Source organism: Nicotiana sylvestris, chromosome 3 (genome assembly GCF_000393655.2).
Source record: "Nicotiana sylvestris chromosome 3, ASM39365v2, whole genome shotgun sequence".
Classification (NCBI taxonomy): domain Eukaryota; kingdom Viridiplantae; phylum Streptophyta; class Magnoliopsida; order Solanales; family Solanaceae; genus Nicotiana; species Nicotiana sylvestris.
This window is the reverse complement of record NC_091059.1, coordinates 202,258,701-202,402,879: the sequence shown is the minus strand read 5'-3', so window position 1 is coordinate 202,402,879 and position 144,179 is coordinate 202,258,701. Positions and strand designations below refer to the sequence as shown.

General features: G+C 37.0%; 7 protein-coding genes across 7 annotated transcripts; 3 read left to right on the top strand and 4 right to left on the bottom strand.

Moving 5' to 3' along the window:
* Positions 1-5,563: 5,563 nt before the first annotated feature.
* Positions 5,564-10,586, bottom strand: LOC104238138 (uncharacterized). Its single transcript, XM_009792424.2, has 4 exons — positions 10,077-10,586; positions 9,839-9,960; positions 7,411-7,569; positions 5,564-6,174 (listed from the first exon to the last, which is right to left on the bottom strand). The coding sequence occupies exons 1-4, from the start codon at positions 10,305-10,307 to the stop codon at positions 6,069-6,071; spliced, it is 618 nt and encodes a 205-aa protein (XP_009790726.1). The 5' UTR covers positions 10,308-10,586; the 3' UTR covers positions 5,564-6,068.
* A 17,058-nt stretch (positions 10,587-27,644) lies between these two features.
* On the bottom strand, positions 27,645-43,603 carry LOC104238139 (protein decapping 5-like). The gene is made up of 11 exons (XM_009792425.2): positions 43,275-43,603; positions 34,857-34,957; positions 32,178-32,249; positions 31,214-32,095; positions 30,574-30,633; positions 30,416-30,481; positions 30,150-30,215; positions 29,657-29,728; positions 28,823-29,023; positions 28,393-28,497; positions 27,645-28,309 (listed from the first exon to the last, which is right to left on the bottom strand). Exons 1-11 carry the CDS (start codon positions 43,417-43,419, stop codon positions 28,166-28,168), a joined length of 1,914 nt encoding a protein of 637 aa, XP_009790727.1. The 5' UTR covers positions 43,420-43,603; the 3' UTR covers positions 27,645-28,165.
* Positions 43,604-52,305: 8,702 nt separating this feature from the next.
* LOC104238142 (peptidyl-prolyl cis-trans isomerase CYP26-2, chloroplastic) lies at positions 52,306-53,886 on the top strand. The gene is made up of 2 exons (XM_009792428.2): positions 52,306-53,355; positions 53,628-53,886. The coding sequence occupies exons 1-2, from the start codon at positions 52,466-52,468 to the stop codon at positions 53,728-53,730; spliced, it is 993 nt and encodes a 330-aa protein (XP_009790730.1). The 5' UTR covers positions 52,306-52,465; the 3' UTR covers positions 53,731-53,886.
* Positions 53,808-59,497, bottom strand: LOC104238140 (uncharacterized). The gene is made up of 7 exons (XM_009792427.2): positions 59,247-59,497; positions 58,911-59,130; positions 58,278-58,401; positions 57,788-58,131; positions 56,305-57,289; positions 55,510-55,676; positions 53,808-54,251 (listed from the first exon to the last, which is right to left on the bottom strand). Exons 1-7 carry the CDS (start codon positions 59,330-59,332, stop codon positions 54,171-54,173), a joined length of 2,007 nt encoding a protein of 668 aa, XP_009790729.1. The 5' UTR covers positions 59,333-59,497; the 3' UTR covers positions 53,808-54,170.
* Positions 59,498-69,913: 10,416 nt separating this feature from the next.
* On the top strand, positions 69,914-70,696 carry LOC138888581 (uncharacterized). Its single transcript, XM_070170469.1, has 2 exons — positions 69,914-70,306; positions 70,523-70,696. Exons 1-2 carry the CDS (start codon positions 69,914-69,916, stop codon positions 70,694-70,696), a joined length of 567 nt encoding a protein of 188 aa, XP_070026570.1.
* A 14,642-nt stretch (positions 70,697-85,338) lies between these two features.
* LOC138888580 (uncharacterized) lies at positions 85,339-86,593 on the bottom strand. The gene is made up of 4 exons (XM_070170468.1): positions 86,474-86,593; positions 86,310-86,373; positions 85,771-86,187; positions 85,339-85,679 (listed from the first exon to the last, which is right to left on the bottom strand). Exons 1-4 carry the CDS (start codon positions 86,591-86,593, stop codon positions 85,339-85,341), a joined length of 942 nt encoding a protein of 313 aa, XP_070026569.1.
* A 35,174-nt stretch (positions 86,594-121,767) lies between these two features.
* Positions 121,768-123,114, top strand: LOC104239741 (early nodulin-like protein 5). The gene is made up of 2 exons (XM_009794463.2): positions 121,768-122,019; positions 122,617-123,114. The coding sequence occupies exons 1-2, from the start codon at positions 121,839-121,841 to the stop codon at positions 122,958-122,960; spliced, it is 525 nt and encodes a 174-aa protein (XP_009792765.1). The 5' UTR covers positions 121,768-121,838; the 3' UTR covers positions 122,961-123,114.
* Positions 123,115-144,179: the final 21,065 nt, after the last annotated feature.

Below are 144,179 nucleotides of genomic sequence, written 5' to 3'. Positions count from 1 at the left end.
ATACATTTAAGTTCTAGGTCGCCCACCAGTATAATGCGGGAATACATTTTAAGTTCTAGGTCGCCCACCAGTATAATGCGGGAATACATTTAAGTTCTAGGTCGCCCACCAGTATAATGCGGGAATACATTTAAGTTCTAGGTCGCCCACCAGTATAATGCGGGAATACTTTTAGCTCTAGAGTTTGGAATCAGTAGCCCCACCTGAAGACGGAAGGTTACAACAGAGAGCCCCAAGCAGGAAAAACAATAAAATCCCCAGCACCAAGAAGCAGGCAACGGCAGAGGCAAGCGCGCAATTCAAAAGGAAAAAGGAACGCGTCTCAAAAGAAGTAGTTTGGGAACGGTGTAGCATGCCCAGTATAACAATTCTGATGAAAAGCCATACCACTGAAGAAACCATTGGAAGATTTAAAGAAGAAAGCCGTATCCCCAGCAAATCAAGCAAAGTGATGAGAACTGACATTCAGAAAAGGTGAAGGACCAGCATCATCTCCAAGTTCACAAAATAAAGGCGTCAGAGGAAAGCGTTAGCCGACAAGAAAGCAAGGCAGCAAGAACAAGTTGAAGATGGATGAGATTTCAGGATCCTCAGTTTAGCTTAGCTTCTTGTTTTCCTTTTAGAGCAATGTAATAGGGAGATCGGTTGAGCAGTAGCATCCTACAGCAGCATACAACAGCGCACAACAACAGCAAACACTACAGTCACACGGTAGTCCCAGCTACCAAAATTTCCCGAACTACATTGACCTGATTCCTGTTTCAGCCCAGGATATGTAGGAAACCTCTGAAGCAAAGGTTCGGTCAAATCTTTTTCAAAAAATGCTTCACACGGAGTATTCGGACGGGCAAAAATCGCTCGCTTTATCTTTGCGCGAAGACCCTTCGTGTCTTCGTGCAAAGAGGGGCAGCTGTAAGCACGTGATTTTTGCTTCACGGACAATCGCTCCAAAAGAAAATAAAAATAGTGGCAAAAGGCTTCGCTATACAATTTTTCGATCTTTCCGTGACATGTGTTGTTAGTCGTTTGTGAGTCTGCCCATTTTGCATCCAGTCACTATCAAACAAAATACAAAACTATGTGTCGGTAAAAGAAAATTCAAAATATATATATATATGTGTGCATCGTTCGTTCTAGGTTTTTAGTTAACTTACTTAAATATTTTTTGTGATAATGGTGTTAAAATGTTACATTGTTGTTTAGTTTTAATTTCGTTGTTTTATTATCTATTATTTTTATTTTTTGTTTTAAAAGAAAAATGAAAAAAAAATAATAATAAAGAAAGCAAAAGAGTGAAAGAAAACCGGTTTGGGCCAAAGAAGAAATGAAACAAAGCAGGCCCAAACCAGCACCAAAACCCAGTCCAAATCAGGCTGCCCCAACAGGACCCCCAAACGACGTCGCATCAGTACCCCTGATTAGAACCATTGATCTGACTCAAACGAACGGTCCCGATCAGGCCACTCGTTCGACCCCAAACGACGTCGTCTAAGGAAGGTGATCTGAGCCGTCCAACCCCTTGATCCAACGGACCTAGGCCATTCCCCTAAACCCGCCCAGTTTTGACCCGATCCAACCTTACCCGTTCTCACCCACTACCAAAACACAAACGACACCGTTTTCCCTAAGTGAATAGATCCTGGCCATAGGTCTCGTTTGATCCAACGGCCAGGATCTAAGCCCCTAGATCGTATATAAGCCTAACCCCTTACCCCCACGCCCCAAACCAAACCCCCCTAGCCCCACTGTTCACCTTCGTCCCCGAACCCCCTCCTCTCAAAACCTAAGAAACCTTAGGTTCCTCCTCTGTAACCCCGGCCACTCGGATTCCGATGACCACCAAAATAACATCCCCGATGCACCCAGCCTCCCTGAACACGAATCCGTTAACCACTCATCTCGAATCAACCTGTAGCCTCTCGAATCTTCAAACGAAGATTCGAGCAAAAACTATATCTACACCGATTGACCCCAAACTCACACCACAGCCCCTCCTGACCTCCCTCACCCCCTGAGTGGCTTTGGTTCCGTTCGAATCTGACTAGAATTGAACGGTTCCCAAATCGAACCTCAAGAGCCCTAGGATTCAGATCTATGGGTTTTGTTCGAATCAGTGGCAGGATCAGGGTCTAGCAGACTTTTACCAAAGTGTTCTCAGTTGAGAACACTTCGGTTAAAGTCCATTAGACCCCAAAATCACCTGGCCCGAGTTCGAATTTGAATCGATCTTAGTTTCATTTTTCTGAGGTATTTTTCCTTTTTCTTTTGCCCTCCTAAAATCTATCTGTCGTTCGTGTTCTAGTTTGTTTGTTCCGCGACTCATCTGTCCATGTGTGTACGTTTTAAGTTAATAATGAGTTGGTTGTTGGTTTATTGGTTGCTTGCTGTGTATTATAGCTTGTATAGTCATCTAAATAAGCGTCGTCAACTGAATTCACTTGAAAGGTGTCATAGCTTGTGTAGTCATCTAAATGAGTCTACATTTCAGTATTGATTACTATGCCTGTTTCTTGTTGGCGCTACTTGTATCGGCATGACCAACTTGTACCCTTTAATTGACACCCTGTTTGCTTAAAGTTTGAATCATTGCCTGAATTTGGGCAGAGAATTGGCAATTAGCTTCAGAAATCTAACAAATCAGCCTGAAAACAGTTTGAGTTTAATTAGCTAGTAGTCAGGTATTGGCTGAAATTAGTGAGGTCTATATACTAACTATTAAGAGTTAGGGTAATACAGTAATATGCAAAGTGTAAGGGTAATCTTGGCATAAGGCAGGGTCTGATTAGGGGATAATTTCAGAATGTGTCAAGTGGTAATTAAAATAGGATTAAATTAATGCTAATGGGGGACCAGACCTAAGAGTATGGGAATTAATTGAATACTTAACTAAACCCATAACCCTTGATTAGAGTAATATAGACAGGGCATGGGGGCTGTTTAAGGATTCCAAGAAAGATGCCTTTAGGCATGGGGAGTTAAGGGGTATGGGCAGTCTGCAAGTAGGAGGGAGGCAGCTTAGCTGCCCTTGGTCATGTGGCTTATAAATAGGCCATTTGATAACTTAAACGGGGCTGGACATTTTTTAGTCTTCAGAAAAGAAAAACAAGAAACAGAAAGTCTCAGAATATTGTAATCAAACACTGTCTGAAAATTACATAAGAGGTTATGTTGGTTTAGCTGTCTTGGCCAATCACTGTTAGTTGCCTATTTGAGCTGCTTGTGGTTGTTGAATTGCTGGGGTGTTTACATTGAATACTCTGCTGTATCTGCTGGTTCATACTCTGTTTCTGGGATTGTTGTTTGTTGCTCGACTACTCGGGAGCTTCATTTTGTTGGTTGATTTTGTTGCTGTGTTGTTGCTGTGTATCTGCTGTTGCTGTGTTTGTGGCATACTGCCCGACTGACTATTCCTTTCTTCTGTTGTTCTCCATACCAGGTACACACCTAATACACTGTCAGATGTAATCGGAAAATTGAGGATGAATACAAAATGAGAAACTTGAAGAATGTCCTTTTTATACATAGATTGTTGCATTAAATATCATGTAGTGTAGAAAAATGTTATTCTTGTTTGGATGCTGGAAGTAGTTTGCAAGCCTAGTTGATGTCAATATAGGGTATCGAATGATATTCGTATATGTATGCTGTTAGATAAAAGTGGTCTCAATGAATTAGTTTGCATCTCAGATTTAGTTTACTTTGCCATAGATGCTGTAACGTATGCCAAACATGAAACTGTACACAAGGGGTTAAGTTCGTCTTTTCTGATCAATGGTCCTATATAACTAACAAACCATCTGTTAAGACAAAAACGTAAAATTTGTAACATAAATCTCATGAAGGTTGAGCCCAAACCGAAGCAAACCCAGTAGGCCCATATCGAACAAGCGGAGGCCCAGGTCTGGCCTATCACGCATGGGCTGGATTTGGGCCCGGGATTATTTGTTCGGCTGGCTGTATGTGCAGCCTCATTTCTGATTTTTTTTTTTTTTTTTTTTGCTTTTTTGAATGTCATTACAAACAACTTGCAAGCACCTAATTAATTAGGATTATCTACTATTTTCAATTGATAAAGACAAACACGACAAGAAACGTAGTTGTTATAGGATATCCTTTTAAAAATAAGAACGAGATGAGCCTCGATGAAAATAAACAAAACGCGCAGATGCGGGGCCCTTGTTTAAATGTATATTATCGAAAGCATTTAGGTTCCAGGACGGATTGTTTAGCAAATTTCACAACCCTCCTAAAATAATAATACGTTAGACTCTTTAGGACGCGCCTTAATAAATCTTACCTTCTTAAACTCGGGTGCGCATTTATGCGACCCAAATCCAATTCTCAACGGAGTCGAAAGGTGTTTCTAATCACGGGTACATTGATTGTGACGTGGTTCGAGATGCATGTCCATGACGTTGCAAATTCATTAAAAATAAGAACAAGACGAGCCTCGCCCAATAAACATACAAACTGCGGGGCCCTCAGCAAATATTTGCTTTAAAAATTATTTGGACTTCGGGATGGACCGTTTAGTAAAATTCCACGGTCTTACCCAAAATAAATACGCTAGTTGCTTTAGGCGCGTCTTAAATAATTTATTTTTTTCATAAATGCGGGTGCACATTTATGTGATCCAAATCCAAATCTCAACCAAGTCGAAATATATCAATAACCACGGGCGCATTGATGTAACGTGGTTCGAGATATGTTTTCACGACGTTGCAAGTCCTATAAAAATAACAGTGAATGATAAAAGCGGTTAAAAGATAAAATTGGCACATAAGTTCATACTTGTATAAAATCAGATAATCAAGCCGAATATAACAATTGAGCGACCGTGCTAGAACCACGGAACTCGGGAATGCCTAACACCTTCTCCCGGGTTAACAGAATTCCTTATCCGGATTTCTGGTGCGCAGACTGTAATATGGAGTCATTATTTTCCTCGATTCGGGATTAAAATTGGTGACTTGGGACACCCTAAATCTCCCAAGTGGCGACTCTGAAATAAATAAACCAATCCCGTTTCGATTGTCCTTTAATTGGAAAAACTCCCCCACCCTCTCTGGTGCGGAAAAAGGAGGTGTGACAGACAGGATTATGTAAGGAACTGGGTGCTAAGGTTGAATTTCCAGTGGAGTTGCATTGTGATAGCAAGGCAGCAATCCAAATTGCTGCAAATCCTATATTCCACGAACGAACGAAGCATATAGAAATAGACTTGCACTTTATCAGAGAAAAAATCCAACAAGGAATTGTCAAAACAAAATATGTAATGTCTAGAGATCAAGAAGCAGACTTGTTCACAAAGGCCCTAGGAAGATCGCAACGTGATTACTTGATAGGCAAGCTAGGGGTGCTGAACTTGTTTGCACCATCTAGCTTGAGGGGGAGTGTTGAAGATATGAGTAGTCACGTGCCAATCACGTGAGTGTAGTTAAGTCGGTTAAGAAGGATTAGTTAGTTATAATTAATTATGGGATTGGTTAGTTTAGGCGATATAACAATTGTAGATTAGATGCAATATTAGAGGTGTATATATATATATATAGTATCAGCTCATTGTAAAGATAGAGCTTCAATAATACAAGCTAGTTTTTCTCTCAAATAGAAAATTTTCTCTAAAACATTCTCTTCTATTTCCGCCATTGTCGTCTTCACTGAAGCTCTCAAATCTTCATTAAAAATAATAATTACTAAACTTAAAGTGCCGCCAATGTGACAAACATGGTCAAAAAATCAATAGTAGCACACAAGTATCCTATTTCTATCATTCACCTTCACCCATTGGTTCAAAGTCCAAAATATGTAGTGTTAAAATTGGCTCTTCTGAAGTCATATGTATTGTAACCTTGCCAATCATTCGCTATTTTTGCTAAAATTGCATGAATATGAATCTTCATTTACCAGATTACCATCAACTCAATGAATTTCGTAAACCTTTTTTTTCCCTTTGTTCTGTGCTGTGTGGGTCAAACTATCAAATTCAAGAACCACTGTTGCCATCAAAAAATTAATAACAACAGATATACATAATTCCTCGTTGAAATGGAAAATATTTCTTGGATTTAATCTCTTATTGTCCATCTTCTGGATCTCCCTGTTCTCCAAATAATAGCATGAGGGTCTGGACAAACTTGGTATGGAATTCTTGGTGGGCCAACTTCAGGGACACTGCACGCATTATACCAATTCAATTATCAATAGTTCGTGGGCCACAAATCTTCTTTGTTTATCTTTTTTGGGGTCATTTCATGGATGATTTATCCATAATCCTCCAAATATTGCTAAAATTATGTATCCTCTCAGCCCTAATAATAGATTGATGTATACATTATCTTAATTTTAGATTACAAAAGATAAAAATTTCAATTTTCATAATTTTAGAAAAGTATGTAAGAGACACTCTTTGACTTCTTGAAAGAACGGAAATAATTATTCGTCTCAGATGATTATACCAATTCAATAAGTACGTAACATGTGCCTTTTGAATACAAGTTTATCACTTAACCGTAGTATTTTCATATCAATTCATTACTTAACTATGACTAATTAATATAATTTGTCGTAGAAATTACTCTCTCCGTTTCATATTAGATGAGATAGTTTGACTCGGCACAGAATTTAAGAAAAAAGAAGACTTTTAAAACTTGTGGTCTTGAAAGCTTAAGGGGTAAAAGGTTTGTGGGACCATTATATTTGTGTGGCTATAAAAATATCTCATTAAGGGTAAATGGATAAAATGAAAGAGTTTAAAGTTGAATTATTTCCAAATTTAGAAATGTGTCATTTATTTTGGAACAGACTAAAAAGGAAAATACCTCATCTAATATGAAATGGAGAGAGTAAACAACAACAAAAAAAGATAGCCTGGTGCACTAAGTTCCCGCTATGCGCGGGGCGAGATCACAAACAGTCTTATCCTATATTTTTGTAAGTGATTGTTTTCACGACTCGAACATGTGAACTCCTGGTTCGTGGTTCGACGGGATATTGATAAGTAATTTTCCTAAAAGCTGCATGACCTAATTTTAATGACCATAACAAATGGATGTCTTCCAACATGAGCTCTCAAGATGACAGGTAACAAACTCATTTATTTCTTGATAGCTTTTTGCTTGTACTGGAAACCTGTCCTTCATTTCTATTGTCTCCAGCTATATCATATTGCTTTATTTAGTCCTTTTCACACACAACTTCACTTAGTAAAATATAGTACAATTTTGTTTACCACTTTAAGCTAATGGTTCCATAAACAAAATAGAAGAAGATAGGGAACCTTATCACTTTAATTTTTTAGTGCGATTATATACAAGAGTCTGGATCACAGATTATAGTATATGGAGCAGGTAACTGAATTGGATCAAAGTAAGAAAAGGAAATGCATGAGATTAGGAATGATATTCTTACCTCAGTGAAGATATTTCAATCTGTGAGAAGTCCATGTTGGTTGAACTGTCAGGTAAAGATATAGTCCTTTTCCTTGTAGTGGTCAATGACGTTGGTTGCTTGATAGCTAGCACTTTGCAATTCAAATTGCTTGCTATATTGTTCTCGGCCATGGCCATCCTATGCAAGAAATAAATAAATAAAGTATCTAGTTTTAGTCCCACTATTGAATATTTCTAAGATAATATATCATTGCAGATGAAGTGGTCCGCACAGAGCGTAACGATTACCGTGAATTCATCGTTGTTAAGTTATTATAGGTGGAAAAAAAAAATTGTCGTCGTCTAGCATGATTTTCTAGCTCTCTTAACTATAGAATTAGGTGCAGCTAGGGGTGGCAAACGGGCGGCTTGAATAAGATATAGGCGAGTCGAAACGGGTAACGCAAATACGAATAAATTATCCAATTCGACTCATACTTAATACAGATAGAAAATAGGTTAACTGACGACTAAGAATTTTTCAAAAGTGATCATATTCAAAAAGCTATGGATTTGCAAATGTAAAAGTTAAACCCATTAGTTATCGATTGCTTGTAGATAATATGGTTCCTATTCGGGAGAAATTCAAAAATAACCAGATTTACAACTGGTCGTTCAAAAATAGCCCAGTTTCAAAAGTAATCGAAATTTAGCCACTTTTCATGTAAAGATAAATCTGAGCGAAAACACTGTTCAAAACCCGAAAAATACGTTAGTATATTATACTGGAGTTCCAGCATAAGTATGCTTGAGCTCCAGCATATTATACTGGAGTTCCAGGATAAGTATGCTGGAACTCCAGCATAATATGATGGAGTTCCAGCATAAGTACACTAGAACTCTAGCATAATATACTGGAGTTCCAGCAAGTATAATTGTCCAGTATAATATACTGGAGTCAGCAAAGTATACCGGTCCAGCATAATATGCTGGAGTTCATACACAGGTGCACCGAACTCCAGTATATTATGCTGGACCGATCTCTGTTGCAGCAAAATAGTGGCTATTTTTCATTGACTTCGTAAACGCTGGCTATTTTTGAATGACCAGTCCGAAAACTGGCTATACCGTCCTATTTTTACTTTCTATTCATATTTGACCCGTTTTTAAAATTTTCATTATCCAGTCCATTTTTAATACTCCCTCCATTTCAGTTTATGTGAACCTATTTCCTTTTTGGTCCGTTCCAAAAATAATGACTCCTTTCTAAATTTGAAAACAATTTAGCTTAAACTTACAATTCTGTCCTTAATGAGAAGCTTTTGTAACCACATAAATACTATGGACCCCCTTTTGACTTGTTTAGGACCACAAATTCCAAAAATCTTCATTTTTCTTAAACTCCGTGTCTAGTCAAATAGGTTCACATAAATTGGAACAGATGGAGTAGATAATATAAATGAATAACTGTTTTCTTTTATCTATTTTGCCATCGCCCGGTACAACCAAATATTTCTAATTATATGACCTATGGGTTAGTGTCGTCAGAGTTCCCGCCATACAATACAAGTGGTTCTTGCTTCATAGTTCCAGCCCATTTGTGGTCAGATATGTTAGCAGATAGGATATGAAAGTCTGGCTAGGTTTCTAATTTCATAGCAGTAATTGTGTGTCTTTCAGTGATCAACTATCCATGTGCACAAGAATCTGAGAGACCAAAACAAATTTTAAGGATATGTTATTATGAGGATCATCTGGTACACAACAACAATAATCCAGTATAATCTCACTTAGTGGGATCTACGGAGGATAGTGTGTACGCAGACCTTACCCCTACCCTGGAGTAGAGAGGCTGTTTCCAAATATACCTTTGACATCCTTCCCTCCAAGAACTTTCTACCTTGCTCTTGGGGAGACTGGAACTCACAATTTTTTAGTTGGAAGTGGAGATCAAAAATTAAGCAGTCAAATAATGAGCACACTGTTGCATGAAACGGCCGGCCAATGGGCTAGTGCAAATTTCAACTGAAAGAGGGCTCAACATTAATCATAGCTAAATCCAAAAAGGGACAAAAAAAAAAAAGGTGTGGAGAGTTGACCAACCCATGGTTGTAGGCCTTTAATGCAACCATTCTTTATCTATCCATTCTCTATCTATACTGAAATAATTCAGTACGCACAATCCTAATCATTTAATTAATATGGGCTCGTGTGATAGAAGAGATAAATGATAATTAATCTCGAGATTATATTTGAGATGAGTTATTTTGGGATTGTAATGTTATTTTTATTTTTATGACAATCCTGAAATAACAATTCTGAAATAACTAATCCCGAAATAATTATTCCTAGTATAACTTATTTCCCAACCAAAGGAAACTTCAGATCAACATGAGATTGAGAAGTCAAAAACAAGAAAAAGCTTCATTCTGGGAAAGAAAGAGAAGAGTGATTAATTTGAAACTTACTTGTAAAGGAAGCTATGATCATGAAGTCCAACAACAAGAGCAGAAGCTCCAATCTCTCTAACCACAGCAGCAATCTTTCCTCCATCTGAGTCCCCTTCAGTGACCACAATCTCAGTCTTGGTCTGTAACAGATCAACCCCAGAGCTATGTCTTCTGTATCAGATAACATTACAAGATAAACTAAACTAACAACATCCAAAACAGAACAACATGGGATCAAAAAGACAGAGTCTCTTACGTTGGGATAATTGTTGCAGAGATCTTGAAAAGTCAGAGCCAATTGAAAACCTTTGAGGCGGAGATTCCTGAGCTTCTTATTGTTGCTTCTGGGTTTTAAATTTGGGAAAACGTGGAGAAGTATCACTAAATCCCCATAACGTAAGAAATTATGAAGAGCCCATTGAAGAGCTGTTCTTGATACTTCCAAATCTTCCACAATTACAACTATTTTCCTCACATCCATATTCATTTCCCCCTTAACCTCAGAAACTCCACAATTTCTTGGTTTAAGCAGAGGTGGTTTTAAGAGGTACACAGAGCTCCAGTTTGATGCAACAAACAAAACATAAACATAAGACTGTGTCTGCTTATGTTAATTTATCAAAATGGAAGTTTGCCTGCACGATTGAGATTGGTTGGAGAAAAAAAAAAAAGTAGTAATACACAAAAAATGGACAAACATAGAAAAGTAGGGAGTAATAAAATGGGGTCTGTCTCTGCAGGTTGTGCGCGTACGCCAGATTGGACCGCAAAGACTTAGAAGCCGGTTAGAGAGGGAACTATTTTCCTGGATTAAAGTTATATGACCAGATAGTATAATGAATTTCTTACTTAATTAATACTACTATAATTTAATTTGTATAAGGATACCAATTAATGATATTTATTAGAATTACTTTTAATTAACTTTTAAAAAAGTTTGATTGCGGAAATATTTTTACACCTTTAATTTATAGAGCTTAAACTTATTTTTAAATATATTTAATTGAGTTTAACTTATGTACATTGATACTAAAAAGAAATTTAGATCACTCCATAGTACGGATTTATATAATGTTATCTCTTTTTATTTTTTTATTTTTTAAGTTTTTGTCCTTTTGGAATTTTCACAAAGTTTATAAATTATGTGTGCTGGCAGTGTAAATTTTTTTTTCATCATCAAGCTTAGTCGACTCCAACAATAAGTAACTTTTTATCGCAAGCCGGTCTCATAAAAGATTCGAGTAATAACATGTTATAACTCATAAAGTTATACATTTAGTTTGGTACACGAACTATATTATCCTGAGATTATAATCCTAGAATTATAATTTTTGGACTAATTTATTTCACTTGGGAGGTGAAATAATATAATCCCAAGTTTGATGGGATAAGGTGGAATACCATGTATTAAGACTGGGATTAATTTATACCATGTTTGGTTGACAGTATAAATTTATCCGGGATAAATTTATACTGTCAACTAAATATGGTATAAATTTAATCTCGTACCTTATCCCACCTTATCTCGCGTACCAAATGACCCCTAATTCTCCCTCTTTTCACTTTGGGTGGTTACTAATTGATAATCCCATGTGTGTCTTTTCTCTTACATAATCCTTTTTCATGTGTCTTTTACAAAAGGAATCATAATGAGGATTGGATTATGGGGTATATAGAGAATATACTACACACTATCAACATTATGGCAGAATTAAAAGCCTTGCTAAAGGGCCTCCAAATTGCTGAACAAAATGGATGGGTTCCTCTAGCAATTGCTACAAACACTACTAGAAATTCGGTAATTAGCGACCAAAATTTTGCGATCAAAGTTGGTCGGAAACGGGGAGAAAAATATTTTATATTTATTTTAAATAAATTACCGACCAAAGTTAGCCGGTAAAGTGGTCAACAAGTTGACCGAGCTGGTCAGACTTGTTTAGTCAAAGAAAATTTCACATTACCGACCAACTTTGGTCGGTAATATGGGACCCGGTTATAAAATTTTAATAGTTATATTATTATTTAAAATGTTTTATAAAATATGAAAAAATCTTATTTAAAATTACCGACCAAAGTTGATCGGTTAATACACGGGAAGCATTTACCGACCAACTTTGGTCGCTATACTTTAATTTCTGGAAAATAACCGACCAAAGTTGGTCGGTTATTAGGTCAACGTTGGTCAAAATTAAAAATCACTTTTATATTTACTATCTAAATAATATAAATGTAATCCGTTAACACTTTTATAATACAAGGGATGAATACACTAACATATACTATAACATGCTATTTATGTAGTTAAAGTAGTACAACGAAGCGTGTTATATATATATATATATATATATATATGGGTCAGGCGTTTTATTTTTAATATTCAACGATGCATCTAAGTAAGTTATAAGTCGATGAATCAATTTACAAACAGATATATTTGATGATAAATTATATATACTAATTAGGATCTTCACAAGTCTATCAATCCCTAAAAGAACCCGACCATTATCTATATAGATATAGATATAGGTCAAACGCTTTGTTTTTAATATTCAACGATGCATCTAAATAAGTTATAAGTCGATGACTCAATTTACAAATAGATATATTTGATGATAAATTATATATACTAATTAGGATCTTCACAAGTGTATGAATTGGATCTTTTGGATAAGAATTGAATTTTTAGTTTATGAATTGAACTTTTTGGATATGAATTGAACTTTTAGTTTATGAATTGAACTTTTAGTTTATAAATTGAACTTTTAGGATATGAATTGGACTTTTAGTTTATAAATTGAAATTTTAGGATATGAATTGAACTTTTAGGATTTGTAGTTGAACTTTTAGTTTATGAATTGGACCTTTTGGATATGAATTGAATTTTTAGCTTATGAATTGAACTTTTTGGATATGAATTGAACTTTTAGTTTATAAATTAAAATTTTAGGATATGAATTAAATTTTTAGGATATGAATTGGACTTTTAGTTTATAAATTGAACTTTTAGTTTATAAATTGAAATTTTAGGATATGAATTGAGCTTTTAGGATATGAATTGAACTTTTAGGATATGAATTGGACTTTTAGTTTGTAAATTGAACTTTTAGTTTATAAATTAAAATTTTAGGATATGAAATGAAATTTTAGGATATGAATTGAACTTTTAGGATATGAATTGAACTTTTAGGATATGAATTGAACTTTAGTTTATAAATTAAAATTTTAGGATATGAATTGAGCTTTTAGGATTTGTAGTTAAATTTTTTAGTTTATGTATTGGACCTTTTAGATATGAATTGAATTTTTAGTTTATGAATTGAACCTTTTGGATATAAATTAAACTTTTAGTTTATGAATTGAGCTTTTAGTTTATAAATTAAAATTTTAGGATATGAATTAAACTTTTAGGATATGGATTGAACTTTTAGGATATCAATTGGACTTTTAGTTTATAAATTGAACTTTTAGTTTATAAATTGAACTTTTAGTTTATAAATTAAAAATTTAGGGTATGAATTAAATTTTTAGGATATGAATTGGAACTTTAGGATGTGAATTAACTAAAAAATGATTGTGATATGAATTAACTAAATTAATTTGTTCTTGTTTTATTTGTATAGATGGAACATCATACTTGGATGTACAATAGGAATTATCCTAATTAGCGGGAATTGCGGGAGGATTTTGTAGAAGGGGTTGATAACTTTATTAGACATGCAATGTCACTTCCACCAAACCAAAGTGAATGAGTAATTAGGTGCCCTTGTGTTAGGTGCGACTGTATAAAGTTTGAAAAACCGGAGGAAGTTAAGCTTCATCTTTATAGGAAGGGGTTTATAGAGAATTACTTTGTGTGGACTAATCATGGAGAGATCGATGGTAGCCGTGGGATATTTCATAACATGGTTGTTGGTGAAAGTAGTAGGTCGGTGGAGAATACAAATCGTGATTTTAGAATTCATTATATGGTTACAGATGCTTTTGGGATGCACTTTAGGGGTGAGCCCAATGAAAATGTTGAACAAACTCTTAATGATGACGCAAAACATTTTTATGAACAGTTAGAGGAAGCTAGTTATCCACTACGTGAAGGAAGTCCGCACTCTGAGCTGTCTGTTGCAGTTAAATTACTAAGTATAAAATTTAATTGGAATATTTCTCAAGAAGCCTTGGACTCTTTCATTGACCTTATGAGTGAACTAGTTGACCCTAATATCAACTTACCTGGTGATTTCTATAAGGCAAAGAGATTGATTTCTAAGTTAGGACTTTCGTCAATGAGAATTGATTGTTGTGAAGATGGTTGCATGTTATATTATAAAGATGATGCAACTTTAGACAGTTATAAATTTTGCAAAAAGCCTCGTTTCAAGAGGCTTTCCAGTGGGAATATGGTCGTTATCAAGGCGATGCATTATTTACCTCTTATACCTAGGTTAAAGAGGTTATATGCGTCGATGAGTTCTGCTCCTCATATGACATGACACTTTGAAAATAGAAGACCACCTGGTGTGTTATGTGTCATCCTTCAGATGGAGAAACTTGGAAGCACTTTGATAGGACATATCCAGATTTTGCTAGTGAACCAAGGAATATTCGGTTAGGTCTGTGTGCGGATGGCTTCACGCCTTTTTCTGTATCTACGACACCATATTCATGTTGGTCTGTCTTTCTTACACTTTATAATCTACCACCCGAGTTGTGCATGACTAGTCTATATATTCTTAAATTGTATTATCCCCGGTCCACGTAATCCAAAAATTTGATTGATGTATATTTGCAACCTTTGATAGATGAGTTAAACAATTATGGTATGATGGTGTTGAAACATATGACATATCAACCAAGCAGAATTTCAATATGTGTGCTAATTTAATGTGGACTATTAACGATTTTCCTGCGTATGGAATGTTGTCGAGGTGGATGACTGCTGGAAAGCTAGCTTATCCTTACTGCATGGAAAATAGTAAAGTGTTTACTTTGAAACATGTCCGAAAGCAATCATGGTTTGATTGTCATAGTCAATTCTTGCCTCATGATCATGAGTTTAGAATGATGAAAAATGCATTCAAAAAGAATAAAATGGAATATGATTCTCCACCTCTGATACTTTCAGGTGAGGAAATTTGGGAGAGGGTCCAGAACTTCAGTAAAGTTACTGAAGCTCCACCTTATAGATTCTCTGGATTCGGTGTTACTCATAATTGGACGAAACAGAGTATATTTTGGGAGTTGCCTTATTGGAAGGATAATCTTCTCTATCACAACTGTAACGACCTGACTGATCGTTTTGAGCAATTTCGTCCGGTTTGGATGTTTGAGGTCACGAGTAACTTCATATTATGTGTATCGCCTTACGTGCATAGTCCGGGCGTGAAACTGGAAAGCTTTTATGTGAAAATATGAAGAAAAAAAATAGTAATTTTCAGAGTTAAAATTTGGTTTTTAGTTGACTTTGGTCAATATTTCTGGTAAACGGACCCGAATCTATGTTCCGATGATCCCGGAAGGTCCGCGATAAAATATGGGACTTGGGCGTATGCCGGGAATTGAATTCCGAGGTCCCTAGCCTTAGAAAACAATTTTTGAAGAAAATTGTTGTGCTGATTTTTAAAGGAAATAAAGAAATGAATTAATATTTGAAATTGTTGGTATCGGGCCCGTATTTTGGTTCCAGAGCCCGATACAAGTTTGTCATGATATTTAAGTCCTATCTGTAAAATTTGGTGAAAACCAGAATAGATTTGACGTGATTTGGACGTCCGGTTGAAAAGTTAGAAAATCATGAGTTTTGAGGTTAAATTCATAGTTTTTGATGTTATTTTGATGATTTGATTGCACGAGCAAGTCTGTATGATGTTTTTAGACTTGCGTGCATATTTTTTTTTGGAGCCCCGAGGGCTTGGGTGAGTTTCGGATAGGTTTAGGCTATGTTGCGCTTGTTTTTTGGATGCTTCATCGTCGTTTCTTCAAGCAAAAATAATACCATATTGAGAAATTGAGATCCAAATTCAGTTTTGTTTGAACTGTTAGATCCGTATCGAAATTACGGAGCCATAGAAAAAAAGAATCATCGAATTTGGACATCGTATGAGGAAGTTATGCTCATTTTCATGTCAGGAAAAATTGTTGGTTCTGGTGTGGTCGCAAATGCAAACTTTTTATCGCATTTGCATTGTCCAGTTCGCAAATGCGAGATTTTGTCACAAATGCGACTTCTACCAGCCCTGTGTTGTTCATAATTGCGAGGTTTTTGACGAGATTTTCACCCATTTTTTAATTTTCTCAAACCCTAAACCTCCATGGACGATTTTTCAAGGACCCAAACTTCTCCAAATCATTGGGTAAGTGTCTCTAATCAATTTTGAACTATATTTTGTGATTATATCTTAGATTTAACATCAAATTCATGAGAATATAAAGGAAAATTTGGGGAAAATTGTGAAATCTTTCAAAAATATAAAATGATGATTTGAATGACCAAATGGTATCGGAATTAGATAATTTTCGTATGGATGAACTCGCATCAGAATGTGTGTTCGATTTTTGTAAATTTTGTCGGGTTCCGAGATGCGGGCCCGGGGAGTTGACTTTTGTTGACTTTTTGCAAATTGTATAAGAATTATAGTTTTGTCAATTGAAATTGTTTTCTCTTGCATTGTTTGATGTATTCAAGTCGTTTTTGGCTAGATTGAGCCGAGCGTTGATGAATTGGTAAAAGAAAAGCTAAATTGAGTATTGAATTGGCCGGATTGAGGTAAATATCTTGCCTAACCTTGTGTATGAGACTTCCCCTTAGGAATTGAGTCTTCTATGCTAATTGTAGTCCATGCATGCGAGGTGACGAGTGTGTGCTCGGGCTTATTTGTTGGAAATTTGCCTCTATGGTTCTTAGGTCCTTATGTGGAAAGTATCCCGTTATGATTGGGTTTCCTAGTTGCTTAAATTGCATCTATATGCTCCATATGAAGTTGTTAGCTTTCCTCTAATTCTTACGTGTTGCGTTGACCCTTAATTGCCTTCCTTATCATTTTGATACTTTTTGATTGTGAGTTCCTCTATGACTTCGTGCAAATAGGTTACATGTCCAATTGTTGTGGTTACAGGTGTAATTATTATGTGCTTATTATGTCTTGTTGTTTAGTTGAGGCTTCATTGTAAAGTTAATTGTTGGTACAAGTTTGGTTATAGCTGATTCCCTTGCCGGGACATATTTAATTCTTACTGTTGGTTCTCTTGCTGAGACGTGTTGATTCTTGTTATTGACTCCCTTGCCGGAATATTGTTGTTTCCTTATTATTCCCTTACCAGGATTCTTTTGTGATTGGTGTTGATTTGTATATGGGATTGGGTTGCATGCCGCAATAATATTATATGGGAACGGGTTGTATGCCGCAACAATATTATATGATTTGGATCGGGTTGCACGCCGTAACAATATTATATGGGATCGGGTTGCACGCCGCAACAATATTATATGATTTAGATCAGGTTGCACGCGCGCAACAATATTATATAATTTGGATCGGGTTGCACTCCGCAACATCACTATATGATTTGGATCGGGTTGCACGCCGCAACAATACTATATGATTGGGATCGGGTTGCACGCTGCAACAAGAAAGAATAAAAGTGAATATTGATTCTTATGGTGAGAACGAGAGTAAAAGCACGAAGGGTGATACCGTACACTTTCTGCTGCTGTGTTTATTTGTTGTTATCAATTCAAATGTTTAAACTGTTTAATTCCTTTATTGTTGTGATCCTTTGTGATAGAACCCACAATGTTTTCAATACCTCATATATATATATATATATATATATATATATATATATATACACACACACACACACATTCCATTACTTCAAACTTCAATAATTATTACATCCTTAGTTCAATTAGTTTCTCAATTATATCCCCTTAAACCGTCTGAGGTTGTATTTTTCTTAAAAAGGAATTTCTACTAAGTTTTAAGTTATAACTCTCATGTTAAGGCAATAATCCATTCGATGTTGTATTTTAAATTAAAAGGGGTACCTTCTTTACTCAAAGGATTTACAAATAAACAACTTCATCTTTTCTCGCTGGATTTCCTAATTAGCTTAGAAATTATAATTTTACTTATATTAGGTAAATGAGACTTCTTGGACATATTGAGCTCATTGTACGGACGTTATGTATTGTATAACATGTGGATTTTGTTGTTAAAAGTGAAATAGAAAATGAAATATGGGGGAACAAGGTGCCATGTGTGCTGAAGGTTCAGAAGTTGATTTATGATATGAGAAATCGAGGGTTGAGATAGTCAGTATTGTGTACTAGGCGTGATGAGATTGATTTAGTTGACATTGCCTTCTTTATTTGGATACATTCTTACTTGTCCCTGTTCCTGTTATGTCAGTGTTGATTTACTTGGTTATCTGATTTATTTGGTTACCTGATTTACTTAGTTATCGTTCGTTACTACCCGTGTTCTCCCTTTATTGCTCCCATTGTTTGTATTTTGATTTCTCTCCGCTGTTGGTATTACCATGTCATCTTTATCTCGATATTTTATTATCATATCATGTTCATTTCATTTGACCAGTAGGTGTCTTGATTGTTCCTCGTCGCTACCCCACTGAGGTTAGTCTTGATACTGACTGGGCACTGCCGTGGTGTGCTCATACTACACTTCTATACATTTTTGTGTACAGATCCAGGTATTTGATCGGTAGTAGCTGTGTGGGTCGTTGCGGTGGAGACTCAAGGTAAACCTGCTACAGTGTTCGCAGGCCTCAGAGTCACCTTCATTTGTACTTAATTCCATTTGTTCCTTTTATTTTGGAGCAGTGATGTATTTATCTTGTATAACTACTTTAAGAAAGGCTTGTGACTTGTACCACTAGTTTTGGGGATTGTAATTTTTTCATAGTAATTTAATTTAAAGTTAGTAAATACCCATTATTACAGAAAATTTTAGGCTTACTTAGTTTAGAGACTAGGTGCCATCATGACTCCTTTGGAGGGATTTTGGGGTCTTGACAAGAACCTTGATGTCATGCATATTGAGAAGAATTATTTTGACAATTTGTTCAACAGAGTGATGGATGTTAAAGGTAAGACAAATGATAACCCGAAGGCTAGAATGGACTTACAAGAATATTGCAGGCGACCTGAATTATACTTGCAGACAGCAAACAATGGTAAGATATTCAAGCCCAAAGCAAGTTACACATTCACTTTGGAGGAAAGATGACAAATTTGTGATTGGGTTACGAAATTGAAGATGCCTGAGGGTTATGCGTCGAATCTTGAAAACAAAGTTGATATGGAAGTAGGGAAGTTGAGCCATTTGAAAAGTCATGACTGTCATGTTTTCATGGAGACCTTAGTGCCTATTGCATTTTGTAGTTTGCCTGAAAGAATCTGGAAACCCATCACAGAGATTAGTTTATTTTTCAAAGACTTGTGTTCTACCACACTAAGGGAAGAAAACCTACTCTGGATGGATCAGAACATTCGTGTAACTTCTAGTAAGATGGAAAAGATATTTCCGTGTATTTTTTTGATGTGATGGAACACTTTCGAATCCACCTTGTACACGAGGCACGACTTGGAGGGTCCGTTCAATACGGATAAATGTATCCCTTTGAGAGTTAATATTATAAGTTTGATGTAATTTTCTAATTTATTTGAATGTTCTTGGCTAACATGACATTATGTAGGACAATTGGCAAATGCAAACAATTTGTTAAGCAGAGGAATATGATTGAAGGATCTATATGTGAAGCTTATCTTGCAAAGGAAACTGCTCATTTTTGTTCTTATTATTTTGAAAGTAACATGCCATGTTCTAGGAATAGGCCTAATAGGCACACAGTCGAATGTGTGAATGATCCATTATATCCGCCAATATCCATATTCAATCAACCAACCCGATGTTTTAAGAATGTTAGAAAGAGAAGTTTGAGTGATATGGAGTACAAGTTAACTACACTTCATGTATTGCTAAATTATCTCAAAGTTGTACCATTTCTCAAGTAAGTATTGATTTATTAATTATCAAAATATAAAATTTACTGTGATTACATCTCGATGAACTACTAAAAATATTTAATGTGTCACAGTCACTTCGCGGGTCAATTTGGCCATGATGCTGTATATACAAGATTTGATATGTGGTTCAAATAATTTGTAACTTTATCCTGATAATGTTATAACACTATGTAGGTAATTAATATTTGTAAGTTATGCTAACTTATGAATTTTTTTAACACTATTTTGATAAATGATTCAAATAATGGTGTAAATCAATTTTTGATAGATATATCTTGGGGACCTGGGCTTCAGGTCACAACAATGTCTAAGTACGTAGTGAATGGTTATAAATTCCATATAGAGGATTGCTCTAAAAATAAAAATAACAATAACAGCGGGGTATGAGTTCAAGGTGGTGATGGAAACCAAGTTGAGATATTGATTATTATGGTATGCTCAAAGAAATAATAGAATTAGAATATACATGTTAGCCATATAAGAAATTAATACTCTTTAGATGCAAGTGGTTTGACCCAAATCCAACAAGAGGTACAGGAGTACACAACCAATACAGCATAATTTAGGTTAATCATACGAGAGAGTATGATCGCTATGATCCTTTCATAATTGCACATAATGTTAGTCAAGCGTATTATGCTCCTTATCCATTGCGGCGGAATAAGTCCGATTGGTGCGTTGTAATAAAAACTAAGCCTGTAGGTAGGGTCGAAGTCGAGAATGTGTTAGATGTTGCATATCAAAACGATATCTCTACTGTTCACCAAATAGTGGACAATCAACTAGAAAATAATTTGGAACATCCTGAACACATATTGGAAGAAGTTGATATAAATAAAGTAACAATTATAGAAAATGAGAACAAAGAATCAACTGATGAAGCTCAAGCAAATGAGGACGAAGAATTCTCGGACGGGGAACAATACGTTGATGAGCTTTAAAAAGTTAGTTTTTAAAATAACTCTCGTTTTATAGCTAGTTTCTTATATGTTTCAATCTAAATATGTATTATATTATGCAGATGGTGGGCAAGGGTCAAGGTAACAATGACCCTACTGGTTCTCGGGGTCGAGAAAAGGCTAGGAAGGGAACGAGGAGGGTAGAAAATAATACTCCATCTTTTCTACCCTCTTCAGAGATGCCTATGCCTATGTCTTATCCTCTACCCCACGGCTATACTGAGCTGCCATAGCATCACGAGCCCTACACCTTCATGCAGACACCAGGTCTTTCATCAGAGGGTCGTAGGACATACAGTTCAGCTGCCTCACAACCACGTAAATCACAGCCATCTACATCGCATGGATCGCATCCATCCATGTCACAACTATATGGATCACAGCCACACGGGTCACAACCATCAGTATCACGACCACTTGGGGTCCATCCAGCTATGTCGCAGTCACAGGGATCACAACCATCTTCATCAGCGACTCCATCTATTTCAGGCCTTCGCCTGTGAGGTAGTAGCTCTGACCCCCTACACCGTCCACACATGCCTCTGATATACATGCTTCAGATAATGATGTTGATGATGACGAGGAGGTGCATTATGATCAATATGGCAGGATCATCATAGTCACTGAGGGTGATGAGTCAGATTTATTTGTTATTTTTGCGTTTATTATTTTGTAAAGTTTTTACTAAGATATTAATGTGTTTTTATTGTTAAATTACAGGTTCATCCCGAGTAATAAGACTACGAGGATAATTATCAAAGCCATCAGAAAGCTTTATGATGACCCCTATGTGACTTGGACTGATTTCCCATTCTCGCTAAAGGAGCAAATTTTTAATTAATTTAAGGTATAAATGTTCTTTTAAGCAGTTTAATAATTTATATTTATGATATTTCCATATAATATTTAACTTTTGAAATACAGAGCAAGTGTGTATGGGAACACCGCTATAGCGTGGAAGTGGTTGCAAAGTTTCATCACAAAGCTCGCAAGCGATTGTCGCATACTTTCTCTGAAGCTAGAAAGAAGAACAAGAAGCCTGACTTATTACTTCAAAATTTATGGGATGATTTGAAAAGGCAATGGCTTACCGCAAAGTTCTTAGAGAGCGAAAAAGGAAAGAAAGCTCGTGCATCTAAGAAGGGAGGCTCCTTGTACACTGGAGGTGCGATCAGCCTAGGGATAATAAAAAAGAAGATTGGTACGTAATTGCTTAAATTATTTTAATTTTCAAAGTATGTCTCTTCTGTTTATTAACTAAATTAATTTATTTTCAGGAAAAGAAGTTGGGGTGTCCAATGAACCATGACGAGCTATTCAAGGAGACACATATTGTAAAGAAGAATAAAGAGACGGATCATGAAAGGTGGGTCGAGGACCGGTCCTCGACTGTATATGTAAGCTTTCACTTTTCTTTAAGTATTTTAATTTACTTATATAAAAAATTTGAAATACTAATTCAATGTAAATTTTCGTATAGGGTCGCTACCAAACTAAAGTGGAGGAATTCATCCAAACTGAGCCACCTAATGAGTCGGGCGAGCCAACCCAACCTTCGGACGAGAATGCTGAAAGAATATGGATGGAGTCTGCTGGCGGTCCAAAATGGGGGAAGGTATACGGGCTTCCTACTAAGAAATCCATCGCTATAAGTGTGAAATGCAAGGAATAGGGACTTACTCGCAAGGCGAGCAACTTAATGGGGAGAGCCTCTCCGCTATTCGGGAGACTGTGACAAAGCTCACATCCGAGTTAGAAGCGGCCAAGGAAAGAGAAAGGGTTAGAGATGCTCAATTCCTTGGTATGCAAGCTCAGATCAGAACTCTCCTATCTACTAGAGCTTTTCCATTGCCCCGGTCTCGTGAGTCATCGCTGGAGGCTCGACCTGCACGTGATCGTTCCTCCTGTCCTCCCCGTGATCGTTCTTCCCGTCCTCGACAAGACCCTTCTCTGTACCGTCTTGTAGATGAAGGTTCATCATACGGTGAGGTGATGCTGTACAAAACACTCCTTGACTTTTATATACTTTGAACTAGACAAATAGAACCGGTTTTGAACTAGTTGTAATAAGTTTTAACTTGGTTTGGAATTTTTTAGTTCTATTGAACTTCAATTTGTTAGTTTTAATGTATTTATTGAATTGTGTTGTTGTTGTTGTTGTTTAGGGATTTTGGTATGCTGACAGGTGGTGTAGCTGCCAAAACATGCATTTTATGCCAAAATTAAAATCCAGAAAACCGACCAAAGTTGGTCGGTTTCTAATTAAAAAAATAATTTTCTACTGATTAGCGACCAAGGCTGGTCGCTTAATAATTAAAGGAATACCTTGGAACCCATAAGGGATTTACTTCTTAAGTTTAAAAAAAATTAAAAATTAAAAATTACCAACCAAAGTTAGTCGGTTAATGAACAAGGACAACCCAGATTTTAAAGTTGGTCGGTATGGTTAAATTTTAATTTTTTTTAAAAAAAATATATTTTATTTTACCGACCAACTTTGATCGCTAATTTTAAATTTTAATAATTAATAAAATAACGTAATTTAAATATACCGACCAACTTTGGTCGGTAAAATTAAATTATTAAAATATATTACCGACCAAAGTTGGTCGGTATGTGCTTTAAATTTAATTTTTTTGAGAAGAACTACCATGCTGGCGGTTCCTCTAATGTTTGCAAATGATGTATTTAGGGTAGACATCCTAAGAACTGTAGTTAGAAAAAATTTGGCATGTAATATTGATATATATATAAAATTTCCCTTTGACCAAAAAAAAAAAAAAGGGAAAGTTGTAGTTGTTATAACTTAATATGTTTCAATACTACAAATGGAAAAACATTAGGCTATTTGTAAAGCTTACCATAATTACTGGGTTTAATAGCTTTAATTTAGTCCAATTTATGCACCAAACTTATGTTCTGTGCCCAAACTAATATTTGTGTGTGTATGTGTACTTTTACCATTTAAGGTGAAAAAGATAACTAGAGATTTGATAGACTCGGATATAACATGGGATTTAACGTGAACAGAAAGCATTTACTCATGTAGATATCATGGTAGTAGCTTTTAAGAGGCTCTCAGCCGGTCAATACATTATACATGAAAATGGTGTTCTACATTAATCATGCAACATTTGCTTTAAAGGAAATAAATGAAGTTTGTAGTAAAAAGATACACGACAATGTCAATAGTACTATCTATGACGTTAAGACAATTTGCCATTTAATGGATGAGAGGAAAGTATTAGAAGTACTGCATTTAAGTGTAAAATGTTGTGACGAGTTCAATGTAACTGGATTGCACACCCCCTTTGCTAAAATTTTGACCTATTGTGGCTTGGACATTTGCATGTACTTCATTTTGACTGCGCAAATGTTTTTTTATAGGTCAATGACTACAATTTAAACTTATTCGCAAAAAATATTTCATGAAACTCGATGTCTATACTAAATCAAATAATTCAACTTTAAGATACAAATCAAATTGAAAATTTATTACGATAGATTTTGATATGAATGTTTGATGCGAATAAATTTTTATCATATCAACGACGAGAGGCGAGGCCGGTTGGAGTGTGGTGGGGAGTAGGGGAGCGTCATATGCGCATCACCAGGGGCGGATGCACGCTTCCTCAAGCGGTGTCATGCGACACCGCTTCCTCGGAAAATTTTACTAAATATATGTATTAATACTGTACAGAAACGGATAAGTAAGAAAAAATGACACCACTTGACATAAATTGTGACTTAGTATGTTGGTTTTGTGCTTGTTTGCTCTAAGAGGTCAAAGGTTCAAACCTCAACTAGCACATTTTTCTTTTGTAAATATTTGAGAGAGCCTTTGTAGTTAAAAATTGTGATGAAGTAGAATTGAATTCAAAATCTTTTTTAACTTAAGACTCAACAAAACCAATAAACTAAGGTTATTTCTTGTCTAAAAGTATGATAATCAAAGTAACATTCCAGTTCTTTTATAAATTTCGACACCACTTACAAAAATTCCTGCATACGCCCCTGCGCATCACGCATCACTCTTGTCCTTATAAAAACAAGTGGAGTGACGAGAGAAAAACAGCAACATCGTCAGTAAACTGTGGTTGTGTGTTTTTGGTTCTTACTCCTTTGTCCTCTTTCACCATTTCTTTTTTCCTTGGTTCCAGGCTCGCCATTTATTTAGACATAAAGAAAAACTTTTTAAATACTCGTACAGTTGTTATTATTCTTATGAAAACACTCACTTTGAGGAGGAGGTGACTAATGAAAATGACCTTAGATAATAAAGTGGCTTGTCTTTTGCGATGGATCTAAGAATTTTATCTGCTGTATGTTTAACTTCTTATGAGAGTTTTGTAAAATTGAGAGTGACCTACATACCATGGCTTGTCTTTCTCAACTGTAGTAGAATTTATCTCCATTCAACATTTTTGTAGTAAAACCTGATTTGCATAATTTCATTTATTGTTCTTTAATCACGGGACTTCAGCTTTAAATATGATGCATTTGGATAGTTTTTTTGTCGAAAAATTAACCTAAAGATCTTTGAGTACAAAGGGTACAAGCCATTTGCTGTAGTAAATGCTGTTTGTCTTCACTAATTTAGACAATCCTTTTAATTAAATGTTGTCCGATCGACTTGTCTCTTTGATTTGATTATAAGCTTTTCTGCATATAGTAATTTTTCATCAGTGGAAAAAAGATGCTTGAGAGGGAGAGAGTGACGTTCGTGTATATTAAGCCGACACAATCATATTATAATAGTTATGCTTTCTCCTATATTCTAATCCACCAAGAAGAAACAAAAAGAACATACACTAGTTTTTATATTCTACGTGGATCTTATTAATATAATATGAACTGCTTTTTCTGTTTAAAAGGGAAAAAGCTAATTAAAAGTGACCATTGTCCAGAAGAAAGCAAACCAATCTTCACAAATCCCTACTATCTGGCCATAAGCTCTCTAACTTGCCAAGTTCGAAGGAACATGTTAGAGAGGAAATGGCTCTTTAAAGTTCTTGTCTGCACAGGATATATATTGAAGACCTGTTTGGCGATAAATTTTGGCGGCTTGTTTTGAAATTTTTTTGACAATATTATTTGTTCATGGAATATGATCAGTTTTTGAGTTTTTGAAAACTTTGTTGAGCTAGGCAAACAAATTAAATTAGACTTCTTGAGCTGTTTTTCTCCAAACAAAATTAGAGTTATTTCTTTTGAAGTAAATTATAGACAAATCTGTAATGTTCCGCTAAAAGAAAGAAATATAGTCACATCCAGTATCTGGAAGCAAATTGTTATGCTAACATCTTTCTAATTTATTATAATTAAGTAGCCAAAGTCCAACTAGGTCTCCCTCCATGAAAATGGCGTGTGATAGCCGCTATTTAAGGTGGTATTTCTTTTTTATCCAGCAATTCTAATATTGAGCAAAAATAGCCACTACTCTATTAAATTAATATGAAAAAATATTTTTACCCTTTCTTCCATAGAATCGGAGCCCCGACAATGGCAAGAAGCGCAAGACAATCACCATTACCGGCGACCACCGGAACAACAACAACAACAACAACAACAACAACAATAACCCTAACCCTAAACAACTCATCGGAATCCTCCTACTCATCGTCGTCCGAACAGCAGCAACAACATACAACAGAAACCCTAACTCTGAAACTGAAACTGAAGAAGAAGAGTGTTTCCTGGAAGCCAGATACAGTGGATAACGAGTTCCTCAACAAGAAGAGCTCTAAGATTTACTGTATATTTCATAAGGCCTTTTGATGAGGATGACAACGATGACGATGAAAATGTGAATCAATCAAATAAGAAGGATCTATTGGTACAAGCTCAAAAGTTAAGGACAATAGGTCCTGAACTTACAGTTACAAGTTCAAAAGTTAAGGACAGTAGGTCCTGAAGTCCTGAACTTAGACTAACAAGCTCAAAAGTTAAAGACAATGGGTCATGAACTTAGGCTAAGAAGCCCAAAAGTTAAGGACAATATGTCCTGAACTTAGACGAACAAGCTCAAAAGTTTATGACACTTAGTCCTGAACTTACAATTACAAGTTCAAAAGTTAAGGACATGTAGTCCTGATGTCCTGAAGTTAAATTCAAAAATTAAGGACATGAGCAGAAGGGTATTTTCGTCCAGGCAGTTAAAGTTTATTAAAGCAGTGGCTAAAGATTAAAGACATTTTAAATAGTGACTTAAAAGTAAATACATGTGTTATTAGTGGCTAACCGTGCACTTCCCTCTCTCCCTCCTCATGCAACAACCAATCACCAGTCACTTTCAAATGTCACGTTTTAAACAACTCGTGTGCATGGAGCCATGGACAAACCTTGATAGTCCGATATCAAATTAATGAGATTTAAAAACCTGAATAGCTCAAGATGTGTTATTAAACAAGAAAATGAACTTCTGCATTTTATTTAAGCAACATTCCAAGATTGGTTCAATGGTAGAGAAAGGTTGTTTGACGGGAAAATGATACTATATAACCACTCTCAAAATAATAACCGAAAAAATATAGTACTATTTTGTGTATATATATGTTGTATACAAAAATTATTCAATTTTTATATACTTTTTCGACTACCAAGTAAATAGTTTCTGATGCGGGCTAAAAGTAATAATACCCCTTGTTTGACAGACCTATGTAAACATCGCGCTTTAAAGTACCGTTGCCTTCTGGCCTCCCCTGGTTTATATCATTATTATTCTCAGGTCTAATACCATCACATCCAGCACCTTGTTGAACACACTGAATTCTGCTAGTTGTTGCACCTAGCTCATAACAATCCATTTTTTAGCACTTCAAGGAAATACTAAATACAACCAATATCCATTTTTAGCACTTCCAAGAAATACTAAAACACTACCAATATCCATCCAACACTGTCAACAATGTTCGTTGAATATTTATTCAAAGCAGCTATAACTGCTATAACTACTAAAAACGCCTCCAATGTCTATTGGATACTGCTCAAAAAGTTTGTAAAATATATTATTGGAAGCAGCTCTAACTGCTTACTTATTTTCCCCTTTTATTCGTAAAAAGGGTAGAAGCACAGCTGTGTCTTCCTCTTCTCAAGAAGTTGTGGTATCAGCTGACCATTTACCGCTGATCATATACTTCTATGATTACCAGAGTCCTACAGCTTTAAATAGTTCTTACCATCATAGATAAAAGTCTGTCGAATAGAAGTCTATCTTTCGACCATATTTATTTTACTAAACCATAATATTGAATTAAACGCGACCAGAAGTTGTCGCACAACTAGGTATTGCAGGGTGGTTTTACATCTGAAGACCAGCCACCTGCAGCATCAACATGGAAGCTCATGTTAACTAACACGGCCCCAAACTGCTCTACCACGACCACCTCGTGTAGTGCCATGTCCTCGGCCACGATATGAGCCTTGAGATACGCCAGCCCAGTGTGGTCCCTGTCCATGACCTCGTTGAGGTTTTGGGATCTCTCCAAATGTCTGGAACACATCAACAAGTTTCTTAATGGAATGAAAAATGATAAGCATCTATAATCATGTGGGCCAAAAAATGAGGCCATTACCTCAGCATCTTTTTTCCTTTGTTCAGAGAGCTTCACTTTCCCAGAATCATGATCAAGTGCATCACAAGAAAGAGAATCAAAGAAATCATCCTTACAGTAAACGGGCTGCAGAACAAATAGGAAGTTAATAAATAACCAGACAGAAAGGCCACGTGCACAGAGCATGCATAGATAAGAAACCTTAGACAGCTAGGTCTCAAGTTCGAAACCCACTGGGTGCAAACAATTTCTGAGGGCCATCGGACTGGGTAAAACCTGAATTAACCGTGGTGCACTTGCGGGAAATTCCTTTCCGAGGGCCTGTGCACCCCCGGGAATAGTCGGGGCTCGAAGAGACTCGGACACCCGGTGCAAATCAAAAAAAAAAAAAAAAAAAAAAGAAACCTTAGACAGCTTATAAATCAACTTGTGTGAATTTCCACCAGCTTACCTTGCTATCATCTCTTACATGTACTTCTCTGGCTTCACCCTTAACACCATCCATCTCTTTGTCATCCTCATTTCCGTCATCTGATTCAGCTTTGTTATTTTTGCCGAGTAAGTCCCACACCTCTTCCTTATTGAACTTCTCATTCATCGCCTCAAAATCAAAATCCTCCTTAAATCTTGTTTTGACACGGGAATTCGGAGTCTGAAAAACAAAAGTTATACTGGGTAAAGATGTGAAACTATATTGTTAACAAACCAACAAGAATATAATCAAGGAAGAGCGCAATACTAAACGCTCACGTTTCCCTATTTGCAAAAGATTTGAAAGAAAAAAGGAATCTCCACTAAGGAGAGGGATGGGGGAACTGTAGGCTTTAAGAAGAAACGGGATATGCATCCAAATAAGCTATTTCTTGTTTATAAGGAAAGCAAATAGATTTGAAAAGGAGCGAGCAAACAAGTGTTTCACAATAACAATATATGGAAGATGGGAAATCATAAAACTAGACACAATTAATTATCATATGTGACAAGAATCTATAGTGATACTTTGAACGTAACCATGGTAGAAACTAGAAAATGTACACGTGAGACAAGAATGCAATTTTGGAATAAGAGAAGTGGATAAAACAGGCAGGTACATCAAAATAAGGAAATTTGACATAACAGAACTACATAAGGCTTAAGTTGTTCCATGCAGTAAAACTTAAAAATGAAGTCCAGAAAGTATCGCTACCAGGACTCCTCAAGGATAGCATGTCTACTCAATATTTTTCTTTAATAAAAGGTCTAGTCAAGAATACTCAATGAGATGAATTCCTCAAACAATGGTCACCTTAGCTCCACGTCCCCGAAAATGACTTCCCGCATCACCATGATTGCGCAACGGAACACCATTTAGGTGGAACTGTGGAAAGGGGAAAAAGGAGGATGTCATATGCATAATAATAAGAAGACAAGTAGACAACTCTGAAATTTTAAAAAGAAAACAGAAATAGGCCACACAAGAGAATACAAGTAGAGAACTTTGACAATCAAAAAGGAAAAACCTAAAAGAAAGAGGCATTTTTTTCTGAAGAAATGGGATAAGAAAATAAACAAGGAGAAGAAAGAAACATATCCAACTGGACTGACCCTCTTCCTCTACTCTGATGAGGAAGTAAAGCAGTCCCAACAAGCTGGGAGGGGGAAAATTAATAATCATTTATGTTAATTACTTTACAATTAAGAGTAAGTCATCAGATGGTTCACTACTAGTTAGCCAAAATGCATGTTAAGTATGGCAGTAATGAAAAAAACAGACATGTTCTAAACCTAATAAACTTTACCTCATTTCCTCTTCCAACCGCCTGGTTCCTTGAGCTTTGATGTATGGATAAAGCAACTCCATTTGCCTGAAACGAATTACAAGAAAGAGCAAAATTCACTTCCGACTATAGAAAAACTTGAACTCTCTTTTTGGCTTGGCACCAAGGAAAGTGAGACACAAATGGAGTTTGTCTACCACCCGCAGGTTGGCATCTCTATTAAAAACAGGCCAAAACACCAGTTTAAACTAGCAATTCAAAGAAGTCAAACAAGTTTGGTAAGTTACCACATATCCCCTTCCTCGTGCACGGCCTCTATAACTAATATTAGTGGATGCAGGGTCTCGATGCGCCTGAATGCATAAAAATGTCCCATAAGACACATATCACTAATAGAGATATGTGATATGTGTTAAATGAAAATGGAAACAAAAGAGAGAATTACCTGATCTCTTCCCCGAGCAGACTGACCTTTATAATGATGAGATGAAGTAGATCCATGCAACTAGAAGGAGAAGGGAGAAAATAAAAATAAAGAGGGTGTTGTCAAGCACCGAAAAAAGTAGAAGAATATTGACTAGTGTTATTTCGAGACAAAGTAAGCGAAGCAATTAGAAGACGGAAAGAGGGCGAAGAAAGAGAAAAGGGAGAGTTTTCAAACACAAACAAATAATAGAATCTCCATGAAAGGAGTCAGCTTATGGCTTATTATATGCACTACCTAAGGGTCTAACTTTTTTGAAGTGTTAAAGTATGAAGCAAGTCAAGGCGGAAGATGCTTACATGTTGAGTTTCATAGCATCGAAGAACAATTTTGGTTATTATTTGCTGCTTTCATTTTTTTTAACCTTAATGTAGTTTACAAGTAAACTGCAAGCAACAACAGTTAACTTGGTTGTTTACTGATTAGCAATAGTTATGATTTAACTGATTATTGACAAGGAACAAAATATGGTTTACACACGAAACATAATTTAATAATAGGGAAAAGGATGATATCAGCTCATCTGTCTACTATAAGTGCCCACATCATATCATATGAGGAAGAACTAACCAGGAACTGAGGGAACAAAGAGTGGACTTACAGTTTTAGTTGTGGATTTCGGCAATGACTCCATGGGTTTTTCTGTTCTATCTGATGGCAGAGGTTCCACTACTGATGCTTGAGCAGTCTTTGCATCGATACGTGTGGTCTGCAGTGACCGAGACGAAGAGGACTGTTTCAGTCCTGACTGTCCCTCAATTGTCATGGGAGATAGTTTTGACTGCTTGCTGAAAGATACACCAGTTGTCTCTACACTAGATGTTACAATTTGAGAGATTGTCATATCAACTGAACTTGGTTCACTAGTTACTGGAGGCGGAGTAGCATTAAGTACTTCTGGTAAAGGAGATGCCATTTTTGGGCCAGGATCCACGGCTACACTTGAAAGAGCACTAGATCTATTATTTGGCATTGGAATAGATGACAAATTAGACACCAGTTTAGCAAACTGCCCCGGATTGGATTGAACAGATGGTGTTGGCAGCAACGGAGGCAGTGTATTTGGGGAGCTGATAGTACCAGTCAGCAGCAAGGGATGATGGTGTCCAGAAGAGCTGGATCCTCCAGCTACATATGCATTTACATTTTGGTACTGCACCTGCTGCTGAACCGGGGGGAGCAATGCCACCAAACTCTGTGGCGGCGGGGGAAAACGGTGCTGTTGAAAATGAGAAACACCTCCTGAGGGCCCAATTAATGTTGGCGAATAATTAGGCACAGCAGGCCGACTGATATTTACAGGTGGAGGAGGGAGCGATGAGCCCGGAAGGCTAGAACCTGATGTCAATGGGTCACGGGCCTGATTCAACTGGAAAGGTGTAACAGGTAGAATGGGTTGTGCACTGGTACTAACATTTGCTACTGTTGCAGCACCAGGAGATGTCGAGGCCATAGTTGTAGGTATGGTTTGAGGAAAATGAGACTGCAAAAAATTCACATGCACAAGGTTAGACAAGTCTCCATGATGTAATCAGAACAACTAATCCATATAGAGATGAATATACCTGTATTATCGCTGGATCGTCGGGAACAACTGATGTACTTTGAGGTGGTGGAGAAGATATAACCTGCAGATCCTGGGAAACTCAAGACAAAAGGAAAAGAGAGATTCAGAATGAGATCATGTTTTCAGAAGAAAGAAGGATATCTTTTATAGTAAAGATAAATATGTCTATTGTTAATTCAATTGAACTTTCATCAATGAAACCTTCCAGCTCTTCCATAGAATTCAACTTTCATTTCAGCCAACTGAAGATGAGAAGTCACTTTTTTCCTCCTTGAGACTTCTTCCCTATTCCGGGCCATAAGTTTTACTTAAACATTGCAAATAATATCTTTTCTATCATGTCTTCCTCTTACAAAACCAAATTGTGGGTAGATTAAAAAACGACATATACAGGATGTTATGTTCACCAACACGGATGACAAACCCGAATATCACCCACACGATGCCTACCTTTCAATACCACTTTCAGCACCCACCTGATGTAACAATCAGGAAGATCTCTTTTTTTCTTACCATTGGAGCCCTGAATGGAAACATATGTTACCATGCAGCTTAGATGAAAGAAGGAAAGAAGAAGAGAGAGCTGAGCACTTGCCCTCCCCTTTTTCCAATTCAGGCATATAATCCTTTGCTACAGAATGGGCTTATTAAGAGGAATCTTTCATGAACCATGCTGCTCTTATGGGTCTCCAAGATATATATTAAAAAGAATACATTTAAGTTGTTAAGTATATGTTGTATGTACGAGGATTAGATCGTTACATGTTCAGCAATACTGGATTCTCATCAACTTAGCTAGCTATTCTTGAACATAGCTAACCGACTGCTGAACTCCTGAATATAGTCTATATAAGGGCTTAGGACCAATATTGGAGTTCCAAGCTGGCAATTCGTAGAAGCATATGACAACAACAGAGCTATCAATATCAGTCTCTGACATTTTGAGCTTCCCATCCAAAAAAGAGAAACACATATCACCTTCTAATACCTATTCTCCTAACCATAATGGCATAATCTTTTTCTTTCTGGTTGACCACCTCTCAAATCCTTTTTTCCAGTGCTAGTTAGTTTTATCTGTAGGTCCTCGTGTATTTCTTATGCTGGAAAACTCATTCCTTATCATAATGTTATGCTTTTGTCTAGCAGTACTCCTTAGTATCTCATAATAGCCTCCTAAAACACCTACCTTTTAAGGTGTAGCTGAAGTATAAATTTTATTGAGAAATGAGAACTTACAGTTAACATCCTAAAAAGCTGTTCACTGGAGAGCATACATAAAGCTAATGACACAAAACATTACACAGTTCTGAACCCAAAATTAACATGTACCTTAACTTTCTACGTGATGATTTTTAAATCAAACTCATAAAGTTCTCAGAAGGATAGCATATACCACAACTTCATCAATACCCTCTACCCTGCCCTACCCCTGGTTATAGAGGTCTCATGCCTCTCAAAAGAGTTGCATTTGAGGAAGTGACAAGGGCAATCAGTAGGCTTAGTTCGATAGCTAAAAAGTATCAGAAGCAGTCAAATCGTTAACTATGAACATGATATTTGGAAAAGCGCCAGTAAAAACTGGTAACTGGAACGAGAATGTAAAACTGCAGAAGAAAATAACAAAGGGACGTAAGGATCTGTCATGCAAAGTTTCTCTTGAATACCTTTAACTATTGCACAACTAAATTAACAATTTCGAAGATAGCACAAGATCTTCCAATGAAAGCTAGTGTTTTTATCTCAACAGCAGCTGGTACTACTACTGCATATAGTGACCACACTTTGTAATCTAGAATAACTCAGATTAAAAAAGAAAAAAAGAAGTTAGATGAAAACTAGTGGTTTTGGCTTAATACAAGCTGGTGGTATTCTTGCATGTATTTCTAATCAGTGGTCTTTTGACAAGCTCAAAGGTACAAGAAGAGAGACAACCTGATGGGATCCGGTGCGTTAGTGCTGGTATGGTCGCATCCTTATATTTTTCCTTATCAAATAAAAAAGAAGAGAGACAACCTGATAATTGTCCTCAACCATGCATGCAGGAAGTGGCACTTGAAGAAAATAGGATAGATATATGAACATACAAAACAGCAGTTTCAAGTGCTTGACAAGACCTTCTTTATTCTCCACATTCGAAAACCAAATTTGAACTAAACTTTTTTGTATAGCTAACACCATCCTGGTGTATATATCTAAAACTATTTGACTTATCTGGGGGGAAAAATATTAAGCATAGGGTGAAGGAACGTCAGCCAAGCAAACTGAAAGTAAGAGGTTCAAATCACCAGGATCATAAGATTACCAACTTTTTTTTTTTTTTTTGAGGGCGTAAAGCAAAATAGTTTTCTTGGCTAATCAACCGACAAACTTTCAAAATTAATAAAACCAGTAAAAACCAAAGTGAATATTAAAAGCAGCTCTCTCACGGAACAAAAAGCTAACAATGTTTAACACCTCAAAGCAAGTTTTATTCATAGAATGATCAATGGCTGATGAGGACGCGGAAAACTGTCTTTTATTGTAATAGAAAGCACAAGGTACAAAACAAGTGAGCCAATCTGAATCATAAGAAGTAATCAGAACAGCTTCACAACATCCTAAATTGTTTGAACACAATCCATTCACCTCAAAAACCCTAGTCGACAAGTAAGAAAGGTAAAATGTAAGTAGAGCTCACCTTTATATCACTACCTCGGAAGAATATGAACTCATAGATTTTGTCACTAGGAGAGACCTGAGGTCCATCTGTTCTTCGTCCTTCTGTTCCAAAAGATTTCACTGCAGCCAGATATAGATTATTTAAGCGTCAAAAGTGTACATGATATGAAGCAAAAAGTTTGACATGAGAACAATGTTCTATACCTCCAGAACCAATCCATACTGATACATAAAGCTGGCCAAACAACTGAATTGCTATCAATATGAATAACACTAGATACATTTAAAATATCACAATAACAGATTGGCAAGTGAAAGTGTTGGTTTATGTTTAGTCAACAATGGCATGCCAGTTGGAAGAGTTGGTGGAAAGAGTTGGTGTGGATGCTAGGAGGAAGCTTCCTCCTTTGATGTGACATCAAGAGGAGGTAGTTTGATGTCACCAATGACATCAAGAGGAGGTCTTTACCTCTATAAATAGATGCACTCCTTCATTTGTAAAAATCATCCCAAAAATAATACAATACATTGTAGTGAGTAGAGTTAAGAGAGAAATTCTCTTAAGTGTAATTGGGAACTCTCCCATTCCTTTGTTAATAATAAAAAGACAATTGTTCTCTGGTGGACGTAGAATTATTTTGATCCGAACCACGTTAAATCTTGTGTTCTTTCTTTTACGTTTCCGCTAACAATTGGCATCAGAGCAACAAGATTCTTTAACGATCCAAGGAGGAAGAACAAGCAAAGATGAGTTCCATGATGTTTGAAATTGATAGATTCAGTGGACGCAACAACTTCAATATCTGGAAGATCCAGATGATGGCGTTACTGCGGAGGGAAGGTTCAATCCATGCTATTGACGGAAAGTATCCTAAGGATATATCAGCTCCCGACAAGGAGAAGATTGAAGGGGATGCATTGAGTGCAATCCAACTATCCCTTGCACCTAACGTGCTTTGTGAAGTGAGTACGGGTACCGAAGAGACGGCCAAACAGTTATGGGAAAAGCTAGAAGGGCTATACCAAGACCGATCAGTGACAACAAGGATGTTGTTACAACGGCGTCTTCACACATTTAAGATGGGGTCAGGTACTTCGTTACAAGATCATTTAGATGCGTTCAATAAACTTGTCATGGACTTACAGATTGCAGGAATTAAAAAGGAGGAGGAGACGCTTGCATGTGCTTTGCTATTTTCATTGACTTCAGGATATCGTGATATTGAGAATTCAATGATGTATAGCAAGGAGCCTATCAAGCTTGAGCAAGTGCGGCAGACACTTAACTCTAGTGATGTGCGGAGGCACATTGAAGGAGATAGAGATAACCAGACAAGTGGGCTCTTTGTGAGAGGCCGGACTAGCCAACAGGGAAAGACCAAATCAAAGCACAGATCAAAGTCTCGTGTGAACAAGAAGAATACAGAGTGTTGGGGTTGTGGCAAGAAGGGGCACTTTGAACGAGATTGCCCAATGTCAAAGTCCAAGGAAAAGGCGAGTGCATCTACAGTTGAACAGGTACATAATTTTGATAATGATTATGTACTAACAACATCGTGTAATAATAATAGTAGTTATGAAAACAAATGGGTGTTAGACTCTGCTTGTACTCTGCATATGACGTTCCGAAAAGACTGGTTTAGCAGCTACGAGAAAAGTGGAGGAACCGTAGTAATGGGCAATAATGCAACTTGTGCAATAGTTGGCATTGGCTCAGTTCGGGTTCGCTGCCATGATGGAGTCGTGAGGACTATTACACAAGTCCGTCATGTTCCTGATCTGAAGAAGAATTTGATCTCCCTGAGTACTCTGGATGAACAAGGCTACAGGTACATGAGCGAAGCAGGAACTATAAAGGTGACTAAAGGTTCTTTAGTCATGCTGAAAGGCAAGCTGGAGAACGGCCTTTACACATTGGCCGGAAGCACCATTGTTGGCTCTGCAAATGCATCTACAGTGCAGTTATCTAATGATGACAAGGCAAGACTATGGCACATGAGACTGGGTCATATGAGCGCACGTGGACTGGAGATGTTGAGCAATCGTAAACTTTTGGAAGGTGAGAAGATCAGCACGCTTGACTTCTGTGAGCACTGCGTTCTAGGGAAGCAGAAGAAGGTCAGCTTCAGCACTGGCAAACACAAGACAAGAGGAGTGCTAGACTACATCCATTCAGATTTATGGGGTCCTTCTAAACTTCCATCGAAGGGCGGAAAGAGGTATCTTCTCATTTTTATTGATGATTTCTCACGAAAGGTTTGGGTGTATTTTTTGAAGGCAAAAAGTGATGCTTTTGAAGCATTTAAAGAGTGGAAGATTTTGGTTGAAAATCAAATGGAGCGGAAAATCAAGTATCTTCGCACAGACAATGGCTTGGAGTTTTGCAATGAAGAGTTTAATGAATTCTGCAAGGTTCATGGGATCTCAAGACATAGGACTGTCAGGCATACCCCACAGCAGAATGGAGTTGCCGAGAGAATGAACAGAACTCTTCTTGAAAAGGCTCGTTGTATGCTCCTACAAGCCAAAATGTCCAAAGTATTTTGGGCTGAAGCAGTTCACACTGCTGCTCATATTGTCAATCGATCTCCAGCATCGGCAATTGACTTTAAGACTCCGAATGAGGTATGGTCAGGTGAACCCTCTAACTATTCATACTTACGAGTATTTGGGTGTCCAGCTTATTATCACGTTAATGAAGGAAAGCTTGAACCAAGGGCTAAGAAGGCCATATTCGTAGGGTATGTGGATGGAGTAAAAGGGTACAAACTTTGGTGTTTGTCTTTACTCAAATTTATAGTTAGTAGAGATGTCACCTTTGATGAATCCTCTATACTTGATCCCCGTAAAGTTTCCGTGGAGTTTTCAGGAAACAAGAACGACGAGCAGGTGGAGCTTCCGGTGGAGCTTGCCAAGGAAAAGGATCAAGAGACTCAGGTTAAAGATGAGTCAGAAGATGTAGACCTTGAAGAACTTGCTGTCAATGAACCATACACAATTGCAAAGGGGAGGGAGAAGAGGCAGACACGAGAACCGGAACGCCTTATAGATCAAGAAAACTTGATTGCATATGCGTTCGTAGCTGCACAAGAAGAGATTAAGGATCTGGAGCCCTCCTCGTATATTGAAGCAACTTCTTGCAAGGATGTTGTACAATGGCGGTTAGCCATGACTGAAGAGATGGAGTCTCTTCACAAGAATCAGACATGGGTCTTAGTGAAAAGACAAAAGGGGAAGAGGACAGTTGGATGCAAGTGGGTCTACCGAAAGAAAGAGGGAATTCCTGAAGTGGAAGATGCTAGGTTCAAGGCGAGATTGGTTGCAAAAGGATTCAGTCAGAAGGAGGGAATTGACTACAATGAGATTTTCTCTCCAGTCGTGAAGCATAGCTCAATTCGCGTGCTACTAGCATTGGTTGCCCAATTTGACTTGGAGCTTCAACAGCTTGATGTCAAAACTGCTTTCTTACACGGTGATCTAGAAGAGACAATCTATATGGATCAGCCTGAAGGTTTCCTAGCTGAGGGAAAAGAAGATCACGTATGCCAACTAAAGAAGTCTTTGTATGGTTTGAAGCAATCCCCTAGACAGTGGTACAAGAGGTTTGATGCATTCATGACTACACATGAATTCTCAAGGAGTGCATTTGATAGCTGTGTGTATCACAAGAAGATGTCTGGTAACTCAATGATTTATTTACTGTTGTATGTTGATGATATGCTTATTGCTGCTAACAACATTACAGAGATAAATGCTTTGAAGAAACTGTTGAGTAAGGAATTTGACATGAAGGATTTAGGAGCTGCAAAGAAAATCCTTGGTATGGAGATTTCAAGAGAAGACGGTGTTGTACATCTTTCTCAGAAGAGGTATATTGAAAGGGTTCTCGAGAGATTCAATATGCATACGTGCAAGCCAGTAAGTACACCATTAGCTCCTCATTTTAAACTTTCAGAGTAACAAATGCCTCGGTCCGAGGATGAGGTGGAGCATATATCAAAGATTCCTTATGCCAGTGCAGTTGGTAGCATTATGTATGCTATGGTATACACACGTCCAGATATTGCTCAATCTGTAAGTGTGGTAAGTAGATACATGTCCAACCCAGGAAAGAGGCATTGGGAAGCTGTCAAGTGGATATTGAGATATCTCAAAGGAGCTTCTGGTGTTGGTCTTACCTTTCGAAAAAGTGGTACAGGTATTTCAATTCTCGGTTATGTGGATTCTGACTATGCAGGAGATCTTGACAGAAGAAGGTCCACAACTGGATACATCTTTACCCTCGTTGGCAGTGCCGTCAGTTGGAAGTCGACTTTGCAGTCGATTGTCGCTTTGTCTACGACAGAAGCAGAATACATGGCAGCAGCGGAGGCGGTAAAGGAAGCTATCTGGTTGAAAAGTTTAGTAGCGGAATTGAGTTTGGTTCAGCTGGAATCAACTCTTAGATGTGATAGTCAGAGTGCTATTCATCTAATGAAAAATCAGAGATTTCATGAGCGCACTAAACACATTGATGTCAGATTTCATTTTATTCGAGATGTTGTTGAAGAGGGAACTATCAAGGTCGTGAAGGTTATCACAGACGATAATGCTGCAGATATGTTGACCAAGATAGTCCCACTCGCTAAGTTTGCACACTGCAAGGACTTGGCGGGGGTGTGCATCAACTGATGCAACTCCGAAGAGAACAGTTGTTAGGTGGAGGTGGTATGTTCAACAATGGTTTGATTCTTCTTGTTTCTTACAACGGGGTTGCCCAGTAAGCTTAGAAGTTTTGGCCAGAGTTGTTCACACGCACACTCGAAACGCAAACCAAGGTGGAGATTGAAAGTGTTAGTGTATGTTTAGTCAACAATGGCATGCCAATTGGAAGAGTTGGTGGAAAGAGTTGGTGTGGATGCTAGGAGGAAGCTTTCTCCTTTGATGTCACCCATGACATCAAGAGGAGGTAGTTTGATGTCACCAATGACATCAAGAGGAGGTCTTTACCTCTATAAATAGATGCACTCCTTCATTTGTAGAAATCATCCCAAAAATAATACAATACATTGTAGTGAGTAGAGAGTTAAGAGAGAAATTCTCTTAAGTGTAATTGGGAACTCTCCCCTTCCTTTGTTAATAATAAAAAGGCAACTGTTCTCTGGTGGACGTAGGATTATTTTGATCTGAACCACGTTAAATCTTGTGTTCTTTCTTTTACGTTTCCGCTAACAGCAAGAAACAAAATACAGGAAATACAAAATCATCATATTGCTTGACAAAATGGAGATCAGTAAGTAAAAGATTGGCTTTTTTGGTTGCCTGTAGTAAACAATTTGTAATTTCTTTTACACAAAGAGAAAGAGCTTTATTTCCAAATAGTAGTTCTAGAAGTTATCATTCATTTCTAACCAATACTCTATTTTGAATTCGTCAACATGCCTTTAAAGCAACTGGAAGCTTCATTAACTGAATCCAGATATTCTTCCTTTTACGTGCTTACTAAGGAGACTGACAGAGATACAAAATCGAGAAGGGCCTACTTTCCAATTTACATGTATGGATTACACCTCAAATTAGATATTGATTCAATGACAGACCAATCAGTCACCAGGAATCAAAATCTTGCATTACGCCTAATATTTTTGGAAAAAATACATTATGACTATTTTTTATTATAGCATTTACCTACCACGCAAATCATTTTGGTCAGGCATGCATGTTTGTACATATTCGCCTATGCATGCATGAATTATGCAGAATTTAGGGTGTAAAGATGCACAGATGGCTACAGAAGTTCCTTAAGCCTTTCCATATTTTTTTGTCATAACAGCAGTGTTGGGGCCGACTTGAGAGCACATCGACTATTCCACCAAGTCCCTACTGCCTTCCATCAGTACACGTACCGAAACAAGACTTATGCATGTGTGAAATCACCTACTAGTATTTTTTGTCTCTGCTGAGATTTGAAACTCGGTTTCCACCGTTTTCATCCACTTTGTTGACCATTAGACCATGCTATTGTTACCCTTGAGATCTTCATTTAATCTGCATGACCAAACCAATGCTACCCAAACCACCACCCTTTTATGGTTGAATCTTGAAAATAATAATTTCTTGGAAGTTTGGAACTTCAATGGTGAATTTCATGAAGAAGTAATTCACCTAATATGAGGGTATACTAACACGTCCAGTACCCAATACGTAGATGACCTAGTTTTACATCATGGAGAGGTTTGTCCCGTAAGATGATTATAAGCAGCATTAGAGCATCATATGCCATTTCATTCACTTCTTTTTTCTGTTGTATGTTACAACAAGTCTTTAGATGCAAACATTTATGACTATATTAATGTCTTTGCCAATTTCCAAAAAAACATTATATCATAGAACCTTTCTCCAAACAAAAATCAGCTAATAAGACTTCCTAGATTTTCCAAATGATCAGGAGAAAATGCATAGTTACTTTCTAAATATGGACTTAGATAACTATAAATACTCAGTTAACCATGAATCACGATATACATATTGAAAAATATATAGAAGTAACAAAAATTCAACTTTTTTATGACCAAGAAATCTGCCTGGGGCCAACCCTTGGGACCAATTGCAGCCTTTGAAACCGGGCATAATGGGCCCACCCTTCTATTGTTCTCCATTTAAATACCAGGCTTAGTGTAACCAAAAATCCAACTTGTCTAGCACTTTACATTAAGATGAGCTTACTTAGGAACAGTACTCTAGTAAGTGTTATTCCCTCCATCCCAGAATGAATGGTGTTATTCAGAGTATTGAGGTAATATAAAAGGATCTAATAATCAAATATAAAAATAAATTATGGACATTGATTCATTCATCATTTGAGAATGGAAGTTCAAGTATTGAGCTAAATAATGAATACTTTAAACCATGGCTCTTAAATAATTGGAATATTTTGAAAAAGAAAATGAGTCTAAAAGAATAAATGAGTCTGAAATAAGTCTTGGTAAATGTTTGACTCTTCAAAACAGTTATTCAAAATGCGATAGAAGTAATAGAATAGATTTGTCACAGGAAGTAGACCTACAACAGAAGAAAATCAATTGTAAAGATATATATATAGAGAGAGAGAGAGAAAGAAGCATTCACCAAGCCGGTCTAGAATGGTGTGCAAAATTCTGGTCTAATATATCTTCAAACAAAGTTAACAATTTCCAGTTTACCAACTGTGTAATAATTATAGATGCTTTATTTCAAAATAATTATAGATGTCACTTTCTTTCAAGTCAAACATGATCTTCTGATCGACGTGACAACCTCCACTTCCAAATTCACAAATCACAGGCAAAACAAGGATGTGGACGGCAATGGAAGAAGAAGACAGAAGAAAACTTAGCAGCATGACGAATCTTGCTCGAAAAGGAGATGCAGGTGTAGACTCTATGATCCCAGTTACATGTATGCATCTCAAAGTTACCCTCGGTATTGAATAACGCTGCATTAGGTATAATTGAATATCCTACTAAGATTTTTGCTTCCTCATTTGGTGAATTCCTATGGTGTCATTAAACTTCTGAAGATTCTTAATTAGTTTTAAGTGGCAGCTCTATCATATTGCTTGGTGCTGTTAGGTTTTACACATGCCCTAACAAAGTAATGAGAAACAATAGTTTTATGGAACTTTCGACGACTCATTCTCTATCTCCTTGCACCCTTGAATCTCTTATTTTTTGCAAAGTACCATACATGGATATGCCCTAACAAAGTAGTTGAGAAAGAAAAGAGCAATGAACTGTCATTGAATTTCATCTTCCTTTTTTTTCTTTTTTCTTTTTTCTTTTTTTGCGAAGCGCTATCCATAGAAACCTTTTCCCTCCTATTCTCTCTCCCCTTGATTAAATGCTACGGAGTATCTGATTTCCATTTTCCACTTCATACAATTTTCCTATCTTTTCCCTCCCTAACACTAGATGACTTATATCACCAATCTTGAAAACCATGTGATTGATTTTCTTTTGGAACAGTCCATGTGATTGATTTTATTTTGGAACAGTCCATGTGATTGAATATTTACTCATATAATTTCAAAAGTTCTAATCTTTATTTTTCTTTTCTTGGAAAATTAACATCTTTTTTCCTTCTTTCGATATCCTCCCGAACAGAACTTCAATTATAACAGAAACAAATATGATAACTGATAACAACAGTAATACTAGCTATAAGTAAAAGATTCAATTTATTAATGCTGATCACCAGAACTCACATAACACACATGCACACTAAAATCACTACAGAATTCCAAATTAACAAGAGAATGATTCTTTCTCTTTATTTTTAAAATGGAGACACGAAACCCACAAAAACGCTAAGAATTGGCATAGATAACAAACGCAACGTTAAAAAAGACACAGATACAACCAAAAAAAAAAGAACAAAAATCAGTATCAGAGTAAGAGAAGGAGAGCAAAAAGTAGTATACCGTTACGAAGACCAATGGTTGAATCGTGAGAGTCGAGATGGAAAAGAAAACCTTCATAACGAATATCGGATTTTGAAACCAAACAAATGAGACTCCCAATGTAGGAGTCGGCCGTCTTGGCCGCGGTCACTGTCGCCGCTGCCATTGTTGTTCGAGTTGTGTGAAACCCTAAGGGATAGTTAGCGAAGAATTTATAGCGGAGGAAAAGAGAAGAGATTACAAGAATCGGAATGAGGAAGAAGAATCCAGATGAAACCGCTTCCCGTTTTTTGTTTTAGGTGTTACTTGTCAATAGCGAGGAACGAAGCTGTTTTCTGCCTTCTGCCAATGCACTGAACTGTTTTTCCCTCTCCATTTAATAGTTCCTCTTTTTTTTTTTTTTTTTCCTTTTGGTTTATTCCTTTTTCTGTATTCTAGTGCACAAAAGGGGTCCATTCCCACGTAGGAATTGGATATACTTTTTTTTCTTTTCAAAGATTTTTTTAGTAAAAATAGCACGATATAGCCAGTTTTCGGACTGGTCATTCAAAAATAGCCAGCTTTTACGAAGTCAAAGAAAAATAATCACTATTTTGCTGCAACAGAGATCGGTCCAGCATAATATACTGGAGTTCGGTGCACCTGTGTATGAACTCTAGCATATTATGCTGGACCAGTATACTTTACTGACTCCAGTATAATATACTGGAGACTGGAGCATCGGTGCTCCAAACTCCAGTATATTATATTGGACAATTATACTTGCTGGAACTCCAGTATATTATGCTGGAGTTCTAGAATACTTATGCTGGAACTCCATCATATTATGCTGGAGTTCTAACATACTTATCCTGGAACTCCAGTATAATATGCTGGAGTTCAAGCATACTTATGCTGGAACTCCAGTATACTATACTGGCGTATTTTCCAGGTTTTGAACAGTGTTTTCGCTTAGATTTATCTTTACATGAAAAATGGCTAAATTTCGATTACTTTTGAAACTGTGCTATTTTTGAACGACCAGTTGTAAATCTAGCTATTTTTGAATTTTTCCCTTTTTTAAGGACCTTGACTATTAATCTATTACTCCATGAGATAGGACATAGACAAGAAAATATACCTAATATCTCTATTCGAGTTCCTATTACAGTCAAATCTCTTTGTAACAGTCTCGTTTGTTACATATTTTTTTTTATATATTATAACATAGCAAAATATAAAATATTTTATAATATTATACAAATATATATTATAACATAGCATGAAAATTGGTTCTAAAGGGAACTTGGCTTTTTTAGAGAATAATTATTACGTAGCGACCAAAGGGAATTTTGCTTTTATAGAGAATGATTCTTATATAGCGATATTATTATAGAGATGTCTGGTTGTACTTATAGAAGTACATTTTGCATTTATCAATTATTTTATGGCAGTTTTATCTATCGTTTTGATGTGAAAAATGAGATTGTATTGTTTTGCCATAAGTAATTCCATATTAACATATTTTGCTGAACAATATTCGATAATAAATTTGAGTTAGATATTTATTCTAATATTTGGAGTACAAAATAAATTAAAGAAATATTTGAACTGATCCATACTTAATATTCATACCTCGCGTTTGAGCTCCAAAAAAAATTTAAACAAAGAAGTCTAATTTCGAAAGATTCCTTATATGGTATGAATGAACATAATATAGCTTATAGAACATAGAAAGATATCATATGGCACAAGAAGTTGAATACATTAGTCTATATTTTGTTTTATTGTGTAAAGGAACTAAAAATGCTTGTGAAGCACACACTCAATCACCCTGCCTATATGAATTTAAAGAACTTAAAAATACAACCAATTTAAACTAGTATTCATCTATTTTTGGTAACAAACCGAGGCTAAGGCAAGTATTAGATTCAAAGCTGATGTTAAAATGTACAAAACAGCATTGTGAAAAGCGCTCGCTTCAGCAGCGGGCAGTGTTTCACTTTTGTTGGATGAAGCGTAATAGGTGTTTGGAAGCGGCCACTTCTATCAAAATGCATGAAGCACTAGTGAAGCGTGAAGCGACTGAAGCGCTCGCTTTTGTCTTCTTCTTTAATTTTCAGCACTCTTCTTCTTCAAGTTGAAGCCCAGGTAAGTTTTCTTCTTCTTCCTCCTCCTTCTTTTTCTTCTTTTTATTTCAATGCTTAAAATTGCAGCGAAATGCTGTCAAAAAAAAATTCCTCTTCAATTCTTCATCTTTTTCTCATTGTTCTTCTTATTCCGTGCTTAAAATAGCAACGAAATGCTGCCAATTTTTTTTCCCCTTCAGCTCTTCTTTTTCTCGTTCTCCTATTTTTTTTTTTCGTTTCAGTCCTTAAAATTGAAAATGCTGCCAAAAAATTTTTTCTTCAGTTTTTCATCTTTTGTTCTTACTGCCAAAAGTATTGAACATTTGATTGGAGTTACATGTGTTGTCTATGTATTATTTATTATATTTTTTTTAAATTCCGTTTCACTTCAAAAAGCGAGCGCTTCGCTTCTTGTTTTACGCTTTAAGCGAAAATGGGCTTGTCGCTTTTCATCGCTACACGCTCTGCACAACATTGGTACAAAATAATTAATTATGCTCGTAAGTACCAAATCAAGGATCCCAATATACTGGCAGCATTCCGATTAACTCCTCAACCTGGAGTTCCACTTGAAGAAGTAAAGGGCGCGGTAGCTACCAAATCTTCTTTTGGTACGTGAACAATTATATGGATCAATAAATTCACTAGTCTCTGATCCTTATAAAGGACGATTCGAACGTACTTAATAGGAAACACATATATTCAACTGGACATTTAAGTTAGTATATTAATATTTGAATGGTGCATTTGAATCAATAAATGGTTCATAAAGGTATATTATAACAATCTCTAATACCAAATTATAAGGAAATTATAGATGTACCATTCTACTATGTTAAGACTTGTTTATTTACTAAGAAATAGTAATTTCCTTTATTTTTCTCATTTTTTCACCGATAAAATTCCTTTAAGCATGAATGTGTTTTTATATAGTATGGCTTTTCACATGGATCTTAGCATTTTTTCTTTTTTCATTTCTTTCTCTTTAGGAAATATGTTGTAGTTGTGAGCACGTGATTTTTGCCCTACAAGAGCTACTCCCACAAAAATTCAAAATAAAATGGTTGTGATTTTTTTGTATTTTGTCTGTGCATGTTTATTTCTACTTTAATTAAGAAAAATACAAAAAAAAACATGTGTTGCATGCGCATTTAGGATTTAATTTTACAATTTAGGAATTAATTAAACAGGTTTGTTTTACAAAAATGAAAAATCACCAAAAAATATGTACTTTGCATTTAAATGTCCAAATTGTGTGATTTCATATTTAATTTCATGTGATAGCTATTATTAAAAGTTAATATTTTAGCTAATTGTTAATTTTATAATTAGGATTTTTTTAGTGGGTAATTAGGAACTAAAAAAGAGAAAATAGAAAGAAAAAAAAAGGAAGAAATAAAGAGAATGTCGGATTGGGCCAGTTTGAATTAAATAGACCAGGCTCAAACCAAAATAATCCCTTACAGCCCAGTCCGAATACCCTTTTACCCGGTCCAATTAGGCTGGCAACACGACCGTCCAAACGACATCGTTTTTGCCACCCTCAATCTGGGTCGTTGATCTCACTGGATCAACGGTCCAGATCACTCCACCCTCACCCGTAACCCCATACCCGACCCGTTACCCGGATCGACCCCGACCCCAACACTAAACCAAACGACACCGTTTTGATTAGCTCTTGGATCCTAGCCGTTGATCTTAATTGATCCAATGGCCAGGATCAAAACACACCCCTCGTATATATTCCTAAAAAACCTACCCAGCCCCCCCAAAGCCTTCCCCCCTTCACCTTCGTCTCTGACCTAGAGACAGGTCCCAAACACCTGCCGCCTTCAACCACCGTGCACCGCCCACCGGAAATTGCCTCACGGCTGTTCCGGTGGTCCAAACAACCCAATCTTCACACTATAGAACCCCCTCACCCTCCTCTTTCTGAATCTACCTTCTATTGTCCTCGAATCCCAGTAGTATGCTTCGAATATCAGATCGAAAAATCAGTTAAGGACCTTAGTTCACCCGATGACCCCCAAATTAATACCCTTAGATCATCTAACCACCCCCAATCCAACACCAGTACCCGTTTGCATCGAATCATCCTCGAGCTTCTCAAATCTTTGTTTGAAGATTCGAGCAAAACCCAGACCTACCCCAATCCGCCCTAAACTCACACCCTGGCATCCTCTGACCTCCCTCATACCTGAGACACACTGGGTTCCTTTCAAACCTGGTTAGAACCGTTCGAACCCTAAAACCGAACCAAGAACCCTAGAAAAACAAAAGCTGGAATCAGTCCGAAGCGGAGAAATTTGGGTGTCCAATGGACCTTAGTCGAAGTGTTCTCAGTTGAGAACACTCGATTAAGGTCCATTCGACCTCAAAATATTCGAGTCAAGTGTTCGACCTGGGTTCGTCTAGTCTTGTCTTTGTTTAAAGTACCTCTTTCCTCCTCTCTTGTTCTTTGTGTTACGTTTAATTGTGTTTAGGTGGTTATAGTTTAGCTTCGTTTGATTGATTCCATCTTGCCCCATCAGACCTTTTTATTGGGTCCAATTTTATTATCATTTCTGCTTATTGTCATTTGTTGTATGCTGTAATGTGTTGTCAATTAGTCTGATATGTTTGAATGATAGAGTAGCGTGATAATTAGTCTGATGTTTGGTTCATTCTTGGCTGTGACCCCTCCTGTCTCGTTTGTGTTCTGAATGTTGTGTTAAAATGGGCTCGTGGGTAATATTTGAGTTTAGAATTGAGCCTGTAGGTGTCTTAAGTTCATTGAGCTGAATTTATGGTTCGTTTGTCAGCCTAAATTAGTCAACCACCTTGAAGCCCTACTGGTTGTTCCTTACTTTTGCATTCCAAATCTGATTAGGGCATATGTTGGTCAGGTTGATCTCAGTCCATCTGTTTTGCTGAGTTTAAATATGATTGTTTTCCCATTTATAGTTAGTTCAATATGTGCTGCCCTGAACCTTTAGGTTTCATTCTAAATGTCATCTGATTTAGTATCTTGAATTACTAGCTGATTTGAATTGGTTGTAGCTGTTATAACTAGTTGGATTCAGTTTAGTGAATGAGTAGGTTTGAATAGGTTGTTGATCGAAAGTTTGTATCCAGCACTTAAGGGGTTTGGGGTAGGACAGTGAATCACAAGGGTTTCAGGGGTAATTTGGGGATTTCAAAACTTGAAAAAAGAGGGTTAACTTGAGTGGACTGTCAGGAATTACCAATGTACCATTAATCTAATATATTTGTTTAAATAAAAGTTGGGAACAAAAGATAATGGTATGGGGGAGGTTTGTTAGGGAGTGATTAAATAAATATGTGCCCATAACCTTTGAATTTAAAAATAGAAAGGGACATACAATAGTGGGGAACAAACATACAATAGTGGGCAAAAGAAGGAGGATGATGGGGCAGAATGAGTTTTCTGAATTTGGTTTTTTGAGTGCTCTTAAGAGCTGGCAGGGTCGGTCTTTGCATATATCTAGAGCCATTGATAGGCAGTAAAAGGGAGAGAGAAGATTAGGATTCTGAAAATAAGAGGGGACTGTTTTTTTTTAAATCTAAGAGGTCAGAATTAAGAAAGAAAGAATTTGAGAGTTGAAAACCCGATTGCTTCATTGATTTCATTTTCCTGATCCAACATTAACACTGATCCTAAGTAACTCTAGTGCATTTTTCGAATTCATTTGACTTGTGTTGGTAGTGTTATGAGCCAATCTCTGTTTTCTGTTTGGTTCACTGATTCGTTTTGGAGTTGAATTTGCTATATTGATTCACTCAGTTGCTTTTGGTATTTCTAGGTTTTCAATTGGTTGCTCCTGAGTTTGCTGGGGTTATTTGTTAGTGTTTCCATTGGTTATAGCTGGAATTTTTCTGCTGGTTTTTAATCTGTTACCTGGGCTGTCGCATTACTGCTGTTGCTGTGTTGTTGCTACTGCTCCTGCTGACTTTTTCTTCTTCTTCCTTTGAACATTGAATTCCATGTACATATTTCGAATCACCTTTATGTAACTTGAATTGAAGTTGAAACGGAATTATGCAGCAAACCTGTACATTTGGATGCTATTTGTCGTCTTTAATTCTATAGATGTTAAATGAAGTAGATTTATCCAATATTAGCTCTGTTTTTATATTCTGTACTAATAATAGAAACGTGGTTGTATAATTTGAACTGTTTTAGGCGTGTAGATTTTTGTGACAGAATGTTAAATTATGTAGATAGCTTATGAATGTCATACCCCGTAGTAGTAATCTGAAATAAGCATGTTAAATGTTGACTCAAATTAGTAAAGTAGGATATTAAGCCAATAATTTCGCAGAATCAGTAGGTCTGCCGTATTTGAAGTTTGATTTGATGTAGTAAGGCTAAGGTCATTAACTTAATAGGCATGAGTTGATTTCGAACAAGGCTTGTTAGAGTTCCTTTAAATGTAATAGATTTTCAAAGTGTCGATTAAGTTTTAACAACTTTCGTATGCATTGGTAGTCAAGGTTGGTTCAGTTTCAAATAGTTAAAAAAAATAATAATTAGTTCCAATGGTTCAATTCATCTAATAATGTGAAGTCTAAATTAGTTAAAGAATAATTTGTTTGTTCTGATAATATTGTTTGTCAATTCCATATTTTATTTATAATTTCATTTTTTCTTTTGGTAATATTCAATTATAGAATAAGACACGAAATAATTTTCTTTTGAGCAAATTCGATCGCAATTTTGCGTTAGCATCTTTTGTAATCTAATAATTGATAAGAGGCCCGAACTTGTCAAGCATGTAATTTAATTAGCATATATTTTCTTCTTTCATTTTTGAGACGAACAAAAATAGATAATGTAGTCATTTTAAGACTATCCTTTTAAAATAAATGAGACGAGCCTCGCCGAATAAAACGCACAAACCGCGAGGCCCTCATAAATGTATATATTAAATACTTAGAATTTGGGATGAGTCGTTTAGCGAATTTCACGGCCCTCCCCAAAAATAATAACGTGTTAGTCTCTTTAGGCACGTTTTTAATAATATTACTTTCCTAAACTTGGGTGCGCATTTATGTGACCTAAATCCAAATCTCAACGGAGTCGAAACGTGTCTATGACCACGAGTACATTGATTGTGACGAGGTTCGAGATACGTTTTCACGACGTTGCAATTCTATTAAAAAATAATGATAATAAAAGCGGTTTAAACTTAATAAAAGCACACAAGTCATAACATATATTAAAATCAGATATTTAGCCATTATAACAATTTAAGCGACCGTGCTAGAACCACGGGATCCGTGGGTGCCTAACACCTTCCCTCGGGTCAACAGAATTCCTTACTTAGAATTTCTGGTTCGCAGACTTCATTTGGAAAGTCGAAAATTTTCTCGATTTGGGATTCAAAATAAACCGGTGACTTGGGACACCAAAAGCCAAACCTTTCCCAAGTGGCGAGTCTGAATTAAATAAATAATCTCATTTCGAATATTGCCACTTAAAAATGGAAAAACTCCCTCACGCATTTATTCTTCGGGGTAGGCGCGCAAAAAGGAGGTGTGACAGTAGTACAAATTTAAAAGGTAATTCAGAAATGAATTGTCGAATTATTTTTGGCAATATCTGACGATAGTATATGTTATCATAATGAAAATTGAAAAGCTTGGAAGGTAAAGTGATCTTCTAACATACCTTTTTTTTTAAAAACAAGTGTTTAGAAAATAGTGAATTTTAATTCATATTTTATAGTTCGAATAATTATATTCATATTATTTTACATGTTATTTTTAACTGTGGTCAAGTATTAACAAATAATACTCTTCCCTTTTAGACGATATATATCATTCTTCGGGATATAATGGTGTCAGTTTTTGAATTCTTTTTCTTACAAATTAATTATCTTTGAATAAGCAATATATGATTACTTTTTGAATTACGTAGATTCTTATCATAGCATTCTCATCCATTAAAATGCAACACGAAAATGTCTGTAGTGTCAATTACCCATCAAAATCTACATCTTTAATTAGAATATGAAAATAGAAGCTGACCTACAAATCAAAAAAATCGTATTTTGATTTTATATAATTGCCGTTCCCTAATTTATAATCTTATTCCCAATTCACTACTTATTAGTAACATTAATGAACACTCATCACTGTGTGGATCGGGAATGGCAATAATAAAATATAAGTGACAACATGGATTACAAGTTTATCCCATTGTTATATATTTTCCATCTTATTGTAGTATCTTGTGTTAAATAAACAAAACCCCGTAATTCCTTTCATGTATTACATTTAATACTTTTTATTTTTATTTTTCAATTTGTTTTCACCACGAGCACGTTTACAGTGCTATTGGTATTATTTTGTCAGCAGAAAACACATCATTAAATGGTGTGCCATCTAAAGAAATTCTTGTTTGGAAATATTATCCGTACAAAATACTCGACCACAATTATAATAATATAGAGTAATGTCATGCCCCAACCCTAAATTCTTTAGGAAAAATGACTGTATAATCACTCTCAAAATAATAAAAATATATATATATATATATATATATATATATATATATATATATATATTTATATACACATTCTGTTATATTACTCCCTCCGTTCACTTTTACTTGTCCACTATTGACTTTGCAAACCCTTAAGAAATAATAAATAAAGTGCATAATTTACCATGATACCGTATTAATTGGTGTGTAGTCTTAATGGATTTGAAAAATGATTTGGAATGAATAATTAATGCTAAGGGCAAAACAAGAAAAAGAAATTTTTCTCTTGATATGCGAAAGTGGACAAGTAAAATTAAAAATTTATTTTTAGAATAGTGAACAAGTAAAAGTGAACGGAGGAAGTATATATTATTGAAGTTTGATGCTGCTCAAATGAGCTAAAGTAAAGGATGGCCCAGTCAAGTCTTTATAAACCAGTAGAAAGATTGTATTAGATATGAGGAGATTGCCTTGTGCTGTTCCTATCCACAAAAATCATTCTGTATTAAAGGGAAAAAGCAGACTTCTTACACCCATAGAAAATGAAGAGAAAGTTGAGAAACAATTAGAGAGGCAGACTTTAGAAGTTCTCTTAGGAGGGACCAAATCATAAAATTATGCAGTCTTCACCTCAGTTTCTCCAGCCTTCAGCTTATCCCCTTCCTCCAAAGCAAATTCAAGGCACATCTACAACTAAAACTCTTTCAATTCCCAACCAATGCTGCAAATTTTCGCGCAGAGAACTTGCCATTGGCACTAGTTCATCCTTGCTTCTACTCTTAGGCTCCCAAGCAATTGAGCCATTGAATTTGTCAAGGGCAAGGGCAGATGGACTTCCCGATAGCCCTGATAAAATAGAACCAGAACCCGAACTAGAACCAGAACCAGAAGAGCCTTCAAGAAAAGTCGATTATTGTTCAGATCAGAATGTGACAAATCGAGCATTTCTTGAAGTATCAGTTGATGGTGAACCTATAGGAAGAATTGTTATCGGGCTATACGGTGATGGTACCCCTGTTGGCTCAGCAAGGTTTAATAAACTTGTTAGTGGAGCAGCTGGAGTTAGTTACAGAAGAAAAGAATTCGCAAGGATAATGCCAAATTATGTGCAACATGGTGGGTTGAGATCATTTGGTGTGGATGCTGAACTTGCAAAGAACACTGGAAGAACTATGACAATAGATAACCTTGTGGACGAATGGGAGAAACAGAGTGAAGGGTGTCAAGGAACCAAGAATGTAGCAAGAAGTGTCAGCATTATTGTGAGGGACCCCTCAAAACCACCTCCGAAGATGAAGCTGGTTGCTCGAAAAGGAAAGCTGGAAATCGACCAAGAAGAACTGGGAAAAGATGTAAATGGGACAGAGTTTACTATTGCAGTTAAAGACTCACCTGAGTTAGATGCCTCTGCCTTGGTCATTGGGAGAGTCTTGGATGGTATGGATGTTGTGGAGAGAATTGGCCAGGTCAAAACTGTGAAAGAGAATACCAGTTCTCCTTATTTCAGGTACTGCCATCTCCCAATCACCTAAGCTGATCTGGTGGCTTTTAATGAAAATTGACACCAAATATGAACTCATATAACAGACAATCTGGCATGTTCAACAACTAATAGGAAGACAAAACAGTTTCCCATCAGAAATGTCACAGTATAGATAAAACATAACAGTTACCTATTAGGATAATAATAGCATACAATTACACAATAAACTAACCCATGCAAAATCATTCAACTAAGTGAACCATACAGATGCATTAATATTTTGGTATTATCAACAGGGTGGCTAAGTTGATAGGAGATAAAAGGGCTGTAGTTGCAGAGAGAGGCTTCAACAGACCTTACTCAAAGGTGATAATAACAAATTGCGGCTTGATGGATTGATCAAGATGCGGTTGAGAGATTTTGTCCTTTAGATTCTTTTAAGAGGAAGAACTGCTCAAAGTGAAAGTGTACAACAATTATGTTCCAAACAAATTCATGATGCAATTTTCCCTCTCCTCTGAAAGTTTATATCAATGGCAACATTATAGTGTTTTACTTTCTCTGTCCAAAAAAGCAGATTGCAACTCTCTCCAAGTAATTAACAATATCATTCACAAAATACATCTATTGCTCTCACTTTGGAGAAATTATCTCAAAAGCGTCTTACAAATTAATTATCCACTACACAAGCTCACACTTGTGACATCCAGGTAAAATACCGGTAATAAGATGCAAAAACTTTTCTCCACGGGGAAGGTAATCTTACGGCCCAGTCTGTCTGGTGAATTTCCTCGGGGACCATGGGGGCTATATTCAAGCACGTGGTTAGCTTTGCTGATTTAACTTGGTCGAACAAGCTTCTTTCGCTTGGATGGAGGAGATGTAAAAAGCTTTTGCACTGAAGCAACAGGATCATCCCCCTGCACAGGAGCAACACAAGATAAATCATTTACTTTCTGATGATAGAACTTTTATAAAATAAAAGTACATATAAAGTAAGATTAATCCTTTTTCTGGCAGTCAAACTATACAAGTAATGTAAACAAGGATAGAAGGCGAATAGATAATCCCTTTTCCTGATAGTAAGACTATACAAGTAAATGTAAACAAGTACAGTGGCAGATCTAAGCACAGAATAAGTAGCACTCATCCCATTACTCAGACCATCTGGTATCAAGAGATCAAAGGAAGCTTGTGCTTTTCTGTCTTATAGCATGTTTGGCCAAGCTTCTTGGAGGCTAAAAACACCTTTTTTTGGAAGTACTAAACCCACCATTTCCTACCCATTAAATTCAAATAAACAGTTGCGACCAAGCAAAATTTCGACAAATTAAATGAGCTACCAATCAGAAGCTCAAGTGATAAATCGTCTTCAAGTATCAGCAAACAAAAGGATGATACTGACAATAGAGCCTGGTAAGTAACATCCCTAAGCCTGTTACACTGATTCTCAATTTTGACTTGGACGTATGAGGATGCCTCAGCAGTGTTATAAGGGCATGCAACATCACCGTTCATCTTCGACTAATGATCTCATTTACTCCTTTTTTTGTGATTTACTAAGAAAAATTAAATGGATATTGAAGTTGTCATGTTCATATAAGTTGACTAAAAGCATAAGTAGACAGGGTAAAAGGAATGTGGAGTTCAAAATCGAAATCTGGACCCCAGAAAGATAAATCTTCTTTCCAACAGAAGATAGTACTATATATTTTCTCTCAGAATTATGCTTGGTCTAAATATGCATTCAATTCTCTGAGGTAAATAATGCAGCATCCAAATGGATTTTTTTTTCTTTTTTGTCCAAATGGAATTATTAACATCATTAGTTTAATGTGAACAATCTTGCCTTAAGTTCTCAAGTTATCATATCCGAACAGTAAGCCCAAACTGTATTTCTCCAAGTCAAGGCCATGAAGAAATAGATTGTTGTTAAACGAATGAAAGGAGCATCATTTCATCAATAGATCTGCTAAACACCAAACAAAATGTGAGTTTACATGTTAATTAGGCTGCTCTAATTAGCTACTGATGTTATCTGTTTCGTAATAAGCTAGCCTAATTACTACTACAGCTAACAGCATCAATCAAGAAAATTACTACTACAGCTAACAATGTCTTTATCCTTGTTAGTCAAACTAACTTGCTATTTTATTTATCAGTTTACTTCTTCCTTACCTTAATCAAGGAAGATGGAAGATAGCTGGACAAAGAAGAAGAAGATTCTTCATGACGCTCTAAAGCAGATAATGTTTGTTCCCACCCTGGTGGAGAGCCACTATTAGATGCAATCCAGGGGCAAAAATATCTGTGCAGCCTGAATGGATCGAACTCCATAGCTTTTCCTGAAAGGATGACATAATCTGTCAGTTACACTTGTACGCGCAACATAAATAGAGCATAGAATGCACATAAAAAAAGTACCTTCCTTTTTCTTTTCTATTGTTCATCATAAGAATTTCTGCATGAAAATGATACTTTTGTGAAATTATAAATTGGTTGAAAAGAATCTGTTTTCCAAGCGTATATGTCTGAGATATCAGCAAAGCAGACAGAAATACTAAAGAGGCAATGCGGTGCAATTCAAAATGAGTATCACAGAAAAGGGAAGGGGCCTTCCTAGACTTGAAGGTAGAGAAGAATGAAAACCTTGGGTCAATGAGGTGAGGTCTTTGGATAGACAGCAGAATGCCAAAAGGAGGAAGAAGCCGAGCAATTCATATGGTCATTCTGAAAGATATGCAAAATAAGAAGAGACTGAACAGTACTTGGACAGTAATGCAGGTCAAAACTGCAATTCAACGCAAGTATACCAAACTTGGACTATTTTATGAAACTGGATCTATGTTGCTAACAAAATTGGTTCAACCTCCTATAGCCAATATAAATCAATTTCATGGAAAAGTTTGCAACCATGCTAATGCAAATGGGCAAGCTTGATCAAAGAAAGCATTCCTAAACAAACTGAATTACCTCGACTAGGTGAAATGTCATGGATAAGAGGACGCACTCCAGCCATTATAACATCATGCCTATTGCCTTGTTCCCTTCCTTGTGTAACATTGTTGCCTTCAACCATCACTCTGCTCTCGTCACTTTCCCCTACATGAGTTGTATCCTTGCTACTTGACCGAAAATCATTTCCAACCTTGTCCATACAATGATCTGTGACTGCTGGATCAACCTTGTCCAAACTTTCTGCATTATCAGCCATTTCATTGGTGTTGCCAGAACCTTGTGGAGCAGCCTTGTTGTTTTCCAGTTGAGCTTCTGCAATCACTTCTGATGTGGACGTTGTATTTTCTCCTGCAGGCAACTCTTGGGTTTTGCAATTCCTAGATGCATTCTTGGTTACTAAATCATCCTTAAGCTCAGATTCAGCAATAAACCATGCCCTCAAATTCCGCCCAATGATTGGCAGAGATATTTTTGCCCTGTAATTATGCGTTGCTGGAGGAGGACCACCTGCAATCGTTAAGTTTAAACTTGGCGGTCTTCTATCTAACATGGTGTTACCAGAAGTTGCAACCTGTCCTATGTGCTCTCTACTCTCATCACGATCACTGTTGCTGGAAAGAAGGTTTTTACCGCCATCGTTGAGACTGACATGGTCATCACTCACCTGTGTGTATCCACTTACTCGTAGAAATTCCAAAGGTCGAGGAACCATGGAAAAATCCCATAGACCAATACAAGCCCCACAAAGCCTACAGTCGAGAACAACAGTATTTGGATTGATTATTGCGTCGTCAGAAGCTTGACTTTCATCATCTGTCTTGCTCTCAGAAGTCTTATCGGTACATGAACTGTAGACAGTAATAGTCTGATTCTTCCCGCTCAAAAGAGACTTATCCGAGAGATTGGCATCCTTACTAGATTGATGCAGCTGATCCTTGGAGTCAACTAAATATGGCAGTCTTCGAAGTTCCCAGCCGCATAAACTAATGAGCTTTTGTGCCTAAACATGATTCAATATATCAATACCAAAACCCCACAAATTGACAAACACAATTACTTCATCTAACAAAAGAAATTACATTAAAAATTAGCCCATACAATTTTTTAGAGTAAGTCTAACCTAAGAAAATTAAATTTATAGCTCGAAATAAAGCCCTGATCACCTCCCCCACCAGTCCCTCCCTCCCAAAAAAGAAGAACGATAAAATTTCGTGACAATTCTAAGATTGCTCCCGCCCAACCCCTCCTCAAACAGTGAAGACATATAGATATGCAGTCCAAAAATAAACAGCATAGTGATCAACTGGGCAATGGATGAGACACGTTTTGTTTGATAGCAGATATGCAGTTAGGCACTAGCTCTTGCCATCGTACTAATTAAATCAGAGAAATCAAGTTGAGTAAGGGATAGCAGCAGTTTTGTACTCGTCAACATTCTCCTGCAATGAGTAACTAAGAGCAATATTTGCTGGCTCATGTTCACATTTTCTTTTCATACCTGATAATATGTGAGAGAAGAAATTGAAGTGCGTTCATTTCTGGTGTCTTCATTTTGGGGAGTTCGTGCGAACTCGGGCTCATCACGTTCCACAGTTAAAGATTCTCGTAGAAATTGTTCCAACTGAGACCTTCTCAAGCTAGCGACAGCCTTAGGTGAAATCACAGGAAGAGCAGCAAGCTGTGATAGAATAGAATGCCGTATTTTATACTGATCAACTAGCATAGCAGTAGCTGTAGGTGGAAAATCTGCTAGTTTTTCATCACAGACATTGTCAATCCAAGGGCAAAGTAGCTTGTGTCCACTATCCAGCTTCAAGCTGAATACCAAGGCCGCTTTTTCAACTGATGCCCGCAAATGGGAGAACCATGAAACCAGAAGCACAAATTCAGTATGAATGAGAACGAGGTAACTATGACCAATTGCTTCTGTTTTAAGAATAATAGTAATACATCAGATGCCACAAACATGGAAAAGATGTGCAACATACTTTGCTGTTGCGACCAAGATGGCGGAGTAGAGAAAAGCATACGTGATCCACATGCTTCACATGCAATGGTATCCATATCTACATTAATCCAACCTCTTCTAGCACAGTTAACAGCACTGATTGCCTGCCAAGGAACAAATGCATTGTGTTCTAAGATTTAGAATATGCCAGAGTGGAAACAGTTTCTGTACAAACAGATAATACAGAAGGAAAGATTCTTTTTTCTAAGAAAAGATGTAGAGCTAACCTTTGCAAGAACATAAAGACGAAAAAAGTGGACAATAGGAATTTAGAAAAGATAGATACTTTCTAAAGGAAGAATTAAGAACTTAGAAACAAATTAAACATTTAGAAATTCTAAGACTATTTCTGAAAGAATCTTCTAGGATAAGGGTAAAAGCCTGTATAAGCTCAAGCAATCAGCTAGAACAGTTAACTTTGGAGTCATAAATAATTATACTTCTCTATTACTAGAACAACTGAGAAAAAGCATATGGTTTAGAAGCATAGAAAGAAAATTTGTTAGCATTATATGTTACTAGTTAGGCATAACGGGTTGCCCAAGTACTATTTACTGTGAGGATTAAATATAAGAGGGGCACTATAAAGAAGAGGAGGCACTAAAAATCAAACCTTTGGTTTAGCAAACCAGGTCATAGCCTTAAAAGTGGCTATTCTTGTAAATAAATCATCTCGGTCCCATGGTCTACACGGCGGAGCTTCCCCTAAACTGTTAGTAGCTAGTAAATTGTGCTTGTTAACTGCTTTGCCTCTTAATTTTGGATCCAGTGACGAAAACGCAGATGACATATCCGGGCGCTTCTTGCCTCTTGACAATTGAACTCCAGATGCACTAGTGCAGCCAAACCAAAAATGACACAATTAAACATCATAGCCATTAGAAGTGTACAAATTCAGTCGCCGAACAAAAAAATTTAAGAAATTAAGAAGATAGGGAAAGAAGAGAACCTGGTGGAATTGGGCTTGGATTTGGGGGGAACCCGAAAGAGCTTGTCCATGGCATCTTGAAATCGCTTCTCTGATTCTTCAGCCATTTCTTCTCTTTTTTCCACTGTCCAAATATGTACTCTCTCTGTGCGTGTGTGAAGCGCGAGTTTAAACAGTACTCACCGGCATCGAGGATTAATCCGTGAGTTTCAGATGACTTCTTTTGCCGGAGGCTTTAAGGTGGAAGGAACTGGGTATTGTCCATTTGATTTGAGAGAAAATAACAAAACGGGTCCTTATGTTAGAGGTAGGGTCGAAGTAGTCCATAAAATGTACTCTTAAGCAGGTCTATATATATATATAATATAAAGCCAATATATTGGTGTGTATGTGGCGCAAAAAATAATTATAATGATGTGAATTAACTCTAAACCTACATCGTTTGCGAGTGTTTTCTTTCTCATAGAAAGAGCGATAGTACCTCTTAATTAAGCATGTCCACATTAACAAATTTCGGATTTCGGAGTTATCCCATTTGAAGGTTGCTTAACATTTTTTATTTTATTTTGTTTACTTTTAGTTTATGAATAGGTTGTTAATTGAGGAAATTAATCAGTGACGGACGTTTGGACATATGGGTGCTGAAGCAACCATTGGCTTTGGCCAAATTATATAATATATTCATATATAATACCTAAAAACTTCACTAATTGATTATGAGCATCCACTATGACTATGCTTGGCCATCTAGAATTTAAATTAAAATTAGTGAAACACCCACGACCTATAAATCCTGGATCCGCCACTGAAATTAATGAAAGGAAGAACTTATATTATGTACCTAAAATGTGTCATTAATAGCTCTTTTCAAGCCCAAAATCAAACAGTTGAGCGCTGAATTCGCTGTAAAAAGAAATGCTTAATAATAGCTTTCACGTCCATAATTTTTTTTTCTTCAAAAAGAAGCTTAATAGCTTTATTTGCTGGAATTGATGATTGGAATTGGCGTTAGTTCTAATTCTATTGAGGACTTGCAAACTTTTTGCCTTTCCAACAATGAACCCCACAATGCAGGAAATATACATAATACACATAATCATCGAAAATTATTGTACTGCCTTACAATTATCTTCGTCACTTCTCTTTGGCTTAAATGATACAGTAGTACAAATTCACATACCATTCGAAAACTAAACAGAAATAAATCTATGGCAGTTGTATGCCAAATAAATATGTGCATGTGTGTATGTCAATCTTTTTGTCTAATAAATAAACCACTATTTTGATCAATTTCCTTTTCCCCTTTTAGAAGAAAGAAGAATCATATCTTCGGACTTGAATTGTTGCTCTCTTGCAGGGGATGCAATAGAAGTTTATTATAAGAGACAATTACAGAAAAGAGGACAAAATTAGTGATAACAAAGAAGCTCAAAAAAGTTATACTCCACTATCTATGATTATAAAATATGTAACCTGAGACGAATTGGAAATAGAACACCTAAAATATCTCTCTATTCTTACTTACCTTCCCTAGGCTCGTCTTAAAATAGTAAAACAAAATAAAAACAAGAAAATACAATTCATTGACAAAAAGAAAAGGGAGTGGCGCAAGTAAATAATTACTACCAAGTAAATATGAAAACAAGCTTCAACTGGTCTTTTTCTTTAATAAGTTGCTCATTAACCTTGACATCATTAAGGAAATGGCGCCTGGTATCAGAGCCAAGGTACTGTCTTAGTATGCTCTGTGGTTGCAGCATAGTCTGATCTTCCATATCAGAAAAGATTTATCTTGGTAACTGTGTCAAGATTCTGTCTTAGTATGCTCTGTGGTTGCAGCTTAGTCTGATCTTCCACACCAGAAAGGAAATAATCTTGATTTGTGTCGTCAGCTATTAAATAATATTTGTGTCAAAGATGGGAGACAATAAACAAGAAGAATCTACATCAAGTGTCAACAATACGTCATCATTGGCATCTTCGCTTATGACAAGAATTGTGTCAAATGCGAAATTTGCGGTAGAAATATTTGACGGGTCCGGACATTTTGGGATGTGGCAAGGCGAGGTTCTAGATGTCCTTTTTCAACAAGGGCTAGATCTTGCTATTGAAGAAAAGAGACCAGATGCTATTGGAGAAGAAGATTGGAGAATTATCAATCGTGTTGCTTGCGGTACCATTCGATCCTACCTTGCTAGAGAGCAGAAATATCCATACACAAAGGAAACTTCTGCAAGTAGATTATGGAAAGCACTGGAGGATAAATTTTTGAAGAAAAACAGTCAAAATAAATTGTACATGAAGAAGAGACTGTTTCACTTCACCTATGTTCCTGGTACCACGATGAATGAACATATCACCAGTTTCAATAAGTTGGTCACAGATTTGCAAAATATGGATACAACTTATGATGATGGTGACTTGGCCTTGATGTTGTTGGCGTCACTTCCTGATGAGTACGAGCACCTTGAAACTACTCTACTCCATGGAAATGACGAAGTTTCTCTCAGAGAAGTTTGTTCGGCTTTGTACAGCTATGAACAAAGAAAGCGAGAAAAACAGAAGGGCGGAGAAGGAGAAGCACTATTTGTGAGGGGTCGTCCTCAAAGTCAAACGAGGACAAAGAAGGGAAGATCCAAGTCAAGATCCAGACCCAGCAAAGATGAATGTGCCTTTTGTCGAGAAAAAGGGCACTGGAAGAAAGACTGTCCGAAGTTGAAGAATAAGGCCAAACATAACAATGGAAAGGCCATTATGGATTCAAATGTAGCTGATTGTGATGATTCAGACTTCTCATTAGTTACAACAGAGTCATCAACATCATCAGACATATGGTTGATGGACTCGGCTTGTAGCTATCATATGTGTCCCAACAGGGACTGGTTCGTGGAATTTCAAGAAGGAGAATATGGAGTCATCCACACAGCGGATAACAGCCCTCTTACCTCATATGGCATTGGTTCAATACGATTAAGGAACCATGATGGAATGATCAGAACATTAACAGATGTTCGATATGTACCGGATTTGAAGAAGAATCTCATCTCTGTGGGAGCCCTAGAATCAAAAGGGTTCAAAATCATTGCAGAAAATGGAGTGATGAGAGTATGCTCTGGTGCACTAGTGGTAATGAAGGCTAATCGGAAGAATAATAATATGTACCGCTATCGTGGCAGTACAGTTATTGGGACAGCGACAGTGACATCCAGTGACGACAAAGAGGCAGAAGCAACCAAGCTATGGCACATGCGCTTGGGACATGCTGGAGGAAAATCCTTGAAAACTCTATCAGATCAAGGATTGTTAAAAGGAGTAAAGGCTTGCAACTTGGAGTTTTGTGAGCATTGTGTCAAAGGGAAACAGACAAGGGTTAAATTTGGTACAGCGATCCATAATACTAAAGGCATTTTGGATTATGTACACTCTGATGTTTGGGGTCCTTCCAAAACACCTTCATTGGGTGGGAAGCACTATTTTGTAACCTTTGTTGATGATTTTTCTCGAAGAGTGTGGGTGTATACAATGAAAAACAAAGATGAAGTGCTGGGAATTTTTCTCAAATGGAAGACGATGGTGGAGAATCAAACAGGCAGGAGGATCAAGTGTATTCGCACAGACAATGGAGGTGAATACAAAAATGATCATTTCAATAAGGTCTGTGAAAATGATGGCATCGTCCGACACTTCACTGTTAGACATACACCACAACAGAATGGAGTGGCAGAACGTATGAACCGGACCTTGCTGGAGAAGGTACGGTGTATGTTGTCCAATGCTGGCTTGGGCAAAGAATTTTGGGCTGAGGCAATTACATATGCATGCCACCTCATTAATCGTCTACCATCTGCTGCTATTGATGGCAAGACACCATTTGAAAAATGGTATGGAAAACCTGCTGTAGATTATAACTCTTTGCACGTGTTTGGCTCAACTGCATATTATCATGTGACGGAGTCAAAATTGGATCCAAGGGCAAAGAAGACTATTTTTATGGGAATTACTTCTGGAGTCAAAGGATATCGCTTATGGTGTCCTATGACAAAGAAAGTAATATTCAGCAGAGATGTTACCTTTGATAAATCTGCTATGGTAAATAAGGTAACAGAAGACACCAAACAAAATAAAGGTGCTTCTAAGCAGGTGGAGTTTGAGGGAAAATTTATTTTTCCTACACAAGAAGCAAAGGAGGAAACAAATGAAGATTACCCTCTGGAAGGAGAGCCAGTAGAGGAGATTCCAACTCAGGAACCTCAACAACAACTTGAATCAATAGCAACCAGCAGGCCAAAAAGAACAATAACGAAACCTGTTCGTCTCATAGAGACGGTTGCTTGTGCAACCTCAATTGTAGCTGATGATGTTCCTACTACTTATAAAGACGTTGTCCAAAGTTCAGAAGAAGATAAGTGGAGGATTGCCATGAATGATGAAATACAGTCCCTTCATCAGAATCATACATGGAGATTGGCCAATCTCCCGAAGGGAAAGAAAGCAATTGGGTGCAAATGGGTATTTGCAAAGAAGGAAGGATTTCCTAACCAAGTAGATGTTCGCTACAAAGCAAGATTGGTGGCCAAAGGATATGCTCAAAAGGAGGGAATTGATTACAATGAAGTGTTTTCTCCAGTTGTAAAACATTCCTCCATTAGAATTATGTTGGCTTTGGTAGCACAATTGGATTTGGAACTAGTTCAGATGGATGTAAAAACTGCGTTTTTACATGGAAACTTGGAGGAGAAAATCTACATGACTCAGCCAGAAGGATTCAAAGTTGCTGGAAAAGAAAATATGGTATGCAAACTTGAAAAATCGTTGTACGGATTGAAACAATCTTCTAGACAATGGTACAAGCGATTTGACGAGTTTATATTGCGGCAAGGGTACAAGAGAAGCAAATACGATCATTGTGTGTATTTGCGCAAGCTTAAAGATGGTTCCTTTGTATATCTTCTCCTATACGTTGATGATATGTTGATAGCTTCCAAGAATTCGGAAGAAATTGATAAATTGAAGAATCAACTGAAGAAGGAGTTCGAGATGAAGGATCTGGGTGAGGCAAAGAAAATTCTTGGCATGGAGATAATTAGAGATAGACGTTCAAAGAAACTCTGTTTATCTCAGAAAGAATATTTGAAGAGAGTACTACAACGTTTTGGCATAGATGACAAGACTAAGCCAGTTAGTACTCCACTTGCTCCCCATTTTAAGCTAAGTACTACTATGTCGCCAATGGATGAAGCTGAACGAGAGTATATGTCAAAGGTACCATACGCAAATGCTGTTGGTAGCTTGATGTATGCAATGGTTTGCACAAGGCCTGACATTTCACAAGCTGTTGGAGTTATTAGCAGATATATGCACAATCCAGGGAAGGAGCATTGACAAGCTGTGAAGTGGATTCTACGGTATATTCATAATACTGTAGATGTCGGGTTAGTTTTTGAGCAGGAATACAATCAGTCTGTAGTTGGATATTGTGACTCAGATTTTGCGGGTGATCTGGACAAACGAAGATCAACTACTGGTTATGTGTTTACTTTTGCAAAAGCACCAGTTAGTTGGAAGTCTACTTTGCAGTCAACAGTTGCTTTGTCTACAACAGAGGCAGAGTACATGGCTATTACAGAGGCTGTGAAGGAGGCAATTTGGCTTCAAGGATTGCTAAAGGAGCTTGGTGTTGAACAAAAAGGTATCACAATTTTTTGTGATAGTCAAAGTGCTATTCAATTAGCGAAGAACCAAGTTTATCATGCAAGGACGAAGCATATTGATGTTCGGTATCATTTCGTACGAGAAATCATAGAAGAAGGAGGAGTCACAGTGAAGAAAATTCATACTACGGAGAATCCTGCTGATATGCTAACTAAGGTGGTGACTGCGATCAAGTTTCAACATTGTTTGGATTTGATCAACATTGTTGAACACTGAAGATTGAAGATGAAGACACAACCAAAATTTGTTATTGAGAGAGAATTGAAAATGTGGAATTTTGCCAAGGTGGAGATTTGTTGAAGTTTGGCAAAATGCCAAAGTCCCACATTGGTTGGGAGTTAAGTTTGGGGGGGATTTTTCCCCTATAAAAGAAGGCCTAATGTTTAGGATTGAAACACACCTCTCATTTGCCTTCTCATCTGTTTAAGGCATTTGTATCTTCTCTCTTTAGTATTATTTCACTTGTATTTTTGGAGTGGAATAAAATATTGGTTGTGTCCGAGGAGTAGGCAAAATTAGCCGAACCTCGTAAATTCTGGTGTTCCCTTTATTGTTGCTTTATTGTCTTATTTATTATTTGGTGGCTGTCATAATTTTTGGTATAGTAATTGTGACTTATTCACACTATATACATTTGGCTTCCGCAACAGCGCCAACACTTATTCCGAGAACCTGAGCAACAATTGCCTTCTCTTCTGCCTTCCAATTCTTTGCAGACTTCCTATGGAAATGGTAAGAGGAATATTAAATTAAATTCTCGAAGAGAAAATAGAAGAAAACAGAAATTAATAGCATGTTCGACCAAGTTTCTCTAAAGCCAAAAATATTTTTTTTTTATAAAAAAAAATGTATTTTTTCAAAGTTGAAGCGTTTAGTCAAACTTTAGAAGGAAAAAAAAGTGATTTTGAATAGAAGCAGAATTAGTTTTGGAGAAGTAAAAAAGTAACTTAATTCTCTTCAAAAGCACTTTTAAGAAAAATACATTTAGAAACACTTTTTAAAAGCTCGGGCAAACACTAATTGATGTTCAAAAGTATTTTTTAAATTAATTAGCCAAATACAACTGTTTTTCACCAAAAATACTTTTAAAAAAAAATACTTTTTAATAAACTGATTTTTGAAGCTTGGCCAAACAGGCTATAAATATAAATGCTTGAGAACATTACATGTGCCTGTGCAGTAAAACTAGACGATATTGATAGAGTAAATGTCTTTGGACGAGACATCCAGAGTAAGATGTCAATAATATATTTCATCAAATATTCATCATATTCCTCTGGGAATGTGGGCCTGATGTCTAGCTCTAAGTGTTCAATATGATGTAGCGGCTCTGTTACACATCCAAAACCTTGTCTTCCTCATTCATGCATAGTAAGAAGATGACTCGTTAGTATGTAACTATGTACGATGAAAATATATAAAGAGAAATAAAGCTGATTAATAATAACACTTAATTTTTCATGCACATGTACGTACCTCATCATAAATGCACAAGGACAGTACCATGCTGTTGCTAAAATTTTGTAGATGACTAGTTAATTTCAGGAACCAAGCTCTATTGATATTTGGCATATTAATAGATAGTTCAATCCTGGTCTCTAAGAGCTTTGAAGTATCACTTGGAGCTATATATGGTATACATGTTGTACCTATGTATTTGAAAGAACATAAATTCGGAGTGGAAATTGGATGAGGTTTTGGATGTGTAACGGATAACATCAAGGTTTTGAGTGATTGACTCGAAATTTTGACATGCTTTCGTATCTCACAACTAAGAAACAAAGTTTCAAGATGAGGAAAATTGGAACATAAGTCTTTATCAAGACCAACAGGAAATCTCACACAATTCAAGTGAAATTCTCGTAACATTCTACAAGGACGAATATATCCATTATGTAAACTGCATTTTCGCAAACGCCAGAGTAAAGAAAATGAAAAACTTGTAAACTTGGGGCAATAACTTCTACTTTGCTAATAGAATTATTACCAGAGGTATGCTTCACATAAAGCTTCTTCAAACTGTCTGATTTAGGCAATACAATAAACATTGATTTCCCGTTGTATCCCCATTCTCTCTAGCAGTTAACCAAACTCAATTCTCTAATATTAGGGCACTTACTAATTGTTTAACCAAAAATCTGAGTCTTTGGTCAAAGCTAAAAGAAAAATTCGGGTTACTGATAATCAGGAGACAAAAAATAAAATACTTTTTGAGAACAATGGTAGAGGGTAAATAGATAAGTATTTCAGTGTATTCTCAATAGTATATCGTCCTTACAAATGATGATACTTCTTCCTTTTATAGATCATTCTAGGTAAAGGAATAAAGCATCAGTTTTAATGACATAATCATGAGCAATAAATGACATTAAATAAGCCGTTATACAATCATTCCTATTAAATACCAACTTTATAACGTATCAGACATTTAATAATGAATTTGGACTCCTTTCTGTCATCTGATCCTTGCTTTTAATGCCTTCTAATCCGTTGACTGTAAATAATTTAAATTGGTACGAGACTCGTATCTATACATCGTCTCGTGCCTATTTAAATTCTTCTTCCCATGGCTGTTTTCACCGTGTTTTCACCGTGCCTCTTAGTCAATTGCTGTTCTTTGACCATTCAACTAATCCACGTGTCATGCCACATCATTTTTAATATAAATTCAGTTTTTTCCCAATACAGATAGTCCCCCCACTTTCCATTTTTTTATCAATTAAATAATTGGGAAGTGGATCTTCATGTAAAAAGAACTTTTGCCACAATTAATGCTCATGACAGTACTAACGTCTCAGCAGTCTTTTCCATTTAATGTTCTGTCCATGTGTCATTTTATAATTGATTCTGCTATTCATGCCCTTCTTCGAGACTTCTTCAATCTCACTATTTACGAAGTGACAACTGCCTTTATTATAGGCTTTTCATCATTATACTTTAAAATTTGACGGTTCCCATTTTACACATACTTTGTCTTCCTTTGTCTTCTTCACAAATTTTCAGCACATACTTTCTTCTTAACAATGTCTTCTTCAAACCCTAACCGTAAAAAAGTTCCAATTCTAGATCAGTTCCCCAACGCCCCTGTTAGACACAGAAGAGGCGGAGGAAGTAGGCCTCGAACTGGGTTAGAATCTACACGAGGCGGTTCATCTGGTTCTTCTTCAAGGAGTTTTATCCCAAAAGCCCCTTCTTCTAAAAGTAGGGAAATTCTTGATACTTCTCAAGAACCCTCAGTTGATGATATAGTTCCCGGCGATTTGTCTTTTGAAAGTGACAAAACGTCTCTTCAAAAACAAATTAAAAATTTAGAAAGAGCCGATACTTACCCAACATTAGTAACCGAGCTTACAATCCCCACCATAAGAAGAAGATTGTAATTGGAAGGATAGTCTTCGAATGTCAATTCTTTCCCCAAATCAAAGAATTTCCTCTTTTAGAAATGGGTATTCTTCTGTTTACACTTACCCCTTCACTTTAGGTTTTAATCCTCCAATTGACCCAGTTATTCTCGATTTTTGTCGTTTCTTTACCATTTGTTTGGCCCAAATTGGTCCATTGGTATGGAGAACAGTGGCTTGTTTGAGATATTTATCATCCAAGGCCAATGTCAATTTCACCTTTTCTCATCTCATTCATCTATACCATCCCAACTTAATACGCCATGGGGTTTTCACCTTAACTGCAAGGAGCAAAAAAGTTTTGGTAAACCCTGAGGATGACAAAGATCGTGGATGGTATATCCGTTACGTTGCTGTCCGTACAGTGGATTTGATTGGCGAAACAAATATTCCCTTTCCTGAGAAGTGGAATTTTGAACGTAAGTTTCCTCTTATTTACCGTACCTACTTTTGAGAATTTCAAAAGAATGTTGTTTTTAACCTCGTCCCTTCTTGGTTTTTTGTAGCAACCATGGGAGATGTGGAACCTATTCCCAACTTTCGTGGTTGGGTAGACTCACTTTTGAAGATTGCTACTAGGGAGCAGAGAACTTGGAAATCAATTTCTTCTTTACATGGCTGGAAAGTCAAAACACATGGTATCCACCCTTTTAAAATTTTTGTTTTACATGTTAAGCACTTTTTCCTCAACTTTAATCATGTATATCCATTCTTTAATCAGGATTTGGCATTAGAGGAATGACAGCTGAAGTAGCTATGGCCATTCGCATGTCTGCGAATGCTGCTCTGGATTTAGATAAGGCTCGAGCCTTGCTGCCTAAAAGAAAAGCTACAAAGGAAGGTTCTGAAGAAGAAGAGGAGGGTACCTCCCTAATTACCAGGCCAAGAGCCAGGAGACGAATAGTCATTGATGATGAAATTGAAAACACTCCTGCTCGTACCTCCGCCACCGAGCCGGTTTTGATTCAATCTGATGAGGATGCCGAACCAATATATAATAATGAATCAATTCAGCACCTTTTTGACAGTGGCTTCGGGAGTGGCGAGCTCGGACCTGTTTTTGATGAAGCTCATCTTTCCTCATTTGTTCCTATTCCCTCCATTCCTCTGCCAGCCGTAAGTGTTTCTTTACCAGCTTTAACAACTTCCGTTTGTTTGCCAATTTCTACTACTCCTATATCTGTTCCCTTGGCTGCTTCAACCGCACCTGCTTCTGCTCCGGTGTTGGTTTCTACATCTTTTCCCTCCATTCCTTCCGCTGCTCCTCTTCCCTCTGTTTTTCATACAGAGACAGGTTCTAGCAGCGGAAATATAACAATGAGAAGTGTTACTTTGGAGGTTCCTGCCAATCTTAGCCTCCTGAGGAAAACCGGCAGAGCCGATGTTTGGCTCGAACCTCTTATTGGAGATATCGAGAAGAAGAAGATGGAGAGCCATAGCTGCTTAACTTTGATGAACGACGTAGTTCATTCTACTTTGAAGGTATTTCAACCAACAAGTTTTTTTTTTAAATTATCTTTAATTTCTCATTTCCATGACTTACCTCTGTAGGCTAACCTTATTAGCACGGAATTAATGAGAAGAATTTCCTCACTAGAAAGAAAAGCTCGTGAGTCTGAGAAGTCTGTCCACGAGGCTGAGGAAATTGCTAGGGGAGCCCAACTTGAAGCAACCAACTGGAAGGAGCAGTTCGAAAATGCTCAAGGGACTATAGAAGAGTTGCAAGAAAATAAAAACCTCCTAGAGCAGCAAAACCGTGGTTTAACTTCTGAGCTGGCAACAGTCAAAGCTTCTTCAAGCCAATTGAAAAGAGACAAAGAGCTTTTAGAATGCTCTTTATCAGAACAATTATCCAGAGCTAGTGAAGAAGTTAGAGAGCTGAAGGCACTTTTGGCTAAAAAGGAAGAATATGCAGGAGAGTTAGTGCAAAACTTGACTCAAGCTCAGGCTGACTTACAGACTTCTTCTGTCGAGATTCAATCCTTGAAGAGTTCTCATGCTTCTCTTGAAGCTTCCCTTGATTCCCATTTAGCTGAAAATCAAATTTTAAAAAACGATCTTGCTATGTGGGAAAAGGAATATGGACTTCTAGAGGAAAATTTTAACATAGAAGTGAGTTGGGCTTTTCTGAATTCTCGTCGTGATGCTTTGACGGAAGCTGCTCAAGAGGGTTTTGACTTGCAGTCTGAACTGGCTAAAGTCATAGATACCATCGAGAAAAGCCAACAGTCTACTGATACTCCTTCTCCTGCCCTTGAAGTTCCTGAAAATGTTGCTATTCCAGCTTCAGAGGGTGAAACTTCTACAACCCAGTCTATGGAAGTTGAAGCTTCCGTGACAATCCCCTCAACTGAATGATGGTTTGATCCCTTAGTTTTTTTTAAAGGATTTTTTGGTGAAAGTCCCCAGTTATCATAATGGGGCAATTGTATAAACTTTTATTGACTAAGTTTCTACTTAGTTTTTTTTAATTAGATCAAGAAGTTTGTTAATACTTCAATGTGTTCTACTCTTGCCTTTTCTTTACTTATTTAGGACTTATAGAATAGTTTAGCATTTTTATCCTTTGAAAATGCTTTATGATTCTCCCATGACTTATTGACATGAGGCTTATAAAAGAGGGCCCTTTTATTTTATCGACACTTAATGAAGAAGACGTCTCAACTTCATAATGGTGTTAAAATACGATGAAAGTAATAGGAAAACACACGTTTTGTATGAAACAACTTTGGCAAGTTTTCATTCATAAACTTTTAACAAGTGTTTGACTGTTACATGTATTACAATACATCTACAACTTTTCTCGTAACTGTTTTTCTTGTAACAGATTTGTAAATAACATAAACTAAACAAGGTTTTTTTTATAACCTGTTTCAGTACATAGTCATGACCCTATCTTTACATGTTAAGAAGGGTTTGAGAGGTGACTTTGTTTATGAGTTTGAGAGATGACTCTGTTGTTCTCATGAATGCTGAAGACTTCGTAACTTCTTCTCAACACTTGCTTCAGTTTGGCCGACTTTTATTCGATACTCGTATCTGTTTCTTTGCACCTATCTGTGTATAATATGTAGTCCCCCAAGTGTTTGAGCGGTGAAGTATGAAGCCTCGAACACTTGTTTATTTCTTTTTACTTTGGCCCTTTTCCTGAAATAGAAAAATATACGGGACTCGACTATATGATTATAGATGAAGACTGCCTAACTCGTGTGTATTTCCATCAGATTAATTGTAACCCTGGGCTAGGAATTTATGCATACTCCATTTTTCCTTGCAGGTTGTGACTCATCATTTGGCACGAGTTAGGATATTTAGCCTAGCATCTAAAATCGTTAGTAAAATATTAAAAAATCAAGAGAAGAATTTTTACATGATGATACCCGACCGTAGGTACTTTCTTAAAAGTAATATCTTTTTAAGTGGACAGCATTCCAATGTGAGGGTAAAACTTTACCATCCATTGTTTCCAACTGGTATGCTTCTTTTCCCGCAATGCCACGAACTTTGTATGGTCCTTCCCATGTTGGACTTAGCTTTCCTGAGTTAACAACTTTTGTAGATTGGAAAACCTTTTAAGCACGAAGTCCCCAATTTTGAAAAATCTGAGGCGTGCTTTCCTGTTGTAATATCGTTCTATTACTTGCTTTTGCGCTGCCATCCTTATCAATGTAGCCTCTCTTCTTCCTTCAAGTAAATCTAGGCTAACCCGCATCTCTTCATTATTAGATTTCTCCGTTGCCTGATAGTACCGTGTGCTTGGCTCACCTATTTCAACTGGTATTAAGGCTTCCGTACCATAAACCATCGAAAATGGTGTTTCTCCAGTGCCTGTTTTGGTCGTTGTACGATAAGCCCATAGTACTCCGGGTAACACCTCAGGCCAATTACCTTTTGAATCTTGTAACCTCTTTTTCAAGTTATTGATAATAACTTTGTTAGTTGATTCCGCTTGTCCATTCCCTACTGGATGGTATGGCGTAGATGTTATTCTTTTGATCTGCCAACTTTGAAAAAATTCTGTAACTTGTGCTCCAATGAATTGTGGTCCATTGTCACATACGATCTCCTTTGGTACTCCAAAGCGGCATATTATATTGCGCCATATGAAGTCTTTAACTTCTTTTTCTCGTACCTGTTTAAATGCCCCTGCTTCTACCCATTTAGTGAAATAATCTGTAAGTACGAGTAAAAATTTTACCTAACCTTTCGCTTGTGGAAGTGGACCTACGATATCCATTCCCCATTTCATAAAGGGCCAAGGGGTTAAAACAGTATGTAGTAACTCAGCTGGTCTGTGCATATTATTGCCGTACCTTTGACATTTATCACATTTGGACACGAAAATGGTTGCCTCTTCTTCCATCTTAGGCCAATAATATCCTGTGCGAATTAACGTTCTTACCAGTGACCGTCCTCCTGCGTGATTCCCACAATGTCCTTCATGTACTTCTCTCATGACATATTCGGTTTGAGAAGGGCCGAGACACCTTGCTAGTGGTCCGCCGAACATCTTTCGATAAAGATTACCTTGATATAAACAATATCGTGCAGCTCTTTTGCGAAGCGCGAAAGCCTTTCCTTTGTCATTAGGCACGGTTCCGTGCTGTAAAAAGGCAACAATTTCATTTCTCCAATCCCATGTTAGATGATTAAAATTTACCTCGTTTTTGTCAGGTTCGAGAACGGAATGAAATAGATGTATGACTGAAGCATCTGTATTGTTTGCTATGTCTGCTGCGGATGCAAGGTTTGCTAAAGCATATGCCTCTGCATTCTCATCTCTTGGGACTTGCACTACTTTCCAAGTTTGGAATTGCTTTACTAACTCCCGTACCTTTGCGAGGTATTCTTGCATTCGTGACTCTCTGGCTGTGTAAGTCCCCAGCATCTGATTAACCACGAGTTGAGAATCACTCTTGATTATAATCTGTGTTATGCCGAGTTCTCGTGCCAATTCTAAACCTGCAATTACAGCTTCATATTCTGCTTCATTGTTAGTTATAGAATGACATTTTATAGCCTGTCTAATGGTCTCACCCGCAGGTGGTACGAGGACTATTCCTAAGCCTGCCCCTTTTACATTAGATGAACCGTCAGTGTATAAAACCCAAGTCCCCGGGTTCGCACCATTAAAAACTAATAATTCTTTTTCTGCTTCTAAATGCATCCCCTGGCTAAAATCAGCCACGAAATCAGCTAGTACTTGAGACTTTATAGCGGTCCTGGGTTGATAAATAACTTCATATTCACTTAGTTCTATAGCCCATTTTGCTAATCTTCCTGAAAGTTCATGTTTATGCAAAATATTTCGAAGCGGAAAAGCAGTAACTACAACAATGGGATGACATTGAAAATAAGGTCTTAACTTTCTAGATGCCATGACCAAAGCTAATGCTAATTTTTCTAGCTGTGGTATCGTGTCTCAGTTTCCAATAAGGACTTACTTACGTAATAAATAGGAGATTGTTTACCTTGGTCCTCGCGGACTAAAACAGCACTTACCGCGACTTCAGATACGGCCAGATAAATAAGAAGTTTTTCCCCTACCTTCGGTTTTGCCAACAACGGTGGTTTTGACAAATAAGTTTTCAAATTTCTAAGGGCTTGCTGACAATCTTCATTCCATTCAAAATGATCTTGCTTTTTAAGTGCAGAGAAAAACTTAAAACACCTTTCTGAGGATTTGGAAATAAATCTCCCCAAAGCTGCAATTCTTCCCGTTAATCGTTGTACTTCCTTTTTATTAGTAAGGATATCCGGGATTTCTTCTATTGCTTTGATCTGAGAAGGATTCACCTCAATACCACGGTTAGAAACAAGAAAACCCAAAAACTTACCTGATGCAACTCCAAATGCACATTTTTCTGGGTTGAGTTTCATATTAAATTTTCGCAAAATTTCAAAAGTAATAGATAGATGAGAAATATGATCATGAGATTGCTGGGTTTTGACGAGCATATCGTCTATATATACCTCCATTGTTTTCCCTAAATGTTCTTGGAACATTTTGGTGACCAACCTTTGATAGGTTGCCCCAGCATTTTTGAGACCAAAGGGCATTACTTTTTAACAATAAGTCTCCCTGTCTGTGATGAAAGAAGTTTTTTCTTCATCACCAGGATCCATTTTGATTTGATTATATCCTGAGTATGCATCTAAAAAACTTAAAAGTTCATGACCTGCGGTCACATCAATTAGTTGATCTATATGTGGTAAGGGAAAGGAATCTTTTGGACATGCTTTATTTAAATCAGTATAATCTACACAAACACGCCACTTACCATTTTTCTTGGGTACAACCACTGTATTAGCTAACCAAGTTGGATATTTTACCTCACGGATTGATCCGATTTTTAATAATTTTTGGACTTCATCCTGAATCACCTTGTTTCCGTTTCTTTTGCTTTACTGGTGTGAAAGAAGGGTCTTGTTTCCGTTTCTTTTGCTTTACTGGTGTGAAAGAAGGGTCCTCGTTGAGTTTGTGAGTCATCACATTTGGAGGTATCCCTGTCATATCAGCGTGGGACCAAGCAAACCAATCTAAGTTAGCTTTTAAAAATTCGATTATCATACCTCGCATGTTCGTGTCTAAATTAGCCCCGATATAAACCTTCCGTTCAGGCTGTTGATCAAATAACGTCACTGCATCAAGCTCTTCAATCGTCGTTTTGATACTTTCATTCTCTTCAGGTTCTTGAATTGTGTCAGGCCTTGAGTCCAAATCTATTTTCTCTTGTTCAGTTGAAGTTTGATCTTTTTTACTTTCAAATGTTTACTATAATTGCTATTTTGCTTTATTTACGGTGCTCATACTTGTTACAGCGTTGACATTTCTGGCCATCTGCTGATCCCCACGAATTTGACAAATTCCCCATGGTGATGGGAATTTGATAACTTGATGCAGGGTTGATGGGACAACATCCATATCATGTATCCATGGCCTTCCCATGATCATATTGTAGGCCATTTCCATATCAACTACCTGAAATTTAGTTTCCTTCACAACACCCATAGCAAAAGTTGTTAGTATTACCTCACCTTTTGTTACTACACTTGAGTTGTCGAAACCTGACAAGGTGTGCGCCTTGGGTAACATTTTGTCTTCAGCTTGCATTTCCCGCAGTACCCTTAGTAATATAATATTTACAGAACTTCCTGGATCAATCAAAACTCGCTTTACATTAGTATCATATACAAGTAAAGATATTACCAGTGCATCATTATGTGGAGTTGTCACTCCTTCGTTATCTGCGTCATCGAACGAAATGCTTTCATTGTCAAGGACCTGCCGCACCCGTTTCCCGTGTGTAATTGTTACCTTAGAAACCTTGTTTGAAGCTGTGTAAGTTATGCCATGAATATCTTCTCCCCCGCTTATGACATTCACTGTCCTCTTGGGTGAAGGAGGTTGTGGTGGTTCTTGTCTGTTCTTCATATAAGCTTGTTTTCCTTTCTCACTAAATAACTCAGTGAGATATCCTTGCTTCAATAAATGATCTACTTCACTTTGCAGGAATCTGCATTCTGAAGTTTTGTGCCCGTGATCGTTGTGAAATTCGCACCAATGATCCGGATTGCGTCTACTTGGGTTTGACCGCATTTCTTTCGGCCACCGTACCTTATCTCCCATGCTTCTTAAAACAGCTACGAGCTCGGAGGTAGAGACGTTGAAATTATATCCACCGAATCGTGCCTTTAAACTCCGGTCATCATCACGTGATTCTTGTCTATTCCGATCATTCCTGAACTTTGAAGAAAAGCTAGAATCCCGGTTCCTTGACTTTTGATCGTATTGTTGGTTATCTTGCTTCGACCGTGGGTCCTTTCCTGCGGGTCCCATATATGGATCGTACCTGTTTTTACCTGATCTTTTTTCGGAATCTGACCTTCGGGTACCGCCCCTTTCTTCATGATGGAGCTTAGGTACGGTATCTTCTTCGATTCGCAGCTTCGTGCTATACCTATTGTAAACATCATTCCATGTGGTTGCAAGAAATTCTCGAAGACTTTCTTTGAGTCGTCTCGTGGCTTCAGAACTTTTGTCGTTTAAATTACTTGCAAAAGCTATAGCAGCCCAATTGTCAGGCATACGAGGTAGAGTCATTCTTTCACGTTGGAATCTATCAACGAAGTTTCTAAGCAACTCCGAATCCCCTTGTTTGATTTTGAAAATATCTTCCATCCTTTTCTCAACTTTTTGTGCTCCCGAATGTGCTTTAATAAAAGAATCTGCAAGCTCAGCAAAAGAATTAATAGAATTTTCAGATAAAAGAGAATACCAGGTTAATGCACCCTTGGTGAGTGTTTCTCCAAATTTCTTGACCAATACTGATTCAATTTCTTGTTTGGTCAAGTCGTTGCCTTTCACGCCGGTTGTAAATGCAGTCACGTGGTCACGTGGGTCTGTAGTACCATCATATTTCGGGATGTCAGGCATTTTGAATTTTTTCGGAATTGGAAGGGGAGCAGCACTAGGCTTCCATGGTTGTTGTGAGTATTTGTCCATGTCTACTCCTTTTATTACAGGTGGAACTCCAGGGATTTGCTCTATTCGCTCATTTTGTTCCTTCAGCTGTTTCTGCAAGGTTAGTACTAAATTTTGCAAATATGAATTATTTAAATTACCTAGTCCCCCTTCTTGTGGTTCACTGGGGGTTGCTCCGTTTCCAGAATTATCAAGACCAGAACGGGGGTTCTCCAATGTATTATTATTAGGAGTCGGTGTAGGTGGCGCATCAGGCAATCGACTAACAAGTGCCTGAAGAGCTTTGCCGACTTGTGCATCGATTAGCTTTTGCAAAGCTTCAGTTGTAACTCCTTCAAAATGTTCAGATTGATCTTGTTGATCAGCACGGGATTCAGTAACAGGAGTGCCTTCACGATATTGACGTGGTGAATTTAAAGGAGAGGGAACCACGGTATCTTGATTTTGATGTATTTGATTTTCATGGTTTCCCAATGTGTTGTTACTGTTGTTGTCGGCGTTATTGTTCGACATGGTAACAATAATAGATAAGATATAGCTTAAAAGGAAAGATTATCAGATTCCCGGTAACGGAACCAATTTGTTTAACCAAAAATCTGAGCCCTTGGTCAAAGCTAAAAGAAAAATTCGGGTTACTGATAATCAGGAGACAAAAAATAAAATACTTTTTGAGAACAATGGTAGAGGGTAAATAGATAAGTATTTCAGTGTATTCTCAATAGTATATCGTCCTTACAAATGATGATACTTCTTCCTTTTATAGATCATTCTAGGTAAAGGAATAAAGCATCAGTTTTAATGACATAATCATGAGCAATAAATGACATTAAATAAGCCGTTATACAATCATTCCTATTAAATACCAACTTTATAACGTATCAGACATTTAATAATGAATTTGGACTCCTTTCTGTCATCTGATCCTTGCTTTTAATGCCTTCTAATCCGTTGACTGTAAATAATTTAAATTGGTACGAGACTCGTATCTATACATCGTCTCGTGCCTATTTAAATTCTTCTTCCCGTGGCTGTTTTCACCGTGTTTTCACCGTGCCTCTTAGTCAATTGCTGTTCTTTGACCATTCAACTAATCCACGTGTCATGCCACATCATTTTTAATATAAATTCAGTTTTTTCCCAATACACTAATAAACTTGGATAAAGATTCTTCAGATAACCTAACTCCATCCAATTTCACCTCTTGCAAAGAGTCAAGTTTTCCTTCACCATTGAAAATTTGTTCATTAAGGGTGCAACGAATTAGATTAGTGGTGGCAAAATGGTTAAAAAAAAACAGTTAACCACCCATATTATCCACTAAAAAATGGGTTGGATAATGAACTTTATAAAAACGGGTCAAATATGGATAAGAACCATATTATCCATTTAGAAAATGGATAACCAATGAGTAACCATGGATAACCAATGGATTTACTTTTTTCATCTGTAAAGCCTCAAATTGGGGGTTCCTCAAGTTAGAGAGACTAAGAATTCTCCCAAAAGTAATCATATACAAGAAGTCTTGGATAATCCATATTATCCGCCGATTAACCCGTTTTTTATCCGTATTAAATATGGGTCGGATCGGATAATCGATCCGCTTTTTCATTACCCGTTTTCAACCCGAACCATATCCGACCCGACCCGCCCGTTTGCCACTCCTAAGTTAGATGATAAACGGTAAGGTATGTTGACTGAAAAATACATGGCAATGAGTAGTACAAACCATTCTCAAATCTCAAATACACCTCATGAAAATCGTTTCTGTCTATCAATGGCATCAGATTGTTATTAACAATATTCTTACCGTAAATAATATAATCAAATTTAACATGTACAATCCGTTTCTCAGCCTTAATTAACCTACTTTTCGAGGTCTCGAGAGAGTCAAAGATCCAGTCCGAGAACTTGTTATGTGCTTCTTGGGTGGGAAGTGGTCCAACCAAGCGGGTATTTTCAAAGAAAAGGGACTCGTCAAAGTTGAAAGCACAATATGATGGTGTGTTACGATGCCATCTCTTGGAAACAAGGCGGACATGAACTAGGTCCAGAAAATTAAGGTAGCAAAAGATTGAACAGATCGGAGAAGATGATCCGGTAATTGCAACGTTGGATCAGTACAAGACATTATAGGTACATTAAGAATATCTTCAACTTTTTGAGACATGCAGAGTTCAGCCATTGCGTGGAAGCTGAAACAAGGCAAACCGTAAATCTAGTCAAATTAATTTAGTGATATTTTTCCAAGAACTTATGTGTAAATATATAAATAGAGAGAGATTTACCACTAAGGCCCAAGTGATAGAGAGAGTAATTTATTCTAAATTTTTTTTGAGAAAGCAATAACTAATAATTCTACCAAAAGTAATTCGGAAAATTGAAAATTAGGGCCCAAGTAAAAGTAACCCATTGTCCAAGCTTAATTTTCATACTTTCCTTTTTTTTTTTTTTGGCTAAAACTGCATCTACTTTCCATATATTAATTTTTCCATATATTATTAATTGTTTTTTAAATAGGGAAGTAATATCAAAATCATATGAAAAAGTTATAGCCGCACTGCCACATTTTGTGTTTATTACAAAATTCTAAATGAGAACAAGATACTGTATATATTTTGCTTAATTCAGCCAAACCAAAAATGCCACAATTAAACACCAAAGTTCAAATTCGGGAAATAAATTGCGCCACATAAAAGAGCATTCATGTAAAAGGAAAATGAACAACAATAAAAGCAACGGAATTAGCCAAAGTGACGAGAAATACTAATGCCAAATACTAGAGTCAGGGGCGGACCTAAGTCGTGGGTAGGGCAGTGACGGATCTAGATAGGCACTTGTGGGTGCTTAAGTACCCATTACCTTTGATCATATTTAGTAAATTTGCATTGGCTATAATAAAAATATTTAGATAAATATTAAGTAAGCATCTATAACTAAACTTTTTTCCCCTCTTCTTTTGGAATTTTAATTGGCGAACATTCATTAGTTTAAAATCCTCGATCCTTCACTGGTAGAGGGTCACCAAAATCCGTTAGACTCGGCAAAATCACTATATACATACATATATATATATATATATATATATATATATATATACACACACACATCAAGAACCCGTTAAATATTTTACTGATGCCCCCAAATTCTCAAAAGGCCCCGTGGTAGAGTTGGTTGAGTGTAGTGCTGAAGCCGCCTGCCCCTGCTTGTTGTCTTAGGATTGAGCCCCAACTTCCACTTCTTAGGTTTTCCTTTCCCTTTAATGATTTCAAAGATTACTTTACTTAGTAGTCAATTGATTCTTTTTTTAATTTATCTTTTTAAAATTCAATTATCATTTAACACTTGTACATAATATACAACTTAATTAATGTTATTTTTTTTCAAGTCTCTCCCTCAAAATCAAAAGCTCCAAACACCTATCTTGCAAATAAAAAAAATTACAAACCCTTCTCTCTCGTCAACAATCATTTTGACAAAGTAGCAGCATCTATCGATTCCGGCAACGACGATTGAGAACTTGTACTTTGTTGATAAGTTATCATAATCGTTAAGTTTGCCAAAAAATTTCACTAGTAATTGGCATATTTAAAGACAGTGCGCCCCTCTCCTACTAAAATTCTGGATCCGCCTCTGACTAAAGTACTTGAAAGTAAATAACGAAACATAAATCAGAACCTTAGTTGAACCAACACAAATATGTTGGTGTTAGATTTCAGAGAATCCTTGAGCTGAAGAACCCTAGAAATGGAAGAAGATGTGCAGATAGAGAATGAATTGAGGAAGAATAAAATTAGAGAAATATATCTTCTATATTCTTTAATGTAACAGTACAAAGTATTTATACATGTACACTTAATTATCAACTCCCTAACAGATTAGTGGTCTCTACAGTACTCCTAATAACCGTTTGTAGTATCTGTACCTTAACTAACTAACTAACTAACTGATTCCCTTACTCTCTATTACGTTACTCTTTCTGCTTCTACACTCCTGATAATGCCCAACTATGCCTTTTAAAGGACAAAGCGGTCGCTGCAAATATAATCCGATTTTAAGTCCGGAATCGAATCCTCAGGGAACTAACCTATCTATTACACTCTTCGGCAATGTTATTATCAACTCAATCAATCTCTAGATGCAAAATATTTGATCAATAAAGATTGGGTTTTTGTTTAACTACTTAAACTACTACTAAAAACAACAGTAAGCTAAAACAAAGATAATTTAATGGTAAAAAGGTCTAGAGCAGTGATTTCCCCAATTGCTAGTTTAGGTCTTGACTCTTCCGCTATAATCTCGCTGTAATACTTTATGAGGATTAAGAGTTATGGGTTATCGTAATTATCTCTCGATCAACTACAATAATTTACTAGATCATTCTCTCGAACTACTCTAGCTGACAATAGTTATGCAACTCTAAATTATCCCACCAAAGTTTTGTTATCTCTAAACCCACTTTTAAGTTCAAGTAATGAATCTCTTTAATTACCCAAAAGTTGTGTTGTTCAACAACTATCTAATCTAATATTCTTTCTCAAGCAATATAAGGTAATTAGACATGATTAATCAAGGGCCCATTCAATTAATCACCATACAAAACGTAGTTGAACAATCATATCATAAATTCGGTTCGATTATAACAACTTGAGTCAAAACTTCAACCAACAATTGGTTCCACCAACCCTAGATAAGTGTTTAGCTACTCATAACAAAATAAGAGAAACTACTAAATTGTTCATAATGTAAAATTGCAAGAATTAAAAGGAGAAAGAAAAACTCTAATGTTTGGTTGATCTTCTCACTCTTGTTCTTGCCTCCAAAAGTAGTCTAAAATTAGCTTAGAATCAAGTTGGGCGAGTTTCTAAAGCTTATAAGGGTTTTACAAAAGTTTTCCCGAAATTACACGTTGGTCCTCAAACTTCCAGCTGCGTGAACAGTGCACCGCGGTCGCGGCCAACCGCGGTGAAAGCTGACCTTTCTGCCTCACTTCATTAACCTGCCGCGGTCCACCGCGGTCGCGGTGGCCTTCTTGCCCAGGTTATTTTTTGCTTCTTTGTGCTCGGGTACTTCTCGAGTGGGTGTTTTCTTCATATTATTCGCCTCCAAAACACTCCATGTTGCTTCCTCTCATATAATATTCCATGTGGTACAAAAGAACACTATTTAGATGACAATTTATCTATAAAACAACAACAAAGTATGGTCATCTTAAGGTGTAAATGTCAACTATATAGCCTATTATCAACTCCCCCTCAAGCTAGGTGTATGAAAATATCAAATAAACCTAGCTTGGACACTAAGTACTCATATTGAGCTCCATGCAGTCCTTTAGTTAGCACATCTGCCAACTATTCTTTGGTTCCCACATACTCTATCTTGATTAGCCCATGCTGAATTTTTTGTCTTATAAAATAGCAATCAATCTCCATGTGTTTGGTCCTTTCATGAAAGACAGGGTTGGTAGCTATTTGTATGGCCGTTTTATTGTCAGTGTAGATGGTAGCTGGCAATTCAAACACCAGTTTAATGTCCTTAAGTAATCCAAATATCTAAACTAGTTCAGCTACTGTTATTGGAATACTTCTATACTCTGATTCTGTAGAGCTTCTAGAAATAGCGCTTTACTTCTTTGACTTCCATGATATCAGTGAATTCCCATACTTTATGAAGAAACCAGACACAGACTTCCTAGTCAAGGGACATGCTGCGTAATCAGCATCACAGAAGGCTGAGATTACACCTCTCTTTTGACTAGACAGAACCATACCTTGCCTAGGGTGATTCTTAACATACTTGATCACCCTGAGTGTTGCCTCCATATGAGATTTCTTAGGCTTTTGCATGAACTGGCTGAGAGTTTGAACAATAAAAGCAATGTCTGGTCTTGTTACTGTCATATATAGGAGTTTTCCCAGTAGCCTTTGATAGCTAGTAACATCTGGTAATAATGCATCATCCAAGTTGTTGATTGTGCATGTGTATTCATCATACTCATGCGTAGTGAGTTTCACATTTACGTCAAGGGGTGTAGTAGCAAACTTTGCAGCACCTAAGCCAAGTTCAGAAACAAGTTCTAATGCATACTTTCTTTGATGCATTAGAATACCCTGTGATGATCCTGCAAGCTCTATCCCAAGGAGGTATTTTAACTCTCCTAGGTCATTCTTCTTAAAGGTCTTCTGTAGTGTTGCTTTGGTCTTTTCTACTAGCCTCAGGTCTGGTCCTGTGAAGAGTATATCATCCACATAGAATAGTATAACCACAATGTAGCTCCCAGTCCCTTGTACATGCAAAGAGTGATCATGTTGACTGTATGAAGCCAAAACTAATCAATGCCTCTGATAACTTTGCATTCCACTACCTGGGTGCTTGTTTGAGACTATACAGGGAAGCTGCAAGCTGGCCTACTCTCCCCTTGACTCTGAAAACCATGAGGAGGAGTCATATAGATTTCATTAGGCAAATCATCCTATAGGAAAACATTGTACACATCCATTTGATGGATATGCCAATGTTCTGAAGCTGCAATAGAAAGGATGGTTCTAACAGTATCCATCTTAACAACTGGACTGAAAGTTTCTTGATAATCAATCCCTTCCTGCTGACTGAACCCTTTGGCCACCAGCCTAGCTTTAAATCTTTCAACCTCCCATGTAGTTTTATATTTCACTTTAAACATCCACTTGCAACCAACATGCACCTTTCTTGGAGGAAGTGAAATAACTTCCCAAGTGTGATTAACCTCCAAGGCTATTATTTCTGATTTCATAGCCTCCATCTACCTTGGGTATTAAACGACCTCTTCATAAGAGGAGGTCTCCACAACAGTGGATAAGGCTGCAATATAAGACAGGTAAGAGGGAGAAAGACTGTCATAGTATACATAGTTGGCCATGGAATATGGAGTAATAATGTTAGAAGGCTGAGTGACAAAGTCCTTGAGCCATAGTGGGGGGATGTTTAGTTCTGAGAGATCTCCTCAGTGTAGGACAAGGCTCAGGAGCAGTAGACAAAGAGCTATGCTACCTTTTGATAAGGTCGGGGATAAGTGATCATCATATGATGAGGTAGATGAATTAATGTGAGGAGAGGGACATATATCTGTGGGCAGTTCTTCACAGTTAGAAGGTGAAGGAAGTGGCTTGAATATAAGAGGAGAGACAGACAAAGAGTCCTTTAATGGAAATACATCCTCTCTGAAAATAACATCTCTATTGACAAAGAAGTGTTGTGTAGCAATATCTAAGAGAATATAACCTTTTTGAGTGCTTGAGAATCCCATGAGCACAGCAGGCTTGGCCCTAGGCATGAGCTTATCTGTCTCCTGTACTTGCTTTGCAAAACACAAGTAGCCCAGAGTTCTAAGATGTCCTAGCTGAGGCTTCCTATTGTACAACAACTCATAAGGTGAACACCCCTTCAATGCTGATGATGACAGTCTGTTGATCAAGTATGCTGCAGTAATAACACAATGACCCCAGAACTTGATTGGAATATTAGCTTGAAACCTCAGAGCTCTGGTGATTTCTAGGAGATGTCTGTGCTTTCTCTCAACTACCCTATTCTACTGAGGAGTGTAGGCACATGTGGTTTGATGAAGGATTCCAAGGTTATTGAACACAATTTTACATACTGAATTTAGAAATTCAGTACCATTGTCAGATCTCACCATTTTTATTGTTTTATTGAACTGTGTTTGAACAAAGGCAATGAACTGTGGTAATACAAAACACACATCAGATTTCAGTTTCAGTAAGAAAACCCAAGTCATTCTAGTGAAGTCATCAACCACTTTGAGAAAATATCTATAACCATCAAAGGTTGCAGTTTTATAAGGTCCCCAAACATCTACATGAATGAGATCAAATGCATTAGTACTCTTGATGCTACTGATAGGAAATGGTGTCCTGGTTAGTTTAACACAAGGACACACATAACAGTTATTGATGGTATTAGTAATACTAGCTAGTTTGACAGAAAATAGTTTCTTCAGAACAATAATAGATACATGGCCAAGTCTCATGTGCCATAAGACTATATCATTGGGACTGATTGGAGGTCAGCCTTTGAGCTAACAGCTGCCAGGGACACAATAGTCAATATCTTATTTCTATGTTATTGTAGGAAGTACAAACCATCTCTTTCTCTACCAATCTCCTTCACCCTACCATTGAAGAGATCTTGGAACACACAAAAATCAGGATAGAAAGAGGCAAAACACCTTAAGTCCCTTGTCATTTTTGACACTGATAACAGATTATACTTGAAATGTGGTACATAGAATACTTATTTTTAGAGTGTTGTTATTTGATATCTGACTATCTCCAATATGAGTTAATTTAGTGAAATCTCCATTTGGCAAGAGAACTTTTCTAGAGATAGAGGGTTCAACTATGGAGGCTTTATTTAATAGATTGACATTGGACACCATGTGGTTTGTTGCCCCTGTGTCAATGATCCACTCTTGTGGACTAGTGAAAGCTAGTAAAGCAATACTAGTAACTCCTGCATTAGCTTAAGAAGTAGGTGAAGGACTGTTGTCGCTTGTTGAAGGAGAGCTGACTGTGTTGTTGTTCAGAATTTGCATGATTTGATCATATTGTTCCTTGGTGAAGGGAAATGCACTACCTCCTCCATGTTGTGGTTGTTGCTCCATACTTGTAGAGTGATTGTTGTTTTGCAAAGGTTGAATAGATCTTGGCTGCATAGTAGTCATCTGTGAACCAGAGTTTGGCTGTCCACAGGACTGTGTGTATGAGCTTAGCTCAGGTAGTGAATTGTAACTACCAGAAGTTGATCCATACTCAGCTACTGCATTATAAGCACCAGCTCCCCCTTTCTTCTTAAACTTGTAGTCTGCTAGATAACCAACTATTTTATAGCTATGGCCCTTTAGTTTATAGAACTCACACTAGATTAAAGTTCTTTCTGTATTTTGGTCTATTACCAGGCTTAGAACTGTATAGTGTTGTAGATTCATAGTGTCCACCAGTGGCATTAGGTGAAGACCCTAAGATTCCTGCTGATCCGGTTACATTTCTCTGACTCTCCTTACTTATTAACATAGCAAAAGCTTGATTTACAGAAGGAACATGTTTTATCATAAGGATTTGACTACGAGCTTGTGAGTATGAGTCATTTAAGCCCATAAGGAACTGATACAACTTTTGTTTATGAAGATGTTCAATAAATTTCTTAGTTTTAGGCCAGTCACAACCAGGATGTGGAACTAGATCTTCAGTTTCATCCCATAGGTCTTTGAGTTTTGAATAGTACACAGATATAAAGGAGATACCTTGAGTTATGGTTGCAATTTTCTTGTGTAGGTTGTAGCATCTAGTGCCATTTACTTTGTCAAAACGCTCTTACAAGTCCATCCATACAATGTGAGCATTGATTGCATATGCAATTTTACTGATCAAAGTCGGTGCTACAACATTCATCAGCCATGACAAGACAATAACATTGCATCTTTTCCACTGATACCAGTATTTTTCTCGAAATTTTTCCTTCTTCCACCTTCAGTCAACCATTCCGAGCTTATTTCGACCTAAAAGAGCAATTTTCATATATCGATACCATAGTGAGAAATTATCTGTGCCTGTTAATTGAAATGAAATCAGAGATATTCCACTCATATCCTTAGGTACCAAATACAGAGGATGAGTGACTGGAACTGAAATTCCTTCTTCAAATTCATCCTCCGATGAGGTTTGAGAGGTTTCAGTTATAGTTGCAGGTGTTTCCTGCTCATAATTGTCAACCGCCATTGCTGACGACTTAGAGCTTCAGAATTGAGATGCGAAGAAGAGAATTGAGTAAGGAAGAGAATTGAGGAGATGATTAGAGATCTGGATCAATTTGTGAGCTTCAATTCATAGCTCAAAGCTATGATACCATGTTAGATTTCGGAGAATCCTTGAGCCGAAGAACCCTAGAAATGGGAGAAGCATGTGCAGAGAGAGAATAAATTGAGGAAGAAGAAAATGAGAGAAATATCTTCTACATTCTTCAATGTAACAGTACAAAGTATTTATACATGTACACTTAATTATCAACTCCCTAACAGATTAGTGGTCCCTACAGTACTCCTAATAACTGATTGTAGTATTTGTACACTAACTAACTAACTGATTCTCTTACTCTCTATTACATTACTCCTTCTGCTTCTACAGTTGGTATTTTCTTTAAGGGAATTTGCCAATTCTAAATCGACAATTTTAGTTTTTTGAGTAGAATAATAGGCAATATCCAGTGGAAGTTTACAAACTCAGTCATGGCATCCTGAAATCGCTTCTCTGATTCTTCAGCCGCTCCTTGTTCCAATGTGTAAATATGTACTTTCTGCGTGTGAGAGAGCGAGTGAAGTGTGACTTTAAATAGTATGCACCGCCATGGAGAACTAATCAGTGAGTTTTAGAGACTTATTTTTTGGAAAACTGAAAATAGCAGTTAACTTCATATATATTTAAAATATTTATTTTACTAATATACTTACTCTGTAAAACTTTATTCAATTTTTAAATCTTTAATATCATTATATGCCATTAAATAAATTCTACTCCTACCTTTTAAGAGACTAGATTACAAGACAAACACTTATTCCAAGTTTTTTCTCACAATCAATTAGCGGATGGTGGAGGAAAGAAAGAAGATATAAATTGAATATCATCACATGACGTTGCTTTCAGTTTTGCATTTGAGCAACTCAAACCGGTATTCTTCTCTTTCACTGTGATGCATATTGGAATCTCTATGAACTCTCGATTCCTCCTTTTCATAACTCAAAGTAAAACCGAATGCTCATGTCGTTAACCACTACGATTGGTGTACACCCTTCCTTAACCTTGTACTTGGTATCAACCAAGTTTGAAGCATTGTGAATTCTCTATTATCATAGAACCTGACAATTATTATTAAGAACCATTTGAAGAAAAGATAACAAAATTAGTGCTAAGTAAAAAAGCTCAAAACTAATCCATAGTATGGTAATGGTTAAACATGTAAACTGAGAGTTGGGAATAAAAGACCTCATTACTTAAAAAAGGGAAAAAAGAAATAGCATCAGAAAAAAGTCAACAAACTAAAAACAATAAACACCTAATCTCAGTGACGAAAAGAAAATGCAGTGGTCTAACTAGTGAATTGCCAAGTAAATATGAAAACGAGTGTCAACTTGTCCTTAACATAATCAACTTGTTCATGAACCTTGAAATCTTTTAGGAAATAGCGCCAGCATTTGTCATGAGCACAACAGTTGCCTTCTCTTCTGCTTTCCAATTCCTTGCAGACTCCCTATACAAATCAAATAAGCAAATTGTATTTATTTTTAAAAAAAAAACGAAAATAAAAACAAGAAATATATACATATGCTTGAGAACATTACATGTGCCAGTGCTTCAAAACCATAGGGTATCAATAGAGTCAATGTCTCTGGACGAGACATCCAAAATAAGCTATCAGTTATATATTTCATCAAATATTCATGTGGAAATAATTCGAGCCTCATGTCTAGCTCTAAGTGTTTGATATAATGTAGCGGCTGTGTTGGAGCTCGTCCAATTAGTTTGCTCCATAAATGTCCACGTAATTTTCCCATAGAAAACTTTGTCTTCCTCATTCAATGCAAAACAATAAGATGACTCGTTAGAATATATAGTATATGACAGAAAAATAAAATTGATCATAAGTTAGAAGATTTAGAGAGTGTTCAATTGGTTATGTACCTCTTCACGAATGCACAAGGACAATGTGATTCTGTTGCTAAAATTCTTAAGATGACTTCTCAATTTGAGGAACCAAGCTCCATTGACCTTCTCCATATTATATACCAATATAATCCTTGTCTTCAAGAACTTTGGAGTATCATTTGGAGCTAAAAATGGTTTAAATGTTGCACCTATATATTCGAAATAACATAAATTGGGAGCAGAAACAACACCAGTTCTTGAATATTCAAACATCCGTGTGAAGAACAAGATCAAAGTTTTGAGAGATGGACTCGAAATTTTGACAGGCTTCCATGTTTCACAAGGACCAAGTAACAAAGTTTCAAGATGAGGAAAATCTGAACAGAATTTTTCATGATCAAGACCAATAGGAAATTTCAAACAATCCAACTGAAATTCCCGCAACATTCTACAAGCACGAATATCCATGTTAATTGCAACTTGCTTGAGACTACTGTAAACAAAATGGAACACTTGTAAACTTGGTGCAATAACTTGTACTCCTATGTTGGTAATATAATGATAAGCATTTAGCTTCACGTAAAGCTTCTTCAAACTGTCTAATTTAGGTAATACGATACGCCATAGCAAGTTGCAGTTCACTAAACTCAATTCTCTAATATAAGGGCACTTACTAATAAACTTGGATAGAGTTTCTCCAGATAACTCTACGCCATCCAATTTCAACTCTTGCAGAGAGTCAAATTTTTCTTCACCATAGAAAATTTGTTCATTAAGGGCGCAACATGTTAGGTGAAGAACAGTAAGGCATGTTGACTGAAAAATACAAGGCAATGAGTCGTACAAACCATTCCCAAATCTCAAAAAAACCTCATGAAAATTATTTTCGTCGATCAATCTCATCAAATTGTAGATATTCTCAGAATGATTAAATTGAATACGCAGGATCCGTTTCTCGGCTTTACTTAACCTAATTTTACAAGTCTCAAGAGAAGAATGGATCCAGTCCAAGAAATTGTGTGATTTTTGTACGTACGCAAGGGATGTGTATTGGAAAAAAACTGAATTTACATTGTAGGTGACGTGGCATGACACGTGGACTGGTCAAACGGTCAAAACACAATAAATAGCCAAGAGGCACGGGTGACAACAGATAAAGGAAAAAGAAAGCAACATTGGTGCGGACCGTTACTAAAATAGGTACGAGTCTCGTACCTATCCAAGTCATCTAAAGACCGAAGATCGGAAGAAGTTGAAGATACGAATCTGATGACGTAAAAGAGTATAAATATAGCATTAAATATCAAATACGTTAGAATATTTGTTTTAAAAAGAAATGATTGTGTAACGTTTCTTTTAATGTCATTTATTGCTCATAATTGCCTCATTAAGACAAAGGCATTACCTCTTCTCCTAGGATTAGCTATAAAAGGAGAAGAACTCACCATCTGTAAGGATACGAAATATTATTGGAAACTTACTGAAATACAAAACTATTTACTGCTTTACAATCATTCTCAAAAGTATTTTGTTTTCTTCTCCTGATTATCAGTAACCCGAATTTCTTTTTAGCTTTGACCAAAGACTCAGATTTTTGGTTAAACAAATTGTTTCCGTTACCGGGAATCTGATAATCTTTTCTTTTAAGCTATATCTTGTCCATTGTCGTCACCATGTCAAACAACAACACCGACAATAACAGTAATAACACATTGGGAAACCATGAAAATCAAATCCATCAAAATCAAAGATGACGTGGTTCCCTCCCCTCCAGATTCACCACGTCAATCTCGTGAAGGCACTCCTGTTACTGAATCCCGTGCTGATCAACAAGAACAATCTGAACACTTTGAAGGAGTTACAACTGAAGTTTTACAAAAGCTAATTGATGCACAGGTCGGCAAAGCTCTTCAGGCACTTGTTAGTCGATTGCCTGCTGCACCACCCATACCAACTCCTAATAATAATACATTGGAGAATCCCCGTTCTGGTCTTGATAATTCTGGAAACGGAGCAACCCCCAGTGAACCACAGGAAGGGGGACCAGGTAATTCAAATAATTCATATTTGCAAAATTTAGTACTAACCTTGCAGAAACAGATTAAGGAACAAAATGAGCGTATTGAACAAATCCCTGGAGTTCCGCCTGTAATAAAAGGAGTAGACATGGACAAATACTCACAACAACCATGGAAGCCAAGTGCTGCTCCCCTTCCAATTCCGAAAAAGTTCAAAATGCCTGACATCCCGAAATATGATGGTACTACAGACCTACGTGACCACGTGACTACATTTACAACAGGCGTGAAAGGCAACGACTTGACCAAACAAGAAATTGAATCAGTACTGGTTAAGAAATTTGGAGAAATACTCACCAAGGGTGCATTAACCTGGTATTCTCTTTTATCTGAAAATTCTATTAATTCTTTTGCTGAGCTTGCAGATTCTTTTATTAAGGCACATTCGGGAGCACAAAAGGTTGAGAAAAGAATGGAAGATATTTTCAAAATCAAACAAGGGGATTCGGAGTTGCTTAGAAATTTTGTTGATAGATTCCAGCGTGAAAGAATGACTCTACCTCGTGTGCCTGACAATTGGGCTGCAATAGCCTTTGCAAGTAATTTAAATGACAAAAGTTCTGAAGCCACGAGACGACTCAAAGAAAGCCTTCGAGAATTTCCTGCAACCACGTGGAATGATGTTTACAACAGGTATAGTACGAAGCTGCGAATTGAAGAAGATACCGTACCTAAGTTTCATCATGAAGAAAGGGGTGGTCCCCGAAGATCAGAAACCGAAAAAAGATCAGGTAAAAACAGGTACGATCCATATATGGGACCTGCAGGAAAAGACCCACGGTCGAAACAAGATAGCCAGCAATATGATCAAAAATCGAGGAACAGGGACTCTGGTTCTTCTTCAAAGTTCAGGAATGATCGGAACAGACAAGAATCACGAGATGATGACAGAAATTTAAAGGCACGATTCGGCGGATATAATTTTAATGTCTCTACCTCCGAGCTCATAGCTGTTTTAAGAAGCATGGGAGATAAGGTACGATGGCCAAAAGAGATGCGGTCAAATCCAAATAGACGCAATCCAGATCATTGGTGCGAATTCCACAATGATCACGAGCACAAAACTTCAGAATGTAGATTCTTGCAGAGTGAAGTGGATCATCTATTGAAGCAAGGATACCTCACTGAGTTATTTAGCGAGAAAGGAAAACAAGCTTATATGAAAAACAGGCAAGAGCCACCACAACCTCCTTCACCTAAAAGGACAGTGAATGTGATAAGCGGGGGAGAAGATATTCACGGCATAACCTACACAGCCTCCAACAAGGTTTCTAAGGTAACAATTACACACGGGAAACGGGTGCGGCAGGTCCTAGAAAATGAAATTATTTCGTTCGATGACGCAGATACCGAAGGAGTGACAACTCCACATAATGACGCACTGGTAATATCTTTACTTGTACATGATACTAATGTAAAATGAGTTTTGATTGATCCAGGGAGTTCTATAAATATTATATTTCTAAGGGTATTACGTGAAATGCAAGCTGAAGACAAAATGATACCTAAGGCGCACACCTTGTCAGGCTTTGACAATTCAAGTGTAGTAACAAAATGAGAGGTAATTCTAACAACTTTTGCTACGGGTGTTGTTAAAGAAACTAAATTTCAGGTAGTTGATATGGAAATGGCCTACAATATGATCATGGGGAGACCATGGATACACGATATGGATGCTGTCCCATCAACTCTACATCAAGTTATTAAATTCCCATCACCATGAGGAATTTGCCAAATTCGTGGGGATTAGCAGATGGCTAGAAGTGTCAATACTGTAACAAGTATGAGCACCGTAAATAAAGAAAATAGCAATTACAGGAAACAGTTGAAGGTAAAAAAAGATCAAACTTCAGCTGAACAAGAAAAGACAGATTTGGACTCAAGGCCTGACACAATTCAGGAACCTGAAGAAAATGAAAGCATCAAAATGACAATTGAAGAGCTCGAGCTAGTGATATTATTTGAGCAATGGCCTGAACGGAAGGTTTATGTCGAGGCCAATTTAAGCTTAAACATGCGAGGTATGATAATCGAATTTTTAAAAGCTAACTTAGACTGCTTTGCTTGGTCCCACGCTGATATGACAGGGATACCACCGGATGTGATGACTCACAAACTCAATGAGGACCCTTCTTTCACACCAATAAAGTAAAAGAAAAGAAAGCAAGGTGCTTTCAAGAACCAGGTGATTCAGGATGAGGTCCAAAAATTATTAAAAATCGGATCGATCCGTGAGGTAAAGTATCCTAATTGGCTAGATAACATGGTGGTCGTACCCAAGAAAAATGGTAAGTGGCGCGTTTGTGTGGATTATACCGATCTAAACAAAGCCTGTCCAAAAGATTCCTTTCCTTTACCGCATATAGACCAACTAATTAATGCAACCGCAGGTCATGAACTTTTAAGTTTTTTAGATGCATACTCGGGATATAATCAAATTAAGATGGATCCTAGTGATGAAGAAAAAACTTCTTTCATCACAGATAGGGGGACTTACTGTTATAAAGTAATGCCCTTTGGTCTCAAAAATGCTGGGGCAACCTATCAAAGGTTGGTGACCAAAATGTTCCAAGAATATTTAGTGAAAACAATGGAGGTATATATAGACGATATGCTCGTCAAAACCCAGCGATCTCATGATCATATTTCTCATCTATCTGTTACATTTGAAATTTTGCGAAAATTTAATATGAAACTCAACCCAGAAAAATGTGCATTTGGAGTTGCATCAGGTAAGTTTTTGGGTTTTCTTGTTTCTAACCGTGGTATTGAAGTGAATCCTTCTCAGATCAAAGCAATAGAAGAAATCCCTGATATCCTTACTAATAAAAAGGAAGTACAAAGATTAACGGGAAGAATTGCAGCTTTGGGGAGATTTATTTCCAAATCCTCAGAAAGGTGTTTTAAGTTTTTCTCTGCACTCAAAAAGCAAGATCATTTTGAATGGAATGAAGATTGTCAACAAGCCCTTAGAAATTTGAAAGCTTATTTGTCAAAACCACCGTTGTTGGCAAAACCAAAGGTGGGGAAAAACTTCTCATCTATCTGGCCGTATCTGAAGTCGCGGTGAGTGCTGTTTTAGTCCGCGAGGACCAAGGTAAACAATCTCCTATTTATTATGAAAGTAAGTCCTTATTGGAAGCTGAGACACGATACCCACAGTTAAAAAAATTATCATTAGCTTTGATCATGGCATCTAGAAAATTAAGACCTTATTTTCAGTGTCATCCCATTAATATAGTTACTGCTTTTCCGCTTCGAAATATTTTGCATAAACACGAACTTTCAGGAAGATTAGCAAAATGGGCTATAGAACTAAGTGAATATGAAGTTGTTTATCAACCCAGGACCGCTATAAAATCTCAAGTACTAGCTGATTTCGTGGCTGATTTTAGCCAGGGGATGCATTTAGAAGCAGAAAAAGAATTACTAGTTTTTAATGGTGCAAACCCGGGGACTTGGGTTTTATTCACTGATGGTTCATCTAATGTAAAAGGGGCAGGCCTAGGGATAGTCCTCGTACCACCTGCGGGTGAGACTATTAGACAGGCTATAAAATGTCATTCTATAACTAACAATGAAGCAGAGTATGAGGCTGTAATTGCAGGTTTAGAATTGGCACGAGAACTCGGCATAACACAGATTATAATCAAGAGTGATTCTCAACTCGTGGTTAATCAGATGCTGGGGACTTATACAGCCAGAGAGTCACGCGAATGCAAGAATACCTCGCAAAGGTACGAGAGTTAATAAAGCAATTCCAAACTTGGAAAGTAGTGCAGATCCCAAGAGATGAGAATGTAGAGGCAGATGCTTTAGCAAATCTCGCATCTGCAGCAGACGTAGCAAACAATACAAATGCTTCAGTCATACATTTATTTCATTCCGTTCTCGAATCTGATAAAAACGAGGTAAATTTTAATCATTTAACATGGGATTGGAGAAACAAAATTGTTGCCTTTTTACAGTACGATACCGTGCCTAATGACAAAGGAAAGGCTCACGCGCTTCGTAAAAAAGCTGCTCGATATTGTTTATATCAAGGAAATCTTTATCGAAAGATGTTCGGTGGACCACTAGCAAGGTGTCTCGGACCCTCTCAAATAGAATATGTGATGAGAGAAGTGCACGAAAGACATTGTGGGAATCACGCTGGGGGACGGTCACTGGTAAGAACATTAATTCGTACAGGATATTATTGGCCTAAGATGGAAGAAGAAGAAGCAACCAGTTTCGTGTCCAAATGTGATAAATGTCAAAGGTACGACAACAATATGCACAGACCAGCTGAGTTACTACATCCTTTTATAGTCCCGTGGCCCTTTATGAAATGGGGAATGGATATTGTAGGTCCACTTCCACAAGCAAAAGGTCAGGTAAAGTTTCTACTTGTACTTACAGATTATTTCACTAAATGGGTAGAAGCAGGGGTATTTAAACAGGTACGAGAGAAGGAAGTTAAAGTCTTCATATGGCGAAATATAATATGCCGCTTTGGAGCACCAAAGGAGATCGTGTGTGACAATGGACCACAATTCATTGGAGCTCAAATCATAGAATTTCTTTGAAGTTGGCAGATCAAAAGGATAACGTCTACACCATACCATCCAGTAGGTAATGGACAAGCGGAATCTACTAACAAAGTCATTATCAACAACTTGAAGAAGAGGTTACAGGATTCAAAAGGTAATTGGCCTGAGGTTTTACCTGGAGTATTATGGGCTTATCGTACAACGACCAAAACAGGCACTGGAGAAACACCATTTTTAATGATTTATGGTGCGGAAGCCTTAATTCCAGTTGAAATAGGTGAGCCGAGCACACGGTACGATCAGGAAACGGAGGAATCTAATGATGAAGAGATGCGGGTCAACCTTGATTTACTTGAAGGAAGAAGAGAAGCTGCATTGATAAGGATGGCAGCACAAAAGCAAGTAATTGAACGATATTACAATAGGAAAGCACGCCTCAGATTTTTCAAAATTGGGGACTTCGTGCTTAAAAAGGTGTTCCAATCTGCAAAGGCTGCTAACTCAGGAAAGCTAAGTCCAACATGGGAAGGACCGTACAAAGTCCGTGACATTGCGGGAAAAGGAGCATACCAGTTGGAGACAATGGACGACAAAGTTTTACCCTCACATTAGAATGCCGTCCACTTAAAAAGATATTACTTTTGAGAAAGTACCTACGGTCAGGTATCACCATGTTAAAATTTCTCTCTTGGATTATTAATATTTTACTAACGATTTTAGATGCTAGGCAAAATACCCTAACTCGTGCCAAATGATGAGTCACAACCTGCAAGGCAAAATGGAGTATTCTTAAATTCCCAGCCCAGGGTTACAATTAATCTGATGGAAATACACACGAGTTAGGCAGTCTTCATCTATAATCGCACCTTCGAGTCCCGTATATCTTTCTGTTTCAGGAAAAGGGCCAAAGTAAAAGAAATAAACAAGTGCTCGAGGCTTCATACTTCACCGCTCAAACACTTGGGGGACTACATATTGTACACAGATACGTGTAGAAGTGTAGATACGAATATTGAACAAAAGTCAGCCACAAAGAGACAAGTATTGAGTAAAAGTTACGAAGTCTTCAGCATTCATGAGAATAACAGAGTCATCTCTCAAAACTCATAAACAAAGTCACCTCTCAAACCCTTCTTAATATATAAAGATAGGGTCATGACTATGTACTGAAACAGGTTATGAAGAAAAACCTTGTTTATTCTATGTTATGTACAAATCTGTTACAAAAAAAAATAGTTACGAGAAAGTTGGTTAATAGTCAAACACTTGTTAAAGTTCATGAATAGAAACTTGCCAAAGTTGTTTCATACAAAATGTGTGTATTCCTATTTCTTTCATCGTATTATAAACACCATTATGAAGTTGAGACGTCTTCTTCATTAAGTGTCGATAAAATAAAAGGGCCCTCTTTTATAAGCCTCATGTTGATAATCCATGAGAAGAATCATAAAGCATTTTAAAAGAATAAAAATGCTAAGCTATTCTATAAGTCCTAGATAAATGGGCAAGAATAAAATATACAGAAGTACCATTAAAAACTTCTTAATATAAAAGACTAAGTACAAATTTAGTCAGTAAAATATTTGTTTTTTAAAAATGCCCCATTATGATAACTGGGGACTTCGTCAAGGTCCTTTAAAGTTGCCAAGGGATAACACCACCAATTAATAAAAACAAAAGCAGCAATTTCATTTTCAGCTAGTCGCTGAAGGGGTTGGAACATCAGAAGTTGCAATTTCATTTATCAGATGAGCTTCAGCTTCTATGGAATGTGTCATAGAAGTTTCACCCTCGGGAGCCGGAATTGCAACCTCAATTGCTGCAGTAGCCACTTCTTCATTTAAAAGCTCTTCCGTTCCAGGAGCTTCAAATGCAGGAGAAAGAGTATCAACAAGTTGTTGACTTTTCTCGATAGTGTCTAAGACTTTGGCTAATTCAGATTGCAAATCGAAGCTTTCCTCAGAGCATCACGGCGAGATTTCAGGAAAGCCCAACTTACCTCTATGTTGAAGTTCTCCTCCAGAAGTCCATACTCCCTTTCCCACATAGCAAGATCATTCTTCAATATTTGATGTTCAGCTAAATGGGAATCAAGGGAAGCTTCAAGGGAGGCATGAGAACTCTTCAAAGCTCGAATCTCGTCAGAGGAGGTATGTAAGTCAGCTTGAGCTTGAGTCAAGCTTTGCACTAATTCTCCTGCATATTCTTCTTTCTTGGCTAAAAGTGCCTTAAGCTCCCTGACTTCTTCACTAGCCTTTGATAATTGTTCTGACATTGAGCACTCCAAAAGCTCTTTATCTCTTTTAAATTGGCTTGAAGAAGCCTTGGCAGTCGCTAGTTCAGAAGTCAAACCATGCTTTTGCTGCTCCAGGAGATTTCTACTTTCTTGCAACTCCTCTATGGTCCCCTGAGCATTCTCAAACTGTTATTTCCAATTAGCTGCTTCAAGCTGGGCTCCCCTGGCTATTTCCTCAGCCTTATGGATGGATTTTTCAGACTCACGGGTTTTTCTTTCCAGAAGGGAAATTCTTCCCATCAATTCGGTACCAATAAGGTTAGCCTACAGAGACAACTCATAGAAATGAGGATTTGTAAGATCGAAAATAAAAAACTTGTTGGTAAAGGAAAAATACCTTCAAAGTAGAATGAACTATGTCATTCATCAGAGTCAGGCAGCTGTGGCTCTCCATCTTATTCTTCTCAATATCATCGATTAGAGGCTCGAGCCAAACATCAGCTCTACCAGTCTTTCTCAAAAGGCTATGGTTAGCAGGAACTTCAAGAGTAACACTTCTCATAGCCATGGTTCTACTGCTAGAACCTGCCTCTGTATGCTGAATGAAGGGAGGAGAAGCCATGGAAGGAGGAGTAGTAGAAAAGGAAAACACAGCAGCGGGAGCCGTAAGAGTCAAAGAAGGGATGGAAGGAGAAGATGAAGAAACTGACACAGGAACGGAAGCAGGTGCAGTTGAAACTGGCAAAGGAATGGAGGAAATAGGAACGAATGAGGAGAGAGGAGCTTCATCAAAAACAGGGTCGGGCTCACTACTCTCAAAACCACTATCAAAAAGACGATGAGTTAATTCATTGGTATCTTTTGGCACGGTGTCCTCGTCAGAATGAATCAAAACAGGCTCGGTGGACGAAGTTTGAGCAGGGGTATCCTCAATTTCATCACTATTAATGATTCGTCTCCTAACTCTTGGCCTGGCAATTAAAGAGGTATCTTCCTCTTCCTCATTCTCAGAACTTTCTCCTATAGCTTTCCTTTTGGGAAGCGAAGCTCGAGCTTTGTTCAAATCAAGTGCAACATTAGCAGACATGCGAATGGCCATAGCTACTTCAGCTGTCATTCCTCTAACACCAAATCCTGATCAAAAGAAGGATACATAATCAACATTGAGAAAAAGGTGCTTGGCATGTAAAAAAACGTGTAAAAAGGGACATACCATGTGTTTTCACCTTTCAGCCATGTAAAGAAGAAATTGATTTCCAAGTTCTTTGATCCTTAGGAGCAATCTTCAAAATTGAATCTACCCAACCACGGAAGTTAGGAATAAGTTCCACATCTCCCATGGTTGCTACAAAAAAACAAAAAGAGACGAAGTGAGAAAAAGAATCAGAATTCTCAAAAAGAGGTACGGTAAATAAAAGGAAACTTACGTGCAAAATTCCACTTCTCAGGAAAGGGAATATTTGTTTCACCAAGCAAGTCCACCGTACGTACAGCAACGTAACGGGTGTACCATCCACGATCCCTGTCATCTTCAGGGTTTACCAAAACCTTTTTGCTTCTTGCAGTTAAGGTAAAAACCCCATGGCGCATTAAATTGGGATGGTATAAATGAATAAGGTGAGAAAGGGTGAAGTCAACATTGGCTTTGGCAGATAAGTATCTCAAACAAGCCACTGCTCTCCACAATAGGGGACCGACTTGGGCCAAACAGATTTTAAAGAAATGACAAAAGTTAATAATGACTGGGTCAACCGGAGGATTAAAACCCAAAGTAAATGGGTAAGTATAAACGAAAGAATAACCATTTCTAAAGGAAGAAATTCTTTTATTTGGGGAAGGAATTGACATTCGTAGACTATTTCTCCAGTTACAATCCCTTCTGATGGTAGGGATTGTAAGCTCGGTTACTAATGAGGGATAAGTGTCAGCTTTTTATAAATTTGCAATTTGCCTTTGAAGAGAAGTTCTATCACTCCCAAAAGAAAAATCACTAGGAACAATTTCATCGACTAAAGGTTCTTGAGAAGAATCAAGGATTTCTTTACCTTTAGAAGAAGGGGTCTTCGGAATAGAACTCCCGATATTAAGAGAAGAAGAAGCAGGACCAGATAAACTATCACGAGCGGATCCTAGGACCAAGCTCTGAAGCCTACCTCCTCTGCCTCTCCTATGTCTTGTAGGGGCATTGGGAAAGTGATCAAGAATTGGAACTTTTCTAGGGTTAGGGTTTGGAGATGATATTGTTGAAGAAGAATGTACTAAAAGGGGAAGAAAATACAAGTAAGTAAGAAATTGCTTGTTGAAGATCTATGAAGAAGAAGGTAAACGAAGGAGGGTTAAAAATGCTTATAATGACAACCGTCAAATTTAGAAGTGCAATGAAGGAAAGCCTATAATAAAGGCAACTATCATTTCGTGAATAGTGTGAATGAAGAAGTCTCGAAAAAGGGGGTAGAATTGCAGAATCAATCAGAAGGTGACACGTATGTAAAACATTAAATGGAAGGGACAATTGAAGCGTCAATATTTGTCATAATATTAATTACGGCAAAAATTCCCTTTTTATGAAAATCCACTTCCCAATTATTTACTTGATAAATAAATGGAAAGTGGGGGGACTATCTGTATTGGAAAAAAACTGAATTTACATTGTAGGTGACGTGGCATGACACGTGGACTGGTCAAACGGTCAAAACACAATAAATAGCCAAGAGGCACGGGTGACAACAGATAAAAGAAAAAGAAAGCAACATTGGCACGGACCGTTACTAAAATAGGTACGAGTCTCGTACCTATCCAAGTCATCTAAAGACCGAAGATCGGAAGAAGTTGAAGATACGAATCTGATGACGTAAAAGAGTATAAATATAGCATTAAATATCAAATACGTTAGAATATTTGTTTTAAAAAGAAATGATTGTGTAACGTTTCTTTTAATGTCATTTATTGCTCATAATTGCCTCATTAAGACAAAGGCATTACCTCTTCTCCTAGGATTAGCTATAAAAGGAGAAGAACTCACAATCTATAAAGAGACGAAATATTATTGGAAACTTACTAAAATACAAAACTATTTACTGCTTTACAATCATTCTCAAAAGTATTTTGTTTTCTTCTCCTGATTATCAGTAACCCGAATTTCTTTTTAGCTTTGACCAAAGACTCAGATTTTTGGTTAAACAGGATGTACTTGGAATATTTTCAAAGAAAAGGGATTCGTCAAAGTCGAAAGCAAAGTATGAAGGTGTGTTACGAAGCCAATTCTTGGAAACAAGGCTGACATGAATTAGGTCTTGACATTTAAGGTAGGAAAAAATCGAACGGAGAAGATGATCCGGAAATTGTAACGTTGGATCCTCGGAATGATTAGTACGAAGAATTGTTGGTTTTTTGACGAGTTCTTCGACTGTTTGAGACATGCCGCAGAGCTCAGCCATGGCCGTGTGGGAGCTGAAACAACACAAAACCCAAAAATAAGCTCCTCTCACTTATCTCTTTTCACCCTAAGAAAATAAAAAAACACAAGGTGTACCTCTATTGAATTTTTTTTGAAAATTGATTAATATTAAGGGTATGGATTTAAAATAAATTAACAAATTTAGTCTTAAATTCCTAAATTTAATAATAGTAGTAATTATTTTGGGACAATTTTTTTGAGGTAAAGTGATTGTGTTAATCCGGGACAGAGGGAGTATTACGTTTCGGTTCTTTATAGGGCAGTTCCGTCTTCTTCTTTTCCCCTATGTTTGGTGAGAAATTTTATCATAGGCCGCACATAACTTACATAGGTTATATGAGACTCTTTTATTTTTTGCACTTCGCGAAACATCCTCTCTATCTCTAATCTTTATACTATTTCTTTTCTAATGCAACTGGTACTTGAAAAAAGAAAAAGAGTTGGGCTAGAAAGGTACACTGTAATTTTTCATCCCTGCATTTTGTGTTGCCTCTAATAGTTCTTTTTAGAACTGTTTGATCAGCTGTTACGTTATGTCGAATCAAGGGTTTATGAATATGTCCAGCAAATATATCGTCATTGCTATTTGAAATTGAATATATGTAATTAGTAGCATATATATAATGACATGCTTACTCGAAAGTCGAAAATAAAGATAATGCAGTTGGTACTTTAATTTTCATAACTATTAATCACACATAACAGACCGTGTACAATGTGTTAAGGTTATGTCGATATTTTTAAATAGCTTATAATCTTATGTATTGCCCAAATCTAGTACTTCCTCAGTTTAATTTATTAGTCACAGTTCGAATCATGAGGGTCAATTTTTTTTAACTTTGACCATAAATTAGATATAAATTTTTTAAAATAAAATTTTTATAATAAAAAAGACTAGTCGTAATAATTTGTATTCTGAAATAATTATAACATATATATAAAAAAATATTGTCAAAGAGTACAACTAGTTGACTCCCAAAATAGTAACTATCACTAATAAATTGAGATAGAGGGAGTATAATTTTACCTGTTGACCGTAGCTCTTTCCAATTTTTGAGCGCTTTCATTTCCGGTCTATTACTGCATTAGTCAAATTAGACACTTTAAATTGGGACAGAACAAACAATAATTGAACAAGAGGATTGTTTACCCTCAAAATTGGATAACAATTGTATTTATACGCGATTTTAAGGATACATAATATAATTTGATACAAATTGAGAAAATAAATTAATATTGAAATTAATGACAGAAAAGTGAATGCAAAACACACAAGTTGAACAGTATTAACCTAGAAGGTTGATCACCCTCGAATCAGAAAGTGCTTTAATCGATGTCAGAACAGAATAACAAGATAATGAGAACTAGAAATAACAATGTGTTGCCTTTTGATGCGTGTTACAATGTCCATTACAAATAATCTGTAACGACCCGACCGGTCATTTTGAGCTTTTGCACTTCGCTTGCCAGTTCTCGGGTATGACTTGCCCCGTGTGGTGTATTATGACTTATGTAAATCGTTGGTGTTGGGTTTCAGGTTAATCAGAACGAATTTGGAAGAACAGTCTCAATTGAAAGCTTAAAATTTGAAAGGTTTGACTTGTTTCTATTTGATCTCGGATTGGAATTTTTATGGTTTGGTTAGCTTCATAAGGTGATTTGGGACTTAGGAGCGTGATCGGAATGCATTTTGGAAGTCCATAGAAGGTTTAGGCTTGAATTGACGAAATTGAGATTTCAGTGTTTTTCGGTTGACAGGTGAGATTTTGATATCGGGGTCAGAATGAAATTCCAAAAATGGGAGTAGGTCCGTTGTGTCATTTGTGATGTGTGTGCAAAATTTCAGGTCATTCGGACGAGGTTTGATAGACTTTTAAATCGAATTCGGAATTCGGAAGTTTTGGAATTCTTAGGCTTGAATCCCAGGGTGATTTGATGTTTTGATGTTGTTTTGAGCGTTCCGAAGGTTGGAACAAGTTTGAATTATGTTATGGGGTGTGTTGGCATGTTTGGTCGGGGTCCCATGAGGCTCGGATATGTTTTGGAAGAGTTTTTGGAAGATTTTGGCGTTTTGAACATAAGCATGTAATGATCCAAAGATCCATTTTTAGTTCTAGAGATCGAAATTTGATTTTGAGATTTCCGGAATTTTGATAATGAAATATAAGAGTGATCTAGAAAGTTTGGTCTAATTTCATCAAGTCGCGATTGAGTTTTTGACGTGAATCATGAATTAATTGTTTAACGAGCGAAATGGATATAGCACTGAGCAAACGAGCTTCGAATTGAGTTTAGATTGAAGGACTATGTTCGTATCATTATTTGTGACTCATAGGAACAAGAATCATCGAATTCCGAGTTCGTATGATGGAGTTAGAGCCTTTTTAGTGAAATTAAAGACTGTTGGTGCATCAGATTTGGTGTGCACCTTTTAGCGACCAAATTGGACCTTTTATCGACGGGAATCAAGCCTTTAGCGACCAGAATCAGATTTAGTAAAGCTGTTACATTTTTTTAGCTTATTTTGACGTTTTTTTTTGGTGAAAGAACAAGGCTTGGGGCGATTTTTGAGCAAGAAATCATGGAAAATATTGAGGTAAGTCACTTGTGATCATTTCTACTCCATATTATTGAATTATCATTGAATAATCCGACTAGATTATATGTTTTTGAGGTGTAAATTGGGGATTTGGACCTAGGGATTTGAAAATAAGATTTGAAGATTTGGAGGCCGAATTGTTATCGGAATTTAGTAATTTTGGTATGGTTGGACTCGTGGTTAAATGGGTTGTCGGATTTTGTGAGTTTCGTCGGATTCCGAAGCATGGGCTCAGGGGGGCTGGGTTTGAGCAATTTCAGGATTTTGATGTTAAATTGGATATTTTCGAGTGGGCTTCGCTCCCTTAGCATATTTTAATGATTATGTACTGATTGTGGCTAGATTTGGAGCCTCCAGAGGTCGATTCGCGCGGGCGAGGCATCGCAGGCTAGAGTTCGAACCGGATCGAGGTGAGTAATGATTGTAAATGATGTTCTAAGGGTTTGAAACCCCGGATTGCACATCGTTGTGCTATATTAAGGTGAGACACACGCTTGATGACGAGCGTGGGGTCGTGCACTATTGGGGATTGTGACTTGGTCCGTACCGATTGATGATTTTACTGCGTATTTGATTGAAAACTATTTGCTATTATCATTATTTGGGCCTAGTGTCAGCTATTTGAACCCTTCAGGGGCTTTTCTTGATATTTCCTCACTGTTTTGACTTTATACTTGAACTCAGTCATGTTATTTTTTACTATTTTCAAAACTCAGCCATGTTTACTCTGCTTTAACACTTGAAATGATATTTTAAATAATATTTTGGGCTGAGCATTATGTTTTACTGTTGCCCGAGTGGCTTATGTGATTTTTGACTGAGTAAGGCCGAGGGCCTGTATTGTGAGGATACTTTTAGGTTGGGCTGTATGCCGCAACAGTGAGATACTGATTATGACAATGAGGTCGAGGGCCAGAGATTGTGCGCCACGAGGTGGCTTAAAATTGATATGAGGCCGAGAGCCTGTTTATGATACACCGAGGTGGCTTGATATTACGCTTGGGCCGTAAGGGGCCTCTCCCGGAGTCTGTACACCCCCAGTGAGCGTGGGTACCCATTGTAATGTGAGATACAACCCGAGGGGCTAATATTGTTCTATGTGATAGCCCGAAGGGCTTGTATTGTTCTATGTGATTGCCCGAGGGGTTGGTACCGTCCTATGTGATTGCCCGAGGGGCTGGTATTGTTCTGAGATATGGCCCGAGGGGCGGAGTTGTTGACATTGTGCCCGAGGGGCGAACCTTTATGTGTTTATCTTTCATATTTACCTGTCATTGACCTGTTAAACTATGGTATTTGTGCCTGATGGGCAGATTTCTTTGCTTATCTGCACTAACTGTTTTGCATTCATTTGCGTAACTGTTGGAAAAGTCATTTTCAAAGAAGTTTAAACTGAGCTAAGATGTTTTAAGAGATTTTTACAACTTCACTGCTTTCTTACTGGTTTTTGAACTGCTTCTACAAAACATCTTGATATGCTTTACGTGATTTCTTACCATTCAGGCTTTAGTTATGATTATTACTCACTGAGTTGGAGTACTCACTTTACTCCCTGCACCTTGTGTGCAGATTCAAGTATTTATACACCCGGTAGCGGGTTTTGGTTGATCGGAGGCAGAGTCATCGGAGTTTAGCAAGGTAGCTGCCGGCATTCGCAACACTGCTTTTCTCTCTCTTCATTTCATTAGTTTGTATTTGTACGCTTCAGACTTTCAGTTGTATTTATACCCTAGTAGATGCTCGTGACTTGTGACACCCCGGTTAGAGCTGTGTCGGGTTGTATTTCCGCTATTATTATCATTAAATCATATTTAGACTGCTTATATATTGTTTAACTGTTTTAAAAAGTGAATTGGGTTTAATTGGCTGGCCTTGTCTTCACGAGAGGCGCCATCACGACCGGGCTCGGTGTTAGGGTCGTGACATAATCACACCCTCTTTTATAGTAGGGGAGTCCTACTTTAAATACAATTCTATAAAAGGTAAGAAATCTCATAATTTGCTAATTAGTCGGTCAATCGTTGATACATGCCGAGATTTCCTCCGTGATATCCTAATGGTTATGGATATTTCGGCCTTCTGTTATTCGGTCCGATAATATTTCCTTGAGCTCGATCGGAGTCGGGGCCGGCTTTGGAGCTACGGGCTCGATGATCTTGAAGACGCATGCTCTAACTTCATACCTTAGTTCGATATAATCTGGGGTCGATCTTTAGCCCATCACATTTAGCCCCGATCTGTCATGCAATAGATGAGCCCGATTTCGACCATTTACATATAGTCCCCTTGTTTTTCGGAGAGTAAACGACGAGAAATGATATGAGCCCCCGATCTTCGTCTCGATTCTTCACACCAGAAATGATAAAATTGACGAAACGTCTCGCTAGTTACGTCTTTTTATAGCATTTAATGTCCGTCAGTTACTGGTCGGTCATTACGGGTTTTGTACCATCATTTGCAAACTATAAATACTCAAACTTTCATTCATTCAAACTTTACGTTTCAACCTCTTATACTCTTGTTCTTAAAAATCCTTTGAATTCTCCAATACCTGGTCATCAATGCCTTCTGCAAGAGGTACGAGGAGTGGATGAATTCTCCAGTAAGGCCCCATTCTCGAGTTTAGACGAGGATCGGGACTGAGACTGGATCGGCTGATTCGTTCGAGTGAAGACCTCAGATCTAATCCTGGTCGAGGATATGCCATTTCTCGAGAAATAGAACATGAAACGTAAGTATAGTTTTGCCTTAACGATTTTGTTTATTGTTTTCCCCTTTTCCTCCTTTATTATCGATGTTTTGTGGTACAGTTGTTGCTCGAATGCCGAATGCAGTTCCTCAACTCAAGGAGTGGGTCGAGGACCTCGTGTCGCAGAAACCCTATTCCGAGTGCGTGTGGCGTGAACTGTCGAAGGGCCGGTGGGAGCCCATTCCCATGGTAAGTTTTCTTTTCCGATTTAATAGTATTTGATTTCTTCCTTGTGCCGTTGAGTTCTTATTAGTTCTATTTTATTTTGCAGGACTCCCTAGGATGTTGCTATGAGGCCTCCATTCGGTGACGAGGATATGCCTCTCGAGTCCCCTACTTTGAGGCAGGGTGATGAGAAGAAAAGGAAAAGGGCCCCGAGTTCTTCGAACTCAGAAAAGAAAAAACTAAAAAGGAGGCTAGCACGCAAACCCAAGGAAATCACCAGCGCTCTACCCTCAGACTCAGTCCACCGACTGAGGGATGAGTCCGAAAAAGAAGAAGAGAATTCCAAGCTAGTGGCCCGCGTGAGGTCAGGTGTCGTGATACGAGAAGCCTCCGAACCGGCGGGAGCTAAAACTGAATTGTCTCGACTTGGGAGGTTGATGAGAGAGCTTTAGCCGAGGCTCCTGAACCAGAAGGGGGCGAGGCTACTCTGCTATGAGATAGGGAGGACGATAATGAGATCGTAGCCGGTTCTTTTCGGACAGTGGATAGTTCTCTTAAGGTCATACTCGAAGTAATAGACCTCTCCGGTTCGCCATTATTATTCTCTAAGTCTATGATTGTCGATGCTCAAACACTGAAAGAACGATCCACCAAAGAGCCACAAGGGGCGGTAGACCCCGTTAACAACCTCTTTGACGGCTTAGACTATTCCACTATGGAGGACGTCACCAAGTTGGGTGATATATACCGGTGCTGAAGAAGAGTCCATCGAGTGGACCTACCTTGAGCCTGAAATTAGTCAACCGATTCCCGACCCCGAGTTTGAATCCTGACCGAAATCGGTTAATCGTTATGTCTATTTCGGAAGATGCCCGGGTTCTTTTTGCCCCCGTGAGGGTGGCCAATTATCTTTGGTGCTTGGTGACCGAGGAGGATCAGGCCAAGATAAACAAGGTGGAAATGCCTTGTTTGTTCAACGAAGCCCAACATGCATTAAATCGGGTAACCTTAGATACCTCTTAATGATTTCTAGTGTGTACTTAGATTATTTTGTAGATGATTGTAACTCCTCTCCCTGTGTTTGTAGGTTTCAAAACTTCACTATGAAACGTTCCTCATATATTGGGAAGAGCTGAACCAGTACAAGGCTGAGAACCGAGGGCTCACTGAGAAAAGAGACACTTACAAACTTCTTAGTGAGCAAAGAGAAGGGGTGGATAAGGGCCTCCAGGCTGAGTTAGAGGTGGCTCAAAAAGAGCATGCCGACCTAGCTGAGCAGGTAAGAAGAATTTTTGAAGTTAGTAACAATGAATTGGGCATGGTGACTAACAGTACGAACTCACAGGTCAGATAAAAGAGCGACAAGATTGGGCAGCTCTAGGAAGAGGTAGATGCGGTAAAGGCTGAGGCTGAAGAATGGAAAAAGAACATGGACCGCCAAGCCTCAGAAAAGGAGACAATCTGGACCCAACTGGCTTTGGCTGAAGTCCAGCTTTGAGGTGTAAAGGAGAAGTCCTTGGCGCAGGCCAAGAAGTTTTAGGAGCTCCAGTCCCAACTGAATTTGGCCATCTCTGATCAAGAAAATCTGGCCACGGAGCTGGAAGCGGCCAAGTTGGGGGCAAAGGTAGTTAAGGCCAATGTCAATGAAATGGTGTCCGTTTATAAGGCCGATGCCAAAGTGGCTTAGGTTCGAGTAAAAGACATCACCGAGCATGCTAAATAGCAATCTCGAAGGGAGGCCCTTGAGGAAATCCGTGCTCGGGGTTTCGACCTATCAGCTAAGATCGAGAACGCCAAGGAGCTCGAAGCTGAGGCTGAAAGGTTGGTTTATCCCGAGGATGATAATGACTCCAAAGGTTTAAGCGAGTCCGAAGGCAGGGAAGATCCCGAGGGTGAAGATGCTGCCCTCGATGAGGACCAGGCCGCTTAGGCCTTTAGATGTTTATACATGCGTACATACTTTGTGCTAGGGCTCGAGCAATTTATGAGGGCATGATTCGTTTGACCATTTGGCCCTTAAAATAAATTCTACCTATCGAGACCCTTCAATCACGAAGTAATTTCCTTGCTAAATTCGATATTCAAGGGTAATTCTCCCCCCTCCCCCCCCGTATTCGAGGTTGATTATAGAGAGAAGCTTCGGATACTGTTGATGCGGTCCTTAACACCAATTCATGACCGGTCTTCCATTCTAAGTTAGCACGATCCATTGTTGTCTCGTTAAAAATCTTGCCAGGAAACCCATTTGGGACAAAACTGGTTCAAGAGAAAAAGAGTGCAACGCGTGCTTTCAGACCTAAAACTTTGTACGGATCCTTGTCGGTCACCTACAAGTGCTAGTTCAAAATATAAATAAAAGAAAATGAACGGGGTCATACCTTAGAAGTAGTATCGTTTTAGGTGAGTTACATTCCAATTGCTCGGTAGTTGTTCTCGATTCATCGTTCCGAGCTCATAGGATCCTTTCCTCGTGACCTCGAGAATTATGTACGGTCCTTCCCAGTTCGGACCCAGTTTCCCTTCGTTCGGATTCTGGGTGTTCAGCATGACCTTCCTTAGTACTAAGTCCCCGAAGTTGAAGTATCGAATATTGGACCTTCTCTTGTAATACCTCTTGATCTGTTGCTTTTGGGCAGCTAACCGAACAAGGGCGGCTTCGCGCCTTTCATCCAACATTCCCAAGCTCGTATGCATAGCCTCGTCATTTTATTCCTTTGTTGCATATTGGAATCTGATACTTGGCTTTCCGACTTCGACCAGTATTAGAGCTTCGGCACCATAAACTAATAAAAATGGAGTGGCCCCGGTACTGGACTTCGAGGTCGTACGATATGCCTATAGGGCTTCGGGTAGGATTTCCTTCCATTTTACTTTGGCATCAGTTAACCTTTTATTAAGGATTTGGAGTATGGTTTTGTTGGTAGATTCGGCATGTCCGTTCCCATTAGGGTGATAAGGTGTCGATAAGATTTTTTTGATCTTATCATCTTCGAGAAACTTGGTCACTTTGCTGCCGATAAATTGTTTCCCGTTGTCATACATAATTTTGGATGGCATTCCAAACCAACATATGGTGTGGTCCCAAATGAAGTCGATGAATTCCTTCTCCATGACCTTCTCGTACGCTTGTGCTTTGACCCACTTAAAAAAATAATCAGTCATAAATAAGATAAATTGAGCCTTACTCGGTGCCCATGGAAGAGGGCTGATGATGTACATTCCCCACTTTATGAATGACCATGGTGACAAGACTGAATACAACAATTCCCCAGGTTGGTGAATCATCGGAGCATGTCTTTGGCATTCGTCACATTTTCGTACGAACTCGTTTGCATCTTTTTCCATATCGATCCAGTAATAGTCGTCTCTGATTACATTTTGAACCAATGATTCGGCGCCTGAATGTTTTCCGCATGTGCCCTCGTGGACTTCCCTCAGAACGTACTCGGTATCTCCCGGTCCATACATATTGCTAGCGGTACAACGAACATTGTTTTGAACAAGATTCCATCCTTGGACAAGCTGAATCGGGCTGCCTTTGTGCGCAGGGCCCTCGATTCTTTTGGATCTGCGGGCAGTTTCGCGGTCTTAAAATACTCTATGTATTTATTTCTCCAATCCCAAGTTAAGCTTGTGGAGTTTATTTCGGTGGGACTTTCTTCCATTACCGATCTTATGAGCTGTATGATTGCCCCTGAGTTGAGCTCGTCGTCTTGAATCGATGACCCTAAGTTTGTAAGAGCATCGAACTCGCTATTTTGATCTCGAGGTACGTGCTACAAAGTCCACTCTTTGAACCGATGTAATGTTACCTGCAACTTATCTAGGTACCTTTGCATTCGTTCTTCTCTGACTTCGAACATTCCATTAACTTGGTTCACCCCAAGGTGGGAGTCATACTTACCTTCGATCACCTCCGCCCCCTAGCTTTTGGCCAGTTCAAGACCTTCATTCATGGCCTCATATTCAGCCTTGTTGTTAGTCAATTTCACAGTTCTAATGGATTGTCTAACTACATTACCTATGGGTGGCTTTAGTATGATGCCAAGTCTGGAACCCTTTGCGTTCTAGGCACCGTCCGTAAAGAGGGTCCAAATTCCTAAAGATATCCCTGAGTTTACTAACAACTCTCTTTCGACTTCGGGTATTAGGGTCGGCGTAAAGTCGGTCATGAAATCTGCCAAAATTTGAGACTTAATGGTTGTCCAAGGTTGATATTTAATATCATACTCGCTGATTTCCACGGCCTATTTGGCCAATCATCCCGAGAGTTGGGGTTTATGCATTATATTTTGTAATGGGTAAGTTGTCACAACTCATATAGGATGGCACTGAAAATATGGTTAGTTTCCTCGAGGCGCTTAGTAAAGCGAGCACCAATTTTTCTAGGTAAGAATATCTAGTTTCAGCCTCACCTAAGGTTCTGCTAACATAATAAATTGGAAATTTCATACCTTGTTCTTCCCGGTTTACGACTCCGCTTACCGCTATTTCTGATACTGCCAAATACAAGTATAGTTGTTCGTCTGCCCTCGGTATATGAAGAAGTGGCAGGCTCGATAGATATCGCTTAAGTTCTTCCAAGGCCCGTTGGCATTCCGGGGTCCATGTAAAATTGTTTTTCTTCTTCAGTAACGAGAAAAATCGGTGGCTCTTATCGGAGGACCTCAAGATGAATCGCCCAGGGCGGCAATGTGCCCGGTTAGCCTTTGCACGACCTTCACGTTGTTTACTACCGTGATATCCTCGATAGCTTTGATTTTGTCGGGGTTGATCTTGATTCCTTGGTTGAATACCATGAACCCGAGAAATTTACCCGATCTGACTCCGAACGCACATTTTTCCGGATTCAACTTCATGTTGTACTTCTTTAGGGGTCGTTTGGTAGGGCATATAAGAATAATACTAAATAAGGTGCATTAGTAATGCAGGGGTTAGTAATTCAGGGGTTAGTAATGCATGGGTTAGTAATGCAAGCATTAGTTATACATAGATTATCTTATGCATTGTTTGGTGTGGTGTATTAAAAATTAAAATGCATTGCATAATTTTTAAGAAATTTAATTGTTTACAAAATGCCCTCCATATTCTTTAACTTAAGGGACTCTAAGGATAATTTTGTCTTTAACCATGCTAATGCATACATTAATAGCCTTTGTATAGCTAATGCCATGGTTTTCTATGCATTAGCTATACATAGGATAATACCAAAGAGAGTGTATAACTAATGCTTGTATTAGTTATACATATGTTGAAAAAGTGTACCAAACAAAGCATTATTAATACACAAAGCTAATGCATGCATTATTTTCTCTAACACACTCTACCAAACGACCTCTTAATATACTGAAGGTTTCCTGCAAATGCTTTAAATGGTCCTCTGCTCGCAGGGACTTAACTACATATTGTCAATGTAAACTTCCATGGATTTTCCTATTTATTCTTCGAACATCTGGTTTACTAGGCGTTGGTAAGTGGCACCGACATTTTTTAATCCAAATGGCATTACGTTATAGCAGTATGTGTCATACTCAGTGATGAATGAGGTTTTTTCCTGATCATCCGAGTTCATTCGTATTTGGTTGTACCCGGAGTATACATCGAGAAAATTGAGGATCTCGTTGTCGGCCGTGTCATCGATCATGCGATCGATGTTAGGCAAAGGGAAAGAGTCCTTGGGCCATGCCTTATTTAAATCATTATAATCCACATACATTCAAAGTTTGTTTCTTTTTTAGGGACTACTACTACATTTGCTAACCATTCTGGGTATTTGACTTCCCGAATGGACCCTATTTTAAGGAGTTTAGTTACCTCATCCTTGATGAAAGCATGTTTGATCTCGGACTAGGGTCTCCGTTTCTGCTTGACCGGATGAATTTTCGAATCCAGGCTCAGCTTGTGAGTAGTGATCTCCGGTGGGATCCCTGTCATGTTGAGATGGGATCAAGCAAAACAATCTATGTTAGCTATGAGAAATTTAATGAGTTTTTCTTGAGCTTTGAGGTTAACCCCGTGCCCAGGCATACCTTCCGATTGGGTAGGCGCTCGATCAAAGTGACTTGATCCGGCTCTTTGACCGTTGATTTTGTAGCATCGGAATCATCGGTTACTATTGTTGACATCCAATTTTGTCCCTCCTTTTTTCCAAACTATTTCTTAAAGCTTGTAATATCACTAATAATGTAAGACTAGTTATTTTACCATTTTTAGCACAAACTAGACCTAATTATTATTATTAATATTACTACTACTACCACCACTACTACTATCATTGGAATTAGTACTAGTATTAATACATTATGACTACTGATAAGTACTATTATTATTAGTATTAATATTAATTCGATATTAGTATTAGTGTTACTATTATTACTACGACTAATATTTTATTAGTATTATTATTATTTTATCATGAAATTATTACTATTTTTGTCGTTATTGGTGTTACAATTTCATTATACTAATACTATTGTTGCTACTACTACTACTAATTATTATTATTGTTATTTTTTTTTGTTATTATTATTATTATTACTACTACTACGTCTACTTCTATTAATAGTAGTATCGTAACTGATATTGTAATTACTTTGCTTTTTTATCAACATCTATTTAATATCATACCTATACTTTTGTCATCTTCTCTACTTTTTCACAAAAAGTCAAAAGATGTTTTCTTTCGCCAAGAAAATAAACGTCCCTCTCTTCGCTTTCCATCCTTTTCAATCCTTACCTCCTTTTCCTTTCATCTTGACTTTTCCTCCATTTTTTTGGCCATTTCTTGACTTTTAAATCCCTGCATGCTAGAGCATATCCCACCATTTTCGGTGTAACCTGAAGCATATCACTGAAGAATTACATGAAGATCGAATCCATCCAAAAAGTTTCAACATTAAAATTCAAACGGATCCATTTGATTTCTTTTGAAATCCAAACTTTCAAATTCCCGCTCAGAGGAACCCTAACTTAATTTTTCCTCTTTAAATACTTGCATTGAAAGATATTTTAGGGGGGACTGCTGGTGGCCATCTTCTCCTCTGTAAAAAAAAATTCATTCTTTTCCTATTAGCTATCTCCTAAAGAAAAGCTTTAACTTCAACACCTCTATTATTTCTATTTGGTATTTACCATAGCAGAAATTTGGTTATCCTCTATTTATTTAGTCGAGTCTGCTTTGTTCGAGAGAGAGAGGAGTAAAGTCGAGATCGAAGTTCGATAGCGCATTAAGACCCGCCTCAGTTCGCTGCCCTGCAAAAGGTCCGTATCTTCTCCTCTCGCTCTCCTCTTGATTCTAATTACAGTACGTTCCATGCCTGGTGCGTGTTTGCTTCGAGGGTTGTTAGTCCCTATTAAGCTTTTATGTTTGATACTAAAAAAATGGCTCTAATTTGTGTTTGTTTAAAGGAATAATTCTATGACTCAAGTTGTTAGCAATAATTCTTAAAGAGATTATGTTCTGGTGTGTATTGTTAGAAGCATGCCTCACTAATATTTCAAAAAATGATCACATGAAAATACCCATTTCCTTTTGCATACTTCTCTGTTAGATGCTATGATTTTAGGAAGGATTTTATAATGAGTTAAGTTTGGTTTGAAATAGCTCGTAATGAAATGGATGCTGACAGATGTTTCTCAAGTATTAACATATATTTTGCTCATTATGGAGTGACTTTAAGGAAGTGCGAACATGTCTTTGACTATTCGTATATGGGGTCGAGTCTTGTTAAATCATAGAATATTCCTATAATATGTTACTAAAATAAGGGATGTTGCTTTAATGTAAAAATACTGCTTCATTTGTTTCTGTTAGCAAAGGTTAGATCCTTTCGGTTTATGGATAACTTGATATATGACTGGTTCGATATAAGCGTATGATTTTGTCTTGTTTGATTTCCTTTTCTCGTCTGTTAGAAATCTGAATCTGCTCCTTTACATATTGATAATTAAAATGAACTTGAAGATAAACTTATGTTGCTTGCTTACCCGTCAACTTATGACATAGATGAACTAATGTATAAGTCTTCGTTAGGATACCGATCCTAAGATATCAAGTTCTAGCTAAACGTCATATGAATTTTAAGTGTCCTTTTGTATCAGTAATAGAAGGCAAGCCTATGTCTTTTCTTTTCATCATTAAGATATGTCCTTTTCAGTTTATGTATTAAATTTTGTTACCATTGATTGAGGAAACTTTAAACAAGAATAGTACACTTAACATAAAGAGTCTATTTGCACTTTGAAAAAGAAAAGATGTGAATTCTGTTGGTATAGACTTGCAAAGTATGGTTCACCAGTTGTTACAATTTGAATAATTGTGTAGTTTTGTTTGTTTTGGTTTCATTTATCCTGATTTCTTTATGCACGCTTAAGAACCGAACCCCCCTTCTAATTCTTGTTTTGTTCTATTTTTGTGCATATGTACTTGGAGCAAAATGGAGTCTTACTCGAGACTCAACCCCACCCGAGCATGGAGTCACGCATCCCATACCATCCTCCTTAGAATGCACCTAATAGCAAGAAAACAAGCGAAAAGCTTGGGGTCGCCTATGACGGCCTTCATCTTTTATATTTACTCTATTTGAATTTTGATGTCAATTTGATCTTATCATTTGGGGTTTGCTTCAGTCTGTTTCTACACTTAACATGGGGTCTATGATTTAGTTTTTTTAATTTCCTCATTTAATATTCTCCCCTAGTTAGTATATAATGGTGATCTTAAAGATTTTTTGCAGAATCAGTTAAGTTTTAGATTTTCACCATATAAGTTAAAGGTCATCTTCATTTAATTTTTTTTTTAAAGAATGTGATTTGACATACCTCTCTTTTAAGATGCTATAACTTTAATGATTTGGCCATGTCAAATGATATATTTTTATAGTCATAAAACTATTAACCTAAATTTCGTCGGTTAATCATTTTTAATGGATCTTAAAAGGTGCCTTACCCCTTCCTTTTGAGATAACTAGAACCCTTACCTAGAATTTCTAAAACTAAGCAGATCATATAAAACAGAGTTAACTTTAAGCATTATTTTGTAAATATGTGTCCTAATTCACCTTTAAAATAATTAGGTGGTGACTCTCCTAATTAATTAAACCTTCAGAATTACCAATATGTTATACTCTAGTTTGACCTGTGTTAAAATGGGGTATAACAACTATAAAAGATCTGGGAACCCCGTAATCATCATCTTCGTCGGTCCCCTGTTTATCCGATTGGGTCGTGGCTGGTGTCGATAATTGCTATATAGTATTTTGCTTTGTGTTCGAACTTGGTTCCTTTGATGTCATCAGTGTTGATATTGGAATCACTTCTTCGACTACAAACATTTCCTTTATGGCCGGTGTCACACCTCCTTTTTACATACCCGCGAGGGTACAAAGGAGTTTTTTCCAATTAAAGGACAATCGAAACGGGATTTGTTTATTTATTTCAGAGTCGCCACTTGGGAGATTTAGGGTGTCCCAAGTCACCAATTTTAATCCCGAATCGAGGAAAAGAATGACTCCATATTACAGTCTGCGTACCAGAAATCTGGATAAGGAATTCTGTTAACCCGGGAGAAGGTGTTAGGCATTCCCGAGTTCCGTGGTTCTAGCACGGTCGCTCAACTGTTATATTCGGCTTGATTATCTGATTTTATACAAATATGAACTTATGTGCCAATTTTATCTTTTAACCGCTTTTATCATTTAATGTTATTTTTATCAAGAATTGCAACATCGTGGAAAACACACCTCGAACCACGTTACAATCAATGTACCCGTGGTTAGAGCTACGTTTCAACTCTGTTGAGATTGGGATTTGGGTCACATAAATGTGCACCCGAGTTTAGGAAGATAACATTATTAAATACGCGCCTAAAGCAACTAGCGTATTGTTATTTTGGGAAGGCCGTAAAATTCGCTAAACGGCCTGTCCCGAATTCTAAGTATTTTAATATATACATTTAGAGGGCCCCGCAGCTTGTGCATTTTTGTTTGTCGAGGCTCGTCTCATTTTTATTTAAAAGGATAAACCTACAGTGACTATATTTTCCTATTAAGTTCGTCTCTAAAATAAAAGAAAATCTCTTAATTAATTACATGCTAAAAACGTAACTTATTAATTATTAGTTTACGGCTAATGCGAATGGAAAATTGCGACCGAGTTTGTACAAAGAAAAACTGCTTTCATTCTAGATTCTATTATTCAATAATAGTAGAACATGAAATTGACACACCATAATATCAAAACAAATTACCTAGTATTTGATTAATTCAACTAACATTATTAGATGAAGAAGTTATACATATGCAACCCCATTACTTATTAATAAATCGACTACATTTTTATACAAAGAAAGGAAAATTATGTTCAAACAACAAATCTAAACAGGAGGGATTCAACAGGAACAACGCCTGATTAATATTTTATTTCGCTTCAAACCGAGAGTGTACAAATGTGTACCTGGAAATGGCAGTACAAGAAGAAAAGAAGTAGGAGTCAGCAGCAATAATACCACAACAACAGCAGATTCAGCAACACCGCAAAACCAGCAACCACCAGTAGAATAACCCAGTAACAGATTGAAAACCCAACAATACCAAAGTGCAATCACAGTCAAAGCAGAAGAGCAAACGACACAAGATGCAGTAGTTTAATCATTTTTGAATAACACTCGAGAAAAGCAAACGGAAATTATTCGAGCGAAAGTTCAAATTGCATTTCTCTTTTACTCTCAAAATGTTTCAAGTCTGTCCGCTCTCAAGTGTAAAAATCTCTCAATAATAATCTCTAAGTCCTCTCAATAATGTTCCCCCCTTAATGTTCAAGTTCGTGTATTTTGTACCCTTTTGCAAAGAAAAATGGACCCCACGCGTGTAGGGGTCCAAGATTTGTGTCCCCCATGCGCGGTGGGGTTCCCCGTGTGTCGTGTTCCGTCCGTGTTCCCCACGCGTGTCCCCCATGTGTGGTGGACTCGGATTATTATGGGCTAGGTCCGAAAATTAGGCCTAAAAACGAGTAGTTTGAACCCGAATATTATTCTTTTGCCCGGACCCGAGAATAAGAACACGACGTTGCTCAACTAATCCTATGTAAGCAAAATAACTACCAAAATAAGACTAATATTTAAAACAAAACTATATCTTTTTTTCTAATATTTTTTCAATATTAAAATAGCTACAAAATATTAATAAAACTATTTTTTTGTAATTTTCATTTTTATATAAAGCTAAAATATAAAGTAATATTTTTGTATTTTTTCAAAATTAGAATGACTACAAAACATTAATAGAACTATATTTTTTGGTAATTTTCGAAATTATATATAGTACAAAAGTAAGGTACAATTTTTTGTATTTTTTCAAGTTTATGAGAAATAGATAAACTAAAATTTATATATATATTTTTTGTAATTTTTCTTTTTGCGACGAAATAGAGTAAAATAGTCAAAATAGCTATATTAGACCTAAATTAAATATTTACGCTAAAGATGTGGAAATTCTCGGGGAGGGTCAAAAATCACGCGTCTACAGCCGGTTGCTCCCCGTAGATCGTTTTAATCCTTTCTGAAATTGGGAATTTTAACACCTGGTGAAGGGTCGAGGGCACTGCCCTCATGTTGTGGATCCATGGTCTCCCGAACAGGGAATTGTACCTTATGTCCCCTTCGATCAAGTGAAACTTGGTTTCCTGGATGGTCCCGGCTACGTTTACTGGTAATGTTATTTCTCTCTTAGTAGTTTTACAAGCCATGTTGAATCCGTTTAGCTAATCTCGCTAGAAAACTAGCCATATCGATCTAGCACCCGGGCTGCAGGCACGATTTGGTCCTGCAGGCTGAGTTGTTCTATGACTGTTGATCGAATAATGTTGGCCGAGCTACCTGGATCAATTAACACACATTTAACTCGAGATTTATTCATGAGTACAGATAATACCAATGCATCGTTATGAGGCTGCATGATTCCCTCTACATCCTCGTCGTTGAAAGGAAAAGTTCCTTCTGGTATGTAATCTCGAGTTCGTTTCTCCCTCGTGATGGATACTTTGGTGCGCTTTAACATCGGGCCTTGAGGAACATCGACTCCTCTGATGATCATATGAAGGATTTGTTGAGGTTCTTCTTGCTCGGTTTGTTTATTGGAGTCCCTATTTCTAAAATGATTCTTGGCCCGCTCACTTAGGAATTCTCGAAGATGCTCGTTGTTGAATAACGGGGCTACCTCTTCCCTCTATTGTCGGTAATCCTCCGTTATATGTCCGTGAGTGCCATGATATTTGCACATCTGGTTTGGATCCCTTTAGGCTGGGTCAGATTGTAGAGGTCGAGGCTATTTGGTATCGGCCTGTCAAAACCATTCTTGCTCATGAGTCCCCGGCTGCTCTGGCCTCGGTCATTTCTTCTTTCATTTCATATAGAACTCCGTCCGGACCTGTTTCTTCTTCGATCCTCAATGTACGGCTGATATCGATCCCTGTTTGACATTGGTTCATGATCGATATCTCTCTTGACTCTGTCGATGGGTCTAACAGGATAAACGGATTTGGAAAGAGCCCCCAGTTGATCATCTTCAACTCTGATCTTCGATTATATCGGTTATGCACATCAGCCCAAGTGACAGCCGGATATTCTATCAGATTTTTCTCAATTACTGTGAAGCCACCGAACTTCGAACATTGAGTCCTTGGGTAAAAGCTCGAACGCCCCAATTACTAACGACCGATAGCAGGTCCATCCATTCCATTTGAAATCGAGATACGAACTCTCTGATTATTTCATTGTCTTTTTGCCTTACTTTGAATAGGTCTGATTTCCTGGTTTCGACCTTGATAGCCCAGCGTGTGTTTTCACAAAATAGTCTGCAAGCATAACAAATAAGTAAATAGAATTAGGGGGTATGTTGTGATACCATATCATGGCTCCCTTTGACAAGGTTTCTCTGAATTTATTCAGTAAGACAAACTCGATCGCATCATCCTCCAAGTCGTTTCCTTTGATGATGCATGTGTATAAAATGATATGCTCATTTGGGTCAGTCGTTCCGATGTACATAGAAATCTCGAGCATGTGAAATTTTTTAGGGATCAACTTCGGGGCCGCGCTCGGAGGGAAAGGCTTCTGCACAAACTTCTTGGAATCTAAACCTTTCAATATTGGAGGCGCTCCCTGGATCTGGTCGATCCTAGAATTGTAGGTTTCCACCTTTTTGTCGTTTGCTTCGATTTTATTTTCCCTGATTCTATTTGTTTTGTCAGTTCCTCGAGCAGTTTTATGATTTCGGGGTTGTTACCTGACTCGTTCCCATTTGATCTTTCCATGATCGGTTCCTCTCTGCGAGTGATCTCACGAGATGGGTCGGGCTTAATCCTGCTCGGTTCGCGTCTTTGGTGTTGTAATTGAGCTATTGCCGCCTGTTGAACCTGCAATATTTTGAAAATTATCCGTAGATTGACCCCTTCTCCTTCGTTGTTTTGAGTATTCTGTGCTGTTGACCGGGCTCCACCACAGATTCTATTCTAGGGGTCAATAGGGAGGCATGTGTTGATAGCCACATGCGAATTAGCGTCCAACGGGTCCGCAATTGGAATTTTGATGGGATTAACGAGTGGTACCTCGTTACCGGGCGCTATGTTATTGTTTTCACCATGGTGACCAGACTCACCGTTAGTAGGTAGAGGTGCTAATTGTGAGTTTGATATTTTGAGCTTAATCCTGAAATCAAAGACACTTCAAAGAACAAGTGAAAAATAGCATGTGTTATGGCAATTCATATCAAATAACCACTATTATCTTTATCCCCACGGTGGGCTCCAAATTGTTTACCCTCAAAATTGGATAACGATTGAATTTATACGCGGTTTTAAGGATATGTAATATAATTTGATACAAATTGAGAAAATAGATTATTATTGAAATCAATGACAGAAAAGTGAATGGAAACCACATAAGTTTAACAGTGTTAGCCTTGAAGGTTGATCACCCTCGAGTCAGAAAGCACCTCAATCAATGTCAGAACAGAATAACAAGATAATGAGAACTAGAAATAATAGTGTATTGCCTTTTGATGCATATTACAATGTCCATTACAAATAATCAGACCCCTTTTATATAGTAGGGGAGTCCTACTTTAGATACAATTCTACAAAAGATAAGAAATCTCATGATTTGCTAATTAGTTGGTCTATCGTTGATACGTGCCGAGATTCCTGCCGTGTTATCCGACTGGTTACAGATATTTCGGCCTTCCGTTATTTGGTCCGATAATTTTTTCTTGATCTTGATTGGAGTTGGGGCCGGCTCTGGAGCTACGGGCTCGATGATCTTGAAGACGCATGCTTTAACTTCATACCTTGGTTCGTTATAATCCAAGGTCGATCTTTAGCCCATCAAGTTTCAGCCTCGATCTGTCATGCAATAGATGAGCCCCGTTTCGACCGTATACAAGAATATTTATTCATCCTTGTTTGTAACCATGCATTTTCTGCTAATATGACCGAACAATAAAATAAAAAGGTTCTTATTAAAAAATTGACTACATTTTTTCCCCACCAATAATTGACTGCAATTAGTGGTGGCAAAATGATTAAAAGAACAGTTATCCACCTATATTATCCATTAAAAATAGATCGGACAATAAATTATTTAAAACATATCAAATATGGATAAAGAACCATATCATCTACTTAGAAAATGGATAACTAATGGGTTTGAATATTTACATTTGTAAAACCTCAAATTGGAGCTAGCCTCAAGTTTAGGAGACTAGAAATCTCCCAAAAGTGATCATGAAGTCATGGATAATATAGATATTCCATATTATCCGCCGGTTAACCCGTTTTTTATCCATATTAAATATAGATCAGATCGGATAATTTATCTGTTTTTTGCATTACCCTTTTTTAACTCGTCCATATCCGGCCCAACCGCCCCTTTTGCCACCCCGGCCTTTTGCCACCCCTAACTGCAATTGTAGCCAAACTTGGATTCGAAAAATTCTCTCTCCCTATTTTTTTACGAATAACTTAGCTTGATAATGATCACGCGATCGAATAATTTATCCGTTTTTTGCATTACCCTTTCTTAACTCGTCCATATCCGGCCCAACCGCCCCTTTCACACCCCGGCTTTTTGCCACCCCTAACTGCAATTGTAGCCAAATTTGGATTCGAAAAATTCTCTCTCCCTATTTTTTTACGAATAACTTAGCTTGATAATGATCACGTGAAAAAATTATTTTCACCGCCTTGGATTTAAGTTTGAAAAACAGTAATACCGAGTCAAACGAAGAACTACTCCTCAACTGATGCCACAATACATGCACCTCAAAATTCTCCACAACTCTTTGCTAATAACACTCCCCCACACTCAAAAGCTTAACCAACTTCGAAACAAATTCTCCTTTTTAAACAATCAATCGTATCACAATATTGTTATCTTCATTTCTTCGCTATTCATTTCACAACTCACAACACAGCATATATACAATTAAGGGCTCCCTTCTTTCTAGTCCAAAAAAATCATGACTTCCTCTAAAGCTTTTCTCTACTTGGTCTTCGTCTTTTCACTTCATTTCTTCACTGCTCTTTCTACTGAATTCACTGTTGGTGGTGACAAAGGATGGGTTGTCCCTCAAGCAAAAGATGATCAAGTATACAACGAGTGGGCTGCCAAGAATAGGTTCAAGGTTAATGACACCTTAAGTAAGTACATCTTCATCTTGCCACTATATATTATTGAACTTTAATATGCTTACCCAAAAATGAGACATCCAACATTTTTACTTAGTAGATACAGTGACAATCGTACCCACATTTTTTTTTGTGTGGAAATAGTTTCAGAGTTATAAATATATTTCAAATTTTCGTAGTGGCTGTACCAACACTCTGCTGTCAGTAGTCGCAGTTTTTTGATAGTTTCCATTATCAATCTATTTTTTTTTTGTCACCATAGCAATATGTTATTATACGAAGCGGTTTCATTTGACACCATTTCGTCAACAAAAAAGGAAAAAATAAGAGTTACTAGTAGTAATATGTATAGCATAGGATATATAACACCACTTACATTGACTCCTAGTCCGATGGTCAACTTGATTGTACAATGTTACTCCGTACAAACTATATTTGTTAAAATAATTTCAAAGTACATATAATTTTTTTTTAAAGGAAATTTTCATAGTGGGTGCGCGGACACAGTCCTTTCAATATATTTACACTGTCAATATATAATCAAAATGTCATTGTCCATATGGAGACATTAATTATCCATTACTTCTGTGGGTTTCTATATATGTGTAGGGTTTGAGTACAATAAGGACTCGGTGTTGGTGGTGACTGAAGCAGAGTACGAGAAGTGCAAGTCAGCACATCCAATCTTCTTCTCCAACAATGGAACATCCATCTACAAATTGGACCGACCCGGCTTGTTCTACTTCATCAGTGGAGTATCAGGACACTGCGACAGGGGTATGAAAATGATAGTCAAAGTATTAGAAAAACCAGAAACCCCACCTCAAGTTTCTAATCAGACTACTGGTGGAACACCGACTAAAAGTGGTGCAACTCAGTTGGCTAACGTTGTTGCTTCTCCAAGTCATGTTATGGTGTTTCTGGTTTCATTCTTTGGAGCTATTTTTATTTAGTTTAGAAATCCTGAAGATTATCATTTGTTTTAGGGTTATGTAGTGTGATTTTAGGGCGAGACTAGTTAGGATATTAGAAAATTATCATCGTCTCTTTGAACTTGCTACTTTGATGTTTGGAATAATTATTTTGCTCGGTTTGGATTTTTTTACATAACAATCGCCCTTTCTCTAGTCTTTTTGATTTCTCACCCGGTATTCGGTACCCACATTGAGGCCCGACTAATCCGGATTTGCGTCAGAAAATCCCACATTAAAGGCGACTCAATACCCAGGGTTCGAATACGAAACTTCTGGTTAAAGATGAAGGAATACTTATTGCAACTAATTATGAGAGCATCGATACGACTATATCTGAATTTCAAGCTAGTTGAAATTAGCGTATGCATTTACGATACTATGACTAATTAAGTTTTGCAAAGTATTGTACTGAATATTTATTTTTGTCGCCCAAAGTGATATCGTGAATGTCCACATCTTCATAAAAGAAAAATAATTTAAGTTATATATACTAAAAAAAATGTAATTTTTTTTTAAATAAAATCTACCAGTATGTTTTGACATATTTATACAATCAGGTCGTAATTAGAGATAATTTTACTTAATAACATTGACCGATAATATTTTATAAATGATAAGTAATTTGTTATATTAGGTTAAGTTGTATTGATGGTATAAATAACTTATTACACTATCAACACATGTAATGTAAATTCATAAAAAATAGACCCATTACTTTTTAAATGACACGATGATGTAATTACACCACTAATGCATAAAACTTTGGCATGTTATGGTGTTTCTGGTTTCATTCTTAGGAACTATTTTTATTTAGTTTTTAAATCCTGAAGATTGCCATTTGTTTTAAAATTAGGTTATGTAGTGTGATGCAAGGGCGAGACCAATTAGGTTTTTTAATAGATAATCGGCGACTCTTTGAACTTGCCACTTTGATGTATGGAATAATTATTTTGCTCGGATTAGACTTTTTTAAATAACATCACCCTAATTTGTCTAGTCTTATGTGATAGCTGCAATCAATTATGAGAGCATCAATACGACTATGTCTGAATCTCAAGACTATGATTAGTTAAGTTTTGCAAAGTATTGTGCTGAATATTTTTGGTCAGCCAAAGTGATATCATGAATGTCCACTTCTTCGTAAAAGAAAAATGATTTAAGTTATATATATTAGAAAATTGTAAAGATTTTTCTAAACAATCTATCAATATATTTTGATATATTTTTACAATCAGGTCATTTAAAAGACAATTGCAGATTAATAACATTGATTATTAATATTTTATAAATGATAAGGTTAAATTGCATTGATGGTATATATAAATAACATTATATTATCAATGAATGTAAATTCGTAAAAATAGAGCAATTACCTTTCAAATGACCTGATATGTAATTTTCTTTCACCACTAATGCATAAAACTTTATGCTAAAAGAAAATCTTGGGCCAAGAAATTTGCTTGTTCATGTTCTTGTGGTACACTGCCGAAGCCCATATAATTAATTGGGCTTAACATCAAAGTAGAGATTTTTTTGGGGAAAAGTTTTCATAAATACATAAAAATCATAAAATATTATATAATCTACCACTACAGTCGATCTCTCTATAACAGCGTATATAACAACCATTCACTATAAAAGTCAAATTTTTATGTGAACCAAATTTCATTCTATGTTATAATTTATGTTCTCTATAACAACACGTCGCTATAACATTCAAAAATATTCGAAACAAATGAGGCCGTTACAAGGAGGTTTGACTGTATAAAGTAATTAACATATTCTACAACTTATACAATAAAAGTGATAGCTCTTAAATACAGTAGCTTCCTATAAATGAGGAAACTGAATATGAAAGATATTTAATAAAATCAATTGGTCCTGAAAAATTCTCCATCGCAATTCCTATAAAATGGTAACTAAATATGAAAAACTCTCCATAGCCTTTTCATATGTATTTTCCTATTCTCAACAAACAATCCGTTCTTTATCCAATTCTCCTTCTCAAGTAAGAGAAATGTTCTTCAAATAAACTACCCAAAAAAAGAACAAGATATACATCATAATTAACATATATCATGTAAAATTTAATATTAAAAAAATTAATTTGTAAAAAACATGACATTATATCATAAAGGTATGATGTATTGTATATTATATTTACCAATTATATTATATAATTTATTGTATACTATATTTATTAATAGTATATATCAGATAAACTAAACTGATAATATAGATTAAAAATTATATTGTATTGTATAAGTATACCAATGTCATATTAGTTTATATTATATCATATATTGTATACGACATTTATTAGTAGTATACATCAGATTTTTTCTTATTGTATACATCAGATAAACTAAAGTGATATTATACAATGAACGTCTGTTGTATTGTATACTTATATACCATTTTCAAATAAGCTTATACTATATAATATACTATATACTATATACCATATTAATAATATGCATTAGATACATTCTAATAATAGGAAAGAGGCTTGGGACATCGGAATATATTCGAATCCGTTAATGGAGAAATTGAGAAAAAATTAATACGAATAGATACGTTTTAGGTGAGAGAGAATCTAAAGATAGATATATAAGGATATGTTTTAAATGAGAGAAGAAAGAGATAGTTGGGATATGAAAAGTTGTAGATTTTAAAATAAATTGTATGTATGTAATTTTTTTAAAGTAGTTGTACCTTATATAAATAAGTTTTAAATAAGTTACGTTGTATTTTGTGTAAATTTCTCTTTCTATACCTAATTTAGCCTATTATATATATAATTTAAAACTTCTTTCACCTTTTAACAAGATATTAAAAAGATCTATATGTTAGAAACTGATTTGAGATTAATATTCATCTTTATCATCAAAAATTTAAATATTGTTGGATGAATTAAAGTGGAAGTTAAAAACTCTATTGTTGGGGTTTCTTAAAGCTTGAAAATTTCATAACCTGAGTTTTTTGATGTATTGAAATGTTTGACAAATTGATGATTGAAGTTCGATGAGAATGTCATTTGATGTGGGATAGTACTGTATATGTTGTTGTTGTTGTTAACACTTAAAGCTAATTGGTGAAAATTTAAACTATTTGGTATGTTTTTCGTGAGTTGAAGTTAGCAGGAGATAAAATTTAATTTTGTGTATAACATGATACAATATTATAGTAAGTGTATAATGTTATATACCGGGTGTATATTTATTGTTGCAAAAAAATAACGGGCCTTGCAGCTGTAAAATTACAAATACAGCTACTTAGGTGCAATGTAATGTATTGCATAGTACTTTTATGCAAATCAGATCTATTAGATTAATGATATACACGTAACCTAATTGTCCTTTTCTATTGTGTGTGAGAATTATTTGTGGTAGAATTATAAGGTTTCCCTTTCAGAACCTCAACCTAATTAGCTAAGTTAGGGTTCTGTGGCGCTTCAGTTCCAAGTTCCAACACCATGGCCGAACTCTGCCGCATGTCTCAAACTGTTGAAGAAATCGTTAAAAAACCAAAAAATTCTCGTACAAATTCCTTAGACCCGACATTGCAATTACCGGATCATCTTCTCCATTTGATCTTCTCCTTCCTTGGATGTCGAGCCTGTTGCGGAAGTCAAATATATATAGTGTGAATGAGTCACAATTACTATACCAAAAATTATGACAGCCACCAAATAATAAATAAGACAATAAAGTAACAATAAAAGGAATACCAGAATTTACGAGGTTCAGCCAATTTTGCCTACTTCCTCGGACACAACCAATATCTTATTCCACTCCAATATACAAGTGAAATAATACTAAAGAGAGAAGATACAAATGCCTTAAGAAGATAAGAAGGCAAATGAGAGGTGTGTTTAAATCCTAAACATTAGGCCTTCTTTCATAGGGAAAAAATCCCAACCAAATATGTCACACACCGATGTGAGACTTTTGACATTTTCAACAAATCTTCACCTTGACAAAATTCCACATCTTCAATTTTCTCTCAATAAGAAATTTTGGTTGTGTCTTCACCTTCAATCTTTAGTGTTCAACAATGTTGATCAAATCCAAACAATGTTGAAGCTTGACTGCAGTCACCACCTTTGTCAGCATATCAGCAGAATTCTCCGTAGTATGAATTTTCTTCACCGTGACTCCACCTTCTTCTATGATTTCTCGTACGAAATGATGCCGAACATCAATGTGCTTCGTCCTTACATGATAAACTTGGTTCTTCGCTAATTGAATAGCACTTTGATTATTACAAAAAATTGTGATACTTTTTTGTCCAATACCAAGCTCTTTTAGCAATCCTTGAAGCCAAATTGCCTCCTTCACAGCCTCTGTAATAGCCATGTACTCTGCCTCTGTTGTAGACAAAGCAACTGTTGACTGCAAAATAGACTTCCAACTAACTGGTGCCTTTGCAAAAGTAAACGTATAACACATAGTTGATCTTTGTTTGTCCAGATCACCCACAAAATCTGAGTCACAATATCCAACTGTAGATTGATTGCCTTCGTGCTAAAAAACTAACCCAACATCTACAGTATTATGAATATACCATTGAATCCGCTTCATAGCTTGTCAATGCTCCTTTCCTGGATTATGCATATATCTGCTAATAACTCCAACAGCTTGTGAAATGCCAGGCCTCGTACAGACCATTTCATACATCAAGCTACCAACATCATTTGCGTATGGTACCTTTGACATATACTCTCGTTCAGTTTCATCCTTTGGCGACATAGTAGTACTTAGCTTAAAATGGGAAGCAAGTGGAGTACTAACTGGCTTAGTCTTTTCATCTATACCAAAATGTTGTTGTACTCTTTTCAAATATTCTTTCTGAGATAAACAGAGTTTCTTTCAACGTCTATCTCTTATTATCTCCATGCCAAGAATTTTCTTTGCCTCACCCAGATCCTTCATCTTGAACTCCTTCTTCAGTTGAATCTTCAACTTATCAATTTCTTCCGAATTCTTGGAAGCTATCAATATATCATCAACATATAGGAGAAGATATATAAAAGAATCATCTTTAAGCTTGCGAAAAACACACAATGATCGTACTTGCTTCTCTTGTACCCTTGCCGCAACATAAACTTGTCAAATCGTTTGTACCATTGTCTAGAAGATTGTTTCAATCCATACAACGATTTTCAAGTTTGCACACCATATTTTCCTTTCCAACAACTTTAAATCCTTCTGGCTGAGTCATGTAGATTTCCTCCACCAAGTTTTCATGTAAAAATGCAGTTTTTACCTCCATCTGAAATAGTTCCAAATCCAACTGTGCTACCAAAGCCAACATAATTCTAATGGAGGAATGTTTTATAACTGGAGAAAATACTTCATTGTAATCAATTCCCTCCTTTTGATCATATCCTTTGGCCACCAATCATGCTTTGTAGCAAACATCTTCTTGGTTAGGAAATCCTTCTTTCTTTGCAAATATCCATTTGCACCCAATTGCTTTCTTTCCCTTCGGGAGATTGGCCAATATCCATATATGATTCTGATGAAGGGACTGTATTTCATCATTCATGGCAATCCTCCACTTATCTTCTTCTGAACTTTGGACTGCGTCTTTATAAATGGTAGGAACATCATCAGCTACAATTGATGCGTCATAAGTAACCGTCTCTATAAGACGAACATGTTTTGTTATTGTCCTTTTTGGCCTGCTAGTTGCAATTGATTCAAGTTGTTGTTGAGGTTCTTGAGTTGGAATCTCCCTCTCTACTGGCTCTTCTTCCAGAGGATAATCTTCATTTGTTTCCTCCTCTGCTTCTTGTGTAGGAAAAATAAATTTTCCCTCAAACTCTACCTGCTTAGAAGCACCCTCATTTTGTTTGGTATCTTCTGTTACCTTATTTACCATAGCAGATTCATCAAAGGTAACATCCCTGCGGAATATTACTTTCTTTGTCATAGGACACCATAAGCGATATCCTTTGACTCCAGAAGTAATCCCCATAAAAATAGCCTTCTTTGCCCTTGGATCCAATTTTGACGTTGTCACATGATAATATGCAGTTAAGCCAAACACGTGCAAAGAGTCATAATCTACAACAAGTTTTCCATACCATTTTTTGAAATGGTGTCTTGCCATCAATATCAGCAGATAGTAAGCGATTAATGAGGTGTGATACATATGTAATTGCCTCAGCCCAAAATTCTTCGTCCAAGCCAGCATTGGACAACATACACCGTACCTTCTCCAGCAAGGTCCGGTTCATACGTTCTGCCACTCAATTTTGTTGTGGTATATATCTGACAGTGAAGTGTCGGACGATGCCATCATTTTCACAAACCTTATTGAAATGATTATTTTTGTATTCACCTCTATTATCCGTGTGAATACACTTGATCCTCCTGCCTGTTTGATTCTCTACCATCATATTCCATTTGAGAAAAATTCCCAACACTTCATCTTTGCTCTTCATTTAATTCACCCACACGTTTCGGGAAAAATCATCAACAAAGGTTATAAAATAGTGCTTCCCACCCAATGAAGGTGTTTTGGAAGGACCCCAAACATCAGAGTGTACATAATCCAAAATGCCCTTAGTATTATGGACCTTTGTACCAAATTTAACCCTTGTCTATTTCCCTTTGAACAATGCCCGCAAAACTCCAAGTTGCAAGCCTTTAATCCTTTTAACAATCCTTGATCTGATAGAGTTTTCAAGGATTTTCCTCCAGCATGTCCCAAGCGCATGTGTCATAGCCTGGTTGCTTCTGCCTCTTTTTTGTCACTGGATGTTACTGTCACTGTCCCAATAACTGTACTACCGCGATAACGGTACATGTTGTTATTCTTCTGATTGGCCTTCATTACCACTAGTGCACCAGAGCATACTCTCATCACTCCATTTTCTGCAATGATTTTGAACCCTTTTGATTCTAGGGCTCCCACAGAGATGAGATTTTTCTTCAAACCCGGTACATATCAAACATCTGGTAATATTTTGATCATTCCATCATGGTTCCTTAATCATATTTAACCAATGCTATATGAGGTAAGAGGGCTGTTATCCGCTGTGCGGACAACTCCATATTCTCCTTCTTGAAAATCCACGAACCAGTCCGTGTTGGGACACATATGATAGCTACAAGCCGAGTCCATCTACCATATGTCTGATGATGTTGATGGCTCTGTTGTAACTAATGAGAAGTCTGAATCATCACCATCAGCTACATTTGAATCCATAATGGCCTTTCCATTGTTATGTTTGGCCTTATTCTTCAACTTCGGACTGTCTTTCTTCCAGTGCCCCTTTTCTCGACAAAAGGCACATTCATCTTTGCTGGGTCTAGATCTTGAGTTGGATCTTCCTTTATTTGTCCTTGTTTGATTTTGAGGACGACCCCTCACAATCAGTGTTTCTCCTTTTCCGCCCTTCTGTTTTTCTCCCTTTCTTTGTTCATAGCTGTACAAAGACGAACAAACTTCTCTAAGAGAAATTTCGTCATTCTCATGGAGTAGAGTAGTTTCAAGGTGCTCGTACTCATCAGGAAGTGACCCCAACAACATCAAGGCTAAGTCACCATCATCAAAAGTTGCATTTATATTTTGCAAATCTGTGACCAACTTATTGAAACTGGTGATATGTTCATTCATCGTGGTACTAGAAACATAGGTGAAGCGAAACAGTCTCTTCTTCATGTAAAATTTATTTTGACTGTTTTTCTTCAAAATTTTATCCTCCAGTGCTTTCCATAATTTACCTACAGAAGTTTTCTTTATGTATGGATATTTCTGCTCTCTAGCAAGGTAGGATCAAATGGTACCGCAAGCAACATGATTGATAATTCTCCAATCTTCTTCTCCAATAACATCTGGTCTTTTTTCCTCAATGGCAAGATCTAGCCCTTGTTGAAAAAGGGCATCTAGAACCTCGTCTTGCCACATCCCAAAATGTCCTGAGCCGTCAAAAATTTCTACCGCAAATTTCGCATTTGACACAATTCTTGTCATAAGCGAAGATGTCAATGATGACGTATTGTTGACACTTGATGTAGATTCTTCTTGTTTATTGTCTCCCATCTTTGACACAAATATTATTTAATAGCTGACGACACAAATCAAGATTATTTCCTTTCTGGTGTGGAAGATCAGACTAAGCTGCAACCACAGAGCATACTCAGACAGAACCTTGACTCAGTTACCAAGATAAATCTTTTCTGATGTGGAAGATCAGACTATGCTGCAACCACAGAGCATACTTAGACAGTACCTTGGCTCTGATACCAATTGTTGCGGAAGCCAAATGTATATAGTGTGAATAAGTCACAACTACTATACCAAAAATTATGACAGCCACCAAATAATAAATAAGACAATAAAGCAACAATAAAGGGAACACCAGAATTTACGAGGTTCGGCTAATTTTGCCTACTCCTCGGACACAACCAATATTTTATTCCACTCCAAAAATACAAGTGAAATAATACTAAAGAGAGAAGATACAAATGCCTTAAACAGATGAGAAGGCAAATGAGAGGTGTGTTTCAATCCTAAACATTAGGCCTTCTTTTATAGGGGAAAAATCCCCCCCAAACTTAACTCCCAACCAATGTGGGACTTTGGCATTTTGCCAAACTTCAACAAATCTCCACCTTGGCAAAATTCCACATTTTCAATTCTCTCTCAATAACAAATTTTGGTTGTGTCTTCATCTTCAATCTTCAGTGTTCAACAATGTTGATCAAATCCAAACAATGTTGAAACTTGACCGCAGTCACCACCTTTGTCAGCATATCAGCAGGATTCTCTGTAGTATGAATTTTCTTCACCGTGACTCCACCTTCTTCTATGATTTCTCGTACGAAATGATACCGAACATCAATGTGCTTCGTCCTTGCATTATATTTTTCAATCAACATGCCTCACTGTTCTTCACCTAACTCATTGCACCATTAACGAAAATATTTTCCGTGGTGAAGAAAAATTTGATTCTTGGCAAGAGTTGAAATTGGTTGGCGTTACGTTATCTAGAGAAACACTTGTTGCGAAAGCCAAATGTATATAGTTTGTATGAGTCACAACTACTATACCAAAAATTGTGACAATCACCAAATAATAAATAAGACAATAAAGCAACAATAAAAGGAACACCAAAATTTACGAGGTTCGGCCAGTTTTGCCTACTTCCTCGGACACAACCAATATTTTATTCCACTTCAAAAATACAAGTGAAATAATACTAAAGAGAGAAGATACAAATGTCTTAAGAAGATAAGAAGGCAAATGAGAGTTGTGTCTAAATTCTAAACATTAGTCCTCCTTTTATAGGGAAAAATTCCCTACCAAATGGCTAAACCACCGATGTGAGATTTGCCAAATTCAGCAAATCTCCACCTTGAAAAATTCCACATCTTCAATTTTCTCTCAATAACAAATTTTAGTTGTGTCTTCATCTTCAATTTTCAGTGTTCAACAATGTTGCTCAAATCTAAACAATGTTGAAATTTGACCGCAGTCACCACTTTTGTCAGCATATCAGCAGGATTCTCTATAGTATGAATTTTCTTCACCATGACTCCACCTTCTCTATGATTTCTCGTATGAAATGATATCGAACATCAATGTGTTTCGTCCTTGCATGATAAACTTGGTTCTTTGATAATTGAATAGCACTTTGACTATCACAAAAAATTGTGATACTTTTTTGTCCAATACCAAGCTCTTTTAGCAACCCCTGAAGCCAAATTGCCTCCTTCACAGCCTCTGTAATAGCCATGTACTCTGCCTCTTTTGTAGACAAAGCAACTATTGACGTCAAAGTAGACTTCCAACTAACTGGTGCCTTTGCAAAAGTAAACACATAACCAGTAGTTGATCTTCATTTGTCCAGATCACCCGCAAAATCTGAGTCACAATATCCAACTACAGATTGATTTCATTCATGCTCAAAAACTAACCCAACATCTACAGTATAATGAATATACCGTAGAATCTACTTCATAGCTTGCCAATGCTCCTTTCCTGGATTATGCATATATTTGTTAATAACTCCAACAGCTTGTGAAATGTCAGGTCTCATACAGACCATTGCATACATCAAGCTACCAACAACATTTGCTATGGTACCTTTCACATATACTCTCGTTCAACTTCATCTTTTGGCGACATAGTAGTACTTAACTTAAAATGGGGAGCAAGTGGAGTACTCACTGGCTTAGTCTTCTCATCTATGCCAAAGCACTGTAGTACTTTCTTCAAATATTCTTTCTAAGATAAAAAGAGTTTTTTTGAACGTCTATCTCTTATTATCTCCATGCCAAGAATTTTCTTTGCCTCGCCCAAATCCTTCATCTCGAACTCCTTCTTTAGTTGAATCTTCAACTTATCAATTTCTTCCGAATACTTGGAAGCTATCAACATATAGGAGAAGATATACAAAGGAACCATCTTCAAGCTTGCGCAAATACACACAATGATTGTATTTGCTTCTCTTGTACCCTTGCAGCAACCTAAACTTGTCAAATCATTTTTACCATTGTCTAAAAGATTGTTTCAATCCGTACAATGATTTTTCAAGTTTGCATACCATATTTTCTTTTCCAGCAACTTTGAATCCTTCTGGCTGAGTCATGTAGATTTCTTCCTCCAAGTTTCAATGTAAAAATGCAGTTTTTACATCCATTTGAACTAGTTCCAAATCCAACTGTGCTACCAAAGCCAACATAATTCTAATGGAGGAATGTTTTACAACTGGAGAAAACACTTTATTGTAATCAATTCCCTCCTTTTGAGCATATCCTTTGGCCACCAATCTTGCTTTGTAGCAAACATCTTCTTGGTTAGGAAATCCTTCTTTTTTTTTGCAAATACCCATTTGCACCCAATTGCTTTCTTTTCCTTCGGGAGATTGGCCAATCTCCATGTATGATTTTGATGTAGGGACTGTATTTCATCATTCATGGCAATCCTCCCCTTATCTTCTTCTGAACTTTGGACTGCATCTTTATAAGTGGTAGGAAGATCACCAGCTACAATTGAGGCAGCACAAGCAACCGTCTCTATAAGACGAACAGGTTTTATTATTGTCCTTTTTGGCCTGCTGGTTGCTATTGATTCAAGTTGTTGTTGAGGTTCCTGAGTTGAAATCTCCCTCTCTACTGGCTCTTCTTCCAGAGGATAATCTTCATATGTTTCCTCCTCTATTTATTGTGTAGGAAAAATAAATTTTCCCTCAAACTCTACCTGCTTAGAAGCACCCTCATTTTATTTGGTATCTTCTGTTACCTTATTTATCATAGCAGATTCATCAAAGGTAACATCCCTGCTGAAATATTACTTTCTTTGTCATAGGACACCATAAGCGATATCCTTTGACTCCAGAAGTAATCCCCATAAAAATAGCCTTCTTTGCCCTTGGATCCAATTTTGACTCTGTCACATGATAATATACAGTTGAACCAAATATGTGCAAAAAGTCATAATCTACAGAAGGCTTTCCATACCATTTTTCAAATGGTGTTTTTCCATCAATAGCAGCAGATGGTAGATGATTAATGAGGTGACATGCATATGTAACTGCCTAAGCCTAAAATTCTTTGCCTAAGCCAGCATTGGACAACATACACCGTACCTTCTCCAGTAAGGTCCGATTCATATGTTCTGCCACTCCATTCTGTTGTGGTGTATGTCTGATAGTGAAGTGTCAGACGATGCCATCATTTTCACAGACCTTATTAAAATGATCATTTTTTATTCACCTCCATTGTTTGTGCGAATACACTTGATCCTCCTGCCTGTTTGATTCTCCACCATCATTTTCCATTTGAGAAAAATTTCTAACACTTCATCTTTGCTCTTTATTGTATTCACCCACACTCTTCGGGAAAAATCATCAACAAATGTTACAAAATAGTGCTTCCCACCCAATGAAGGTGCTTTGGAAGGACCCCAAACATCAGAGTGTACATAATCCAAAATACCTTTAGTATTATGGATTGTTGTACCAAATTTAACCCTTGTCTATTTTCCTTTGACACAATGCTCGCAAAACTCCAAGTTGCAAGCCTTTACTCCTTTTAACAATCCTTGATCTGATAAAGTTTTCAAGGATTTACCTCCAGCATATCCCAAGCGCATGTGCCATAAGCTGGTTGCTTCTGCCTCTTTTTCGTTACTGGATGTTACTGTCGCCGTCCCAATAACTGTACTACCGCGATAACGGTACATGTTATTGTTCTTCCGATTGGCCTTCATTACCACTAGTGCACCAGAGCATACTCTCATCACTCTATTTTCTGCAATGATTTTGAACCCTTTTGATTATAGGGCTCCTACAGAGATGGGATTCTTCTTCAAATCCAGTACATATCGAACATCTGTTAATGTTCTGATCATTCCATTATGGTTCCTTAATCGTATTGAACCAATGCCATATGAGGTAAGAGGGCTGTTATCCGCTGTGTGGATGACTCCATATTCTCCTTCTTGAAAATCCACGAACCAATCCCTGTTGGGACATATATGATAGCTACAAGCCGAGTCCATCAACCATATGTCTGATGATGTTGATGGCTCTGTTGTAACTAATGAGAAGTCTAAATCATCACAATCAGCTACATTTGAATCCATAATGGCCTTTCCATTGTTATGTTTGGCCTTATTCTTCAACTTCGAACAATCTTTCTTCCAGTGTCCCTTTTCTCGACAAAAGGCACATTCATCTTTGCTGGGTCTAGATCTTGACTTGGATCTTCCCTTCTTTGTCCTCATTTGAATTTGAGGATGACCCCTCACAAGCAGTGCTTCTCCTTCTCCGCCCCTTTGTTTTTCTCTCTTTCATTGTTCATATCTGTACAAAGCCGATCAAACTTCTCTGAGAGAAATTTCGCCATTCCCATGGAGTAGAGTAGTTTCAAGGTGTTCGTACTCATCAGGAAGTGACCCCAACAACATCAAGGCCAAGTCACCAACATCAAAAGTTGCATCCATATTTTGCAAATCTGTGACCAACTTATTGAAACTGGTGATATGTTCGTTCATTGTGGTACCAGGAACATAGGTGAAGCGAAACAGTCTTTTTTTCATGTACAATTTATTTTGACTGTTTTTCTTCAAAAAATTTATCCTCCAGTGCTTTCCATAATTTACTTGCAGAAGTTTCCTTTGTGTATGGATATTTCTGCTATAAATAAGACAATAAAGCAACAATAAAAGGAACACCAGAATTTAAGAGGTTCGGCCAATTTTGTCTACTTCCTCGGACACAACCAATATTTTATTTCACTCCAAAAATACAAGTGAAATAATACTAAAGAGAGAAGATACAAATGTCCTAAAAAGATAAGAAGGCAAATGAGAGGTGTGTCTAAATCCTAAACATTAGACCTCCTTTTATAGGGAAAAATTCCCTACCAATTGACTAAACCACCGATGTGGAATTTGCCAAATTCAACAACACTATCAAGTTCATTAGTAAATGCCCTAATATTAGACAATTGAGTTTGCAGGGATGCAAGGATATAAGCTTTATAGTATTACCTAAATTAGTCCTTTTGAAGAAGCTTTATGTGAAAATCTGCATACTTATAATAGAATTACCAACATTGAAGTTATTGCCCCGAATTTACAAGTCTTTCATTTTAATTTGTTGATCGGAGTGTTTGCCAATTTGCAGTTAAATTGGATATTCGTGCTTGTAGAATGTTGCAGGAATTTCATTTGGATTGTTTGAAATTTCCTACTGGTCTTGACCATGAAAAATTCTGTTCACATTTTCCTTATCTTGAAACATTGTTGCTTGGCCCTTGTGAGACAAGGAAGCCTGTCAAAATTTCAAGTCCATCTCTCAGAAACTTGAGTTTATGGTTCACACGGCTGTATATTTATTCAAGAAAAAGTGTAGTTTTGGCTCCCAATTTATGTTCTTTCCAATATACGGGTACGACATTCAAACTATCTTTAGCTCCATGTAATACTTCCAAGCTTTTAGAGACCAGTTGTATTGAATTGGTTCCTCAAATAAAGAAGATCAATAGAGGTTGGTTCCTCAGATTGAGAAGTCAACTTAAAATATTTAGCAAATGTATTACATTGGCCTTAAGATTTGGTGAAGAGGTACGTGAACACCTATTAAATCTTCTAATTTTCTACTCTTTATTTCCATCATATATTTCTATATATACTGATGAGTCATATTTTTATAAAGCATGAACGAGGAAGACAAGTTTTTCTGATTTGGGCAAACATGGAGTGATATGGTGTACATCTCATTCAAATGATTTGGTAACTAATTTTATTGACTTGGTTTAGTTTGTAAGCCAACCTTGTTGAAATTGTGAAAAGAGTACGCAAATTGTCAAATATTGTAGGCTTTAGTGAGTGAGGTTTTGGCTATAAATGGAGAGCTTTAACTCTCATTTCTACACACCAACAAAGAGAGAAAAGAGAGAGTAAGGTATTCCATAGACTATAAGAAAATAGTCTGTGAAGAAAAATAGAGTATAAGAGATATTGTAGTGAGGTGAAAAGCAAAAGAGTATTTTTTTCTTTTGAGGGTGTAGTGGTCTTAGGACTTTCGTACTCGTTACTACACAGTGTAAAATCCTCGCTATAGTGATATCAGTTGCTCTTCTTGGCCCTGGTTTTTTCCACGTAAAATCTTGGTGTCATTTTTGCTGATTTAACCATAACTTAGTGGTCCACGTTTATCACTAATACCATGAATATTATTTTTACTGGATTTATTCCCAACATGGAGATCCAACTCAGCCGCTACATCATATCAAACATTTAAAGCTAGACTTGAGGCAGCTCAAATTTCCACAGGAAAACCATGAAAATATGATGAAATATATAATTGATAGCTTATTTTGGATGGCTCGTCCAATGACGTTGACTCTATCATTACCGACAACTAGTTTTAATGCTCTTGCATATGTAATGCCCTAATGAAGCATATCTATTTTCATTTCAATTCCTTATTAGTCCATTTATATATATAAACACCGCACGTTTCTGTATTTGAAAATAATTTTATTTTTGAGCTTTTTATGAGAAATTTTTATTGTTTGCTATAGGAGTCGCAAACGGGCGGGTTGGGTCGGATATAGTTCTGGTCGAAAACGGGTAACGAAAAAATGGATCAATTATTCGACCCTACCCATATTTAATACGGATAAAAACGGGTTAACCGGCGGATAATATGAGTTACCCATATTATCCAGACTTCTTGTGTATGATCATTTTTGGGAGAATTCTTAGTCTCCCTAACTTGAGGAACCCCCAATTTAAGGTTTTACAAATGTAAGAGTTGGACACATTGGTTATCCATTTTCTAAATGAATAATACAGTTCTTATCCATATTTGACCTATTTTTAAAAAGTTTTTTATCCAACCCATTTTTTAGTAGATAATAGTGGATAAGAACTATTTTCTTTTAATCATTTTGTCACCCGTAATTGGCTAGATGCGTTTTGTTTTTTCGCTTAGCATGGCCAATATGTTAAAGCTGGAATAATTGCTTATAATTGTGAGCTTTATGATTATCACTATTTCTGTCCTCTTCTCTTCAAATTGCTTTCAGTAATGGATTTCTATTGCATTTGAGTACAAAGATATAGTTCATTCTTAATATGAGATAGCCTTTAAATTTAAGCAGTTACTCCTAAAATATGAGAGCCATTAGATATTTATATCTGTTTTGCGTTTTCCTTTTTGGTAGTTATTTTTTACTACTCCTTGGAATAAGTTTGATTTCATAAGTTCTTTAACAATTAGATTCGATAAAATGTGATGATGGCACATAAAATGAATTCAAGACTAATTTCAAAACTAACTCACGCGCTAACATTCAAAATTCGAAAAGAATAAAAAAGTTTTAAGTTTAAGACGCTCAATTTAATTGGAGGAACATTCTCTTTTAAACTTACTGTTCTTCTATTAATTTTACGTGTTTCCCTATGGAAAAAGAAAGGGCAAAACTTTTGTTTTTTTGTCCCATTATGTGTTCGGTATCCATATTGGGACCCGACTAAATTTGGATTCGCACCGAGAAGTCCTGTTGAGGATTTTAAGATGGAAAAGTCTTAAAAAAGGGTGAATGAGAAATGGAGGGTGTCACACCCCTTTTCTACCCCTCCAAAAGATAATGGGTGTTATGGATTGTGGGTTAAAGAGTTTTTTCCAATTAAAGTGACAAATTTGAAATAGGGATTATTTTGTTATTCAGAGTCGCCACTTGGAATTGATTTTTGGGTGTTCCAAGTCACCTTTTATTTGATCCCTATTCAAAGGAAAGTTTGACTCTTTTATTATTGATTTGCGAAAACAAAGTCGGGGTAAGGAATTCTGTTAACCGAGGAGAAGGTGTAAGGCATTCCCCGAGTCCCGTGGTTCTAGCACAGTCGCTTTATTGACTATATTTGGCTTATACTATTTTTTGGATAACTTGTATTTTATTGGTTCTCATCTTTTACTTATGTCCGCTTTATTGCTTGATTAAAATTATAAAGAAAAAAAAAGTTATCTTGAAATACGTTACGCGTTCTAATACTTATTTTGTTACATATCACAATTATGCCACGGAGACCATACACATAGCCATGATATTTAATTATTTAAAGCGCACCTAAATAAACTAGCGCACTTGAAGTATTTTCCTAAACTAATTTAAGATTATTGTAAGGCCAAAAATTATGGAATTGTTTGTGGAAAAAGTGTATGATTTTAGTTATTTCAATAAATAAATTATCATATATCAATACCATACATCCCAACAATTGAATCCTAAACTTATTAGTGTCCAAATCTTCAAAACTTTTAGCAAGTTTAAATACTATATTTTCAGAAACATGATTAAACATATAACATTTAAGGATTGATTTATATTATTATTTATAAAGTTTAAAGATAAATAAATAAAATCACATAAAATAAGATTAAAAAGAGGGAAGAATAAACCTTTTAATGCAAGATTTCCAATTAAATGAGTCTCCAAGAATATGTACAATAACTCAAACGAACGCCGAACAAGCATAAGCAAAGATGATCATCAAAGCCGGTGAACAGAGCTCCAACGGAATCCTCGACCTCGACTATTAACACCACTCTTTGGCGTGTAAAAGGGGATGTTTTGAAGTATTTTTTGTTGGGTTTTAGGGTGTTGAATTGCTGAAAATTTTCGAAAGAAAGAGGAATAAAGAATAACACGAGTAGAAATTGTCGTAGCATAGAAGAAGAAAAAAAAGTTGTTTCTCCCAATTCTCTCCTCTCTTTTCTCTCCATTCTCCCTTTTCTTCTCAGATTTTCTCTTCTATTTATAGCAAAATTTTCGATTTTTTTTAGATTTTTTTTTAAAAAATATTTTATTATTTTTTAATTAAAAGAAATCCCACTTACAATTTTCTTTTCTTTTTTATAAAAAGAAATCCCACATTTATTTACTTTTATTTTTTAAATTCTAACTTTAATTATTTTATCTTATTTAAAATCTCACTTTTTTTTACTTTTAAAAGAGGATTCCACTTATTTTACTTTTCTTAAAAAAATAATCCATTTTCTTTTGCTTTTCTTATAAAAATTCTACTTTCTTTTACTTTATTTTTTTTAAATTTTCAGCTACCTTTATATTTATTTTTTAATTCCAACTTTCTTTACTTTTTATTTTTTTAAAATTTTCACAAAACTTTACTTTTAATTTTCCACTTTCTTTTACTTTTTAAAAGAGAATTCCACCCACTTTTACTTTTATTTTTTTTATTCCATACTTCCCTTTTTCTTATTTTTTATATCTCACCCGAAAATTAGAAAAAAAATTAATATTTTTCGGATTTTTGTATTATTTTAAAAATAAAAATAATATAATAGTAATAGTAATAATTCTCCTTTTTAAATTTTGTATTTTTACCCTATAATAAAAAGTGTAACAAAACTAAAAATTGTAGGTTAAAACCCCTAAAATATTTACATAAAAGAAGTGACAAAAAATTAAATATTGTCAAAAATTAGGTGCTCAGAGCTGCCCCTATTTGCTTAGAAACATGAAGAGTTTTCGAGCAAAGATAAGGTGAGCCATGTAACTAATTTTTGAACATATCTTTATTCAAAAGGGAAGAAATAAGCATAAGAGAAAAGAGAAAGGGTGAAACCGAGTCTTGGTTTTGAACAGCCTACATATCCCGGGTTATAGGGGAATCATGTCACGTGTAGTTCAAGAAGAATTGTGGAATGATGAGTTGAAAAGTCGAGTGAGGTTCCGTCGAGGCTCCGGTCTGTAAGTCTGTTATTACATAAAAAAACTGAACAATCCTATCAGCTATGAGTTACAAGATTCCTATCCATGAGTCTTCTGAAGCTTGATCTTGAGTCTTGGATAGTTCTTCCTGTAGACTCTGATCTGAATCTTGATGCTCGTTAGCTGCAACCGCTGGTTCATTCTTCTTCGGCTTTTCAGATCAAAACGGAACATGCAGAGCTTGTGACTTCAACTATGTCTTGAGCAATCCACATCTTTACTTCGCTTCTGCACTTTTGGATTCACTTCTTTTCCTTTTTCTTTATTCTGGATTGAGACTCATTCTTTGGGCATCTCGAACTCTGTTCCTCGAGGTAAAACCTGCTCAGACACCAAAGCAAACAAACGAACAAAATTTTTCTGCCCCAGTTTTCACTAGAAATTTTTTGTGAGTTATTGTAATAAAATTCTAAACTACTTCTTTATTGAAAGCAATAAAATCAGGATTGTGTATCCTTGAGAAAAAGGGATTGGGGAGTGTGCCCTATATCTATACTAAAAGTCTACTAGGGAGTGGAGACCCTATGTTGGAATGCTCAGCTAGAGATTAGCGTACCCTATACTGGTAAAGGAAATGTAACCCGGGGTTGGTGCCATGTATTACTGAAAAGGAAATGTAGCCAGGGGTTGACACCCTGTATTACTGAAAAGGAAATGTAACGAGGGGTTGGTGCCATGTATTATTGAAAAGGAAATGTAACCAGGGGTTGGCACCCTGTATTACTGACCAAAAAAATGTTGAATCCCCCTGGGTGATAAAGTTCTACCTGGGTTAAACTAACAAAAGCAAATCTGGGCGAAGAGTACTTCTACCCGAAAACTATGAGCCGGATCTCCCTAGGCAAAAAGGTTATACATAGGTTAAGCTAATGTAAAACAACCTGAGCGAAGAGTACTTCTACCCGGAACTATGAGTTGGATCCCCTTAGGCGAAAAAGGTTCTACCTGGGTTAAGCTACATAAAAATAACCTGAACTATGAGCTGGATCCCCCTAGGCGAAAAGGTTCTACCTGGGTTAAGCTAATGTAAAACAACCTGAGCGAAGAGTACTTCTACCCGGAACTATAAGCTGGATCCCCCTAGGCGAAAAGGTTCTACCTGGGTTAAGCTAATGTAAAAACAAACTGAGCGAGGAGTACTTCTACCCGGAACTATAAGCTAGATCCCCCTAGGCGAAAAGGTTCTACCTGGGTTAAGCTAATATAAAAACAACCTGAGCGAAGAGTACTTCTACCAAGAACTATGATCTGGATCCCCCTAGGCGAAAAAGTTCTACCTGGGTTAAGCTACGTAAAAATAACCTGAGCGAAGAGTACTTCTACCCGGAACTATGAGCTGGATCCCCCTAGGAGAAAATGTTCTACCTAGGTTAATCTAATGTAAAACAACCTGAGCGAATAGTACTTCTACCCGAAAATATGAGTTAGATCCCCCTAGGCGAAAAGGTTCTACCTGGGTTAAGCTACGTAAAAATAACCTGAGCGAAGAGTACTTCTACCTGGAACTATGAGCTGGATCCCCCTAGGCGAAAAGGTTCTACCTGGGTTAAGCTACGTAAAAATAACCTGAGCGAAGAGTACTTCTACCCGGAACTATGAGTTGGATCCCCCTAGGCGAAAAGGTTCTACCTGGGTTAAGCTAATGTAAAATAACCTGAGCGAAAAGTACTTCTACCCAAAAATATGAGCTGGATCCCCCTAGGCAAAAAGATTCTACCTGGGTTAAGCTCCGTAAAAATAAGAGGTGGGAACAATAGTGATGTATGCCAAAAGTAAAAGAAAAATGAAGATTTTAAGGAACTTACGTTTGGTGACATTCGTTCTTTTAGAATCAACATTCTGCATGCTTTGTTCCTGCTTCAAACAAAGAAAAATTTGTGAGTTTTCAAAGTGGTGGTTGGTTTGTGGCCTTGATGCCCTGAGTAGCTTGGTTTACGACCACTGCTGTCGAAGAACCTATTCTGTCATTGTGGTACTGAGATGTCCATGGTACCACTACCCTTGTCTCTAAGGCAAGGCTATTTTTTCTTTAAAATCAAGCACAGTTGTCTTGCACCCAGTATCAGTTTGTGTCAGTAGTGCTTATCAACTTTTCTTATGAAGCAGGTTTTGCTTAGGCGACCTTTTTAGTTTCTTTGAGACACTTTGTTCGCTTTATCAAATGAGATCACAGATGGATTTGTGCCTTCGTCAATGCCATATATGCCCCAAATTGTGCTTGACATTACAGGGAAACTGTATCTAGTTTTGCAGCCCTTTCTTTGCTTCGATTTTGATGCAGGATTAGACCAAAAGGGACTCAAAGAAAAATTATGGGTAAAAATAAAATAATAATTGGAAGCGAAAAAGAACTGTGCTTAAACAAAAGGTGTCCCTTTCGGGGAAAGGAATATGGAGACTTATCTGGAGGTACGTGCTGACTTCAATGATTGATGACATGCATTTTGTCTTGGTTATGCTCATGCCGGAGAATCGTAGACCCTTATTCGGCTAGTAGCGCCCTTTGCAGGTTTTTGCTAGCAACCTCTCTCATTTATCTACTAACCGTCGCCTTATGGTGCCCATCTGGGTTTTCACCAATAAGACTCTCTCATCTCTTTGTTCACTGTTGCCTTATAGTGCCCGTACGGGTTTTCACTGATAAAAATCTTTTTTTTTGACTAAGATACTGTATGAGGGAGGTTACCCAACGCCCTTGGCATGTGAACTTCAAACATTCTCAAACACATCGATCAGAAGCTCTTGAAAGGTAAAAAGGCGAAATGAACCTTGAAACTAATTACAACTTTTGGAAACCGTTTTTACAGAAAAACCGTGAAATAAAACAAACTTTTGCCCCAGTTTTGGAGTACTAGGAATATGGGTTTTTTGTTCTGATGGGACCGAACCCAGGGTAAGGCTGCCTACGTATCCTTTCGGAATCAGGTCTCAC

Bases quoted from the DNA above. Each gene is read 5' to 3' on its own strand.
- LOC138888580 (XM_070170468.1), bottom strand. From the start codon at position 86,593: ATGGCGGTTGACAATTATGAGCAGGAAACACCTGCAACTATAACTGAA. The intron at 86,374-86,473 runs GTACCTAAGGAT...TTGCTCTTTTAG, and splicing joins TCACTCATCCTCTGTATTTG to GTCGAAATAAGCTCGGAATG. The intron at 86,188-86,309 runs GTATCAGTGGAA...TGGACTTGTAAG, and splicing joins AAATTTCGAGAAAAATACTG to AGCGTTTTGACAAAGTAAAT.
- LOC104239741 (XM_009794463.2), top strand. From the start codon at position 121,839: ATGACTTCCTCTAAAGCTTTTCTCTACTTGGTCTTCGTCTTTTCACTT. The intron at 122,020-122,616 runs GTAAGTACATCT...ATATATGTGTAG, and splicing joins CAAGGTTAATGACACCTTAA to GGTTTGAGTACAATAAGGAC.
- LOC104238139 (XM_009792425.2), bottom strand. From the start codon at position 43,419: ATGGCAGCGGCGACAGTGACCGCGGCCAAGACGGCCGACTCCTACATT. The intron at 32,250-34,856 runs GTGAGCTCTACT...TGAGTTTCCCAG, and splicing joins TCCGAGGTAGTGATATAAAG to GATCTGCAGGTTATATCTTC. The intron at 29,024-29,656 runs GTGACCATTGTT...TTTGTTTTTCAG, and splicing joins TTCGGGGACGTGGAGCTAAG to ACTCCGAATTCCCGTGTCAA.
- LOC138888581 (XM_070170469.1), top strand. From the start codon at position 69,914: ATGAGAAGAATTTCCTCACTAGAAAGAAAAGCTCGTGAGTCTGAGAAG. The intron at 70,307-70,522 runs GTCGAGATTCAA...TTTGACTTGCAG, and splicing joins CTGACTTACAGACTTCTTCT to TCTGAACTGGCTAAAGTCAT.
- LOC104238138 (XM_009792424.2), bottom strand. From the start codon at position 10,307: ATGAATATGGATGTGAGGAAAATAGTTGTAATTGTGGAAGATTTGGAA. The intron at 9,961-10,076 runs GTAAGAGACTCT...GATCTGTTACAG, and splicing joins TCTGCAACAATTATCCCAAC to ACCAAGACTGAGATTGTGGT. The intron at 6,175-7,410 runs GTAAGAATATCA...TAATGCGTGCAG, and splicing joins ATTGAAATATCTTCACTGAG to TGTCCCTGAAGTTGGCCCAC.
- LOC104238142 (XM_009792428.2), top strand. From the start codon at position 52,466: ATGCAGTCTTCACCTCAGTTTCTCCAGCCTTCAGCTTATCCCCTTCCT. The intron at 53,356-53,627 runs GTACTGCCATCT...TATTATCAACAG, and splicing joins ACCAGTTCTCCTTATTTCAG to GGTGGCTAAGTTGATAGGAG.
- LOC104238140 (XM_009792427.2), bottom strand. From the start codon at position 59,332: ATGGCTGAAGAATCAGAGAAGCGATTTCAAGATGCCATGGACAAGCTC. The intron at 59,131-59,246 runs GTTCTCTTCTTT...TGGCTGCACTAG, and splicing joins TCCAAGCCCAATTCCACCAG to TGCATCTGGAGTTCAATTGT. The intron at 54,252-55,509 runs GTAAGGAAGAAG...GCTCCTGTGCAG, and splicing joins TTCCATCTTCCTTGATTAAG to GGGGATGATCCTGTTGCTTC.